Genomic DNA, 131,151 nt, shown 5'->3' with positions numbered 1-131,151 from the left:
TCACACTATTATCACACAATGTCACAAATACTTCATAAGTGCCAAAATCTGATTTTAGTTACGTAGACGTGTGACAGAAATTGTCAACTTGTTCAAGAGAAGGAGTAAGTGTACCAGAATTAGTAACCATTATTATGTCTGTTAGCTGAGGGCCGTTGGTGTTTGTTCATGTCTGCTCGGCATCACATTAATGACCTTATGGATGTTTCTCCACTTGAACATTGTACTAAACAACTTTGGATCATTTTAGAACAAAATACTTTCTTGCTTATCAAAATAAAAGAATGTCTTGTTCTGTTCATTCAGATATTCACTATTCCTTCTCTCTGTACACTGAGCTTCACTCATTTTGTTTTAATTCCTAGTGTGAGGTATGTTTACAGTAAGAAACTGAAGAAAATGCTTCAAATATAAATTCAAACTTGTGTTCATAATACCATAGAAAATGATCTGTTTTAAAGTGAAGAGAAGAAAAGCTTCCTTGAACAATCCTGACCACCTCACTGGCACCCCAGGGAATCATGTTCAATTCATACAACAGCAGACAAGAAATTCATATTTCATTTATAAAAGGAGGCACTCAGCCAAACAGTCCCCCAGAAAACCTAAGTTGGCCTGGTGCGGCCACCCTTATGAACATCTTCACTCAGCTAGCTGGTTATGTGTGAAAAGTTTCTCAAGGTCTTCTCAAGTTCTGTTTCTAAGTCATCAGACACAGATGGTTGTACCTCGACTTATCTCTTCAAGACTGGAGCTAAAGAGGAGGAGGAACAGGACAGGAGAAGTCTACATAACTGAAATGGAAATCTGAATTGGAGGCAAGGATACAGATCAAAATGTAATCCTGCTTATGGCTCAGTCAAGCTAAGATGAGAGAGAGGAGCCATGACAGAGGGGAGAGAGAGCACAAGAGATTATGTGATACTGTGATACCTTAGCATATCTTTACAATTAGTACCCTACAGGCTCAACACACTCCAAAATCACATTGAACAACTTGTATAACAGGGTCAAGGAAAAGATGATTTAAGCCACTACTATATTTACGTGCAGGGCCTGTACAGCTTGCCGCAATTTGTCTCTGTCTCTCTGAATTTCTGCAACATCTGGCACCCGGAGATTTAGGTTAGACAGGTAATTAGTGGCACATATTTGTCCTAAAGACAGGTGTATTTTCATTTAAAAAACACTTCATCACTTCTCCAGATGAGAGCCTTTTTTTGGTGTACGCCCTCTGAAGGATGAGCCCACACTCAGCGGCCAAACTCAGTGTTTGAAAAAAAAAAAACAAACACAACCCAAAGAGTCTTTGGCCTGATCCTGACTTTGATGTTTTTGAATAAAACTACTCATTTAAAAAAAAAAACCTCTAAAAGCAAAATTGCCATGTTTCTGTTGAGACTCGTCACCCTTGCGTTGGCAAAGCCCTGCTTTCATTACACAACCCTTGCATGTTTGTGAAGTTTGGCACAGACTAACTGAAAATGTTTTTGCTTATGAATAAGGAATTACTGTATGTTAACAACTTTACACAGGATTAAATATCTAATGTCCTCTGAGGAAAAAAAAACATTCCTCTCTGGATTTAGAAACCATGGTTCATGAGTTTTATGTAAAAAAAAAAAAAGCAAATGTAATAATTTATTTATTTTTACTTGTGTTTATGTTTTAATGTAAATAAAGATCAAAATGCTTTTTTTCTAGTTTACGCATTTTCTCTGATCTGTCGCTCAGTCATTCTTGTCTAAGTGATGATTGCATCTCAGCAGTCTGTGTCGCTCTCATGATGAGCCATTCTGTGCTCTTTAACTTCCTTTCTCCCCCTACGCCAGATGAAGCTGTATAGTCTTTTAAAATGGAAATCCACTTTATCATGGTCACTAGGCTCATAGTTCTAATAAATCAATTGCTGCTCACCACTGCTGCACCTCTGTGGAAAACAAACTGCCCACTGGATGGATCTCCTCAGCTGCTCCCAGCGGAGGTCACATTCAGACACACAGTTACTCACATGCCTGCAGGGAAAAAAAGATGAACACAAATATGCAAAAACAAACAAGAAAAACTTTAAAACATTCAAACCAGATCACCTTAAAAAGTGTGGTTGACAAATTATTGATAAAGATTATTTTTACATGATGTGTTGTAATAATCTTAAAAATAAAATGTTAAATAGAAGTATTATATACAATTATTTCATTTGCAATGTAATTTATTGGTTGTTTATTGTTATTGCTTTAAATGGCATTTTGTTTGAGTAGAGGAAAGAAGTTTACAGGGATAAACGGTGGAATTATATTAGTGTTGACTTTTATCTGATCCTTTTCAGACAAAGAACTGGTGAAAAAAAGCAGAGTGGATGTCTTGAAGATTTATATATTTATGTCATTTATCTTGCTGATTCTGCTTCGTTGTCTTTTCATCTGATTGTTTTTTTTTTCTTGCGAAGGTCTGAAGTAAACTTAAAGCTAAAGCAATGGTGGCAGAAATAGAAAACAAATATTAACAAAGGCAGAGTAAAAATAAATGAGTGATCAAAAAATACCACAACTAGAGAAACCCAAAAACCTAAAGACCCAGCTGCTGACATGAGCAGGTCTGGCTGTCCAAGTAAGTCTACCAAAAAAAAAAGAAAAATGTCCAAAAAGGAATTAAATATTATCACTGGATCAACAACAGGCTTTGGCAACTGTTCACATAAAAACATGTGACAATAGTCTGTAAAGGACTGCACAGGTTTAACTCCCATGGGAGGAAATGCTGTAGGAAACTGTTGCTCTTTAAGAAAAACATCCAGACTAAATTTGTCAGCAAGAAAATATCAAAAGAGGACAGGTGATTCTAAACTGTAAGTATGTGGACATCAAAACAGAAGATTTTGGTGTACAGGTCCTTCTCAAAAAATGTGCATATTGTGATAAAGTCCATTATTTTCCATAATTTAATGATAAAAATTAAACTGTCATATATTTTAGATTCATTACACACCAACTGAAATATTTCAGGTCTTTTATTGTTTTAATACTGATGATTTTGGCAAACAGCTCATGAAAACCCAAAATCCTTGTCTCAAAAAATTAGCATATCATGAAAAGATTCTCTGAACGAGCCGTTAACCTCATCATCTGAATCAACAAAGTAACTCTAAACACCTGCAAAAGATTCCTGAGGCTTTTAAAAACTCCCAGCCTGGTTCATTACTCAAAACCACAATCATGGGTAAGTCTGCTGACCTGACTGCTGTCCAGAAGGCCATCATTGACACCCTCAAGCAAGAGAGTGAGACACGGAAAGAAATTTCTGAACGAATAGGCTGTTCCCAGAGAGCTGTATCAAGGCAGCTCAGTGGGAAGGAAAAAATGTGGCAGAAAATGCTGCACAACGAGAAGAGATGACCGGACCCTGAGGAAGATTGTGGAGAAGGGCCGATTCCAGACCTTGGGGGACCAGTGGAACCAGTGGACTGAGTCTGGAGTAGAAACATCCAGAGCCACCGTGCACAGGCGTGTGCAGGAAATGGGCTACAGGTGCTGCATTCCCCAGGTCAAAGGTCAAGCCACTTTTGAACCAGAAACAGCGGCAGAAGCGCCTGACCTGGGCTACAGAGAACCATGAAGCAGAGTGCTTGAGGAAAACGGGAGAATGTCTTTACGAAATAAATAAAGCTGAAACAGAACAGGATCCTGTAACATGACAAAGACCCAAAACGTATCAGTAAATCCATCAAAGAGAAATAGAAAATGGAAAGTCTTGGGCAGAGTTAAACCTGAAATATATAACCTTTAGAAATTATGTGGGGTTGAAATGTAAATCCAGGAAACCCTCCAAACATCTGAAGAGGGGACAAACTTTCAGTCAGTGTCTGGTAGACGGCTGCAGGAAACTCTCCAGAACTAATTTCAGCTAAGGGTAAGATTAGCTATTAGGGCATTTAAACGCTTCAAGCTGGTAGTAAACATTTTATTCTTTATATCTTTTGCTTATGGTGTAAAAACATGCTTATTTTTTATTTAGTGCAACAAGTTCACCTTTTGCAGAGATAAAAAAAACAGACATGAACATATAAACATTTTTTTAAAGTATTTTTTTCAAATGACCGTACATGAGCCATTAAAATTGTATATAGAATCAAATGAATTACTGTCGAAACTATTTAGAAATTACTTGACTGTATGGTTATCAGATATATTTTTAGTTGATTAAAAAAGTTCAAACAAACAAACTATTAATATTCCTTTTTTCTTTTTGTTGGTCATTTGTTCCCTGTCCTTCCAATTGTTAATAATCATTATTTATCTCCTTTGTTTTATAAGAGCAAAGTCTCAGTTTTGTCTTTGTGTGTTTGCGTAGAAATGTAAAACATGCAATTCAAGCTGTAAAGCTTCAAGCTGTAAAGCTGTCTGTTTTTACCTTTAGAAAGTTGACGCTATAACACATAACCTTTAAAATCTTATTTTGTTAAATTCCTTTTCCAATGCTCCATCGCAGCACTCCCTCACATGATTTTATCGGGACATTATGAGGCATTAAAGGTCATTACAGCAATGCTTATGATTCCATGTCCTAATTGACGTTACCCCTACTTTCCATATATTGCACATGCTCATATTATCAGCAGATTTAATGCCGCTGTCTTAATTCTGGAGGTATTTTTTGATGCTGAAGTGAAACTAGCGAATGTGCTATCCTGCACAAACCAGCACCTTCTGCAGTCACTTTCTCCACAGCGATGCATTCCTGCTCATTTAATTGTAAGTGGAAAACAATGAGATCAATTGTGATTCAACTCATTCCTCCGAATGGAATTATCTGCACACAAAAAAGAAATTCAAAGTGTCTCTGCTGTACGGAGCTCAATCAAAATTTTCTGATCCTAGTTACAGAAACTGAATATGTATGAACAGCTCAAATATGCTGAATTTATTTTGAATATTTAATGAGATATAAAATATAAGTCTATTTCAGCCACTAATAAAATCAGTCTTGTATGAATGTGCCGCAGATTGAAAATGAATAGTTAGAGAGGCCAAGACAAGAGAGAAGAGGGGAGGAGGATGGGGGGGTGGGGGGGACGTGGGAGAAAAACAAAGGGTGTCAAAGCTTCATCAACATGCTATAAATGAGTGGCACGGCCATATTTTCCCCTATCAAGCTCAGTCAAAATACCAATGTGCAAATGTGGCCCCCTCCTCCACATCGCACTCGTTTTCTTCCTCTCCCTCTGTATCTCTGAGTCCAATCACACGGCAGTCCTTCTCAATAAAACAAATTAACTGATTAGACATTTTAATTTCAGTTGTCTTTGACCTTGTAGAATATATTAGTGATGTCTACATTGCTGAAAGCAGATAATGCGGGAGGCAGCTGCTTTTCTTAAAGACAAAACTGCCCTTTTTAAAGAGGCGCCAGACAAGAGCTAACAGGTTGGGGGCAGAAAACACCCTCCGTCTCATCATCATCACCCCCCCAGCCCCTTCCTTCCTCCAATACACACACACACTTCAACAGACACATCCATGCACTTGCTCTCTCTCTCCTCCCATCCCTGCAGGCAGCCAGCGGGGAAGGGGTTAAGGCGGAATGCATTAACAAAAGAAAATTATAGCGTAAACAGTTCATAAAATCTCACAGCCCCTGATGTTGGGGCTAGATCATTAAATTTCTGCAACAATTAGACCTTTTCTCACGGCGGCAAATTGGAGCCGTTGCCATGGCAAATCCGGGCCCTAAAGTCATATATCTTTGATTGCGGAAAGGTCAGGCACAGACAGCCTAATAACTCAGGGAGCTGTTTGACAGATTTCATCCAAGCATGATCACACAACAGAGCCAAACTATGTCGGCAGTTGTTAAAAGCGAGGGAGGGGTCAGCGGGGAGGACGGGGTTATGGAATGTTTCTGCTCAGCTGGGCCCAGCCTCAAAATGTTCATGACTGGCTTTAAATCCCCTGGAAGGATTACTTAAAAAAAAAAAATGAAACACTAATTTTATATAAACTGTAGATCATTTTTCGTTCTTTTGAATCATGGCAGCTTTTGTTAAACAGAGTTTTCTGTGAAAGCTTTGATGGTATAATGGGATAAAGGCCTGGAATCAGAAATAAGAACGACAACAACGAAATGAATCGAGAGAAAACAAAAATGAGCATGAGGAGAGACTAAAACACCGGTGATGAACCGTGATTTATTTCCCATTCGACCCCCTTTGCTGTGGGACCTGAGACAGACGATGTGCTCCATCTTTCTCTGAACTAAAACCTCGTCATAGAGTCATTTAACGACCCTGACATGCAGAACTTTGAATAACAATCAGCTCCTCCTGACTGCTACAACTACATACTTGATACTGCTGGGCCGTTTAGACCCCCCCTCCACACACACACACACACACACACACACACACACACACACACACACACCACCTCTCTATCCTTCTGTCTCTGTAGACAGTGTTGGCATTTCAGCTGGCTCTCTCAAAAGGCCGCAGCTGAGAAACAAGTGCCAATAGCACCCCCTGCTGGGGGAAACTTGCCAGTGCCTTGCGCTCTGTCCCATAAGTGACAGCAGAGGGGCACAATTCTTAGGAATCAGTGAAAGCGCTAAAAAGGTTAGTCAGAAACTTAAGTATTTTTTTCTTCAACACTATATTATATTTTTTACTTATTGTATGTTATTATTCTAGGGCTCTATTGAGAATCTGGATTTCTTCCTCATGTCCGATCACGTTTAAACTGGTATCACATAAATTAAATGTGAATCTAAACAACCAAGATTTGAAAATAAGTTGTAGGTACAACAAGCTCTGGTAATGGGTGGTGACGTTAGAATCAAATTTCTGGTCTCCTGACTGTGATTTTCCAACTCTGGTCATGACTGTTGATAATGGTTGTTCCTGCAGCATGTTAATGCTTCACACATTCCTCCTCATTAAGAGTTTATTTCTCTCTAGATGACGATCTCCTTTAAAATGAATTCCGTTCTCAGTATTTATATAGACTTCTCTTCAAAATAAATGTCCTCACAGGACACTTCATGAGGCAGATTTAAATTGTAATATTTTTGGTTGCCAGGCCCACAAAATGTTGATCCAATGTTACCTGAATTGTGGCTAAATTAATAGCAAAAAAAACATACCAATATTTAGTTTTAGGAAGGTTTGTCTAACCTATTTAAAAAATATATTAAAAGAGCGTTAATAATCTTTTGCTTTTCAAATGTTAGGAAACATTTGTGTTACTCCATCAGCTCCTCCAGGCCCCTGATCTGTTTTTTTAATCTCTATTGTAGTTATCTTAAAGTCCACAAACACACAGCTGCAGATCACTGTGGAACCTAAAACATATTTAACATTCAGCGATCGCTAGTGACAAGGAAAGCATATCTCAGTTATACAGTTAGCAGTGACAGACACACACATCAAAGGGAAATCCTACCACTGAACAGCTTTAAACAGCTTATCTGTTTCCCCACTGTTGCTACACAACATCGCCATTAAAAAAAAAAAAAAAAGGAATTTGCATACTGCTGTATGTTTGTTTTTGCCCAACTCAAGTAAAGAATGAGCTACCCTATTGCACTTTGTCCTCTGAACCAAAACATTTTCCAATCAAACTGGGCCTTCCTGAGGACGGGTCTTAGAGCCGATACACACTATAAGGTAACTTTTCATGTAAAGTGTGATGGAAGTGGAAAAGCAAATGAACCTTGTGGAGTTTTTTTTGTAATCATTAGATCTCATTATGACAGATCCACAAATTAATTCTGAACATATAAATGAATATGATATACTGAAGATAAAGTAAATTCTATACAGAATTCTTTTTCAGTCCAATGGTCTACTGAGAGATCGTGGGCTAAGACCCTAATGTAGACCCTTTTTTTTTTTTGCAGAATGTTTTTCTTTGAGTAATAAATTTTTTAGAAATTATTTCACTTTTTATTAACCCCCCCCCTTTTTAATATTAACAAAACTGCAGAAAAAATGGTCTTCTCTGTCAAAGCATCCTGAATATATCTCAGGTCTGTGTGCATCTGTTGGGGTATGGGAATCTAAATGTTGTTAGTAAGTTTATTTTGTGTATTTGGCAGCTTGGCACTTTTTCTGTTTGCCAAATGTGACTGTGCAGTGAAACTAGCTAAAAATGAATAAACAGACTTTTGAGCAGCTAAATCTAATCAAAACGTTTTTCCAGAGGACCGGGGTTGGGAACCACTGTCCTGAATGGTTTAGATGTGTCTCTATTCCAGCACACTGATTCAAATGGCCTTCTCTTTAGCCATCTAGTAAATGCTGCATTAGCCTGTTAATCACCCATTCATTTTAGCCAGGTGTGTAGCAGCAAGGAGACATCTCAAACATTTAGTAGTGCTAAATAATAAAGACAGGAAAACAAAGTCAAGTCGCATGATCACAGGACAAGGAGGCGGAGATTCCCAGGCTGTGTGTCTGAGACATCCAGAGGAGGAGGAAGTGAAGCGACAGCATTTGCTTCATTCAGGGTCCACGGTGGCATCACCGTCAACTCCATAGAGCCCAAGACCATCCACCTAAAACCCCTACAGAAGAAAAACTACACCCACCCTAAGATTTTGGAAATCTTTGGGGTGGTGCAGGAGTGTAGCACATGCGGGGGTTTGTTGAGAATCTAATATATTTTATGGCATTTGTAACCCAACTTTATTAAACCTAATTTTTTTTATTATGGACTTAATTTCTTCATATTATATAAAATTATCCTTGTTGATCTCATATTGACAAACAATTTTAAAGTGATAAATTCCTTCACATATATGTTCCAGACATTCAATTCCTTTATTCCACTAATCTGGGAAATTTATCATGTAATTTTTTTAGCATCTCATGGTTGATCCAGATGGCAGTTTTAGAAACTGTCAGAAATTAGGTGATTTTTATGTTTATAAAGTCTACATGAAGTTTTATGTTTGAGCTAGTAAATGTTTTTTTTTTTTGTTTGTTTGTTTGTTTTTTATGATTGCATGTCTGTTCTGTCCAGACGGATATGTTTGAACCATTTGAGACTTATTGAAACCTGTTGGCTAATAAGTAATGCTGAAAGTTAGGCTGATCTAGTCCACCTCTGTCTTTGGTCAGCTGTAGGGATTTTAACCTACAGCTGGTTTTGTCTTTCTAAAGATCTACCCAGTCAGAAGATTATTTGTTTGGGATCATTGAAAAACATTTATTGATTCTTGGCAAAACCATAACTTTTGCTGAAGCAACTTCCCTATGAGTGATATGGGTAGAGATTTCCATCCGGTAAGATAATCTTCCACTTGTTTTTAAATGAAAATAATTTTAGTTTTATTAAATCTGCCAATCTAGTACTTCAAAAGATACATTATTAAAATAATAGAGTTTTTATGTTTGTTAATAAAATCAGAATCGTCAGTGTCCACATTTCTGGAAAAATAGACTTCCATTACTAATGCAATAATTATTGTTCAGCAATCAAAACCAATTTTGCAGAGCTCTAGCCTCAAAACTTTTCATGTCTAATAAAAAAGTGTCACCATGTCTGCATGGCCTTGATGTTTGAGAAGATCGGTGCTAAACTTAAAATTGTATCTGTTATTATTTAATAACTACTACTACTTTGGTTATTACTTTATCATAATCAGGTAGGGCCACAACTTGGTCATTTTGATCTAAGCTACACCTTTTGTTACTAATTACCTTATTGTTTATGGTTTTTGTGTCTTTCTATCATTTGATCTACTATATGTGTTATTAGTTTTTGTGAAAAGTGTAGTTATCACTTTGTAAAAACATCTTCTTTTCTGCTATGTACTCTGATAAATCTCTTAGGTATATAGATATAACTTTGATGGTATTTTTCATTATTTAAAAAAACAGCTGAAGGTCTGGACTTGCGAAGTTGAGGAACAGAAAAAAATAATAATGAAACAAGAAACTAAAATTAGGAAACCAACAGATGAGGGAGATGCTCAGGAAAAACTAGCCACTAAAGAGCAGTAGCCAAAACACTTGGGACTAATGGCCTGTGAAGCTAATATTTTTTGTGTCTCTGCTGAACCCTGAAGGAGAGAGGAGGAGGGAGGGTGGGGGGCTCACTCTGTCGTTGTTATGATGTTGAGGGAAGGGGGTGGAGGGGGTGAAGGGGTGTACAGGAGCCAGTCACCTGTAATAGTGAAGCGTTACATTGTGGCCATTCCACACTCATTACACCATTTACAATTACTGCTACCTATCACCCAACTCCCTAAGAGGCCACCATTAGCAGCATGACTCAAATGAAGTGGATAATTGTGTCTCTCTGTGGCATATCATGAGTCAAGAGAGTCAGACAAGAGGGGAGGATGGAAAAGAGAAGGACCAAAGGTGGGAGAGGGCCAGAAAGAATGGCGAGGCAAAGGCTTGAGTGAAATAAAAGCAGGAGCTGCATGGTGGTCTGTTTGTGCAACAACACGACCTTTACTTTAGTTCCTTCAGCTCTTATGACATTAGACATGTTAAAGCCAAGACTATTTCACAGCTCCATGGATGTGACAATCATCTGATACTGAAAACATTTCAGACAAACTGCTGACCTGTAGATCAGAGAGGAAGTATTTACCATCTTGTAAACTTTTTCTGTTTTTGCTTTTATCACACATACATGCTCAAGATCAAACAAATTCTAATTTCATACAAAAAAACAACCAACATTAATATAAAATCTTGCTTTTGAATGAATATTTAATTTATTACAGGGGTAAGCTACCAATGATTAACCTGTACCCATATGATAAAGGAATGCTGAAGTATTTTCAGCTGTAAATCACTAAGTCAATTTTCTGGTTAATAAAAAGAACGGAATTGTTTTTCACTAGCATTTTCTCCTTAATTTTTCTTTCTCTTATTTTAGCTACTATGCTGGTGGTAGCTAGTTTCATAACGTGACAATTTTTTTATTCAATTAGTCCAAGTTACTTGATGATCTAAAATAATTACTTATAACTGCTCTAAGTGAAGGAAACACTGCTGCACCACTACTCGCTGCATTTCTATTAATCTTAAAATTGCGTAAATTGAAATTACAAAAATAAATTTGCTTAATGCAAATGCTAATTTTGAGAAAACTCACTTTTCCGATAAAAGGTTTTTGCACTAGAATAAGGTGATTTTTCAGCCGTATCAAAAAAAAATCAGATCACACGAGTCACATGATCAACACACAGATGTTACTACTGGCGAAAACGACAAAGATGTTGATAGGAAGGATGTGCAGCTCCACCAGAACTCTGACAGCATCATAGTTCATAAAAAATTATGCGTCAATCCAACACCTTGGGAGCATCTGTAGCTGCTCTAAAGTAGGTGGGGCTTGTCACTGCAATGCCTGAATAAGAAGTTGACATCTCTCCTCTCATTGGCTGATAAATGATCAGCCTGTCTGAATTATTAATATATCTCATGTAACTGTTTAGACCTGTTGCTGCCATGATTTTTAATGACTTATTGTGTGGACAAGCTTATTCATGTGTGATTTGAATTTCATTTCTTATTTAATGGAAACTCAGCAGTGGCAAAATCATGACTTTTAGACATTAGCAGAATATAGACAAGGGTTTGTACACATTTGTAATGGAAGCTACTGATAAAGAAAAAAAGCAGAAAGAGAGAAGACAGAATAAAATAAATAATGGTGAAAATGTGCAGCCATGAGTGGCATCAAACTTTAATCTCACCTAGGCTTCCAAAAGCAGCTAGAGCCGACTCTGCTGCTGATGGTCTGCTTATAGACCATCAATAAGATTGAAATTCTATGTTCTTACACTCTGGAAGCCGGTCTTTTTCTTTAGGGACTGGTATAATTGTGTCCAATAAATAAAGTTTCTCCACCAGTGCTTTTATTTATTGGATGGTGAGCTTATCAGAAGCTAAATCAATAGAGCTCTTTATTCACATATGGATTACTGTATGTATTTAACACAGAGGTGGCTAGCCGACTCCAGTCCTCAAGAGCCAGCGTCTGGCATGCTTTAGATGTTCAGCACCTCTTAATAAAATGAATGATTCATTACGGGGCCTCTGCAGAACTTAATGACAAACTGAGAAGGTAATTCATCTATTAATCCAGCTGTGTTGGAGCAGGGACACATGTTGGACACCAGCTCTGAACAACTGGAATCAGCCATATGACAAACATCTGGATAGATCTGTATCCCTCTGTGCGTGGTCTTCCCAGTCAGTAACCTTTTGTTTTATCGTTTGTGTCTTTATTTCAGTGCATTGCCTCATAACAAAATACTGCAATCACAAGAAAAGGTAGCACCGTTATAACCAGATGCTGATGATAGATTGTCCCTAAAGAGTAACAGAGGCGGAGCTGCTGCTGCTGCTGCTGCTGCTGCTGGAGGTGGGGAGGAAGCTGCCTCTCCTCTCTGACACGGCTGCAGGGTCTAACCGTTAAAGGACCAAAGTTGATAACAAAAACAGCTTGCTTATCCTGACGGAGTAATGAGAGTAACAGTCTCCAAAGGGGAGTCTTTCCACAGAGTGTGTTCATTCAAAAAGGAAAGCTTTGCACAAGGGGGTGGGAAAGAATAATTCATGAATAAGAAAGTGAAACAAAAATAGAGATTCATCTCATGGCATCTCTTGAATGCTAAATATAAGATGGAGGGCAATAATTTTGGAGCAGGCCCAGACAGAGTTGTCAAACTTTGTACAATTACTTTCCTTTCGCTTGTCATGTAGGGCCTGTACGCAAATGAAATATTAATTTTGCATAATAACTTTCAAAGGGGAATTAAGAACAGAGTTAATTATTAATAACATGTGTATTCAAGACATTTCTCTTTTTTGTGACGCACCAAAGACAGTCCTGACAGTTGCCATTCAGAGGAGGAGAATCCCATAATGCTACTCTCTATCAGTAATAACAATCTCTAAACACTGATGTAAAGTCTGTGAAATATCTAACCCACATTTCATGAGTGGAACTTTACAATGCAACACACTTACTTTTGGAATACTTGACTTTGTTATGAAAAGTTACACATCCTTGCATCAGAAAGAAAATTATTTTTATACACGTTTTCACAACAAACTTTGGTTTTATTGCAATTCAATAAATTTGTATGTCACTAGTTTACAGCCAATGTCATTTCAAGAGACTTTACATGATCATTACATCCAGTTTGTATATAAGCAATTAACCTGAAAACTTTAACATGTTAATATTACATACTATAGATTAATCAAACTACCTATTTTGACCTAAAAGCTTCTGTCCAGTAGACGGTTAGCTAGTTCAGCGTGTTATGCCTTGACAAACAACAGCATCAGAACATTTTCAACTTTCTTGTGTTGCATCGATGGACCGCATTCTTGTGTAGGAGCTCCAAATTTCTCAAATGACTTCCTTACACCTTCCTCAATATGAAAATCTGGAAAACTGACAATCCTTAGACATGTTTAGTTTGAGACAGTAAAACATTTTCTTCAACATTTTTTGAAAACCTAAATAGTGAGTGAAGGTCTGTTACATGGGCTGTATGGGCAGATGCCCTGGGCGGCATCAGAAAGGGTTGAGGCACTTTAGAACTAGAAAATAAAAAAACAATTGTTACCTCAATTCATTGAACCGAATTAAGTTGAACTTATCTGAATTGAATAAATTGAATTGCCATTAAATACATAATAGGCAATTATCATCAGGGAGCACTAAGAGTCGTTTAGACAAAAACATAAAATGTTGAAAGCAGAGATAATGAGAGACATTTTTTTTTTTCTTGAGACGTTTCCTTACAGTATGCAGAGTGTGTGTTCCAATTATTTGATCCATTCTGTATCATACACCAATCAAGAGTTTGATAGGGTACGTTCAATAAGTCAACGTGACAACGAGAAGCAAAGAGTCCAGACAATGGACTGTACGAGAGAGGCTTTAGGAGCTGAGAGTGAGCAGGCATGGAGGGAAGGAAAGGAGTCTAAGATGAGACAGATCGTTTCAGGGTCGACTTACAGAAATTCACACTGTAAAAAAAAAAAAAAAAAAAACAAGAGAGGAAAAGTGAGACTACTTCCCATTTTCTCCTCAGATCTTTTAGTTTAATTCAATTGAACCTTTCAATACCTATTTATGACACACAGGAAGCATTCTCCCAATTACATTAAGGGAAGAGGAGACAGATTAAGATGTGGATTCTTTAAAGCCCTTCACCACAAAGGGAGATAAAGTCAGATAAAAAAGGAGTGTGTTTCTTATTGTGTTCTTTCTGGAAGGGAAGAGAGGATTAAGTCGCTTCATATTGCTGCCTGTCTGCGCTCAGGAGGCAAAACACAGCCTAACACATTTAACTAAACTCAGTCTGCTGCCATGTTTCATATCTCTTTATGCTCTCAATATGTTGAAGTTATACCCAGAAGTTACCAGTTCCTTTTAATCATTTCATTGGAGCTTTCTGAACAGTTCAAAATGAAATCGTTCTCTGAAAGAAGAACAGGAGAAAAGAAACACCCAAATTAGTCATTTTTAATGCGATTGTAATCAGATGTACAATCATGACATCATAACACTAACAGGTCCAACTGCACATAAAGTATAAGACTAGATTTGACGAAAAACAGCTTTCTGACTGAAACAGTCTCCTGAATCCAGTTTTAAATAATAAAGGGAAGCAGACTTTGTTCCACATTCCATCTTCTTCAGATTAGATTTGATTAGACACCGTTTTTATTTCACCGTTTTATTTCAATATACATCCTTCTAATAATTCCCCTGTTTTGTCTGAGTTTGGTGATGACTGTCAGTGTCTTGCCCCAGTCTGTCGGGGTAATAACCTTCCCCTCTCTGGCCTCCACACAGACGCTGCCAAGTAAAAAGCTTAGAACACAACACATTCCCTTACTGAGTAGCACCGCATGATGGCTCCCGGCGCTACCTTTGTCTCAGTCGTAGAGATGACTAAAATCGAGCATTGTAATGCGACACCCTTAATTTCATGCAACGTGGCAGGATTATGGATGTGAATTGAATGCTCAGCTCTTTTTTGTGTTCCCATTTTCCCAATTAGGATTTTCTGCTTTCGTAATGATGCAAAAGTGTTCTGTTAGTCAAATCAGTGATAGCTATTTATATGAGCAATAATCTCTGAGCCGGCATCAAACTGTCAGAGAAGAAACTGCTTTAAAAAAAAGTGAAAGGAAAGATGGAGGCTCACTGTTTACCCAGGGACACGATAAGCAAGTGGAAATAAAACAAGTGTTTAAGGCAGGCCTTTTGGTAAATAACTCTCTAACACCATGATCACCACCAGTTATGCTTGGATAAAAATGCTCAAATAACCACACTCCTTTTTTTTGCAAGCTGCAGCTCATTCCTCTGTGTCTTGTATTTCAACAGAATAGGGCATGAATGTCTGACAAGTGGGCTATCATCCAAGAGATCATTAAGCACAAGGGTTGAAGTGCCATCTTCAGTGCCATGGCAACAGGGTTGCGAGATGAGATAGAAACAATGCAAGGCAGGAGGCAGGGTTGGCGCTGAACGATTGCCACTGATGAATGGATTTCCCTCTCTCCCCTCAGAGGGCCAGAAACGGGAATGGAAGACCAGAACGGGAGGACGGCGAGAGAGAGAGAGCAGTTGGAGGAGAAAGGCCAAGCTGCTAGGGGCTTCATAGGTGCACTAACAGCAGTAACAGTATCTCTTTAAAGCTCTGATTGTTTCCCACTCAAGGGTCTAATTGAACATGTCAAACAGTGCATTTGCATGGGAATGATTGTTTTTCTTTGTTGTCATGCTGAGCCAGCAGTCTCACATCTGTACTGAAGAGCAGCAGCTCAATACTCACACGGGGCAATGAGAGTGGATATGTTACCCACCACAAACCCAGACTTGCACCATGAGTGCAGTTAGAAATGGGTTTCTTAAATGGAGGCATATCTACAACTATGTAGTAATTAATAGTTTTCTGGTTGTGTCAGTAGCCCATTTGTCCAGCAGAGTATTTGGGCTACTGAACTTTTTTTTCTTTTCTTTTTCAAAATTCTCAACAAACAAACTTTGTGAAAATGTGGCTTGAGCTTTAACTGCATTGTGTGGGACAACATCATAATAAACCCTGTAGATTAGCGATGAGAGGTCACTCAAATATTATTATTTAATATTTAGTAATTATTATTATTGTTGTTGTTATTATTGTTGTTATTATCATTATTTAATTTATCTTTGAGATTAATAAATTGTTTTTAAATTTGAATTGAAATGTTTGATAAAACAATAGAATACTTTGGGCAGCAAAGTCAGGGATTCCCCCAGTGTAATACAAGCCTGGCGGGCCACCAGACTTTACATGTGCTCCCACCAGGATAAGCATTGTGTTTATCAGGGAGCAGCTGATTAACATGGCAAAGGCTGAAATAATACCCCACCTGGAGCCAGAAATTCCAGAAGTGAAAAGTAGGCATCATGGAGTAAGAGCAGTGAGGAGGAAGAGACAAAGGATGTTCAAACCATTTCTTCCATCAATCACAGTGGGCAATGGGAGATCACTGGCTAACAAGTTTGATGAACTCCAAAGTCTGAGAAGGACTCAACTAGAGTATCAGACATGCAGTATTGTGAGTTTTTCTGAAACATGGTTGCAGGATCATATCCCCGACTCCATATATCCCCGACTCCATATAGTCAGGAAGCTGCCGGGCTTCCTGACTATATGAGCAGACATTTATGGTGCTTTCACACCTGATCGTTAGACTCACTTTGATTGGGGTCCATTTGTTACATTTTCAGCTGCTGTGGTTCTGTTTCTCACTCAACTGTTTCAAATGAACCCAACCTTTTGCAAAACCTGTTCCTCCCCTCACCTGTGATGGCGCTGCATCAAGAATCACTGAAGAAAACGACATGAAAACTTCAGAAGACACTGAACAACTAAAATACAAGCAAAAATGAAGTGGCACCAGATTTCAGTGGTTGTAGGATTTCTCTTTTGTCTTTGGTAAAAGACCATGAGCCATTTCTCATGGTCTCATGGTGTTTTGTTTGGTTATATTTACCCGGAATGCCTTGTGTTGTAGTTTGCTTCCTGCTTTTGGAGTGGTCTGATCTGCATGGCGTTCACATATTCATTCGAACCACATCAGAGTTCACTTCAATCGAAACCAGACCGAGGTTTGTAGGTGGACCAGAGTTCACTGTTTAGATTAGGCATTCACACCTCCCCAAACAAACTGGACTTTCTAGGCAGACGGACTGGACTGATTAAAGTGGACTAAATGTATCTGGTATGAATGCACTGTTAAAGAGAAGTGGGAAAAGGAAAGGAGCTGGATTAGCAGTGCTAATGCACTTTGTTAATCCAGGACACATTACTATGAAGTGACATCTGGATGAATGGATCTATTTTTTTGTGGACATTAAAAGCAGGTTTGTGCAGAATAGACCCAGTCTATCACACTCATCTTTGCTTTTCACATTACTGCTGCTGGAAAACTACAAAAGTCACCTGAAAAGCAGAGTTTGGTTTGTGCTCCCTCAAAATGACACCAGGTTACCGCTGTTAAAAATTAAAAGAAATGGGTTTTGATTCATGTAATAAGCTCTCTGCCAGTCTCGCTTTGTCTGCCGCTGCCTATCAATCTGAGGTTGTAGGCAAATACGGAAAAGCACCAGCATACACCCACCAACACGCAGGCCTACAAAAGCAGCTCAAAGCCAGTTTGGGAAGTTGTCTCTCTCACATGTGCAAATCAATCTGCAGAGAACAATCTGTCAGAAAAATCTTTAGCTTTAAACAAGCTGCTGTGAACGGGATGAGGCCTTTTCTGTGGGGCAGGGCACTGCAGGGACTTACCAATAGCTGTCTTTATGCGTCCCAGAGAGTCAATAAGGATTATGAGAGGAAGCTTTTATCTCTTCAAACACAGGGACCAGTCACTCATTTAAATGGATGAACAATTCAGGTATGCTCAATAAATATAAAAAGAATATTCTTTCATAAATACATTCAAATCCCAACTCCATTCAAATTCTAGTACCATATGCTTAATTTAAGATCTAATCTCATTTTTTCTATTTCCACCAGTTCACTGAAAGCAAATCTTTGTACACATAGTTGTTTAAAAACCCAAAGGATAAACACAGACTACCTATTGTTGATGGCAAAGAACCTTCATCCTCAACTTAAGACCCACAGTTCCTTTGAGAGTGCTCCTGCTAGATGCCGTATGCAAAGCAGGTGCGCCGAGAAAAACACGCCTAACAAAAGAGACATTATTGCATTTCACAACCTCCCAAAAAGACGAGCTGAATATTAAAGATGACACAACTGTATTTACACATCATTTCATCAGACTTAAAATAACCTCATTTTTTAAATCATGCTCTATCAAATAAAGGGAGGCAATAAAATCTGCCAAGAAGAGAACAAATAAAAGCAAATTTTGACATTTTGCTATTTGATGCCTTCCATTTATAGGTCAGAGGAAACACCAGCCGACCTCTCATTGTTTCTTAAATGCCATTTTGTAAGGCTGGGAAGCAAGAATTAATTAATGCGTGGGTAGCTGCCACTGTCAAGAGGCAGCACATTAAAATCAATGATTAATAAATTCAAAACACACAACAAACTCAGCTGGGAGATGAAAATAGCATTGTGAGCTCCATAGGAAGCAGCCCCAGAGCACGTCCTCCCGCCGAACCGAGCGTCCACTCAGATGGCTAATAGAAAGTAGCCGTCGCCAGCTGTGTGCCTGTGAATAAAATCTCTTTAATTAAATGAATTACAATGGAAGAGGGAACCAGAAATGTGTGCTGTAGTATTGACAGGAAACCATGCCACACACAAACACACATTATGAAATCCCATAAAGACTTAAAATAACACTGAGCTTTTTGTACTTGGGTTATAAAAAAAAAGGCTCAATCCATACATTGTGTTTAATCTACAACAGCTCTACGGTTCATGAATAGTGTGTACACAGCATCTGGTTACTTTAGCAATGATGCCAACTTTAAAATCAGACAACAACACACTATTGTCATTTGTCAGGTTTGCTACACTGCAATAGATTTGGTTCATTTATTGCAGTTTTTCTCAACTGGTTTGAAGTGCTTAAAGGAACTGGAATCCACACATCACCAGCTCAGCAAAACAGAACACACCTCCTGCAAACCTGACACTGTCAGCATTGGAATTTTTTATTGAAAAAAATCCAACAAATTCCACCCAAATAATTTTCAAGAAAAGTTGTACATTATACATAAAAAAAATAAAACTTTAAAGCCCCAAATGAATGATAATGACTGTATGTAAACTCCTGACTGGAACTGCACCTTGCCAGAAATGGCTGGATAAATGAAGGACTGATTGACCCTATTCCATAACTCAGTTTGGCTTTGATTGAACCAAGTCAACTAAATTGGATCAGACTGGTTCTAATAAAATAGAACATAAGTCTCTTTTTTTTTTTAGTATTGGGTTCTGTGATTAGGTTATAAACAAAGAAGCTGATAACTCTCTTTGTCTTGACTTTAATACAGATTATTATCTCAGAAGTTGAAGCCAACATCTTATCCCAGACCAGAGCCAACAAGGGCACAGTTAACTGGATTCACCAGGAGACAAAAACATACTTGAAATAATTTCATTTACCTCATAGGTGCTGTCCAGGGTCTTGAGATCTGGTGGGCTTGGTGGGTTTGGTGGGGGGTATAAACCCTCTTGCAGAAGTTGATGCACAAGTTTCACTCCTGTCCTGTATGCTAATTATTAGTAGCTGCTGCCATGAAACCAGAGGATAACTTTGTTCCTCAGAGTTTTTGATAAGCAGAAGTCACACATTGTCAATATCTTCTTCCCCAGTTGTAAATAAGCCTGCATCAATAAAATATTTAGGAGTAAGAGAACAGAAACTAAGTCAGCTGGTAACATCAAAGTGTCTAATATACACTGGTGCGAGTTGTTTACATGGGATGGTGGCAAGGCCCTGAGGGAGGTCTGTCCTGGTTCTAACTTTGCTTAGCTAGAGCAAACAGTGCTGCTGCCATTTACACACATGCAGACAGGAAACACTCCTCTGGAGACACTGAGAAGCCTGGATCTATGCGGGTGGTTACCAAGACTGCCTGCATGTTGCTTATTCTCAACATCATGTTTGATGAAGCTGGTTTTACAAAAATGGACATTTAAAGAAACAAGCTTCATTCTTCATTGTAAAAACCAAAACCCTAACCCTCAGAGATAGATGAATGAACTTTGATAATGTTAGAAAAAAAAAGAATCTAATAATTTGTAAAGAACAAACGAGGTGCAATAAATCGCTCGAATAAGTGTGCACCACCTCAAACACTTTGGTGAAGTGTTTGGTAAGAGTCCATCAGCATCACTGCTGACATCATTTTCTCACAATACCTAGAAAAGGTTTTCAAGATATATCAAATTGTGAGATCTCTTGTCCCAATAACCTCAGATTTAGTTCTGAATTTTGTCTAGGCAAAATTCATAATGGGCACACGAGTGCCCATTATGACATAGGGCGAATGAATCCAACTGGTGAACAGCAAAGAACCAAACTGAAGTCAACATCCAAAGTTTTCCACCAGAATCCTGACTGTCAATGAGCTTTTGTTTGATACTCTCCATTTATGTGGTTCTAAACAGTTTACAGACTCATGTTTTATTACGCCAATGTTTTATTAAAACGATGTCAGCTTAGGCTGGTATTGTGCTGAAACTTTAAAATCTGATTTGCGTTTCTTAATTTAAAACGGAACTTCTAAATTAAAAGGAAAATTTTAAAAAAGTTAGGGGAATCAGAGTAAAAGGCATTGAAAACAAATGCATGCCACACTTTCCAGATTTCTATTTGTAGAAACTTGATAACCCATGTATCCTCACACTAAACTCCAATAAAAATACATTCAAGTCTGTGGTTGTTGATAGACAAAATGTAGAAATGTTCAACAGGAATGAAGGACCATGAAAGGTGATGTCATAACCACTTCACTAACCAAGCCTGGACATTTCTGCACAATTATCAGTGATTCCATAATTGAAGGAGATTTATTACATCAAATGAGTTGCCTAGATTTTTTATACAATAGTAAAAATAAAAAATAAAAAAGTTTTTTGTAGAAATTCAAACCTTGTCCTGTCTTTGCCACTGAGGTCAGTTTCAGTTTACAAGGCAAACCAATAATAAAGGCATTTGAGATTCAGACAAGTGTTTAATTTTTGAGTTGCCATTTCTGAGAAAAACCCAACATTTTTACTTGCAGAAAATGCTTTGGGCCATTTTCATGATTTACTAAGCATGACATTTAAGATATATTGGAAAACTTTACTATAATGCTAAAAAAATTGGATTAAAGAAATAATTATCTGAACATATTTTGTTAAAATTTTTTTAAGAGTACATTAAGTTACTGTGAATGGAATATGAATTCTAAAAGCATGACTGACACCTAGTGGAATCAAGCCGTCTTGTGATTCTAGAACAAACAGGCAGACAAAAACCAAATGCCTTTTACATTTAAACAGATTTTCAAAACTGTATAACCTTTTAAAAAAGTGCCTTTAGAAAAGGCTAATCCATGGATATCACAAAAATCTTAACCTTTAATGTAAAACATGTAGCAGCATTTTATATATGAAGAAAAATAGAAATCTGACATTTTGACGGGGAGAAAAATAAACTGCAAAGTGTGAGAAAAAAACATTAAATACAATCAATGTTGTAGCTTTTAAAGCCTGGTTGGTTCACTTTGAGGTAGCCAAGCTACTGGTCCCAAAGACACGGCCACTGATCACATTTCAGCCGACAACACCAGAGAAGGAAACTAAAGAACATGCCATTTCTTGCACACAAACATTTCCCATCATGCAAAGCCCACTTCATAGCAGCACATAGGACCAAATATGACCCTAGAAATAGTTATTGGGCGAATGAGACGAAAAATGGTAAAAATATATATAATAGAAAAAAACAATTATGCACACACCAATCACTGTTAAAACACATGCACACAATCAAGTATAGAATCTGTAAAATGTCACCTCTATATTGTCCCTGCATAGGAAACAAGCATAGGAACCTAACAGATTGCCTCACATCGTCTCTGCTTGCAGACTGAAGGAAGGGTTGAGTCGGTGACGTTGCTGCAGGTCAGGGAGCTTCTACCTCATCTTTAACTGAAGCCAACCTGTCTACAGAAGCACTGAGAAAATCCTGTGTCCTAAACAGGATAGGTTGGCAATCTGTCCGTCTTTCAGGTCCAGGCTGAAGTGTTTTCTACTCTGGCAGATGTGTCTGGAGGGGAGGCGTGTACATCCGTGGCCTGACTGTGGGTCCTGAAGCTTCGGCTCCATTAAGCTCGTCAGTTTTTTCACTGCTCAGAGGCGGAGTCAGGACGCCAGAGGGAACGGGACAGCTGCTGGGATGCTTCAGGTCCACGCTGTGGCAGGACTGGGCCTTGGTCTGCACACAACCACAACACAATGGAATAAAACACTAATAATAAGATCTCAATCTGTACCCAGCACAGTTTGTGTGTGGAGAAACTACTGCTTTCAATCAATTAAAAACCTGTAATCTGAAAAGTCACACTATGTCTAACTTTGTAAGCTTGAATATAAATATGTACAGAGTTGAGGTTCTTGTAGAAATGGTGACCTGGGCAAGCCTCTCCTTCTGCTGCACGCCAATTAAAATTAAGCAATTATCTGATACTTTTTGTAGCAAAAAACAGGCAATTTAGACTCCAATTTCTCATCAGCATTACTCCACCACACATGCATACAAGTAGCAGCACACTTGTTCAGGGGACAACTGACAGATAAAAAATGTCCAATTCATTTTTTGACAAAAAAAAAAAAAAAAATCTAATCCCTTTCCAAATGATGTTTTAGGCAAAAAGAAAAATTTTGACAAAATAATATGACTAGGACATTAATGTAGGAAGGTGATGATATATTTTATTTTCTAGTTCTTGGGTGCCTCACCCCCTTCTGATGTCACCCAGGGCAACTGCCTCAACAGCCCATATCAAACACCACCACTGCATGTTTACAAAAACAGTTTAAGAAAATGTTTTATTGCTCCAAATCATATTCATATATATATATATATATATATATATATATATATATATATATATATTTCAGGAAGGTTCAAAGGAATTCATTTTGCTTTAAATGTTAAATGAAAAATGTCTTTCTCCATTCATTTACTATGAAACTTGTACGATGAGGTGACAGTCACTTGTCATCCAGCAGAGTGACCAGCGTAATTTGTACATGTGAACTTTCGATCTCGTACATGTAAATGTGTACATGCAGCATACCGACGTAACAAAAGTAAGCTGAAAAATTTTCAACTTTTGTTGCCGTCTGCTACTGTAGAAAACTTTAATCTGTCACTGTTGTTCATCACCAACAACAGCAGTTGTGGGAGAGATGCTTTTAGGTCAAAATAAGTAGTTTGATTAATCTGAATTATGCAATACTGATGTGTTAAAATTTTCAGATTATTTGCATATGTTAATGTTGACAGACCTAGCAGAAACAAACTATTTAAAGATTTACATCTTCTCGCCCTGGATGCATCTGGTTTGTACTAGAATTTAAAATAATAATTACCAGCAATGAAAGGAATGACGAGTGGCTCTGGATGTTGTGCATGTCGTCTGCAGCGATCCCAGTGAAGGTTTTCATTGGTGAGCCGCCGGCCTCTCGCAGCACCATGGCAAACGGGACCATCCACCTCACACACTCCTCCACCTCCACCCTCTTGAGAGCTGCATAAAATTCAAGGAGCGAAACTCATTATTGTAGAAAATGAAAATAAGCAAAAATACAATATCTGGAAAAAGACACGCCTAGTTGCTCATGTAGATTGGCTTAATTATGTACTTAATACTTAAAGGTACAACTAGAGTCTTAACACAAAATATACAAATAAATATAAATTTTTTGTATTTCTGTTAAATCCCATTTAAGTAATCAGCCAGTGGTCTAAAAATGCTCTGATGCTGGTGACATTTAGAGTTGACCCAAAGAATAGATGAACTTAGCAGCTGGTTAAGATCCCCAGCCCTTATGTTCAAATGCTAACATCTGAACTTAAACCATAGATCCAGGACTTATAACATTTGTTTATCGAGAATGACAATGTTGTTAAATTTGATTTAATTGTTTCAGAGATAAATTAAAAGATTTAAAATTGTTCAATATTTAAATTTAAGATTTTAACGAGCTGGAAAGTACAAAGAACAATCTTTGTACTTAGTTTTGTTACCATAGCTACAATCTGATGCTATGAGATTAATCTCCGAGTTTCAACTCTGTTCACAAATACATCTCTGTAAATTATAATCATCACTGGTTACTTTTAAGCTCAGCTAATTTAACCCCTCTCTCCCACATACCACTAAATCTGTATTGAAACGCCCTTAGTGTGGCTGATGTGGTTAGCAGGAATAGGGGCCCCTAAATCAAATTCTGCTCAAGGCCCCATGTAACCTTGGGCCGGGCCTGCATGACAAGCTAAAGTCGCTGCACTACACATTGAGATAAACAGGGAGATTTTATTTATGTGGCACTACTAGGGAGCAGTACCATAGAGAGATATTTGGCTCCAGTAGGGAGCAAGCTTTCCGTTTAGTAACCCGAGTTTTTAAATAAGCTCCACAGCTGATTGTTTTGTTTGCCTGGCCTCATTGTGACAGGCTTTTCTGATCTCCGCTCTTATTGGCCGGCTGGCCCTGTAGCGTTTTTTGTGATTGTTGCAGCTTAAAATGAATGATGTTGTGACAACTTTTTCAAAATGTTGTGGTCAAAGTTGAAATTTCTTTAGCTTTATTTTTGACAAAATATGGTCTTACAAAAAAGTTTAAATTGCTGCACATAACCTTCCTAAATATGACATGATTTTAACAATTTAATATTTAAAATGCAAATAACATTTTTAAGGACTTCTTGAAATAGAACTCTTAACGCAAATAAAATTATTTTTATATAACAGGCAGTAACACAGTATTTGTGTCACTGCCAAAACCTTTGGCCCAAGATACAGACACCTTCAAATCCCAAATGAGGCTCCACATATTCAGCTGTTCAATGACAAACCTCAACATGTTTTTAATTAAACTTCTTTCTGCATGTTAGAAAGTCATGTTCTCCTCACCTGAGACATTTTCCACTAGCTCCAGTGAGGAAAAGTGAAACAGTGCAGACGCAGCAAGGATGCCATTGGAAAACTCGAGGCACCTCACATCAAGCATACACAGATCCAGCAACTGAAAGGAAATGAGAGGACATGCTGAAGCAGAACTATCACATTTTCATGCTAAGTAAAATAAACGGTTATTGCAAACACTTATTAAATATGTTTTACAATGGTTTCTACATTTTTGACCCTCCGAGTGTCAGCTTGTTTGGAGAAAATCTGGTTTCTTTTGTTTCCAGACACCGATGAAGCCTCATGTGACATCAAAGTCACATAGAAACACACCTCAGCGATCTGTGTGAAGGTCTCCTGAGGATATCTGGGGATCAGCAGCTCCTCGGTGTCCTTCAGGTAGGCCACCTGCATGTAGACGTTGAGCCAGGAGATGGGAGTCTGTGGGCTGAGACTCCAGTTCAACTCCTGTGAGTAAAGAGAAGCAACACATCAGAAACATCACTTCCTGCTAGAAAGCCATCTTATATCTAGAGCTGGACAATATGGCTGTAATATGCATCATAAAATAAAGGTTTCATGTCAGTCTGTAGATAATTTATAGATTCGTTTTTTTGTTTTGAATATCTGAAATGCTGCTACACTGGTGGTGAGACTTTTCCTCATTTATCCAGGCTGTAGTTTATTTTTAAGCAGTTATGAGGCCTGGTGGCAAAATCTGAAACTGCTGCTGTACCAAGTTACTCAACAAGGTTGTTGCTAGGTAACCAAAGAGTGAGTGAGTTAGTTGACGTCATCCACCTAGCTTAGCTAGGTTGAGCAGCTAAAGTCTTTCCTCTGCCTACATCCCCCAGAATGCTGTGTGGTTCTGGATCAGAGTTCAATGGAAATTTAAAAACTTATCAGATGTGTTGTCTATTGATATTGATTATGTGTCTATTCTCAATATATAATGTCATTGATTTATTGGCCAGTCCTACTCATATCTGTGATTCACAATATAGCACAAATTTAATGTTACTGAAATATCAATCCATGCAAAATCACAAAGAACTGCTAGCTAACATTAGCCAATTATTAAAGTACCATGTATTCAAAATCTCTGCTACCAATATATTTGGTGACTCTTGTTTTTTTATGCACCATTACATTTTAGAAGAGGGTAGTAAAGTGATAAAGCCATTATCCACATAACCTGCATATGGATAATGTAGGCCATGTCTGCAAAACTTCCACTGCAGAAATATACCACTATTAAGTATTTGATTGTCCTTTTACTTTAATGCTTCAGTTTTGATTAATTACAGAAAAAAAATTCTACAAATATTAATCCTTTACATCATACTGTGGAATGTAAACCCATATGCTATTTGAATAATAGTGTTAAAATTTGTAAATTATCAGATCCAGGTGAATAGAGCCGAATGATCTTACACAATGATCCTTCCTCTTGTGATTCGCCCAAAGTTTGATATTTTATTACTCATTTCACAAAGTGAAAATGGTGTTCTTCAGATTTGCTACACCAAATGTTGTGATGATTGTGGCTTACAGATTATGAAAACCACAAGTTCTGGCACAGAGATCATCAACCTGTGGTTCTGCTGGGTGTAACGGAAACCCAGGGTGCTTTGATAGCAGCCTTCAGTTCATCTGCATTGTTGGGTCTGGTGTGTGATTCGTCTTCCTCTTGACTCTATAGACACCGAGTGCGATCAGATCAGGTCAGGTCAGTTTGACAGTCTCATCAAGAACAGGAATTCCACAGTGATTGAAGCAGCTTTTGGTATCTTTTGCTAGTGTGAGCAGGTGCCAAATCTTGGTGAAAAATTAAATCAGCATAAGGAAGCATGAAGGGCTCTAGAACTTCCTTAGTGTCTGACTGACCCAAATTGAGAGCAGCTGAAGGCTTTACAGGTGTTTTGAGTTAACTAGTTGATAAAGGCATGACAACGTGAATTTCCAATATTTAACTTTTCACAATTTTCAAATCTTCTGAAACGCTGCCATTTTTATATTCAGTATCTGTAAGTAATAAATGTCAAAATTACGAAACATTGAGCTTTGAAATCTCTCTGTATATTTAATCTAATATATAAATTTTACTTTCTGAAATGGGTGACAAGAAGTACAACTTTTTCCACAATATTCTATTTTTTAAAATATACTTCATATGTAACATTTAATTTTATTGTCATTTAGTGGAGAAAAGAAATACCATGTTAACCTTTTTTTAAAACTTTTTTTTGCTTTGGTGGCCTTTGAGAGTGGTCAGACAGGAAGGTGGATTATGAGACCCGGGTTCAAATCCCAGCTGGTCATCAGGCTGGGATTCAAACCTGTGACAGCTGCATTGAGGACTAAGGATGCCATACATGGGTCGTGCTTTTCCCCTGTGCCTTCATTGCACCCCCATGTTAAGCATTTTTAAACATAGTTGGTATGATTGTTTGTATCTACAGAAATCTGCTGAATAAATGCTGTGTTCCAGTTAGCTGGGTTTGACGTCACAACCGAGGTAACAGCATTCCAGTTAACATAACTGGAGTCGGACAAGTCAGGATTTCAACATGGTGACACTCAATTAGCCACTGTTCGCACTACCACTTATGAACATCATTTTAAGACTAAGCTTTACTTTCAATAGGCAAACAACACTTAACATGTACAACATAACATTTGTCACATGTTAAAAAAGCATAAATTAATAGCTACACCTTAAAAGTTCTAACTACAAAAACCTAAAGGGATTTTACTATTGCAAACTTCTGTGATCTGTTGCTTTTTAAGCAACAATAGAGGAGAAGAGAACAGCAACAACTTTACATAGCAAAAAATGTTTTAAATGGCTGTGTAAATTATAAATCAGTAATGAACTGTATTATAATCATTTCAAAGTTAGAGGAAGTTTGTAACATTTGCAGATATTTCACAAAACCAGAGAGAGGCGTTGCAAAGGAGCAGAAACCACACAGACACACAGCAGTATCTCATCTGTTAAAAACCTGTTGACCCCAAAACTGGGGGTGTGTTTTAATTTATTTTTGTTTCCAAACATAAATGAGTTCAAACTAAAATATTACAAGTCCTCTTTCCTAGTCCTCTTTGGCTGAAAAAAAATAGTGAATGATCTTAAGTTGTTACAGCTTAACTGTAACAACTATTACAGTTAAGCTGGGATGGCAAATTCTTTTAGAACTAAATGCAGTGGAACCCCAGGGGGTAAGATAAAGCCCCCAGAGAAGCATCCTGGATCTTGGGAAAGATTCCTGCATGGAAATGTCCATCAAGACAAATTTATTTTAGGGCCAATTACACACATTCACAAGGGATGCCAATAGATTCGTCCATATGTGTATTTTCTAACATTTCAGAACTAACCAATGATAGATCTTTTTCATCCATTTATCTCTGCATTTGTTTATCTACAGTTACTTTATGGACCTTTGTGTGTGACTTATGAAGCTAATTTCTAAGATGGTCTTTCCTTTTCCAAGACCTAGAATACGGAGCTAAAGAATACAAGCAACTATGTCAATACATACCAACTATAAATTCTCAAAGTTTTAAGAAAAATTGTAAATGTTATTGAACTATATTCATTTTTTTTTTATCTATGGAAAAGACGTGTTGCTAACTTTACCTGTTGGCATGCAGAACATTTTATGGGACATCTTGGAGTGTTGCTTACCTTCATGATAATGATCTCCATATTGAGAATCTCATCTTCTGTGCAGGCTTCGTCTGTAACGTAGGCAAACTGGTGGATTTTTGGAGGATACATCTCCTGGAAAAACAAAAATCATGAGATGAGGACTGCATCAGCAAAAGCCACCATAATGATGGAAAACAGAGTAACAGCTCTAACCTCCACTTTGGCAGCAATGAAAAGACACGTAATGCCAATGAGTTGCAGTGTGGATTTGAAGAGGTTCCTCTGTGTGGCCATGAAGCGATCAAAGTAGTCCTGAGCGAGGTGATACGTCTCTCTGTGCAGTTTGTACACCTCGCTTACCTAAAATCCATTCAAAAAGAGGAAAAAGAAGTTGAAGGGCTTCCTACAAAGCACTTAGTGCACGTAGGCCTGTCACGATAAATTTTGCTGAGTGATTGTCTAAAAAATTATTGCGATAATAATATTGTTTCAAGACCTTTTGACACTGATTTAATGGAAATGATTTATGCGATTTCCTGCCATAGATTGATGCACTTTATTTTCAAAATAACACATAACACTGGAACTGAAACTAAATAAACAAAACAACCAGAAACAAAAACAAAATGGATTCTCAGTCTCCATTAACAAAAAACGTACTTGAATAAAAACTAAGCAACAATAAGCCAAAGTGGAAAAAATACTGCATTCAACCGAAAGAGTGCAGATTATGAAGTCTGTATATTATATTGCCCTTCAGTAATCACTAGATTTAAATAGAGAAGATGGGCACATCCAACTACCTAACGCAGTAGTTCAGACTACACGATTTTTTTGCCCCTATTTTCCCCTTATGACAATCTTAGATCGTTGGCCGATCCAAGATTGTCGCTGGTGATTTCGTAACCGATCATCCTGCAGTGTGTGGTGTGTTACGGTAGATCGTTGTGGCCGCTCCGATCTAAATCAGGGTTTTTCCCCGGCTGGGAGTTTAACGCTGAATGTGACAGCTAGCCAATCAGAAAGAGCGGATTCTCCTCCGTGCTTTCTGAGGGAAAATTACGGAAGGGAATCTCAAACAGCTGACACGGCGCAACCCGAAGTCCAGCGGACATCGGAGATGATACGTGGAAACAACATTAATATTTTGTGCAAAGAATATAAAAATGACAAGGGGAGGAGTTGGAGCCAAATTGCTACCGCAGTTGATAAACCCGGTAAGTTTTCAGCTGTTCTAAGTTAAAGTGACATAAATAGGTTATAATGATTTTCATTCAGTCAGGACTTTACGCTGACTCTAGCCACATGCATCACAGGTAGATTCTAGTAAAGCATTGATTAATGCCTGATTTTAAAATTAGTTAACTGGACTTGTAGCCATTATTTTGTGCCCATGTGGCTGGACACCACACGGCACGACGAACCCGATCGAACCGTTATACCTAGGATTTCTGTCGGCTAATGTGTGGTTGCAGGTTTTGAAAATGGGCCGACAATCGGTCGACAACTCCTGTAGTGTGCGCTGGACATTACACTAAGGAAATGAGGAAGGGAGGGTCAGTGGAGAGCACCGGAGTTGAGCCTTTTTTCATTCAGTGTCATCAAGAGAAAGAAAAAAAGGCAGGAAGAGACAATAAAGGCGATAATTAAAATGAGGTCGATAGGTTTAATTTATCGTGCGATTAATTGATTTATCATTTATCACGACAGGCCTAAGTGCACGCAAATATTTTAAACTCAAAGAGCTTTATAATTTGTTTGCATTAATAAGGACCACTAGATGAATCTTAATTAAGCTTTTATCTGTATTTTGCAAACATTTGAGCCAGCTCCCTTAGACATCTGTCACATGATGCTCTCCGCCGCTACATCTAGGGCTGGGCGATAAAAAAAACCACCATATCACAACAGACATGTGATCAATATCAACAGAAAATACATCTGATAGAATGCTGATCAGCGGGCTGCACAGTTCGTAGCACTGTTGCCCGGGGTCTTTCTGCATGGAGTCTGCATGTTCTCCCTGTGCATACATCGGTTCTCTCTGGGTACTCAAGAGGAATTGCTTGAAGAAAATACAGGTATACTTAACAGAAAATAATAGTTATTGATATCAACTGATATGAAATGCTTATGAAATGCTGATATGAAAACGATGTGTTTTTCAGCCATCTTGACCAGCAAAAGGTAGACCTCCAGGGTGTTGCCACCTTACTGACCTCCATAAGCCAGTCCAACAGGATGGCCCTCATCTTGGGCTCCAGATGAGGATGCTTCTCCAGCATGTGGATATCCCTGGAGTAGGTCTTGTCCTTCTTCAGCATGTTGCTCCACACCACATCCTTACTGGCCCAGCTGACAAATACAGAAGCATCAACTCAAAATCAATCCAATGGAAAAACTGGAGGAAACAATTGGAAAATAAATGCTGTAAAAGACAACATGCCCTAGACCTTGTTCCTTCAGAAGCTAAAAACACAGTAAAACTGTTAACATATTTTTCTAGGTCAACCATAATCAGCCAGATGTGCTGCCTTTTAACGAAGCATTAAGGACAGACTCTACTTTGTGCACTGAACTCAGCAGTTGTCAGCAACTCCAAGTTTTAGGTTCCCATTTTGAAATGTCCCAGCCACCCTGAGTGGATTAGGTAGATATAGAAAATAGATGGATGGCTTTTAGAAGCTCACCCCTTGATGTGCCCAGATGGCACCAAACTGGGCTCCCAAAGCTCAGAACAATCAACCACTGAACAGAACTCACCACAGCGTGGGGAGCGGAGTGCAGTGAACCGGCGTTACAAAGATGTTGTGGAAGTTGTAGTGAAAGAGGCCCGCACTGGTCAGGGAGCCCTGCTGGTCCTCCTCCTGAGGCGGAGTAGAGGTCCAGCTGCGAGGATTTCTGCAATCCACCTCAAGACTGCAGCTCACCTGCTAGGAAGACAAGATGCAAGCAAAATAACACAATGTGTTTTACAGTTAGGAATGACTTTCCTGAGGGACGATCAAAAACAAAAGGAGCTCAGATCAACTACAGGTGGGTGTTTATCATACCACTTATGATATGATAAACATATATCATACATGGTCTGAACAATGGTGTGAATAATTTATGCTTGTGTTTCTTATGAGTCTTAATAAATTATTTTCTATTTTCTCTGTTTGTTCCATGAAAGCATCAATAAATATTGGTAAATTTAAAAAAATGGATCGAGCGCTGTTTATGTGTGGAAATAAATCAAACATCTTGAAGTCGCTTCCTGGAGAAGCTCATTTCAAATGAAAATGTTTTTCAGGACCATTATAGCCACACTGTTACCTAAACATGAAGTAATAAGTAGTTTCATTTTTATCATTATAGTAATACTACCATAAAATATTCTGATAAGATATAAATAAGATAATATTAACACTACAAATGCAATATTTGTTTGTTCTTGCAATATCATTTGCTGCAATAGAGGCTTACTGCAACAAATGATCACCTCTGATAGAAATATGGTACAGAAGATGCACAATTATTTATTAATTTGAATTGCCTAGTCAAAGTTCGGATCCAAATCAAACTGAAGAAATTCTAAACAACTTCCAGCTGCATCATTTCTAAAAGGTGTTCTCACAGAAGCAGATTAGAAATGCACACCACACTTTTCATATTTTCATTTGTGAGACGAATTTGAAATTCATAAATTGTTTTCCCTCCACTTCACAATTACGTTGGTTACTTACGTTGGTCTGACAATTTCTGCGCGCACACAAAGTATTATGTGGTGAAATGTAAAACATATTACATTTGATTAACTTCCTAATATCATTTCTGTGAAATTTTTATTCATATTATTCCCAGCTTTTTATTTAAAGACAAACAAACCTCATCTGAATGGATAGAGCCTGAACTGTGGGTTAACAGTCCTTCCTATAAGGCCAGTTGATGGAAAGAAAAGCTTCCAGTTTAAACTTCCTCTCAGAGCATTTTGAAGGCAGCCAGAAAAATAAACTTACCTCAGACTCACGGTGCTTTTTCTTTGTCATCTCATCTACCTCTTCATCCGGGTCTGGTAAAAACTACAAATCCAAGACAAAAAGAATGCATGAACAGATTTCAATCAAGGCTCAGAATACAGAGCAAATGCAGACAATTGTATATACACTCATGAGCATCAATGACCAATTAGGAGCTGTTTAATAATTTATTTCAACTACAACTTTCAACAATTTTCCAGGGAGAAATTATTATATTTGTGTCTTTAATTTCTTAAACCAAGTTAGGTGGACCCCCTCACATAAGCTTTTCTCTGATCCCTACAAGGTGAGAACTACATATACCACCACAAATATAGACATACACACCAAGGAAGACTTGGTTAAATGTCTCTTAGCATTTACCCATTTAACCAAGAACTGTGGAAATCACACGGTTCTTTTCAGTCATCAAGAAGCTTCTTGCTGAATTCTGAAAATATGTGAGCACTCCTGTCTTAAACCTCCCTGCTTGCCTGGAACAGACCTATAGTTCATAAACAGAGTTAAGGTCCATGCCAATAAAGAAGTTTAATGTTGCCCTACCTTATCCATTACCAACACATCAAAAACCAGTTCTGAGGTCTGTTTGAAATCATTGATCTGTTAAGGCACTTAAATGTGTCCCAATTTTTAGCAAAAGTAGCAGGAAAAAAAAAAAAAAGTCACACATCATGATGCTTCTACCACCATGACTGGTCCAGTGCCGTTACACCTCCATTTAACTCCTTCAAATATCAGTTCCTCCAGGAAGTTGAGATGTGATCGCAACTATTAATGCAAATTCATTCATTCGCAAATTTTCACCAGTCATCTGAACTTTTCCACAAATCTGTGGAAATGTTTTTTGTATTTCCTTTTCTGACCAATCACTGCAACGCAGCTATATTTCTGCAAATCTCCTGAACCTCCTAATTTAACTTCCTGTTTCACAATGTCACTGAAAGCCGAACCAGCAAGATGGAAGCATGTGTGACGCTAAACAGTAACATTTACCTTTTTTCATTTGTGCAAAAACTAGAGGTGTGCCGATCGACCGGTCACCGATCATAATCGACCGATTTCCCTGAAGAAGTGTATGATCGGTGATCGATGATCACGGTCTCTTGTTGCCGATCACACAAACCGATCACCTGCATCTCATTTCGCAACCTGCCTGTGCAGCTGGTCTCCTCTTTCCTTCACACTGCGCAAACGCAGACAATTGTATATACACTCATGAGCATCACGCACTCAGTGCGTTATGACGCACTGAGTGAATGGGGAAGTTTGCATGTTGCGGCGGAAAATTGAAGCACGTCAAAATGCATCAACACAACGAAGCTAATAAAACATAAAAACAATGCCATACTTGACGGAGTTTGGCTACATCGAGGCTCACTGCAGTAAAAAAGACATATGGAAGGTAGGATAGCAGGTAAAGCAGCGCACAGCTACAAACACTCACCCGGATTAGCATGACGGTCAGAAAGCTAAACAAATAACCCGCAAAATTATTTCAGTCTTCGAGCTGCGATGTTTTTCTGTTCTCGCTGTTGAACCGCTGCTACGCGATACAGGTAGTAATATTTCACAGACAGAGCGCCGCTTCTGCTCCACCTGGTAGTGACTCTCACACCGAACCTCTGTTTAAAGCTGCGGCATCTAACCTAAAAAAAAATACATTTTACATACGTATTAAAACTTTCGCTGTCCTAACATGAGACAGATCATCTCTAAAAAAATTATCGATCTCCTCCCTGTTCTGCATAATTACTCTGCTCAGTCAGAAACAGCCACTCAGAACTAGCAGGATTGTTTATTGTAATGGAACCTGTATTTGCCTTTGAATGTTAAGTTTTATACTTGAATTTTTTTGGCAATGTTGAGAGGTTTTATTTTGGCTCTTTGCATTATTTAGCCTCTTCAGAGCCTTCATATGTTATCAGTCTGTTAAAGATAGTATTACCGATAGCAGTACAATTTGCACAATGCCTGTTTTGTTTAGTTTTCTTCTTGGAAAAAGTTATTAAAAACAAGTTTTTGTCTAAATTAAGGTGAATTCATGGTTCCTTTTTCCACATAATGTAACCGGTAGTGTTTGTGACTAAAAACATAATAATTATGTGATCGGTATTGGTGATCGGCCCTCAAGGGTGATCGGTATTGGCAGGAAAACATGATCGGCACATCTCTAGCAAAAGCCATCTTGAAACTTTCTGTAGGATTCGCATATACTGTGTAAACCGTTTGTTAACTTGACTGACCAATGTGGAATTCTTCTTTTGCACTTTGACATCTCCTCAGGACATGATTTGATTTGCATTAAGTGGGTTTTTTCAAGAAGGTACTTGAAAATATTATTTTCACTTTAATAACTGTTCAAATTCCGTCTTTATTGTGAAAGTCATCTGCGGCTAATTTAATTTTTTCGCAAGACCATGCTTTAGAAAAATAAAGCTTACACAAAACTTGCTACTTTTCGAAAATTATGCTGCAACATCAGTAATGTTAGGCTGCAGCAATCACAAAAAATGAACAGCTACATCCTACAGGGACTGAAACATACTTGTCATTGCAGTCAATTGCTCTATATTAATTTTCTCCTGAAGGAATTTGATTTATCCTTGTGGGAACTTGCACATTTAAGCTGAGCATGAATGTATCAATTTCACATAAAAAAATACTTTCCTGCCATTCTCTCAGTTCATGTTGATGTTAAACTGGCTTCAGAGTTCATGGCAGGATTGAGCTTTTGTGATTTTCATAAATTTTCTGACCACCCTGATCATCTGATCTGAAATGGGAACACATCCATCCTAGTAGACTTGTACTAGGCTACAGTTGATCCTGGAATGGCACATAAAGACTTGCTGAGTGTTTTAAATCTACACTTCCCCCCTCTTACATCTTGATAAAACTCCCACAGACTCTCATTGTTTGTCCATCCAGCTAATGGGAGTAAGCAGAATCCTTCACCCAAGAGGAGAGCTGAAGTTAATTGATCAGATACAATAACTTAAACCAAAATTCAAAAGACATTCTTCTAGAATCAGAAACTTAGCATTTCATGTTAACCAATAAATTTTAATCTGTATATATGGTCTTTGCATTGATTAGGAATAATAAAAAAATGTTATTTTATGTTGGACCAATATTCACAAATCTCCCAGTTAATGAGGTTCATATCCATGGTGTTAAAGAAAACTTCTGAACGTACCATAGAGCTCAAGAATAAACTGAATAGTGATAAAGAACAAGCAGTATCACAAGCAATAAAACAGAGTAACATCTACTGCTAACTGACAAAAGGAAGCAGAATCAATGGACATTTGTGAGATCAGTGTAAAAAGAAAACTTCATAAAAACTTTTTTTTTTTAAAGAGTTGGAACTAAAGGTGTATTCCCGTTTAGACTCAGCAGTAAAGACAAACAGGCTCTCAATGATCCTTACAATAGCAACATCTGCCTTCCTCTTTCTCGTTCGTACTGTATTCACTTTGGGAGCTCCGACTGCGGCAGACTTCGGTTCCTTGTCTTCCCTGTAAAATAAGCACATAAGGAAACGGGATATTAACTCTCATGTGTCAACGTAACATCGTGGAACAAGCCTGCATTAACATGTTATTGTGGCCCAAATAAAGTCCTGATAAAGTCCTGTGACAACAGGCCACAGATTAGCCGGATGGCTAAGGCTCTGTAACTTTCTGTCGTCACACTCAGACACTAGTTTCGAACTCATTCATAAACTCAATGTCAGACTCACTGTTGTCCCCGCATTATCCTCTCAAAGGCCGCTCAAACGTTCAGAGCAAACCTAAGACGGAAAACAAGTCAGGTTAGGAGATTTTTTAAAAAGAAAACTACACATTCATAAATCCCCAACCCCCACGCTGAGCTCCCTCCTTCCGACAAAGCCAAACTGAGCCAGGCGCGGGTAAACTGGTACAGTACGCAGAGCTAGGGCTCTGCGAAAACAGGCCCAACAAGCAAATCTGAACATGAAGTCATTTTGTGACAAACTCCAGATGATACAGTGTTTGTAACGCTTCACGCCGTCGCCAATTTTAAGGTAAACTCCACTTCATGCACCTCGCTAACTTTGGACAGCTGCTTTTCACATAATGGCCGAACAATCAGTACATCATCAGACACGCTTGAGAACTTGTTTAACAAGTCGAATAAACAAACAAACAAACAATATTAGGCCTGAAGTTAACAATAGCAACACCCCGACTTTTTAATGATTATTAGAAACAGCGGGTATCCCAACTTGTTGCAGTTTGGGTAAGTCAGCTGAGTTTTCAGAAGTGTGAGCTGAAACTGTTTTAACTCGCTGCAGTGACGGTTGCGATTGAAGCAGCTCACCTCAGGTCTCTGCCCTTGAAGTTCACTCTTCTCAGTGTCAGATATTAAATATGAGCGCGTGGCTGCTGCTCGGACTTCTGGCCGCTTTGTTCGGTAGTCTGAGCTGAGCTCGCGCCTTGCACAGAACAGATGAGTCGACGCTGTGACGTCAGTCAGGAGTTCATTTAAATTGGGGCTAAATCTCCACACCAAGCCGCTTTTTACGTGACTATTTTCACTCTTCTCACCTTCGTGTGATGCAGTTGAAATGCCTAGCCTTTACATTATCACGATGGTATTTTTACACTTTGTTAAAAGAAGCACAAATGTAAGTTTGCAGTGAAGTCAGTTAACAGAAGGCGTGACTGCTGCGGTGACAGCTGCAGGGGCGGTGTTTTCGCAGCAGGAAGTGTCCAGATACCGCGTGGCTTGCTTGTCAGATGTAAACAAACCTCCGGTCTTTTAGATTAAACCAAAAAATGTGAACAAAATCATAAAATATTTGTAGCACTTAAGCGTATTTTCTTTCTGTGAATGTCTTACATTGTTGTCACAGAAGGTTATGCAGATGGCAGCGGCAATTTAACCATTACCTGCCAGAAACACCGACCGAGAGACATTCGCCGCTCTATTTGTTTTGTCATACGTTACCTACGCCGCCATATTAGAGAGGCTGAATTGTAGCAAACAGAACAGCTACTTAGGCTAATTTATATTGGATTTCATGACCCTTAGCGAGTTGAACATTTTCAATACATTTTATGTAGTCCTCACCAAGTCTCTTGCTAAATTTTACCTGAATATAAACTGCGACAGTTAAGTTAAACTGTTATGATTTCTGGAACAGACGGCTTTTGAGCATAGTCCTCCAGAAGGTTTAAGGTTAAGGCCATTACAAAAGCTTAGTGTTTTGCCAGTTTTATATGTGTTAATGTGACTGTTAGTTTTAATGCCCTATTGGTGCATCACTTGTGTTCAAATTTCAATCATTTAGCTGTTGATCTGTGTTGCAGGTACTACTGGAAGTGCCACAGCTTATTGATGCCACCATTAAAAATATTTTGCAGCAGCAAAAAGGATTCTATTATATTTTACCAATAAAGAAAAGATTTAGATGTTAATCCAAACAGTAAAATCTAGATGTACTTCAACATTTTTACCACATTGATAAATAATTACAAATACTACATTTAAGTCTTTTCATTGGGCTATTGATATTTTATTCAACATAAAGATCATGTAATTATTTGTTTAAGCTTTTATCTCCCTTATGGCTTGAACTATCAAAATTGTATATAAACCATTCGATAATTATTTATTAATTTCATAATGAAAAATAAATTGGAAAAAAATATGGAATAGATTTATTAGTTAATAAATGTATCCCATAAAGTGTGTCAAAAATCTATGAGACATACATCTATATACATTATTACACAAATACATGTAAAATTCTTTGATTACAACTTTAAGTAATTATATAATTAAATAATAAAAAAATATTCCGGATTTATTTTCTTATTTCATGATTTCCATTCTGCAGAGCTTTCGGAAGTGTTAATGAATTATATCACAACATCAGCTAACCAGTCGTAGACTCTTTGAACAAATTTATTTAATAACTTTTTTTTCCAGCCTTTCATTGATTTTTGTCTTTGAACCTTGCTCAGTCAGTCACATGTGCCTCATTCCAGTGCAAAGGAAAACTAACTTTGTTTAGTCTCTGCAGCTTTGTGGCTCCAGGCAAACTACAAAATGAAGTTTCAGAGCCTTTTTGGATCCTTAAAATCTGTTGTTATTGGTATGATTCATGCCAAAGCATTGCCAGGTAGCTTAATATTTTTATAATCTTTCTTCTCTAATGTTTTACTGTTCACTTTTTTATTGTTCATGGAGCAGGAGCTCCTGCTGCTGAATGACTCTGGAAAGATTTTACACATTTACTCTTTAACTCCCAACAAATTAGCATTGCATATGCTGAAGTGTTTTGCAATAATCACATTTTATATTGTGTTGGAGGGATTAGCAAACAATTGTAATTCTTTTTAAACTGGTCCTTGTTCCTTATTCCAGGTACTCCTCTGGGTTGTTTAAATATGTTGCAGATTGTCAAAGAAGCATGCCATGAGGCAGAGGTCTACCTTGAAGCAGGCATTGTAAGTTTCTACACATCACATTAGCACAGCTGAAATCTTCTCTTATAAATGAGAGAGGAACTCATAAATATCTCATCCAGGATGGCTTGATCATTGAAAACATGCACGATGTCCCCTACTCGTTCAACTTGGGCCCTGAAGTGTCCGCCTGTATGACTGCGGTCTGCTCTGCTGTCAGACATGTCTGCCCCACTCTGCCCCTTGGAGTCCAGATCCTATCTTCTGCTAACCAGCAAGCGCTAGCTGTAGCTTTGGCTTCAGGTTCAGCTTTTCATCAGCTAATCAGAAAATTTCCCAGTTCATGTTGGGTGTTTTTACTCTTGAGTTCAGAACGGCATGTTTTTTTGTTCCGATCAACTCTTCAACCACTTTGATGTGTGTATGTTTTTCAGGTCTGGATTTCATCAGAGCAGAGGGTTTTGTCTTTTCTCATGTGGCGGACGAGGGTCTTTTGAATGCCTGTGCCGGGGACCTTTTGAGATATCGCAAGCAGATTGGAGCTGATGGGGTTCAGATCTTTACCGACATCAAGAAGAAGCACAGGTGAAGTGACCATCTGTTCAATTAAATTCCTGAACTGTCGTCCCCAAAACGCTCACATGTTAGTCAGCGGGCCCATAAGGACACCAGTAAAGCTGCAGAATGTAAGATTTATAAACAATATGTTTTTTATATATTTGTTGCAATGTCAGTACATCATGACAGTATAACATGAGACAGATAATCTGTGAAAAAATCAAGCTCCTCTGCTTTCTTCCTGTGTTCCTGTTGCTAGCTTTCTAAAATGCACCGCTCTGGATCAGAAACAAGCAATGAGAGCCAGGAGGAGGGTCTTAATGCTGTTAATCACCTTCCTGTATACTCTGCTCATAGCCTCCCCCATTCTCTCTGCTACGCTACACCTGCTTCAGCACAGGTGTTCAGGCTAGTTAGTATGGCCAGCAATAGATAAACAGCTGTCCTGGAATGATAGGTAATTTCTCCATTATTAGCACATCGAGCAATGCATACATGAGGGTGATTGACAGCACTAAGGCTCATCTCCCGTCTCTGATTAGTTGTTTCTGACCCAGAGCGGTGCATTTTTGCAGATTCCAGTAGGAGCACAGGGAACACATAAGATCAAAACTTAGTGACCGTTTTAACAAATATGTAAAAAAAAAAAAAAAAAAAGAACAAATAAAACCTTGTTACTTATAAAAGTTACAAATACATATGGAAACTAGTTAAATTGTAAGTAGGGTCTAAAAAATGCTCCTAAATGGGAATCAATTGTATTCAACCCCTCCTCTGAATTAGATACCCTCCAGTTAAAACCAATGCAATTTACTGCCTTAAGAAGTTACCCAATTAGTTAATAGTGTTGACTTTTTGCTTTAAAATGAATGTTTGCCTTAATGACACACAAGAGGCAGGTCAATATAACACACTTCCATCTCACTCTGTGAAAAAAAACCAACAACATGCCACTAAGCGTCCTGAGAAATAGTTCCCACTTCCACCTTTTTCTTCTTTCAGTTTTTTTTAAAGTGTTTACTCAAAAATTCACATTTATTCAACTTTTGGAGACATGACAAAATGAATACAAACGTCACACAACTGAAGTTAATCAGTCAGACATAAAAACTCACATTTAAGTTCAAAATCTAAAAATTGTAAGATTTCTTTGACTGACATAGTAGAAGCAGCCTGACACAACTTAATGTGTCTCAAATGTTTGACAGTGTAGGTTTATTTTAATTGAGTGTGTGTTAGCAAAAGCATGACCAGTGAAGTTATATCCACTTATCATTTTTAATGAAATACAATTTACAGTGTATACTTTATCTATATTAATACAGTACAATAATTACTAATCCTAATATCTCATGAGTTATCTAGTTCTGTGGGTCAGAAGTGAGCCATGCTGTTTGTTGCTCAGCTTGCTGCCTGTGTGTCTGCAGCTCTCATGCTCTGACAGCTGATGTGACTATAAAGGAGACGGCCCGAGCTGCGGAGTTCTTCCTCTCAGATGGAGTCGTCATCACTGGGGCAGCAACCGGAGATCAGGCTGACCCATGGGAGCTCACAGGTACTGGTGCACTTTGTTCAGCTGGAAGCTTCTGCAATGTGAAGACAGTATGGAGCATCATTGTTTCACACTCAATCACTTCCTTGAAACAAGATGCAGAACTAAACAAATCAGTATGTTTCTACTCTGACTTTGTGATGAAGGACAGATCATTCCACTGATTATTTAGATTGAGCAAAAAGAAAGTGCCTCAGAATGCAACTCATTTTAGATGCTGTTAGATGATGTGAGCAGCAGAGGGCACTGTTGCAGCGAAGAGTTGATATTTTACCAAGATGGGGAACAATAGTTGAAATTAACAATGCATATTCATTTACGTTGCTTTAATTTATGGTACCCACCATGTAAAAGTATTTAATATGCGTACAATAATTTAAACTCTACAAGTCCCCTGGGTAAGAACATGTGAACTGTATGCTCTTTATCTCAGGTTTTATGCTCGAGAGATGACAGACACATATTTTCAACATTTTGAGTGTTATAGCTGCATTGGAAATGTGGCAGTATGAACATTTAATGTGATTTGAGACATCATTGATTTGTTTCTCTGCGGCTAAATTGCTTTCAATAGATATTCAAATTTTTTACATGAGAAGAATAGCCATGGTAAAGCTGCAGTATGTAACTTTTATAAACAATGAGGTTTTCAATCGCACTTATTTATGGGCTGCTCAATGTGCTATTGGCAGAGAAACAACTCACCATTATATGACAACTGTCTATCTGCCATGCTTAGCCTTAGCATTCACAGCAGGCTCTAACAGTAGTGCGGCAGCGAGTCAGTAAGGAGTGAGTAATGTACCAATATGTCTCTTTTCTCCCCAGCACTGATGTCTCTCCTGGTTATGATTTTAACTAATTCTGGGGGGTTTCCAAACGCTATATAAAAAGTTAGTTGATTTTTGGGATCCACGTAGCTCAGTTAATGGCAGGCGCACCAGATACAGATATTAATGGGGAGAAGTCACTAGAGCTACAAAAATTATTTCACTTTAGAGATTTAAATGGTTTAAAGTAAACAGAAAACAAAGGAATGATAAGATTATTCTCCTTCATGCCTGTGGGAGCAGGGATTTCAGCTTAGAGCAATTTAAACATCAGTACTGAATACCTGGGTATTGTTTGTTTCTCTTGCCCAAAAAAAGGAATGTTTTTTGTCCCACTTTTCTATTTTAAAGATTCTCGTGAGAGTGTAATGTGGTGTGAGAGTCCTCACCCAGAAACACCACCGTGTCTAATTTTATCACAGTGTCCAACTAATACTGTCAGAACTCAGCCAGACGTTGACCAGTCACATAGCTGAGGGTCTCATGAGTGCTGAAATACAGAACAGGACACACACTTGCTGCTTTTTTCCTCACACACACACACACACACACACACGCACACACATGCACATACACACGCACACACACATATGATTTGTCTGTGAACTGAGTAGGCTCAGACAGAAAGATGCCGGTCGTGTCGGCGTGGAGTTCAGCCTTCACCCTGTTCAAAGTTCACTTGGGCTGATCTGCCCTCACTTATTTCATGGTTCATGAAGGCACCGCTCCCTCTGCTCTGTCACTTTAGAAAACAAGAACAATTTCAACCTGAGGCAACACAATACACCAGTTTCTTCCCCTATACTTCAAATAATGTTAATTTTAGCAATTTTTTGTTGTATTTTTTTGCATAAAAAGTTGGAACTTAATGGTAAGTACAATATTTTATAAAATAAGAAATATTTCATGTAACCTTTTATTCTTGTAGTTGAGTATTTAAGTCACCACATTTCAAAATGTAAAAACCTTAGATAGACCAAGAAGAGTTCCTGGTGTCATTTTGTCACATCTTTCCTGTTTTGTTGCTCTTTTTCACTCCCAAATATTTTCTGCAAGTCCACTCTGCAGGACAGGATGTTTTATGATCTGTGCTGGAAGTTGATAAGACAAAAGCTGGGAAATTCTATAAAACCGTGTAAAACTAGACAGAGGTCACGGTTAATTTATGAATGAATCAAAGCCGAGTTCTCCTGCTGTGTTTTGCCTTTGCAGAGGTCTCCCAGTCTGTGAAAATCCCAGTGCTCATCGGTTCTGGAGTGACATACGACAACGTTGAAAACTTCCTGGATGCCAGTGGAATGATCATTGGATCTCATTTTAAACATGGTGGCCACTGGGCCAATGCAATTGATCCAGAGAGAGTCAAGAGGTTCATGGCAAAAATACATCACCTACGAAAGCAACAGAGCTAGTTCTCACCACCACTAAACTGCTGATTGACAATAAAGGCAGATTAGATTACTTCCTGTTTGTCTGGCTTAAATGTGCTTTATTAGTTTAATCCCATCTAACCAGAGCACCTTCTTCCAGATGAGGGTCTGCAACCTGCAGCTCCAGAGCCACATGTGGCTCTTTATATCATCCACTGTGGCACTTAATAACTTTGGCCAAAAATACTAAAGACATAATGCTTTAAAATTTAAAGGTCTTTAAAAATGCTAGCTGTTTTCATGTAACAATGTAGAGCATATTTTTTTAACCCTCCTGTGATCTTAGTGGGATGCTCAGGAGGAGCGTGGCAGATGTCACAGTCCGACAGCAGAGAGGAAGAGGGCTGAGGTCCTATCAGACTGTCAGTTCCCTAAACCACATACACACAAAGGAAAACCTTGTAAAAGGGTTAGTGCAACCCCACCAAACTGCACACAGGGTAAAAGGTTCACAGGGTCTAGTGGACCCTTTCTCTAAAGACCATAAGATGGTTAAAAAGCATATATTTTTCTCTTTTAGCTGCAAAGTATGTGCTTATCCACCCATCTGTCCATCCATCCAGCCGTCGATCCAATATCTTACATTCCATTGAAAAACTGTGTTCATTGCTTTTATGTAAACAAGTTTCATAGCTAAAATAAAGATAACTGTTTATTTTAAAACCTAACAACAAAAATGAAAGTGATTTTCTTTAATTTAAATGTTAAAGGATTTTAATAACCTAAGCTAAATAAACTAATTTGTTTCATGTAGCTTTTTGACTCTTAACAAAATTTGTTATTCTGGACCAAAGGGAAAACCGGCTGTTTGGGCTGTGGAGGTTGCTGATCCCTCTTCTAGCTGTTTATGTGCGCCCTAAGTGGCTGTTGGAAAACTACAAATGGGTTTTCGTGTTTTTCCAAAGCTCCTGTCATATGCATAGACCAGGGATGAGCAACTCCAGGCCTCGAGGGCCGGTCTCCTGCAACTTTTAGATGTGTCTCAACTTCAACACACCTGAGTGAAATAATGAGGTCGTTAGCAGGACTCTGGAGAACTTGACTCCACTTAGGAGGTGATTCAGCTGTTGGATTGAAGTGTTGGGCCAAGGAGACATCTAAGAGTTGCAGGACACTGACACTCGAGGACCAGGAATGCCCACCCCCAGCATAGACAATCAGATTGGTAAGACAACAATTGTTCTGTCGTTAATAAACCATCAGGTAAAAAGTATAAAAACATTTATTCATTTTTATGTTATTTTTCACATGAATACTGTACAGGTCAATACACTTAGAAAACGAACACACTATCAAAGAACAAGTCACTGCAATACATAATAAATCTTAAATGTTTCATTTCTGGAAAAAAAAAAAAACCTTCTACAGGTTCCACCTTTTCATATTTGGAACATTGTCACAAGCTCCAATCGTTAATTATACAAATAACTTTTCAAACACACATAACACACTTATCCATAATCAGACAGTTGACATTTCTAAAATTTTCTGAAAAATAACTTTCTAAAGATGCATTGCAACTACATGTGTTGAGGCTGAGGTTATTAGTTAATAGACCTTATGGCAGCAGTGCACAGCTCCCTACAGCAAACTCTCATGGCTTCATCTTTGAGGCAGAGGACCTTAAATGTCTTGCTATGCAGTTATGAGGCATATGCAGAGTGGATTAAGGTGGGGTAATGACAGAGAACCTGAGTAATTCAGAGCCATACTGAGTTGATGATTGGAGGTCAAGGCCGGTTCTCATGCATCCTGTCTAGGTTGATCCCTGCAGGTCAGTAGTTGTAGAGGCGCGGGGAAGGACGCCTTATGTTGCCATGTCCTTTCCCCTTTGGTGAGAGCTGAGTCTTAGTCATGTTATGCCTGTGGAGGGCGCTGTGACTCAGCTTCTTTCTCTGGGCCTGGCTCCTGGCTCTCTGCATGGCCAGCAGCTGGAGGCCACATGGCAGGGGATTCCCCCAGGCAGCCAGATGCCAGGAGATGTGGCGCCTCACAGCCAGCGGCCTGAATAAACACATGATGTTAGAGCATTATGAGTGAAGGTTGGACTGACATAATGTTTTCCCTGCAATTTGTTAAAACCCGCTGACTTTGAAAGTATGAGACTTCATGTATAGGAACTTTGGTTTAAAGTTCTTAACTTTGGTTTAAAGATCTCTGATTGATTCATCCATTACCCATCAACAGCCATTGGTGGAAGACTTGGTACACACACACTGACTTGCTGAGAGATAAAGCTTCCTATCTCAGTGACATAAAGTTACCTAGAGGTTTCCTCTTCACCATCATCTGAGGCTAGCTCCTTCTCCTCCTCCTGTGCTCCCTCCATCCTGTATCTTATCTGGTAAACAGACATGCTGGGATGCTCGATCAGCAGGTTCTCCAGAGGGTCCACATCAGGGGATGGCAGGGGTCCGCTCTCTGTTTCCAGATAAAACAACCTCCCATTATCACCAGGAACCATGACAACCTGAAAAGTAAACTTGTTGTTATTGTTGTGAATCATGGTTTCGTCTCTCACCTGGGACGTTAACAATGACCCATTCCTCCTCTTCAAACTCCAGGAGCTCCTCGTTGGCGCCACCTGCTGCTTCAGACTCCTCTCCAGCGTTTCCAAGCAAATGAGAAAGAATCTTCCCAATCATTCTCCAAGTCTCGTTGTGACCCTGGAACGTAAAAACGGAAAGAGCAGTCATGAGAACAAACACCTTACAGGTTCAGGTCTGCGTACAGGAAGTTTGCTTGTTGGGAATAAAAACCTCTCATCACTTCAACCATGGAATCTAGGTCTCTGATAGAGAGAAACAGCGCCCTCTTCAGGCTGTTCCTACACAGGTCTCTGATAGAGAGAAACAGCGCCCTCTCCAGGCTGTTCCTACACAGGTCTCTGATAGAGAGAAACAGCGCCCTCTCCAGGCTGTTCCTACACAGGTCTCTGATAGAGAGAAACAGCGCCCTCTCCAGGCTGTTCCTACACAGGTCTCTGATAGAGAGAAACAGCGCCCTCTCCAGGCTGTTCCTACACACCAGCAGCTCACTCTTTACAGAAGCTGCTCCTATTACACTCTATCAGCTGGCTGGGTGGTTACATCAGTGTAATGTTGGGGAACAGATTCTTTTTAGAAGCTCATCAGCTGAGTCCCGACCAAGACGGAATTACCAACTAGAGCGACGGCAAAAATAAACCGCACGCTCTTCTATTTTTAAGGATGGAAGAATCAGTTATCTGGGTCAGATGAACTCCTAAAATATGTTTTTAAGTAAGATGCACTTTTTACACACTAATAAACTAAAATGAGCTGAATAAATGAGGGCATCTAAAGTTTAGGTAACATTTACGTTTGTCAGTCTTAAGTTGAAAATGCAACACTGTGTGTCCAGATTTTGACACTACTTTAAAGAAGACGTTAAAACATTAATCACAAGACACTGACTGAAATAGCATAAAATCAACACTGTTCATAGTGACCTACAGCAGCAAGGATTCTTAAACAACTAACTAAATATAATGGCATGTGCTTCAAGGAAACAAAACAGAAACACTCTTGCCTTACACTTAACCTTGTTCAAAGTCATTTGAACAACCTTCATTTTACATCTTCTTGTTAATTTATGATTGTTTTGCAGCAGACAAGTTGGGATGTATGCAAAAGATTACACAATCAGAGTATGACTTCAAAGTTTAGGTAACTCAGTGTCTGAACCAATCGGGTCAGAACAGGAAAACTTCTCTTTATCCCTCAAAACATACCAAGAACGTTTACACAGAACAGGTTCATTTGCCCCTTCACACATTCATCTCTTCCCACCTCCATTCCTCACCTGTACACAAAATGTTTACAAGTGTAGCGCTGTCAATCATGCACTTGTATACGCTGCTCCTGTGAGCAGCGTGTACAGGAGGGTGACTAACAGTACAGAGACCCTCCTCCTGGCTCTGATTGGTTGTTTCTGCCTGAGCTCTGCAGATGGCAGTAGGACCACAGGGGAAAGGCAGTGATTGTTTGGCAGTTTTAATAAATATGTAAAATAATCCTGCTCTTTGTAAAAGCTACATACTGCAGCTTAAAAGCTCAAATCACTAGTAAATTAATATAACTGAAAATTATCAGAAAATGTACATTACATTTTATTTGTTTGATTTTTTTTCTCATTTTTGTACAAACTACTTGATTCTAATTCAATCTGACAGATTTTCATATTCTTAACCTCAAATCCAACCTGAAGGACATTCTATTATTTATTTCAATATGGGAAAACACATTAAATTGTCTGTTATTACATGTGGTATGAAATGAAACGTTCCCCTTAGAGGTCAAGAACTGACGCAAACTTGGTACACGACGTCCAACACCAACTTATTGCACAATGCGCACATATTTATATGACGCTCTCCACGTCATCCAGGCAATGAAAGTCAAGGCAAATTTATTTATAAAGCGCCACTCATATACAGAACAACTGTAGTTTTAGTTTATTACAATAAATGAATAAATGTGCAAATATGCAGTATATCAATTCCTGTACTATCTTACTGCCAAAACACTCTGATCATTACTGTACACTGCCTGAACGGTAAAACATCTACTTTCTAGTTCAGAGTCATCAGCCCCTCACCCACTCTGATCTGTAACTCCGAGAAAAATGTGAGTGATTAGTCAGTTCGTCGGTAAAGCAAATAAAATGAGATCAAAGTTTAAATGTTCATTCACAAACTCTGAGTCACTTACTGGTTTAGAAAGTTGATGTTTCTCCAGCACGGTGAAGATGTCGCTGCTTTCTTTTCTCTGAGTCTGTTGTGATCAAAAAAATTGTTTATGAGAGCGGGGGGGCGGTCGCTATTGGGCTGCCTCGTCACTGCGTCTCAGCCAATGAGGAGCGACTATGCTATCGCAAATTTGTTCCAGTATGGCAAGCCGTTTAAACATAAATTCGGTTTAACTGCCCTTACGTTCCAGATAAATCAAATTGTTTTGTGACTAGACGTTTCAGCGATTTAAGATATCTCTAATTATATTTTGACTAAACAAAATAGCTATTTGAGATATCTCTAATTACCTTCTGACTAGTCGAAATGACGTCAGAAGGTAATTAGAGATATCTCAAATACCATTGACTTGTATGGAGACTTCAATTCAAGATATCTAAAATTAATTGCTGACTATCTGAAACACTCATTTCAGATATCTACAATTAAATTATGACGAGTCTTAAAGAAAATTCAAGATATCTCGATTTTGATTTTGACTAGTCATAATTCTAATTAAAGATATCTCTAATGACTGTATAATTCAAGATATCTTAAATGTATTTTTGGATATGAGAAATGTAGTTTTGACTAGTGAAAACTACGTTATAGATATCTTAAAAGCAAATAATGACTAGGCAGAACTAAATTAAAGATATCTTGAATTGTAATTTTGACTAGTCAAAATTTATTTTAAGATATTTCTAAATGAATTAGAGATATCTTGAATTACACAGCTTTTCTATTTAAGATATCTATTCCGACTAGTCAGAATGACATTAGTGATATCTTGAATTAGCATTCTGTCTAGTCAAAACGTCCTTGACTTACGTAGCAATTTGAAAGTTTAATAAAACAATGAAAAATAGAAAAAATGGACAAAAGATGTTTGAAAATGCTCCATTTTCATGCTGAAAATAGTTTGTCAATAGCAGTTTTAGCTTTTCAAAGCTGTTTTTAAGTGCATTCGGTTCGTCGGAAATGAATAAACAAGAAATTCTTTGCAGATATCAGAAGCAGTCTTATCGTTTAGTTTTGCTATCTCCGCATTTCCAACATTGTCGAGCTCTTTCTAATTTGTGGGATTTAGCGACAATTTTGTGTAGGAAACAAAATTCTAAGCGGAAATGGCGGTGCGGTGCATTGTTGGCGGTGGTTGCAAACTTCAGGCGGCGGCATGCTGATATGGGGCCGACCCATGTTTTCTTTAGCGAACTAAAAAGTATTTAGCTTAAAAATTACTGCGTTTATAAAGGATTTTTGTTGCTGTATGGCTATTTTGTCTGAGGTTGGTGAAAATATTTGTAAAATACATATTTAGAGCCAACCTCTCGACCCCACTAAGGGACAAGGGTGTAAAGAAAATGGATGGATGGATGGATGGATATTTAGAGCCAGGGTAGAAACAAAAACAATATCCCTTAAAGTGGAACACAATTTGTGAGTACTTAGTTGAATTTCTGGCCATTTCGCACCGATCGTTTTCGTGCAATTGTTCCAGCTGATAATTTGTAAGATTGATTTGAGTTTGATTTGAGAGTTTCTATTGCCAAACCAATAAATCATAAAAACTCATTTTGACAGCCAACAACTGAAAATAATCTGACAGAAATTCTCTTTATTCAGTTATTTGTTCACAGACACGAAGTAGATACAGGAAGAGATGAAATGAGATTGCAAATTCCTAACAGACAAACTGACTGCTGTTCGTTTCAGTCACATCTTAGCGGGGACTCTGGGGTACGCCTCATTTTAAACCTTGCACATAAATTCACTTGTCGGGTTACAAATGGTGCGCACCCACTGATGTACAGGAAGTGACAGATCAATCAGGACATCGAAAGAGCAACCAAACGTTCGGAGTCGGAGGGGGGAGCACAAAGCAGCTCGTGTGTTTGTCTCACTGGAGACAGAAGCGCTGGCTGCTAGGCTAAGCTAAAGGTACGAAACCAGCTGAAGAGGAGCTGAAGAGGAGCAGCAGAGGAGAAGCAGAGGAGCAGCAGAGGAGCAGCAGAGGAGAAGCAGAGGAGCAGCAGAGGAGCAGCAGAGGAGAAGCAGAGGAGCAGCAGAGGAGCAGCAGAGGAGAAGCAGAGGAGAAGCAGAGGAGCAGCAGAGGAGAAGCAGAGGAGAAGCAGAGGAGCAGCAGAGGAGAAGCCTCTTCAGCCGGTTGGTCCTTTTAGTTTAGAGCGGCTCAGGCTCGGTTTCAATCCGGAACACAATGAAACTCTAATGTCGGTGTAAACAGAAAAAACCTAATGTGAGTTCATTCATACCGGCATAAAAGAAAAATGTTAAAAGATGAAGCGTCATTCTATACGTTTTTTATGCTTTTAATTTTAAATACACGTTAATGTGTCTGTTTTTATTATTATTATTATTATTATGTTTAAAGTCAGAGTTTCATGTTTTTTGTTAAAATGAAACCAAAAGTTGTCTTCAGGTTGTTGCTCGGAAAACTGATACACACACCTCTATATCCCTCTTTTTCAACTACTCTTGCTGTGTTTGTTGTGACTGAAGTAAAGTAAATTACATTCCGTTTTCATATTTGTTCTATATTTTCAGGCTCTGTTTTACCACCGCTGTGCTTCAGCGCACGGATGGCACCTCGTATGGATGACGTCATGCGCCTGTGCTGTGAAATTTCGGCTCATGATCAGATCAAAGTGGCGGTGAAAAGCTCCGTCAAAGGAGCGGCGGTGGCGGGGGGGACGGCGTTCGTCGGCGGGCTGCTCGGTGGACCCGCGGGGATTGCTGTCGGTAAGGACCAGAACACAGGAAACAAAACAGGAGTCGTTTTTTTTATTTTTTTTTAATTAAAATTCACCCCTTTTGAATAGTATAAAATAGTAGGAGTGATTTGCCTGCCTTGAAGTGTCTGGCAGATTTGCTCTAGACAAATTGGAAAATGGAACATTTTACCTATAAAGCATGATGGGGCTTATCTGGGTCAGACAGCAAACTGGACAGGCCACAACAATTATAAAGAGGGAAAACGATGATACTTATTTCTTTTCAGTTTGTATCCCATTCTGTGAATTGCCATTGTGTTATCCCCGACTTCTAGACAACATGCTGAAGCAGCGCAGCTATGACTTTTCTCTTATCGTAGAAATGTCTTTTCTTAAACAGAACCCGAAGCTTCAGCTGAATGTTTTGCTCTGTACACATTGACACGTTGTACGGTGATAAATAATGTGGTAACGCTGAACAGCGCCGCCTGGTGGTAGCAACAATACACTGCATCCATTTACCATTAAAACACAACAGTAATAACAAACAAACTTAAATCCTTAGAATATGCAAACTTAAAAATTTCGAAATCAGTGGCCTTCTTAGAAGTGTGATGAAATGACTTGGCTGCTGCTAGTGATATCCCTTTGCAAAAAGTCTTTTATTCAAGTGTACAGAGTATGCTTATTTTATGCTAAAAATATGACTGTGTACTTAGTTAATATATTTTATAAATTACATTTTACATACGTAAAAACAGAATAGTGAAGTATACTTGACTTGTACTGACAAGTATAAAGATAATTCTAAGAATAAGTATATCAATATTAAACTTATACTTTAAACACTGAAGCTTATTCCTGTACTTTAATATACTTTTTCTACGTACTTAGTATTATCTATCCAAGTACAGAATTAGGGAGTCATTTACTTGTGTTTACATTTAATATGGCACGATAACAATGTTTCCCACTACACACCCCTATACCCCTGTTATAAACTGGCAAGTTAAAGATCATATAGCATTGAGAAGTCATAAAAGCAATTTTGTTTCTAGAGATTTTTATATTTGCTTTTGAGCATGTGCACTTACCTTTGACGTTTTCCTGATGAGGAAGGATCTCGGTTCTCTATTGGAGACACAATTTGTTTATATTTCATAAGCAAATACAAACTCTTCCCCTCATCATTTTTGACAAAGAAGTACTTCATCCTGGAGAGACTGTTGGGCACATTTCACTTTCATTTTCATTCACTTAAAAGAGATAGAAGTCAAGTATTTACAATAAATAACCAAACGGCCGTTAACCTGGCCAAAAGTGTGCTACTTTTGGCAGAGGTATTTCTTGCTATTTTAATAGTTTATTACTTTATGTATACTTGTAAGTTCACTTAACATATTTGTTGTATATTATTTACATGCTAAATATACCTTTTACTGTACTGAAGTTAACCCACACTGTATGTACACTACACTGTCTTGTAATGAATTACAAGGCAGAATGTTGAGAAAATATAAAATACAATACAGTGTATTACAAATACACATTTAAATGATTAAATATGTGCATTTCAAGAGCCTCTAGAAATCAAGCTTTTGTAGTTGAAAAGAAAATGAGAGGAAAATGTGTCTGAAAAATGTAAACAAAGAATCCTTCTTTGTCAAAAATGATAAAGGAAGCAGTTTGCATCTACTCATGAAAACGTAAACAAATTGTGTCTTCAACTTATCAAAAACAGGTCAAAGGAACGTGAACATCTTCAGAATTAAAACTGCATATCTCAGAAACAAAAACACTTTATGGTTTCTGTTCTACATGATAAATGATTAAGTTTAACAGGAGTAATACCACAAATTAAATGTGCACTGGAAAACATTTTTTATTGTGCCATATTAAATGTAATCATGTGTCAATTATTCTCTTATGCTGTACTTGGATAAATATACTAAATGCTAGAACATTGTAACAGAAATAAGTCAAAAGTTTGCATACAGCTTTAAAGTCTCAATGGTCTTCAGTCATAAAGACTTAAAATAAAAATGATTTAAAATGGTACAAAACATTTCGGTGTTCATCCAAACCCAGTCAGAGATGCAGACAGGAAATGTGTCTGTTACTAAGCGCAAAGAAGGAAGTCACATGACAAAGGTTAGCTTTCCATGGTTCCAAAGCTAAGATGGAGTTTTTATGAACCTATTTTGAAGAACTTAAAACATTAGTGTTTGTTTGCATATTAGTGTTACTAACGGTGTAACCAACCCTCTGTGTGTCTGTGAGGCGGGGCGGTGGGGGGTCTGCTGGGCAGCTGGCTAACCAGCGGTCAGTTCAGGCCTCTGCCTCAGATCCTGATGGAGCTGCCGCCCAATCAGAGGGAGCAACTCTATCGGGACATCAACGGCGTCCTGGGCAGCCTGGACTGGATGGATGCAGCCCAGCTCATCGCCCTGGTGACGGGCAACGCCACACTGCAGCAGCAGGTCACTGCCGCCCTGCTCAACTACGTCTCAAAGGAACTCAGAGCGGAGGTGCGGTATGGGGACTGAGCTGGGGCTCAACACGGACCTCAGGCATTCCCGGTGGCAGATGCTGGTGTTCAGGGAGACACTGGGAACAATGGCTGCCTCAGCCTGTTAGTACTGTAGGAAAACAAAATGATGTTTTCTGTGCAAACTTCATTCCTAATGTTTTTACATCTTGTTGATTTAATCCCACATTTTTCCTATTTCAAACTATGCGGACTTTTGTTTATTTGAAGTGTCAAGTTTTTATTATTTCAGTTCAAGGTCACCTTCATTTAAAAAAAATAAAAAGTTAAAATAAAAAAATCAGTGATCATCAGTAACTCAGGTTGATAAATAAAGAACAAAGCAAGAATTCACAGCATTCACTCCAAAGTTAGAAAGTAAAGACTGTTATGATCAAGCTTCTTTTATCTAAATAACAAAATGAATATGCAGTTCAAGCTGAAATTATTCAAACCACAAGTGCATCTAAGCTTAAAGTGATCTCATGTGCCTTCTGGCTGAAAGTCATGTTAATGTTTATGAATGTTCTGGATCGGCCCAGACAGTCCTGAGCCTAAAGGTTAGGGTGATGGTAAAGAGGCCTTCCAACCTCAAAGACCTGGAAGGCATCAGAAATAAATAATGAAATAGGAAAAAAACATCATACTTGATTTCTCTGTTGATTATTGAAAAGGGTAGAAATTATTTTTGATGTGCCTTTTTTGCTCAAACTAAATAAAACTTATTTTTTCAAAACTGATGCACGTTTTTAAGTTTTGATTGTGTTTCTTTCTTCTTGGACATAAAACTTGTTGGCATAAATATTTTTTTTCCTTTGGACAGATCAGTCTTCATCTAGTAGAGGGCAGTAGAATACGAGATATGCGTGGAATTTGTTTTCAAAACTTTATTTGGTAAAACACAACGCAATGACATTTAAACATAACTGCAAATCCTGACTTTTTTTTCTAGAAACAGCCCTTTTTTGTCAGGCACAAAACATGGCAACAGAATTCTATTGATAAGGCACAAAATGAAGCTCACAATAAAGCAGCACTCATGAAATTTAATTATCACATAGTTTGGCGTTGTACATTAGGTTTCAGGTGAACATATGCAAATGTTTGCCAACCTGAACGTAAAATAAAAAAAAAGTTGCCTCTGGACTTAGCTGGACTCCTGCTGACATCAATATGGAAATGATTAGTTCTTGTTTTTTACTTTAAATTGAAAATGATTCAGTTGTCAGACATACTGGTAGGTTTTATTCAACCACACTGATTTGATTTGATTGATTTTAACCCAGTCATCAGGCGTTCTCTTCCTGAAACTCATTTCTCTGACATTTGATCAACATCAGAGGAATTCTCACCTCAGAGCTCTGAAAGAGACACACATGGCCAAAAAACAAGAGGTTCAGTCAGATGATATTAATGAAAAAGCTAATGTACTGGAAACCATGACACAAGTTCACATTTGTAGTATTTGTATTAATACATTTGTATTAATACTGGAAAACAAACATTCTGTAGATGTGCAAAACTGGTAGAGGTTTGGAATTGCAGCAAAACACAAGTATTGACTCAAAGGGGTTGAATACAAATGCACATCACACTTCAGATTTTTAATGGGACATATTGTTGCATGAAATCCTAACATTAAAGGGGCAGTATTGTGTTTTTTGGGCACATGTAGAGCAATCAAGAAGCTAAAAAGTACTATGCATATCAAATATGACTTGAAGGAAAATTGGCTTCATAATGTATTGCTTTGAAATTGGGCCTCTGTCTCTTTAAAAACTCTGCCTTCAGGAAGTCATCACAACATGGCTGCTCTATTAACCCTTTAACAACATTTTTGCCTCAGTTGGTAACTAAGAAGAAGCTGATATAATGAGCTCAGGCTAAGCTCTTTATATCAGCTTCTCAGCAGATGCACAGTTGAACCAGGTGTTTACTAATTGCTGCTGGCTAGTCTGAAGGAGCTGAGTAGAGCAGTAGTGGCAGAGGGCTGCTCTGTGAAGCAGAAGCTTGTAAATTGCAGCTCTGAGGAGGAGCTGTGCCTCTAAGGCGGGACTAGGTCCACTCACGTTTTGAACAGCTGAATGGTTGCCATGGAGATTAAAGGATTTCTCAAACATGCATGAAAGAATCAAGACAACACTTCAAGTGTGTTTATGGTGAGGGAATAACATTACATGATGTGAAGCTTAAAAACGTCAATTTACATAATACTGCCCCTTTAAATAAAGTCTGTGTGGGAATGACAAAATGTAGAAAAGTGACAAGAATAAGCTAAAAGGCCCTGCAGTAACAGACTGGCACTGTGTGTGTGGGGGGAGGATGTTATCTGGCCTGATCTGCAGTATTAAATGGACCTAATGTTCCCCTTGATGTTCTGTAGAACGAAGAAGAGACGGGAAAACGGGATCAGTGTCAAACTGGATCACAGTGCTTCTTTAAACCTTTAACACAACTAAACAAACACCACTGTAGAAAGTATCTTCACTCAGTTTACTGACTACAAGGCAACTCTACACATGAAACCTACCCAGAGTTCAAAGCTTCAGCTAATCTCCAAACCAGTGGAGTGAATCACTGAAACCAATACCTGAAACACACAACTTATGAATTTGTAACTCAAGACAGCTGGACACCTGCTACAATATGTCTGGATCTAATTCATCAGTCATCACCTATCACACTTTAGTGACATATTTAGTTTTTCTCATTTAAAATATTCAGAACTTTATGAACTGAACTGTTTATCGTTGGAAGGAGGAGGATCTGTTCAACCCTAATCTAACAATGCGTACCTCAGTTATCTACTTTAACAATTTGTCTTTAGAGTTAAAATATTTTTAATGACTCATGATGAGAAATAATTATAAAACTGTAATTTGTGACATTCTATTTCTTATAATTGTGAGTTTGTGATCAAACCCCCATAATCCTGACCTACACCAGGTAGGTGTTATTTATTAAAGTCATATAAATATGATGCGCGGTTTGTACAAAATGAGAATCCCGAGTGGGAAACAAGCAAAATTACAAAGGAGCAACTACTGTGAGGAGGTAGCAGGGTGCAGCAGGGGGTTATGGGTAACGGCAGCACTTTTACTTCAGCGTCACCAACATTAAAATAACGACAATGCTGATTAAATTCACAATGTATGTGGAGCTGAAATGATGCAAGTAAACGGCAAAACTGATCAGACGTCATTTGCTTAATAAATCACCAATTGAATAGTATGGCATTAAAACTCCAATTCACAGCATAAACAAACAATGTTCACGTTGGAAACAACAGAATCAGAGAGTATGTGAAAAAGTTTAAGGCTACAGGTGGAAAAGCTGCAGTGCTGCAGTCACATTACTTAGAGGTCAGAGGTCACTGGTCTCCCTGGTTCTCTAATGTCCAGCTGTTTTCAACACATGTCATAACATGACAGTGAGCTCATCCGGTCTGGCTTCAGGCTTTGATTTCATGGATCAGAACAACCAGACAACGTCTGGAGGCTGATTTCAAGAGAAGTCAGGTAGTCTGACTGTTTCTTCTCCAAGGTTAACGTCACTTTCTAATCCAGCCAGGAGCAAAAGGCAGCAGCAATTCTAGTTTAGCTGAGTGGTGAAAAAAGTGGAGCTAAGAATGAGATATGGCATAAAATTATTAGGGCGAAATTTTCCTGTAGAGCTGCAATTAAAGAGTTTTTTTTTTTTATTAAAAAAGGTGTAAAAATAGGCATTTTTTAAGCAAATATAAAAACAGACAAGCAAACAGTGACTAATGGAGAAATATTTCTAGTTGGACATTAAAAAGAAATGCTTTAGGACAAAATAAAAAGAATGTGCCAGTGCTTTAAATGCTGTTCTCACCAACAACCAACTCCAGTGATTTCACTGGAAACTGTTATTTCAACATCAGAAAAGGCATAAAGGCATCCAACAATGTGGTTGGTTGATTTAAAACACAGCTAGAAAAGTCTAATATACGGCAGTGACATAACTGTTACAGTGTGCTGTTGATGGTCCACCTCTCTAATCGACTTTTCATGACCAGCAGAGTTCCTGTTCTTGGTGTGAGCAAACATTTATAGAATAAAAATAGAGTTGAGGTTTTTTTAAAAGCGTTTTTTAAAAACGTTTAAAGGCAGTCAGGAGAAAACTCTGATAAAACTCGTCAGAACAGACCAACAACCTGAAGCTACTTTGAGTTAGCAACAACTTAAACTCCGTATCACTGGTGCATGTGTTGCTACATAAAGTGTCTAGAGGTGAAAAGCTCAAGCCACAGACGTTAAAAAAAAATCTAGCTGCAGTGTTACTTGTCTACGTTGTTAAAAAAAACACGTCAGTATATTGGCAAAACACAAACGCTGACAATTATCTAAGGCAGGTAAAACATTGACTGCTCAAAACTTCTCAATAGAACCCATCTTCAAAAAACTCTGAATTATCCCTTTAGAAATAGACCATCGTATCGTCTGTGAAGTATTTCTCAAATGTGACCTGGGAGTTCTCTATTTAGACATAAACATGTTATTTCAATCACAGTCCCTGTAAGATGATTCTAGAAAACAGCTGTGGGTGTTAGAAAACTCCCTTACTAGAAACAAAACCCACACATACAAAAACATGTTTTTTTTATAAATACCAAAGAGGGATTGTTCCTCCTGAGACGACATGTAACAAACAGCTGAAGTGTTGGCGTTCTCTGTGAGCGACTTGTGTAATCTATTTTTTAAGCCAACAAGTACAGAATGATTGTGTGAAACACTCCCAGACCAACGACCCGGACTCTCAGTACCGGCGGCTCAGGCTGCCAGGCCAAACCATGAGCCTCATCACAGTGTGAGGACAGACAAGACGCAGCTTTAAAGCAGTGAGGCATTACTAGAGTTATGTGCAAAAAAGACCTTTCCCTCTCACTAGGATATAAAGCATGTAAGTAAAACAAAAAATGTACACTGTACAATACATCTTTTTTTGATTTGAAGTGAGAGTAAGAAAGTGTAAAAATGCAGGCGCTGTGTGGAGGCTAAAACTGTTCTGACAGCAGCTCGCACAGCCGCTGAGATACGGACTCCTTGCTGGTCCGCAAGGTGAGGCGGTACATCTGGAAGAAACAGAAATGAATCAACCAGTTAGCATCTGTACCAGTTAGCATCTGTATGATGGCCCCAACGGGAATGTTCATTCAGTTCAAATCTGTTGATTTCTGTAGCATCTATTTGCTACAAATGTCATTACAAGGCACTTTATGAGACAATCAGATCCAATTCAATGGACATGATGACAACTGTCAGTCAATCCAACCGGGTCTTGATCCCAGCTTTACAAAGAGCATTAAGGGTGAGGAGGTAGCAGGGTGCAGCTACCTCCTCACACTTATTATATTTATTTAGGAATAAATATAAAGTTTATTCCAAAACCCAAACAGAGTCTGGAAAAATTGAAAAGATGGAGAAATGGCAGCAGCTGAACACTATGACATATTCATCTGCATGAAGGTAACCGCAAGTAAATCTACTGATTTTTGTCATCATTATATTTTGTACTTAAATCAAACACTAATGCATCACGCTGGGTCCAGAACAATAAATGTGAGCTGTGGCTACAAATAGGAAAAGTTTATTTGCAAAGCAGTAACTTTTCAAACAGGTGGTACAAATATCCACACACAGTCTGTTACACTGTCATGTGTGGAAGCTGGTCAGAACAGGAGGCCCTGATTGATGCAGGTCCCACACTGGGCTGACAACACTGAGTTTAGAGCCATCTTGCAGTGTTGTCATCCCTATTCACATTTTGTCATGTTACAACCCCAAACATCAAAGTAATTTAAAGGGATTGTTTGTGACTGACCAACAAGGTAGTGCACAATTATAAAACATGGAATTTTGTCAATTTGTAAACCATGAGTCTTTTTCTTTCCAATTCAATTCTGTCACCTTCTGGAAAACAATAAAACACATGTTGCAAAGCACAGCCTTTATTTCAGTGTATGTGTGTGTTTACCTGTGCTTGTGCGTTGGGCTCCAGCCTGAGCAGGCAGCCCACCTGAGTGGTCTTAGTGTGGATGATTCCAGCTCCAACGAAGTTCGCCGGATTAGGATCCACACCGTCCAACAGAGCTACACCGAAACCTAAGAGCTGGAGGAGTGAACGCAACAGAACACAGAGAAGTAAGTTGACTAGATTCATAAAAACACCAAAGCAACAACAGAATCATAAAGCTAAAGTCAGATTGCATGTTTATTGAGTAACTGAGGTCAGTCACAGATGGTCCTAAATGTTCACACTGACCCAAGGCTTCACTGTTTACCTTGGCTTTGGTAACATCTGTGTCCATCTGGTTTTTGGCTTTGAAGATTTTCTGCACCTCTTGTTGAGGACTGATGACACCAAAAACAAAAAAATAATCAACTTCAAAATAAAGGCAGACAGATAGAAAGAACCATCAAGTACAAGAGCTGTTATATGAACCTTTTCCGACATTCAACTTTTCACATTAATCTGTTGTCAACTGATACTTCTGATTTTAAAAACCAACTAGTTGAAACTACTTTAATGAAAGTAAAGTCAGGCTTACGCTCCAAGCTGCTTCCAGCGCTGGAAGAAGTCTTGGGACATCATCTCTGTGGGCTGGAAGAACTTATTCAGCATTACAGGGAGTTTGACTGCGATGTTCTGCAATGTTCCACCATATCTGCACATACAGGATGAAGTTTGCGTATAAATAGCTCAATAACAGAGTCAAGACATAAAACAACAGATCTATACCGTCTTACCAACCTGAACTGAATGTTGAGGACAGGAGTATCTGAGAAATCAGATACACACTCAATGTTGAGGATCTGCTGGACCTGAGCTCCAGCCTCAATAAGCGGGTCTACTGGCTTTTCCTGGACATTCAGCTGTAAAGCTGCTGGTCAAGGATTGCACAGATACTCACAGAAACAGCAGGAACAGCTCAAATATACACTAAAACCAAAGAAAAACATCCACTCAGCTGGATTTAACAAAGCAAACCGCTACGTTCCTCCCATGTGATAATCACTGCAGCGTGGAAACGGATTTAACTGAAGTAGAGAGTCATAGTTGTTAAAAACAACAAGACAAACAGCAGGTCTTGTTTCAGACAAGCATCCAGCACAGAAACCATCTCAGGAGATCACTCGGCGGGCAGAAGTGGAGCAGAGCAGAGGATATGAGAGCAGAGGACGTCATTACTGCTCACTGATGTGGAGAAGCTCTGGAACTGTGTGGAGGTCTTGTTGCCATAGAACACATACATGCGACCTGCAGGAAGGAATTTTATTTCGTTCACTCTCCTCCAAACACATTTCAATCTCTCACATAAACTTGTAATCATAATTGAGAGTCTAACACAGAGAAGTGAACAGTGCAGAAGCTCACCCAGGTTCTGCCGGTACTCAGACTTCAGTCCAATCTGCAGAAGCTGGTTCTCATAGATAACACCGTTGTTTTTGCATACAAACCTGAAATATTAACAATTAGCAAATTGTTAATATTTGTAACAGTGCTCAGTTATTCATAAGTTGTCTTCTGTCAAAGATAAATCTAATGGTCCGTACGGAAGAGCTGGGCATTTATTGTACTGTTTATCATTTATTATGGTAAATATCTTGTCAGAAGAATTTTGATTTTCATATAAATATGAATAAATCAGAAAATATGAGATTTATTCTTATTGTAACAATGAAAAAACATTGTGTTTTCATAGTTACAATCAGGTAACTATGAAAACATAGTTACTTACAGCATAACCTTTAGTCGTTATGCTGTACATATCAAATATGACTTAAAAAAAATTTGGCTTCTTAAATTAACTCCTTCAAATTGGGCCTCTGTCTCTTTAAAAACTTCTGCTCTTTCTGAATCTCCGTTTCAGGAAGTCATCACAACATGGCTCCTCCATTAACCCACTGACAACATTTTTACCAGCATTGAACTGAGAAGTAGCTCCTATAATGAGCTCAGCTGATGTGCAGTTCCACCTGGTGTTTGCTAATTGCTGCTGGCTAGTCTGAAGGAGCTGAGTGAAGGCGTCATGTGGGAGACTGCTCTGTGAGTCTGAAGCTTGGAAACTGCAGCTCAGAGGAGAAACTGTGCCTTGAAGGCAGGACTAGGTCCACCCACGCGTTTTGCACAGCTGAATGGTTGCCATGGACATTAAAGGATTTCTCAAACATGCCTGAAAGAATCATAACAACACTCTGCAGGGTTTCCCCCAGTGTATTATAAGCCTGACAGACCACCAGGTTTGACTAGCACCCCCACCAGGCTTAGCATTGCTTATTTATTTAAGTCTTTTTAAAATGTTTGCATTTTTTAAGACTTTATATTTAGTGACCAGGTATTAATCTTCCAGTCTTTCAATAACACATAAATATCAAGTGATATTTTCAAATTTCCTGTCAACTTAAAAAATGTTTAACTCAAAAACACGACGGCCTGCTGGATGAATGACTGCCTAGCACCCAACCACCAAGCTTAGCAAGTTTTCTGGGGGAAACCTTGACTCTGGTATGTTTATGATGAGGGAATGACATTACAACATGATGTGAAGCTAATAAAGTCCAGTTTAGATAATACTGCCCCTTTAAATACGCTTACTGTGTGCAGCTTAATGATACAAGTCACTTCTTTATGTGACTGAAGAGGTGTATTACAAGTCAGAGTGTTTGTCAAAAGAAGTCATTATATTAGTGGGGCTCTGATTGTCGTGCCATGCATTCACTGTCATTGAGTTACTTAAAAAAAAAAAACATAATAGTTCTTATTGTCACGTTTAGCCCAGGCCTACAGTAAAATAACTCTTCTTCTGCTTTGATCATTAATTAAAACAAGAACACTGACGGCTCACATTGTGTTTTCATTAGATGAGCTGTGGGTAATGTCACCTGGGAAAGTGTTCATCTGAGCTCTCTGTGGGTGCAGCACTGCTGAAGTCAGAGAAGACGTCCACCAGCAGGCTGGCTCCTGAGGATGGGGCTGAGTTCACATTCAGGTTGTCAGTGAAGGTGTGGCTGGGAACCTGCAGGACAAACACCATCCAATCACTGTTCACACACTCTGATAAACATCCTGTAGATTCAGCTTTTCTTTTTAATGTTTGTGCTCCCATCAGTTCAGAGGCTGCAGATTATTTATGATTTGAACATGATTGAATCAGTTTAACACAGCTGTATTTAGGAGCTCACATTTACAGAGCAAATGTCCCTCAGTGTCCTTCAGCAGACGTTAGAGAGGCTTTTGTAAAAATATTTCAAACTGTTTCTAGGGACTTTTTAAAATCCATTTTCAAACCAGTTTCTGGGGAATTTTTAAAAGTTGTTCTTTTTTTCCAAGATGTTTTAGCTGCATGCAGCCACATTCAGAAAATTACAACAGGTGTTCCACTGAGGCTCGTTAGTCAGACCTTTAGAAAAAAAAAAAAACTTCAGGAAGTACTGGACAACAGATCAATACCAATGCATATCGCTACAAACACATCATTAACATCAATAGATAATACATCTGATGGAATTTTCAATAATTTCACTGAACTCCAATCCAGAACCACACAACATTCTGGGAGATGAAGGCAGAGGACAGACTTTAGCTGCTGAGTCTCTCATGGCCAGAGACTGCAATTAAGGAACCATTCCCTCTGTCTTCTCTCTGGCTGTGTCAGGCCCTCTTTCCTGTTGGGAGTTGAACCTTCACCTTTCATTCAGCTGAGGAACCGCTCCCTGCTGCAGGTAACCATCCCTACAGCATAATGCTGACACCGCCATACTTCCTCATGGGAATGGCCAGTCAATGGTAACGTACAGTGTTAGTTAGATTTAGATGTGCATGCTTGTTATTATTTCATTTTATATATTTATTTTATGTTTAGGTCATACTTATACTATGTACAATTTCACACACTAAGACATTTCTCCCTAAATTAATAAAGTATTCTCTATGGTTTTGTTCCACCACAAAGTTTTTTCTTTGTACATGTAACCTTACTGTATTTCCAGTTCTCTGATTTTTCTATTTTGAAGAACCCACACATGCACAGAGAGAACATGCAACTTCACGCATAAAGAGCCCAGGCTGGAATTCAAACCCAGGATCTTCTTGTTGCCAGGCAACAGGAACACCTGCTCCTCCGTGCAGATGGCAGCACTGGAACAAAATGCAAACTGCATTGAAAACATAAACCTGTCATGTACCATGGTTCTGGTGGGGAGCATGGTGGCGCTAGAGGAGGGGTGGGGTCTGTCTGTGGAAATGAGCTCTTCCAACAGAAACTGAGGAGTCTGAGGTGCAGAAAAGAAGAGGAGAGGAGCAGAACAATGCAAAGGTAGAAACTAAAAAAACAGAGGAGAATGGTGGAAACCCAGGAGGAGGACAGGTCACAAACCCCATGGATTCTACATTCTTCTGATTTAGCTATGATGCTACCTTGCTGGCCACTTCGGCGTCCTCGGCGTGCTCGGTGTTGCCATTGACATTTTTTCGGGAATCGTCCATGTCGGGCAGTTTGCTGGAGCCCTTCTTCTTCTTCAGCTTGGCCAGGATGGACGACTCTCTCTCTGGGAACGGAGGCATTTCTTCTAACACGGTGGCCTGGGGGCAGAGAGAAAACCTCGCTAAACCCACAGGAAGTGGACAACAAATGCTCTGCATGCAACCTGAGGAAACTTTGGTAACTTCATGTTTCTTTGGAAACTTAAAGCCATCCATCCATTTTCTTTCACCCTTGTCCCTCAGTGGGGTCGGGAGGGTTGCTGGTGCCCATCTCCAGCTAACGTTCCGGGATAGAGGCGGGGTACACCCTGGACAGGTCGCCAGTCTGTCGCAGGGCAACACAGAGACACACAGGACACACAACCATGCACACACACACTCACACCTAGGGGCAATTTGGAAAGGCCAATTAACCTGACAGTCATGTTTTTGTAATGTGGGAGGAAACCGGAGTACCCGGAGAAAACCCACGCATGCACAGGGAGAACATGCAAACTCCATGCAGAGAGACCGGGGCCGGGAATCGAACCCAGACCCTACGTGCTGCAAGGCAACAGCTCTACCAACTGCGCCACTGTGCAGCCCGGAAACTTAAAGCTTTTCACCAAAACTAAAACACTGAGTTCCTTTAAATCAAGAATTAAAACCCACCTTTTTCAAATAACTTTTGATTAGTAGTAAATGGAACATTGATCTTCTGTGTATTTGCTTGATGATTTTGATGATGGCATTTGACAACATGTAAAGTTTGTTGCTTGTTTCAGAACTGATGACTATATAATGTTTTTATGATGTAAAGCACTTTGAACTGCCTTGTTGCTGAGATGCTCTACACACTTAAAGCTGACTTGACTTCATTTTCCTGAAGAGGAATGTGAGCAACAGATGTCCTCATGATCTGCTCAGGTTGTGGCATGCAGACAAACTTCTACCAAAGACTGAAGCTTGAAACTGAATTAAAAAAATGCATCAATAAAGTCTCAGTATAAGAGTGTTCACATGAATTGAACTAGTTTATTTCTGCTATATTTTAAAAAATCTGTATTTTCCCCTCTTTTTTATAACTGAATTCAACACGTGAGCCTAATTGTACCAGACAAATGTCACAAGTGGGAAAAGTTATAAAATGATTTGTCTAATTTTTTCAGACATCCGTGATATTTTAAGAGGGTTGTGTTCACTTTGCAGAGAAACTGAAGTAAATTCACTCTATACTGCAGAAGCCCTAATAAAGAAGAGAAACATCCACCCTCACTGTACAATCCTAAGTGCCTGCCTTGGACTCAGGCTCTGCTTAAAGCTTCAGGCCCATTCAAAGTCAGGTTAGCTGAATGATGTGCTGACCAGTATGTCGGTGCTGGCGATGCAGCTGAGTCTCAGGTACTCCACCGCCCTCTGCTGGAGCTCCACATCGGCGTTGCGAAGCTGGCTGTCTGAGCGGAGGACATCTTGGATTGTGCCTTTCACCTCCGGGAACAAGTTGATGAACTTGATGTACGCGGAGAGCAGCAGGGCTCGGGTCGGCACTGAGCACAGGTGGAACTTGGAGTGAAGCAGGTTGAACTGGACCAGAGGGCTGCAGAGGAACAGGTCATGAGGAGCTGAACCTTCAAAGATTACAAACATTTGGTCAGAAGCGGGGTCAGTTTTCAGCACCTGGAGCGAGGGTCACCAGCAATCAGGTTTCCAAACTCTCCCAGAATGTAGCCACCCACTTTCACCAGGTTCTCATGACAGGCTGGAGCCTGGAGGGCCTGCACACATTCACATGGAGAAGAACAACAGCTTCTGTCAGGTAAGAAACAACACACACAAACTGTATATCCAACTAAAGTCACAGCGTTGGTCTAATCAGATCTAATAAAACCTGAATTCAACAAGCACTCGGTTCTGTTGGACAGCAATTTTTACCTTTATGCAGTTTGTTCACTTCTTAAGTGTTTGGTACCAATCTACCTTTAAAATGGCGGATTCAATTCATTTTAGAAAGAAATGCACAAATCAGCCAGATGTCGCTGACATAGCTATATGATCGGTGATGAACAGGCAAAATAATAAAAAAATCTGATTTTTATTTTAATTAATCAGGCCAATCAGCCCTCAGATGTTTGACTATTTTATTGATTTACAAATCACTTGTGGTCAGCAAAATTTTGCTTTTTTGTCAAAAATAAAAAAATAAAAAACTTCTTTAATATCATAGTGAAAACGGATGTCATCAACATAATGACAAAAATATTTTACACCCCTATGGTATTAAGTATTAAGACAGTATCAAATAACATAATGGCATAATCTTTCTTTTATTAAAACATGAAAAATCTTGGTCTGATTTAACTTCAGATCAAAACTTACTTCAGTTTGTAAACTTCTGGTTTCAACTGTACTTATTATAATACATATGACTATTCTAGCAATGATGGTATTGATTAATACTGCAACTGGTATTAATATTAATCCACATTTTACTGACATTTTCTTTTGACTTCAGACTGAATCCAGAAAGTATTCAAAGTTCTTCACTTTTTCCACATTTAGTTATGTTACAGTCTTGTTCCAAATTATTCTAAATTAATATCTTTCCTCAAACTTTTAGTTTAAATATTGAATCAATAATTCAGATTATACTATTAGACACATACTATTAAGTAAAACAGGATTTTACTCAATAGATAATAAAATTTTTAAATAATGTTTATATTTAGATTTTTTTACCCCCTTCATATCTGGAGGACGCATAGAAAAACACATGAGAAGTGAATATTATTAGTGACGACATGAATCACAGTTCCCACCTCAAACACTGTCTTGGCAGCGTAGCCTTGGACGTCGTCCCGGTTGATGACAATCTGGATGACGCGGTACCACACCTCCTCGCTCACGTAGTCGCCGGCAATGCGGATCAGGTTGAGGATGGTGTCCACGTACCATGTGTAGTCCACTGCATACTTCTCGGCCAGGATGGCCACCTTCAACACCTGTGGGCGACAACGCGGTGGCTGAGGAGAACATCTTTCCCCGAAACTCAAACCTGAGCATGTGTGTGTTGACGGCCTACAATCTCCTCTCTGATTGAGTAGTCTGCCGTCTCCAAGTAGCTCAGCATCTCCGCCACAATCTGCTTGGAGTTGCTGCGATCACACATGGCATAGAGAAGGTCGACGGCCCGCTGGCGCACGCTCACATCTCTCTCAGTCTGCACAGACACACCAAGTAGAGACTTCAACCGGACAGTATGACTACCATATGACTATGGGAAAGAAACATGATAGGCCAGTAAATTAAAAGGAGCAGTATTGTGTGTTTCCCAGGCACATAGTGCTGTTTTGTAGCACAATTAAGGAACCATGTTACCTTCAGTTGTCAAATACGCCTTAAAAAATTGACTTCATAATTTAAAGCCTTGAAATTGAACCTCTGTCTCTTTACGAAACTCCTCCTCTTTCTGAAACTCCGCAGGATGTCGTAACAACATGGCTCCTCTATTAACCCTTTAACAACATTTTAACAACAGTGTTGCACTGAGAAGTAGTTCCTGTAATGAGCTCAGCAAATCCAGTTACACCAGGTGTTTGCTAATTGCGGCTGGCTAGTCTGAAGGAGCTGAGTGGGGGAGTCATGGTGGAAAGTCGCTCTGTGAGGCAGAAGCTCAGAAAGTTTGAAACTGCAGCTTGGAGGAGGAGCTGCAGTTTCCTTGAAGGGGGCACTGGTTCACCTAGGTGTACTTCACAGTACTTCACAGTTGCCATGGAGATCAAAAGATTTCTCAAACATGAACGAAAGAATAAAGTCAACACTCCATGTATATTTTTGATGAGGGAACAACAATATAGCATATTGTAAAGCTCAAAAAAGTTGATTTTAAACACCGCCATCTCTTGTCTTTGTAGACAAATCGACAGTTCCTCCAGTCATTACCGCAGCTGAAGGTCTGAAAATTCAAAAAGTCTCCCAGTATAAATATTTAGGATTGAGAAAGTCCACCAGAGAATACTCTCTTCATTGTGAGAACTTTTTTTTTTTTTACTTTTGGTGCCTAAAGTCAGAACTGAACTTACATCCATCTTCTTGGAACCAGTTGAAGTACTACATGAACTAAAGGTGATGTCACTAAATGTTTTTAAGGTTGTTCTTGCTGATTTTGAGAAGGACTCATCTGTCTATAAATGTGTTTTTGTTGTTTTTCTAAGGTTTTAGCAGCTCTAGTCTTTATTTGAGAGTGGTCAGACAGGAAAGCAGGTTGTGAGAGAAAAGGAAGATGTATGGCAATGGTCATCAGGTCAGGACTGGAACCTGAGGCCTCCATATGTGGGTCACATGCTCTACCCCTTCATTGTTCATAACTCTCTAGACTTGAGTAAATACATTAGAGTTCATGTCAATTGCAGACATGTTTAAAGACCATTAAACTGCCTCACCGCTCAACACATCCACATTGATATAATGGCACTTATCATTTCAACCACTTCTTATTACTGTCCATATTAATTATTGATAATGCCCAGTAGTCCATGATCTCCATTTATTCAGTAATCGGAATCTTAGTCTCATGTTTCACCCTGATTATTGCAGAGCTTCTAAGTAGAGTTCATTTGGTTTGTTAAATGATTTACTTATTCTGTTAGTTTGATGGATTCATATTGTTTCTGTCTCACTGTACAGTAAACAAGGAGTAAATACAGGTATATAAAGAAATTTTAATAATGTGAAAATGTTCAGTATTTCCGAAAGTAAATCTTCTACATCATGTAGATTCACTGTGGTGATCTGTGTTTCTGTGTATTTATTTATTGGGTTTCTGTGTTTATTAGTCCCAGCTGTGTCTCGTTTCTTTGATTACCCTCCCAGTGTATTTAGTCCCACCTGTTGTCTTTGTCTGTTGTGAGATTGTTGTGTGTTCGTCATATGTCGTCTGCCAGTTCCTTGTGTTCCCTGTGCTGCCATTGTTGGATTTCATTTGGATTTATCATTAAAACCACCATTCATCTTCATCCTGGGTCTGCCTGCATCTTCCCTGGCCTCACCAACCATCAATAATGACATTCACTGCACAGACAACCTTTCTTTCTTGTAATTCTGATGATTATGACTTACAGATAATATAAAGCTAAAATAGAGTGGTATAGAAAATTAGAATATTAGATAAATTCTGAAAATTATATTCAGAATTTAGAAAATTAGAGCTTCTGAGAATTATATAAATTTCTATGGACTCAATACTCGGTCGTTCTTTTTCTTGCATGAATTACTGCATGAATGCAGCGTGAAACATTCCTGCTTTCCATCCCTAACAGGCATGAAGATGTCCACACTGATGGGGTCATCACATTTCCTACCAGAGGTCCAGAAACTCACCTTTAGGGCACTGATGACAGTTTCGATGTGTGTCTTCACGGCTTCATGGGAGAACTCGGAGCTGGCTAGCGTGCACATGCTCTCCAAGGCCAGGTAACGGAGGTTAGTTTCTCTGTGCTGCAGGAACTGGCCCAGCTGGTTGCAGGCTCGCACCAACAAGTTGGGTTCACTGAGGGAAAACACACAACGACAACAGGAAGTACTCAGATCCCCATGCACTGAGTTCACAATCCGACACTAATATACAACATACGCTAACACTTTACTTGAAGGGGGTGAATAAAGGCGTTTTCGCACTGCAAGGAACGGTACGGAACAGAACGGTTTCGACCGTGTTTGCATTAGAACTTGCGACCGGTTCCACCCGACCCCTTGGAACCACAAGAGCTGTGGTTCCAATTGGGCCGGCCAAGCGGTTCTGCTTAGAATCAGCAGCTGATTGGCCGCTGGTTGTTATGGAGTCAGACGTTGATTTTCCGTTGACAGCTGGCTCTCACTAAACTGCATTTTGTAAAGAGTGCTCTTTTCAATATTTTTATTAGTAGTTTAATTAGCAATGGATTCGTCTCAATATAGTGCAATCACCTGGTCTAATGATGAGGTAAATTTTTTCCTAAGCTTACTCGCTGATCAACGAGTACAAAATGATTTAGATCGGTCAACGAGGAATGAAAAAGTTTTCCACCACATCTCTACATTGAGACCATTGTTTAGTTTCAAAATTAATGATGTCCGGTACCGCTTCGATGGCGCCCTCAGTGTATATGCAAACACAACAGGGCTGGAACCGTTCCGTTCCATACCTTGCAGTGCGAAAACGGCTTAAGACTGACATGACACTGTCATAAACATGACATAACACCTGTCATGAACATGAATAAGCCTTCATGAATATTTATGACTGTTGTCATAAAGCGTCATTTGGTAAATCATGACACTTTTAATACAAAGTTGACATTATTGAAAATGTCTTTGTTATGACAACTTGACATTAACCAAGAAATCATTACTGTTTAAACTTTACCTTTAATAACATAAAGTTACCTAATTTTTAGAGCGCAATCAGTAATACTTTTATAACAAATTTATATCAGTAATGATTCATGAAGGCTTATTCATGTTCATAACATGTGTTTATGACAGTGTCATGTCAGTCTTATTCACCCCCCTTCAAATAAAGTGTTACCCAACATACTAATATACACTTTTCTCTTATTGTAGCAAAGTGCAATAAGAGCGCTGGCTGAGTCTGATGCATTGTAGGGCTTAGGATAGAGCATAATGGAGTGGCATAGGGTTCCATTTGTCCAGGTGTAATACTCTCATTCATCTATAGTTAGACCAGCAACACTATATTGTGACGTCATTGACTTGCAGCATTTCAGTCCTCAACATGTAGAGACAGCATTGTTAAACATCTCAGTTCTTCCTAGGTAACTGAGCAGGTTAAGAAGCAGAAAGTGACCAACCTGTCATGGTGGATGATGAGGGCGATGGCTTCAAACAGAACAGCGTTTTTTGCATTAGAGTGCTGCACCTTCTTGGACTTGGGCGGCTCCTGGGCTTTATTAAGGATGGTCTCCAGACACTCGGTCAGACGACTTCGCAGCGATGCGTCCTCTGCAACAGTCGCATTTTTAACAAAAATAACCAGATTACTGGTTATTTTATTTTTAACAAAAAGTAAGCTTTGTCCCAGTAATTCATGCTTTATGGTAGCATACCAGGTGGAGGGTAGCACTGCAGCAGGCGCAGCAGTTTGACAGACAACCACGGCGCAGCAACAAAGTAGTATGTATAGTCCTGCAGGTCGATGGATGCAGAGGTCACAATCTGTGAGACAGGAAGATTGAGACGGTGAAGACTCTGCCTGAGACAGAGCAGAGCGCCATGAGGGGCATCAGAGCCAGACCCACCCTACTGAGTCTGGCCACAGCCAGGGACACGGACGTCTTAAAGTCGTCTGGACTCTTCTGGGCCAGAGTGGTGATGAGGCTGGTGGCTGCTGTGACTACTCCCTGAGAACAGGAACACACACACACACAAAGACACTACTTTGTGATATAGATGGAGACTGTTTCTTGACATTTTTACTTTTTCTTACAACGGAAAAAAACTGGACACCTTAAAAAGTATTTGTCTTTTAATAACACATTCTGATTTCACAGTCAATATGAATACATCAGTGAATGATGGAGGCAGGGCCACTGTAGAAAATAAACAAAAATACAAAAAGAAGTACTTTTATGTCAAAAAAAGACTTTCCAGATGAATTTTATATATTGTCACATTCTTACTATATGCTTCATCCAAAAGTAATTTTTATGGCTGATACATATTTGGGAAAGAAAGAGATGGTGATTTTTCTTCTTTCTTTTTTTTTACCAAAATTTCTTTGGCACTTAGGCCATTATATTGGGAAGGTGACAATGTTTATGAGAAAAAAGTGATTATTGTCTGATGCTAAAAGGCATAACTTTTTAAGAACAAACAAATAATTTTCCATGATTAAAGGCATCAATTTACAACACTAAATCTAAGATGTGGTCAGATATTTGCGACAAAACAGTCAAAAGTTCCTTAAAGTTTAATTGGTAAATAAAACGTTTTCAGGTGCAAAGCGCATAGTTAGGTTTGTGTGTATCTTTAAACATATAATTTCAATTTAAGTTCAGAGCACAACGTGAAGTAATGCTCTTATTGTGAAGGAGCTATAGGAAGTAATGTCCCAGTTCTTCAGCTGCATTGACAAACTAAAACACTCATGCAGACCCTCGACTATGCAGCTGCTGGTCCAAGACCTCTGACCGTCTCGTAACCAAGGTAACCAGGTAAGCAAGCAACCAGGATGTGACAACCACAGTCTGCTTACGTCTGGCTGAATGTTAATCGACTTTAGTCATCAGAGAGTAAGTAGCTGACGTAAGGAGAAGTTTTGTTCCAGCATGTCGTGCAGACAGATGCACATCTTCATAAAACCTTGTGTCTGCAACAATGTGTGTGTTTCACTTTCAAACCTAACCAGACTTTTAAATAGCACAGGCCCTAAACACAGCTGTAAATGGTAAATGGACTGAACTTATATAGCGCTTTTCCAGTCCTTTTGACCACTCAAAACGCTTCTTCACACTAGAGTCACATTCACCCTTTTGCACTCACAAACGCTCACACATTTATACACCGATACGCAGATCGGTAAGCAACTTGGGGCTAAGTGCCTTGCCCAAGGGCACATCGACATGTGGTAGGAGGAAGCTGGAATCGAACCTACAACCTTCCGATCGCAAGAAGACTACCCATACAGCCACAGTCGCCCTGCAGTGATGTTCTGATTCTGAAGCAGTAAACTAGCACAGGTCTTACCAGGTGCTGATCATTGAGCAGGTGGACGACCCGAGCTGTCCACTCCCCCATAGGCACCAGGTCAGGAGAAGTCCTGTTGAGCCGCAGCAGACACAGCGCAGCGCTCTGCTTCACACTGTCCATGGTGTCCCTGGAAACAAAAATCATCTCTTCAACATGCTTTCATACTAACACTTAGACAACACTGGAAAAGCTTAGTTAGCCTGAAACATGATCTCCTCCAGCAGCTACTAACACCAGCGTGGCAACCGGCAACCTTCCAGGAAGAAAACCAGGGAGAAGAAGTGGATCTAGGTGCTGATTTGTAAACTTAATTTAACAATAGGCCCTTTAATAAAACACATTTAGGTGGGATTAAGGGTCAAGAGCTCAACACATGGTCAACAACACATGCAGTGTCCCTCACTCTCCATTCATTTCCTATGGAACTTGTGTAGGACTAAAACAATCAGATTAATCCTGATGAACTGGTTGAAATGATCATCAACTAACTTAGTAACTGATTAATTGTTGACTGGCATGTACAGACACTCAGATAAAACCCCTCTTGGCTTGTAAATATTATGTTTTATCCAAACAGTACAAGCTTCACCTGGCTCAAGTTCTCTAAATCGTCAGAATAATTCACTACTAAAATAATCGTTAGCAGCAGCCCAGACTCGTGTGATGAGGTGAAAGCCTCTTGCCCCTCCAGCCAAGCGACTGGTCAAATTCATGGATGTAAAATTTCAATCTTGTACATGTAAACGTGAACTCAGGCTAACAACGCAACACAAAAGTTCAACAATTTCCAACTTTTTGTCGCTGTGTTGTCCTGTGTGTCGGGTTTACTGGGTGTCCAGCCCATCTCTCTGTGTGATACACACCTCTACTGTTCTATAACACATGGCATTTTGCATTTATGTCAAAATGTTTAATTTTGGTTTTTGTCTGATTAGAGCGTCTTCTTCCAAATATTTACCTTTTCTAACACATGACTTGAGGCAACCTGCAAATACAATTTCTACAGGCCTGTGGAGAGCAGGAGAACCGGCCTTCACCAGGTTATCATCCCACTGGAGCGACACACAGACTGAACAGTTAACTGACAAACTAGAAGTCTCAAATGTCTCCTAAACGTTCTCCCAGAGTTGTCTGCTGTGAGATTTGTCTTTTAGAGTGTTGCAACATGAATCGGCTAGAAAGCTCTTTCTAGCATCAAACCAGAAAAAGCAAGTGTGAAAGACAATAATATTAATATCAGTTTTTGTGTATGAATGAATCATTTTGTACAAACCCTGCAACCAAGATTCTGGGAATGTCCGAAGCAAAAGCCTCAGCCATCTCTCTGCTCCCCACGTTAGCGATGCAGTGCAAGGCCAGGTTCATGAAGGTCGGGTTGCGGCTGGCCAGGTCGTTCTTGATGGCGTTGTTGATCAGACGGATGAGTTCACTGTTGGAGTTCACCAGCACGGAGATGAACAAGTAACCCTGAAAAAGCAGGAAGTGGCACCAGATGACAAAACATTCTGAAAATCCTCTTCATCTTCATCTGTCCTGATTATGGTTCCTAAACCAGCTGGACCCACCGCAGCAGAAGGTGGGTTGATGCTGCTCACTTGTTCTATCAAAGCTGAAACAGCAACAAGCATTTTACTGATGTAGGAAGACAACATCTTAGGTTCATCTTAAAGGATTTGTGCACTGCTGGACTTCTGAAGATGTTCTATGATGTTCTTTAACATTAGTGGATGATCTCACTATGACAATTCTTTTCTAACCATTACAAATCAAGTGTTCAATACATGTGAGGATGCGCTGCAGAATCAAATTTTTTATTTTTTTTTACATCGGCATCATGGACTGGGTCCTGGTCCAATAACGCCGCCGGAGGATGTGCTTCGTCTTTGACATGTCATAATGTTTGCTCCAGTCAGACTGAGCTGTGAGGTGAAAACAAACAATTAAAAGAAAGAAATACTTACAATTTGCTTTTCGGTGTATTTGTTGGAGCTAAGCAGGTTGACAGCCTCCATGTGTCCAAAGTCAATATCGTGGCCCAGAAGGAAGATGAAGAGCAGTTTGCACACATATTTCTTTTTACTGTAGCCGTCCAAAGCCTTGTCTCCTACCACAGCAACACAGAAAACATAAATTGACGTAAAGTGCCTTTGAAAAGCTAAATATTTCATTTTTGGAATTATTAATTGATGTATGAGAACATCATTATGTTTCAAAAACAGCGATAAACCCTGGTGGCTCAGGATATCAAAGCTTCAGCCTAAACCTAAGCTAACACAATCTTGTTGTGTGAGACTTTCACATTGTGGCATAGATAAAGCTCATCACAACAGCAGACTGAATCCCTTCAGCTTGGAGCAGTCTGTTGCATGACTTCCTGTTCTTCAGGGTTAGACTGTCCCAACTGCTCACTTACCTTTAAATTTGGAACGGATGTTGGCTAGCTCTTTGTTTATCCTCTTCACCTCTGCCTCCTTACTTTTACCTGCAAACAAAGAGATTCAATCAACCATATACATTTTTTAATGTTTTTAAAAAATGACACAGACTTCTTGTCTGCTCAGAATCTAATCTGAGTAAAATCTCTGATTATAGATTAACCATATGTCTGAGGTAGATATATGCTCATATAGGGTTGTAAAAAACAAATTGCTTATAAAGACTATTAAAAACCAACCTTAATTTAATTCTTTAACTGTTTAATAATAAAAGTTATGACAATAAAAATAATGAATGTAAGGCAACTGTTTACACTGATGCATTACAGAAAGAACCTTCTAGTTTTGAACCCCAGACTGGGGTCTTTCTGCATAAAGTCTTGATGTGTGTGCTCTCTGGGTACTCCTGTTTCCTCCCACTCTCCAAAAACAGGACTGTTAGGTCTCTCTAAATTTCTCAGTTTTATGCTTTTGATGAGTTGGTCCAGTTCTGTCCCTAACTCTAACCCTAGGAAATCTTAAGGGCAGTCTTACTAAAACTGGCTAATCTAACCTGCTAAGGACAACTTAAAACATCAAGTCTGAAATCATTTTGTCATTGCTTGGAAACAACAGTGAAATCTTGTTGACCTGCAGAAGTGTGTGACACCAATGTGTCTCTCTCACTCTCATGCAAAGAGTGACAACACCTATTTTAAATAATTAACAACAGATCATGGCAGGAAGGCTTTTTAATATAGTTTTCAACTTATTAAGGATAATACTGCCATGTCATATTTTCCTAACTCTGAACAGCCTGCGCAGCAAATCTATTTATTTATTTATTTATTTATTTATTTATTTATTTATTTTATCAAATATTGTGTTATTTATTTTTCAATGGATATACTTGATAAAAAAAAGAAATTATCTGATTTGGGGCACTTTTATATTTTGAGGTTTGTAAAAACTAAATACTGAAAGATAAGTGAAACATTTTTTAGTTCTTTTCAGATGGATTTTATTTACGCCTGTCTGTAAACTCAAGAATTTAACAGCATTGGTGGATTTTTAGTAAAGCAGTGACTCAACTCTGTAACATTTAAATATGTTTAACAAATCATTCATAATAATAAAAATAAAGCTTTATTTTGCTATAAACACTTTATTGTTAGGCCAGTTCAAATTTTTTCTAATTGACAGGCCTGGTAGAAAATCACCATGGTAACTAATGCGTCTTTGCTGTTGTGAAACCAAATTCAGGAGCAGCTTGGCTTAATTACCTGTTTAGGTTTTGGGAAACAGCTCATGATATGAAGGTCTTGTTGATTAAATCTGCCACCAGAAATAATTTTGAATTTTTTATTTATTATCTGACGAGATGTGGTGCAACTTCTAACTACAATTTTTGAATGATAACATCTATCAAAAATAAAAAATAAAATAAAATAAATCAACTATGTTTGTGATAGACACTACTGGTAAAACCTCTGACCCCGATCCCAGTCAGTGTGTATAATCTCCATCTCTAAACTGCCCAGTTTTATTTGCTTGTTAAGAATCATCTCCAGGCAGCGGTTTGGTCCACGCCCTAAACGTAATGTTAGCTACTTGGAGCTAACAGCTAACACTGCTGAGTAACATATAATACACAGCATTCTATCTCAACGTGTAGTCTGCTTGTACAAACACTTGTTCAAATGACCTCTAAAAGAAGATACCGAGCTGGCAGTGTCCACCTCCGTTACACTGGCTACTTTACATTAGCTTAATTCCGCAAAGGTTCAAAACAAACTTACAGTTCCTGATGTCTGAAATGAACACAGCCAAACCACGCATTCCATCCCCTTTAGAGACCGCGGGCATTTTGTTCACTCTGTCTTAATGCGAACTATTTCTGCGACTAAGAAGGATACCGCAGTTATGAGGAGCAACTTTGTTAAAGTTGTTTTGCTACACAGTTAGTACTGCAAGCGCTGAATAACAGGAACCAGACTGACTGCGGCTGCGTTCCATTTAGCGCTGGCTACACCCCGCAGGGCTTCATTCCACACAAGCAGTTTAGGACACTGCAGCTGCTACTAAGCTACAGAGAAGCCAGTTTGACCGTGAGAATTTCCGGAAGAGCACAGGATACTTGTTTTTAAAATCTTCACAATCATTTATAATTAAGAATTAAGCTAGACAAACTTTCGGTAACACTTTATTTGAAGGGGTGTGAATAAGACTGTCATGACACTTTCATAAACATGACATAACACCTGCCATGAACATCAGTAAGTCTTCATGAATATTTGACTGTTGTCATAAAGTGTCATTCGGTAAATCATGACACTTTTAATACAAAGTTGACATTATTCAAAATGTCTTTGTTATGACAACTTAACATTAACCAAGAAATCATTACTGTAACATAAAGTTACCTAATTTTTAAAGTGCAATCAGTAATACTTTTATAACAAATTTATATCAGCAATGATTTCTTTTGGACCAGGGTTACGTCATAATACAATTCTCCAAGTCCTTGACATCTCATAGAACAGTGTGGGATCCATCATCCAACATGCAAACTATAGGCACAACTGAAAACCTACCAACGACGTGTTCATTGTTCCAAACTAGCAGACCAGTCTCAGACAGCAGTAAGCTCATTTAATGCAACAGCTGTACTCAGGGTTGTTCTAGATAGATTGTTATTATTTGTCATTGTCACTGCAGGAGCAAGATTGATCTAATTTCGAAAGTGAGAATTCCCAAAATTTTCACATTGAAAACCTTCATAATAATTTACAAAGGTAAACTGAGTAGAGATCTCATTCAGCTCTCCATCCATTGTGCAATTTGTTTTTTAAAAAATATGATGAAATCCATCTATCATTTTTCTGTGATCTTCAAAACTCAAACCTTTCAGAAGAAGAATTTCAAAACCAAGAGAGAAATGCATTAAGTTTCCAGAACACTTGAAAGGATCAACTGTTGGTAGATCTCTGAGCAATATTCTCTCTGCGGTCGATAATTCTTATACGTGGAAAATATTTTATAGTAAAATATTGTTGTGTAGTAAAATTTTGACTACACAACAATTGCAAATATTTGGACGTACCATTTTGATCTTCTAAATTGTGTCATTTATATGCCATGAAAAACAATAGGGTACTTTTTCCATAAAGCTAATTAACTGCAACATCTATTATCCACATGAATGATTTCAACATGACTGAGGTAGAAAGAGCAAAGGTTAATACAATAAACATATAAAACCAGCATGTGGTTACAGAATGACCCAGCACAGAGACAATACAGGAAAAGAAAGCATTACCACACAAACGCACAAGCTTTCTAATTGTATCAGCAGAGACTAGATGGAGCACACTGCTTTTAATTAAGCTTCTTTAAATATGTTGCACCGGTCTGATTCCCCACCCAGAGAAACCTGGCAGTTAACTAGCCAGCAGTCTTGCGTCAGTCATTTTCATCCTGGGTTGTTAGTGAGGATCAGATCCGGCTGGAATTGTGTTTAGATGTACAAGGTCTCATGGAGAATCTTTTAAAGACAGCCAGCTGTCTCAGACAAATTTTAAAAAATGAGACAGACTTCTTGTCTGCTCAGAATCTAATCTGAGTAAAATCTCTGATTATAGATGAACCATATGTCTGAGGTGGATATGTGCTGATATTGGAATATGTTAGGGTGAAAGGACTTTGTTTATATTTCTTTCTCCTTTCTTTTTAGTAAGTTGTCTAATTTAACCCAGTCTCTTTCTTTTTTAAATTGGGAGAAGCCAGTAGTTATATGCAAATTATCAGACTCACCCAGCCTGTTGTTTCACTGCATATGAAGTTCCAATGTGGCCACAAGGATAAGATTTATTTCTAAGGTAAAATAAAAAAAAAGAAGAAAGAAAACACATACGCACACACTGGCTTGTTCAGACTGGATCAGACTGGCCATCAGGAAACCTCCCAGACCTCCCAATGGCCAACCGATCATGTGAAAAGGCCGTGGACCTTGATGCCCAGGTTTGATTCTTAATAAAACTAATAAAAAGGACCTTATAAAAGTCATTAGTAGCATTAGAAATATATTCCTTTCACTTGTGAAATATTGCAAAAATTTTAAATATCCTGTCAATGTGTGATGCTGAAAACTTCCATGTATTTGGTACTTCAGGGCTTCACTACTTTCATTCTTTACTATCAGGAAATTCTCAAAATGTATAGATAAATGCCTTCAACTGATCCAAAAACTTGCTGCAAGAGTTCTGATGAAAATAAAAAGTGAAATCCATTGAGTTGCTGTTCTGGTGAACAGCAGCAGCAGAACTTTCTGCTTGGACTGGAGCGAGCGGTATGAGTTCAGGGTGGCAGCTCTTCTCTGCTCATTCTTTAGTGCAGTGGAAGGAAAACGGCTTTGTCAACATCATCAGATACCGTCTCTTCTTGGGTAATGTACAGTTCTTTAAGAGTCTCTTTCTGCAGGAGCTCATTTGAGCTAAGCAGGTCCAGCCTTATCGGTAGAGTCACCAGTTGCACAAATAGTAGACTTTTAATGATGTCAGATGGTCATTTTGTGAAATTCTATCCTGGGAACTGCAGAAAAGAATTTAATGCCATACATTCTGGGATTGAGAGTTTTTGCTAGTCTCTTTTGTTCTGTATGTTGTTCAGTCATTGTTTTCCTGACATGGCTGGGTCACACACAATTCACCCAAACCAATATATACATATATTTTATAGTAACGCTCTTAAAAAAAGCAAATATCTAGTTCTCTCTGAGCTCAAGCTAACCATCAGGGTATGAGATTAACTTATCTGTATGTATGCAAAATGTAGACACCAATCCAATAGCGCCACATAATGCAGGGAGGAGACTGACAACTTCAGAAAAGGTTCTAACAATGAGAAGTAGCAATAGTGTTTCTTAACAGCAGATAGTGTGGTGTCCAGCTGGCCATGTTAATCATGACTTGTTCTAATTTTCTTCCTGTTCAAACTAACCTCTCTCTCTTTTTCTTGACCCCTCCCCACCCTGCAGCTTCATAAATACAGCCCACCTTCTGTTCGTTCTGACTGAGCAGACGTTCATCCAGACTGCAGGTGATCCATAAGGACTCTGGTTTGCCTCTCTGCCTAGTTAAAAGAACTTCACACAGTTTTTTCTAAGACGTTATAAAATGTCTGCTGATGCAGCAGAAGCAACAAAAGCTGAGATGCCAGATGAACTGGAGCCAACTAAAGGAAAGTCACATGATTCTGACAAGAAGGTCAACAAGAAGGTCAACAATAAGGCGAGTATCTCAAAATATGAATGTACAGTCTACCTGTTTTGCATCTTGGAAAAAATTCACACTGAATAAGAAAGTAGAAGTTTGTTGTCACTTTGAGTTTATTTTGAACAGGTTTTCTAAATAATGCAGAAACTATAATGTTTTAAGAAAAGCTTTCAATTTAATTTTAGTTAAACCTAAAATGATCTGTTTTTCTAATATTTCCTGTATCATTTTTATCTTAATATCTTTGAATTTATTATTCAAAGATAAATTGTTTAGTTTATCATCTGATTAATTGATTCATAGAAATTTTACATATTTTCCACAAAAGCAGAAATCAGATGCCAGAAAATGAGTTATTAGGTTTTTTTTGGCTTTAGTGGCCTTTATTTGAAAGTCTAGGACAGGAAAGTAGGTAATGAGAGAGGGAAGGTCATCAGGCCGGGTTTTGCACCTGCGACAAGGACGTTGTGCTTTCCCCTGCGCCTCCACAGCAGCCTGAATATGAAAGTATTTTTTAATGATCACTAAAAGTTTAAAATACTGTTGCTTGTTAATCAATCAATAAATCAATCAATCAGGTTTGTTTGTATAGCCTATCTCAGCAACAAGGCAGTTCAAAGTGCTTTACTTCATAAAAACACAAATATCAACAATTGAAAAGTTACAAGTGCCGTCATTACGCATCAAAATGTTAGTCAATGTTTCATTTATTATGGTTCAAAAGCAGCAGCTGGGTTTTTAGTCTAGATTAAAATGAACTCAGTGTTTCGGCTGTTTTGCAGTTTTCTAGAAGTTTGCTCCAGATTTGTGGTGCATAGAAGCTGAATGCTGATCTCCATGTTTGGTTCTGGTTCTGGATGCAGAGTAGAGTTCAATTATAGATGTGCTAATTGTAATTTTTTTCCCGTAATATGTTGCTTTTCTGTTAATCACAAAAGTCTGGTATTTTATTTGTGATCCGCTGTTGGCAGCAAAGTTATTATTGTTATGACTGTTTGACTGTCATAACAATTCAAACCTTTGCATAAGAAAATTGTCTACACTGAATATGAGAAACTATCTTGATATATTATATAGCTGTTAATATAGCATTAGTAGCATCAATAGTACTATTATTATTGTTGCTAATACTATTAGAGCTACTATTGAGAATATTGTAAGCACATTTTATTACTAAAATACTTATAAATATTAAGAGATCATAACAGTGATGTAGCTGGAGAAGGGATAGATTTTATAAGTTTTTCCTTCAGCCAGCTTCTTTGAACATTTATCATTTATTGCATAAATATTATAAAATACAACAATGCTACCTCTGGTCATAAAACTAGCATAAAGCTCTTGATTAACATATCTAATGAAGCAAGACTGGTTTATATTGAAACATTGTTGAACTAGAATTAAATCTGTAAAGCTGACGATGATCTAAAATGTATTCCCACATCCAAAAACCAAGGTAACAATGAATGGAAGTGATGGACACCAGGACAACCTCATGACTGGACATCCAAGCAACCCCAGAAACAAAGCAGCAACTATTATATTTACACTGAAGAATGAAGTGGGGGGACTTATCAGAGCTCTGAAACTTTTCCAGGTATTATTTAACATGCATGCTTTAAAAGATTAAACTTTTTCTGTCATCTAATAAAATGTGTATTTAATTCATGGTGTAAAATTATGAAACAAGTTAAATGAGGGGTTAAAACAAAATTAAAATGTAATACAATTTAAAAGAAAATATAAGGAGGTCATTTTCATAAGATATAGAAATATGGGTGAATATTATCACTAATGTGTCTATGTAAATTGAGGCTAAGGCATATGAGTATGTGTGGGTATGGATGTATATATTTAGACATATGCGTGTTTGGTGAGTCTATGGCAAAAATAAATAAAAGAAAAAAAACAGATAAAATGGAAAATTAATTAACCTATGTTTTATGTATTCATTTATTTTTTATTTAATAATTAGGGTCCATATGAAAACATGGTATGAGTTTAGGTAGGATGAGTTCATAAGTTTCTTCCTTCTTCCTTCTCCTTTTCAAGCATGTTAAGATTATTGTGGTTCAAAAAATAGTTGCATTTTGCATTCCTTGTTCACGTCTGTAATTTTATACTGCTATCATGTTCGAAATAAATAAATTACATTAAATAAAAATGACGTCATTATCAAGCACAACTTTCCAAGTGCTCTGACCGTGTTGTTGCAGGAAAAACACGTCCATCTGGTTCATATTGAGTCTCGCAAGTCCAAACGGAGAGATTCAGACTTTGAGATCTTCATAAACTGTGATTCAGAGAATGAACAACTAAAGGAGCTGACCGAGCTGCTGAGGACACACACCGAAATAGTGGAAATGACTCCCTCTGGAAACTCTTCTTTACTACATGATGGTAAGACATGCTCAGAATTAAATATGAGCATGTTAGTAACATGCAGTAAATTCCCGATTTTTCCATCAGGTTTGGATTATGTTCCCTGGTTTCCTACAAAGATTTCAGATTTGGATCTGTGCGCCAACAGGGTTTTAATGTACGGCTCTGAATTAGATGCAGATCATCCGGTATGTGTACCCTCTGTGTTGTTTTTCCTAATTTTCTGTCTGTCGTCCAAACCATGAAAACAGATAAATTACTGTTTTTTTTAGAAAAACAAATTCAGACACAACAACATTGTTATTACAGGGATTTAAAGACCAAATTTACCGTAAACGGAGGAAGTATTTTGCTGATTTGGCTATGAACTTCAAACAGTAAGTGACAGTTTCTTTTGGTTTCCCGTATCACTGATAGTGAGTAGTTGAATAAAACAAATAAGACATAATAATGGAAAATTTCTGTATATGTGTGTTTTTAATCTGTCATGCCTGATTATATGTGACAGTGGTGATCAGATTCCTCGTATCGACTACATGCCAGAGGAGGTGCGGACCTGGGGCATGGTGTTTCAGGAGCTTAACAAGCTGTATCCCAGCCATGCCTGCAAGGAGTATCTGAAGAATCTTCCTCTGCTGACCAGATACTGTAAATACAGTGAGAACAACATCCCTCAGTTGGAGGATGTGTCACGCTTTCTCATGGGTGAGTGTTAAAGCTGTGCCAGGGATGCAAAACCGAGGTACCAACATAAATAAAGTGATTTCTTTTACTTTTTTCTCAAAGTGTAAGAGTTAGAGTTGAAACCCACTAGGCTGCAGTAGATGATATCTAACAGGCTATAAAAAATACTGCAAAGGTCAGCAATGTAAAGAGTTGCATTGAAGCCATTGCAGTAGAACCACAGGGATGAGACCCAGGAGCTCAAACTTTATCACAGATCATCACAGATCATCTGTCTCGTATTATTCTGTCAGGACATAGCGTCATTTTTATAACAGGAGTCAGTAATAATTATACAGTGTATATCACAACATGCAGCTCTAGATGATTATTCCACCAAATATTGATTTCTGACCTTTTCCTGAGTTAAATCATTAGTATTATTGTTTCTAAATTAATATGGACTTGTTTTCTTTGCATTATTTAAGGTCTGAAAGCATTGCAACTTTTTCATGATTTTGACCATTTCTCATTTTCTACAAATAAATACAACATTTTTGCATGGAATTTCAGAGACATGTTGTCAGTAGTTCATAGAATAAAAAAAACAATGTTCATTTGACTCAGACATATACCTATAAAAACAAAAATCAGAAAAACTGATAATTTAAAGCGGTCTCTTATCTTTTTTCAGAGTTGTATCTGTGACACAGAAAAAGATGGAAAACTAGCACAAAAGACATACTGGGTATAACACTGAAAAAGGCATACAGTCCATATATATATATATATATATATATATATATATATATATATATATATATATATATATAGATAGATAGATAGATAGATAGATAGATAGATAGATAGATAGATAGATAGATAGATAGATAGATATATATATATATATATATATATATATATATATATATATATATATATATATATATATATATACAGGGGTGAAAGTAAGGGGGTACGGCAGGGTACTGCGCAACCCCAAAAGATTTAACGGGGGTACGCAGTACCTGCAAGAGAGGAGCGGCTGTCTGCTGTAAAAAATCAACGGGTTCACTGTGCAGCTGTGAGTTCACCCACTAATCAGCCGTGACTGATTCGTTTTTCAAGAACAATCTAAAACACGACTTAATCAGTTAATAAATGGCTTTTTTCCCATTTCATATTGTTTCTGAACTGTTCGTGCTTTGCTAGAGCAGCGGTGCAATATGTCGATCGCGGGAGATTTTGAGTCGTTCTCAGCATTAGGACGTCGCCAGGACGCTGAGACCAGGACGTCCTCATATATATATATATATATATATATATATATATATATATATATATATATATATATATATATATATATATATATATATATATATATAATATGTAACTTTTTCTTTACATAACTGAGCGAGATAAAATATGTATGCTTAAAGTGAAAAGATTAAATAATAAAATAAAATTAAACATATAGAGAAAAAAAAGTGGAAATATGGAGTCATCAACTCAATCAGGCAGCAGAGACCGTAGCTTTAACATGGTATCAAAATAGTTCTGCCAAAACAAGTGAGTAACGAACAAGAGTTAAATTACAGGAGGGTGCATGATGACATTAGTCACAATTCAGTGACAGAGTTGTGACAGGCGAGATTTGGGGAAATTAACCCTGAAGAAAACTTTAAACTGAAAGCTCATTCAGTTTAAATGATTTTGACTGTAATTCAGACAAAATCACAATGAATTTGTCTGAATATTTTATAAGTACATAACACTAAAAGCACTAAAAGTAACTACCAAATGTACCTTTTTTTTCTTCATTTTTTGTCTATATTTTGAGATCATTGCTATTTTTTTGCAACATGTTACATTTTTTTTTGTTTCCTTTTCTTTCCTTCCAGTAATATTTCTCCATGCGAACAGCATTAATTAACTAATACAATGTTTTTAATAATGTTTTCCTATATGAACTTGCAAGTTCTCTTCTGTTTTTCATCTCCTCTTGTATTTAGTAAGTGTTTGTGTTTTTGTCATTTTCTGTGTGTTTCTGTGTATTTCTGTATATTTCTGTGTATTTGTGTGTACGGTGCAAACAGAACGCTCAGGTTTCAGCATCCGGCCGGTAGCAGGCTACCTCTCTCCAAGAGATTTCCTAGCAGGGCTCGCTTTCAGGGTGTTCCACTGCACTCAGTATGTCCGTCATGGCTCAGAGCCTTTGTATACACCTGAACCGTGAGTACACGCATACACACACATACATACAATGAGTTTTTAACTCCTATCTCATCTGTTGTGGTGCAAAATGTTTGTCGATTCATGTTTCATACAGGGACACATGCCATGAGGTGTTGGGTCATGTTCCTCTGCTAGCAGAACCCAGCTTCGCTCAGTTCTCCCAAGAGCTTGGTTTAGCATCGCTTGGTGCCTCAGATGAAGACGTGCAGAAACTTGCCACAGTGAGAATACAAACTGTGTTTCTAGCCCATTTCCAGCCCATATCTTGTGACTTTAAGGACTTGTACAGATGTTCTACCCATTTTAGTGCGATTTTACATTTATTTGCATGTTCTGTTCTCTGGTGTTGTAGTGTTATTTCTTCACGGTGGAGTTCGGCCTGTGTAAGCAGGATGGAGGCCTGAGAGCCTATGGAGCTGGGCTCCTCTCCTCCGCTAGTGAACTCAAGGTGACTTTTAAAAGCAGATGTTGCATTGGCTCAACTTTTTAAAAATAATATTTTCCTGATTAAATGTTCCTAGCTAATATTTCTGTACAGTTAGTACATGAAGTGTGGGTTTAGATTTCTGACCTGATAAAGAATCTGTCTGGTCTCAGCATGCTCTGTCAGGGGTGGCCAACATCCGCCCGTTTGATCCCGTGGTAACCTGCAACCAGGAGTGCATGATAACCACATTCCAAGAAGTTTACTTTGTGGCTGAAAGTTTTGAAGAAGCCAAGAACAAAATGAGGCAAGTAAAGGGATATTAACATACCAACGTAGAAGGAAAACACTTTTTAAAAACATATAAATATATCAGAGTGTGCCTTGTGTTTTATATTTAGCAGTAATTACAACTGGAAGTTCTTTTGGGCTTTTTTTAGCCACCTGCTCTGAACTGACATGATGTTAGTGGTGTTGATTCAGGACCCAAATCAAGAAAGGCAGAGGAATGGAGTAAATGAATTTAATTTAATTTAATTTAATTTAATTTAATTTAATTTAATTTAATTTAATTTAATTTAATTTAATTATTACTATTTCTGAAGGCAGTTGGTTGCTTTTTGATTGATCAGAGATAACTATATATATGTGTGTGTGTGTGTGTGTGTGTGTGTGTGTGTGTGTGTGTGTGTGTGTGTGTGTGTGTGTGTGTGTGTGTGTGTGTGTGTGTGTTAAAAAGGAATCATCTTTATCATTTTCCTCCACTTCACATATAAACCAGGTAAAATATGTCATTCAGTCATAACTCTCCTTAGAAAACCGTCTCATCTATAAACTCTTTCTGCAGTTTTGCTCAAGGCACATTATATCTCCATAAACAAAGGTTATCATAGACATAAGATATATTTCAAGCTTAACAAAAAATAACCAGCTAACAAACACAAAGACCCCAGTGGTTTACATTCATGTTGTTTTAACTGCAGCTTTTTGACAAATTCCTGGTTCATTTGCTTACAGCTGTCAGAAAATATTTCCTCTTTCAGAAGCTAAAGTTTTATTTTCAGTTCCCTCCAGATGATTTATGTACAAACATACATGAATCACCTGCTTTACCTTCCAGGGTCACCCCAGAAAAACTCATTCTTACAGTCCTTAACACCAAAACTGATTCCTACAGAAAAGTATACATGTATTCATAAACTTTTAGCTTAAAACCCTAAATATTTCAGTCCTGTTTGTTATATTTTGCTAAATGTTTGGAATAATAGCGCTCGCCACTTAAAAAAAGTGTAATTTGTCAGTGTGTATCTGTTTGGCTTTTATGTAACTTTTAAACTGTGAAGTCGTAATTAAAAGTAATGTGAATGTTTTCAACCTTTATCTAAGCCGTTCGGGGGGGTTTGCTAAATCTCCTGGGTGCCAGAAAGATGAATTCTTCAATAATATGCAAATTAAGAAACATATATGCAGTCAGTCCCTGTGAGGTGTGAGACAAAAGCCTGAATAAAATGATTACATAAGTAAACATATCATCTGAAGTACTGTGCTGATAAACAGAATCTTTACCTTATAAACCAGTAATTCAATCACACATCTTAATTTTTCTCTGCTAGGCTGCACAGACCTGAGAGCATGCACAATCTGAGAGCTATCGCAGGATTTCTTCTAATTAAAAATGAAAAATCACCATGGTTTCATATGAAATGAGAGTCCTGATCCAGGACTGATACACAGGGTCACTATTTGATTACAATTAGGGCTGCATCGCTTGCAGTTTTCTGAGCGACTGCCGATTACCGAGCTTAAAAAAGCCTGACTTGGCCATTGCAATTCTGGCCAAAATGTATTGTAATGATTTATTTTTGTATCTGAAATGTTAAATATAGCAGGAAAGTTGCTAAGTTATCAACAGTGGGGTCATTATTGTTAACTGCAAATGTGCAGACATGACCTGGTGAGTCGGTCTGTCAGTCAAAACTCTCACAGCAGAGCAGTAGAGGACAGTGGCTGATTTTTAGACCTTTGCTGAGGAAGATCAGTGGATAAGATTGATTTCACATGGAAGATCACTGATCTACCAAACTTAAGAAAATCAGGGCTGAATTATCCGCTGGCCGGATAATAGGCGCACCGCTAATAACAACATGTCTGTTCTTCACACAGACCTGATTACACTATATGAATGATCAGAAGTTTCATTTCGGCACTGAAGAACACATTGGGTGATAAATGTTGACGTTTTAAGAATTGGAAATGGTTGAACTCTCATTGCTGCTGACCAAATCCGACATAATAATAAATAAAAGAATAAATGTATAAATAAAAGAATACATATATATTTTGATAAGAAATAAAAGCATAAATATAATTTTGGAGGACCAAAACTGACATAAGAAATAAAATAATAAATATAAAAATAGAAGAATAAATATATAAATAAAGGAATAAATATATATTTATATATTTTGATAAGAAATACAAGCATAAATTTATATTTAGTTTTTTCTTTTCCTTACACGAGTTTCCGTCAAGTAATGTATATATTTTCTTTTTCATTTCCCCTAAACTCGCGTTTTTGTCAAGAAAAATAGATATTTTGCTTAGTCTTTTTTTTTCTTTGCTTCTCCCTTTTCTGCTTGCTTTATTTCCGCTCGCTGTATTTCTGCTTGGTCTTTCTCCCGTTTGCTGAGATGTTGTTGGGCGTTTAGCTCGCTCGGTGCATGGACCTTACCAAGCTCCGCCCAGAAACGCCCCTCGACTCTCTGCAGAGTATTTCTGAGTCGATTAGTGTGGCATTTCTGCCGGATTTTCACAAAATATCAGCCACGACAATGGGCAGGGGAACCTCTAGGTTGATCCGATTTATGAACGCTAATTTCGGCCAGCCGTTCTCCAGCTCCCTCCTCAGCGCTCGGAGGTTCACTTAGGGCTGTCAACAAGTTTCCGAACTGAACACTCCTGTCAAACAGACTGCCCTCTTTTAAAATGTCAAGTCATATTCAATATTTTAAATAATTTTAATGTCAATCTAATGTTTTCTTCAATAGCTTCCATATTGTGTGCTACATTGACTAGAAATCAGTGTGTAACCAATCGTGATCGACCGGTGGATCGTGGAAGGTTTTGAGTCTTTTTTTCTTTTTCTTCTCCTTTTTCTGCTTGCTGTATTTCCGTAAGTGACAAACTGAACGCCGCCAAGAGGCTAAAACCAGCGCGTCCTCTTCTGACCCGCTTATCAAAATATTCATACATACATACATATACTCTTGTCGTAGTACATTTTAAAAGAGGGCAGTCCGTTTCATGTAAAAGCATGAATTACCACTTTTTTTTGTATCAGTTGGTCATAAGGCAAGGCAGTGGCGCAACTACACATTATTCAGGTGGATGCGAAAACATAGATCGCCCCCATAGATTGGCCAATAGTAGAGGAGCTGGACAGATTTCCTCATTAACATGTTGATACAGCAGAAATGCAGCCAACGGAAAAAAACCAAGCAGAAATACAGCGAGCAGAAAAGGGAGAAGCAAAAAAAAGACTAAGCAAAATATCTATTTTTCTTGACAAAAACGCCTGTTTAGGGGAAATGAAAAAGAAAATATATATATATATATTACTTGATGGAAACTCATGTGTAAGGAAAAGGAAAAACTAAATATATATGTATGCTTTTATTTCTTATCAGAATAGGTATTTAGGCTTTTATTTCTTATCAGAATATATATTTAGGCTTTTATTTATTCCTTTATTTATATATTTATTCTTTTATTTATATATTTATTATTTTATTTTTTATGTCAGTTTTGGTCCTCCAAAAATATTTATGCTTTTATTTCTTATCAAAATATATATTTATTATTTTATTTATACATTTATTCTTTTATTTATAGATTTATTATTTTATTTATTATTATGTCGGTTTTGGTCCTCCATAGAGTGGAGCCATGAGGCAGGGAAAGACCTGGAGCTCAGCCTTGGACTGACTCCAAGCTGCTGCAGCTGCTGCAGCTGCAAACAACTAAACCACAAGATCAATTAAGAGAGATGCCAATAAAGCTCAACTGACCTCTTTACATCAGAGAGAGCTCTATTGCCTTCTACTGTTGTCCACTAGAAAGTTATCAGCTCCTGATTTGGCACAATGAAATGTGGTGCCCGTTTTTTCTCTTTTGCCAAAAGAATAAATGCTTATCTTTAAACACATGTGAGACTTCTGTGAATAAGCTTATTCAACGTGGAAGTTCCTCGTGGAAACATGGGTGTGGATATGTACACTGGGCCTAGACCAGGGGCTGTTCAAAGTGTGATCACCAGGGGCGCTTGTTGAGCTGCACCTATAAACAGCCACCAGAAAATACAGACAACCTGAAACTGGAAAACCTGACAGCATTATTGAAAGGTGCTTGACTGTGATAAAAGTTGATGTTTGCAAATTATAGTCTGTGAACTATAGCCTTGAATGATTAATAAATATTGTATGGCTATCTTTGTCTTTTTAATAGCCTGAAAGGTTTGTTGTGAACTAAGCCTCATTGGATGATCTGTTGAGCTGGTTTCTTTAGTCTCCCAGCACTGCAGAGGTTTGTCTGTTGGTTAAGAAAAACACATAAAAACTTTTGGAGGAAAACTTTTGTGATAATTTCTTTGGCCTGCACACTTCTGATCAGGTTTACCTGTAAAGTCAGCTCTGGCTGTGCTGCTGCCTTGACCAGCAGAAGGTCACTATTACACATCATGAACCATCTTGGTCTAACCAGCAAAAAACAAACAGACTTCCATTATAAGAACTGTCTGATCCAGGCATAACATTTCTGAAGTGGCATTTTATTAGATGCTAGGATATTTCTCAGATGATTTTATAATGGTCAAAAAGCAACCAGGTCTGATTAAGTAAAGAAATGATACGGTTCAAATCTTTCATGTTTTCCTTTTTATTCCAAATTACGTCTGAATCTCAACCTGGCTGATAATAAACTGCTGTGCTTTGCCTGCAGAGAGTTTGCCAAAACCCTTAAGCGTCCATTCACAGTGAACTACAACCCCTACACACAGAGTGTGGACGTTCTAAGGGACACCTCCAACATCAACAACATGGTGAAAGACATCCGGCATGAGCTGGACATTGTTGAAGATGCCTTGCGTCGTCTCGGCAAACTCCAGAGAGACTGAAGAGTCAAAATCGCAAAATAGAAGTCTGTAAACTATTTAAATGTGATTATTGGTTGTGCTCTGTCTCTTTTTTTGCTTGTGGACATGATGCTGCATATGCTAAAATAGTCCATTGATGTTTTATTAAGTTACGATATGAGATGTAAAAGGTAAAAATGTCTGTAGTTTCACAATGAAGAAATTTGACTGTTACACAAAAGGTTTTCAAGTGCCACCCTAAAGACCAACAGTTTGAAACAGTGAAGCAGGACTTTAAATTAGTTTGTTGTTATAAAATGTGCTACTTTAGAAGTTCAAGTAACAATTTTGAAGTTCAAGTTAAAAATTTATGGAAAAAAGTTGGAATACTTTTCAAAACAGACCTATGGCATAAAAAAATCCAGTGGGAAAGTTGGAAAACAGGAGGTTTCTAATCCTGAAATCCAAAATGGCTGCATTAAAAACATGCACAAAATGCAAACAGCCCTACTTTAGTGAGCATGTTGCTGCAGTGTTTAAAATAAAAAAATAGAAGAAAATTCATTGCTCACCACCTGCATTGCTACTAGTAGAGGATTCCTTAGAATTAGAATCGCAATTAAGTTGGACTTGGTGTCATTCTCTGATTAAAGCGCCTACTTGAAGACCGCATAACTTGCACTTGTTCCTAATTTACCTAGAAACATAGTTTTATGTAGTCGGTTGCTAACGTCTCTCATTTTTGTTACAGTTTGGAATATGATTAAATAGAGATCACATCCTTCCATTATGGCTTCAGAAGCTGATATTTTAGCTAGGTTAGCTTAGCTAAGTTTATTTGGTAGCATTAAATATTAAACAGGGACAAAAAAGGTCATGACCTTCCTAAAAAGTGTTGGGAAGCTGGGCTATGGGTTCTGTGTGGATGTTTCATTCAGATCCTACAGGTGTCCACCAGAGGGAGCCAGGAGGTTTCTGCTCCCTGGATGGTGAACCTGAGGAGCTAATTATCACACCTGCAAGTCATCTGCTTCATCAGCCAGAGCTTAAGAGGAGCCAGTTGCCAGTTCTCTGGTGACTTTATGTTAGCAATACATGGTACTCTATACCGCCCAGTGTTCTCTCTGTGTTCCCTGAGCTTTTTGGATTTTTGTAACAAACCCCATGATCTCATTTAAAGATGTTCTCTGCGATGTTCTGGATTCTGCTCCCTGTGCTGTGTTGGTTTCTTCTTGTGCTCTCAAGACTCTCTGAGAACATATCTGGTTCAAATCCCATGACTGGCAAAGTCTCGCTGCTCTTCCTCCAAGCCTGTGGTGCGTGACCTGTCCGCCCTCCAATGGTATTACCCTCCAGCAACCTCCACCAGACCGATCCACAGATCCCCGGCTCCCAGTATTGCACAACTCTGGCTCAACACCCATCCAAGAACTCGAACCCTGGAAACCAATCAGTCCCCCCCCCCACACAACACAGCGTTATTACTTCAGAAAATCTTTATTAGAAAATACAACTACATGGACTGAATTAATTTATATGGACATATATAATGGGTAAAAAGAGGAAATAAAATCTGAAATCTATTTTGTGAAAAAAAAGTTAATGCACAGATTATAATGCAATTTATTGTCTAATTACGGATGATTTCTCCTTCCGTTCGTCATGCCCAGGTTATTGATGATTGTTCATAGAAAACACTGAGCTTAGCTCCATACTTTATTAGTGCAATGCAAGCAGTTAATATTACAGGTACATAATGAGATACATGGTTTTCCTGGGCTGTATTTAACTAAACTAAAGGCAGCTCTCTGTTTTACAAAGGCTGTTTCACTGAAGTTAATCACTTAAAGTACCATAATAAGGCTTATGAATTTAAGATCTATTTTACTGTTAATTAATTTAATTTAATTTTTTTCAAAAAAATCAATGTAGTTACAAGAGCTAGAGCAGCTATACTTCTATTCTAATGTTTACATACACACTCATGTCAGTGAAATAAAATGATGGTTTATGTATTTATAAAAAGAGAGTGCATCTGTGAGGATGACCTAAACAATACAAATGAACACTGAAAGAGCTCAGGTTACCATCAAGTCAGGAAAATATGGGCATGTTTGGAATCACAAACATTAAGATTAATTAATGCAAATCCGGTAATGATTGTGCCTTTCAGCTTTTTTTTATTTTTATTAATCTTTTTCAACCCCATAATTAGTTGGACCTTCAAAGAAGAAAGATGACTCACAAAATATTGAACTCTGCATGACTTCACAGATAACTCTCTAAGCCAATGTGCTATTTTAGGATTTTTAGTAGTTTGAAGTGAGACGTTATTAGTACAGTACTTCAGATGTCTCTGCTTTGACACACCTGAATTTAATAATTAGGTTATTAGCAGGACTCTGAAGAACTCAGCTAATTAGGAAGTCAGTCAGTCAGTCAGTCAGTCAGTCAGTCATTTGATTCAAATGTGGTGGAGCAAGGACACAGCTGGCTGGGTGCACCTCGGACAGGCACACTAGTCCATCATAAATAAGACAACAGGAATGTACACACTCACACCTTAGAGTAACCTGGTCATTGCTTTCCTGTACAATTCTGCTCTATGAAAATCATGTTTTAATCTGCGTGGAGTTGAGACCCCAGGCTGGGATTTGAACCAGGACCTTCTCCCTGCAAGGCCACAGTACTGTTACACAATGCTGTGTAGTATTTACTGTGAAATCACTTTGAGTGTGATATACAGGCGGTACATTCACTAGTTAATCCTTCTTTACACATGCTTATGATTATAAGGTTTTGGTATTTATGAAAAATAAAACCCACATGCTACAGATATTTAGTTTGTGCCCCTGCATTTTATATATATGGCACTAACAATTTCAGTGTACATACTTTCACTGCAACAACGTTTTCTCAACAGCCTTTGAGTTTTTCCCTTAGGAAACAAAGGCTCCCTGTGTTCCTCATGGAAAGCAATAGGTTTTCCTTTTAAAACAATTAAATACGCATCAGTCCTGCTGCATGTTTTTCTAAATAAGAACCCATGAAGACAGAAGACTTTGTCACTTAGAAGCTAATTGATCATATTTCCATGTAAAGTCATAGACTCTCACTGATCTCCCTACTGAAAGTAACATGCATATGTCCCTTTATCCATTTATATTTTGTATGACTAAAACCTGGCAAAGGTCAGACATTACTGAAACTTTAGTGTTTGTACATTTATTTTTATCTGGGTCAGCATGAACAATCTTTTTCTGGCATCTTCTTAGACATCTGTACAAAACAGATTCATCCAATCCCACTTGTCCAGTTGAGACTGCCCCACTGTCCCACTCACCACTGCCTTCTTTTCTAACATAAGGGATCATGTTAAAACTTGTGGTTCACTTTGAGAGTGATGAATTATTGTAATTTATTGTTCTATAGTTATTGCTATATTCTATGTTATTACTATAATTATTACTACAGTTTGTCTTCAAACATTTAAATATTTGTATCTTGACTTCAAGCACTAGCTCAGTTGATGGGTTGGTTTTGTTAGGTTATGTTCTTTTTAATACTGAAGAACAGAAAGTCTAAATTTATGTTTTGTGTGGGATTCTATATCGTTTAAATAAGAATGGTAATATTAAACAATTACACATCTAGCGTGAGCTGCTAAAGGTGAACTTACCTCTTTTAGCAATTTATTGTCATACATGCCACTTTTTGTATGACTTTTAAAATATATATTGTCAGGTTCCTTGCCCTAAAGTAGTATCCAGCTATTCGCGTACACTGTAAAAAAAAAAAAGACAAAGATACACAACCATTCTTTTGCTCACATTGTTAAGTTAAATTAGTCTTAACCTTCCCTGGTATAGGTCAGTTAAGATTGCTGCAATTATTTCTGTTTACTACATGCAACATGAGACAGGTAATAAGAGACAGAAATAATGAGAGAGATCCTTTTTTTAAATACAGAAGTTTACATACGTTCCCTCTCTTTGCAAGTATAAAACTTGAGGTCTTCTGGGAAGGCTTCCTATGAGATTTAGAAGTGTTAATTATGGGGATATCTGACCATTCTTCTCGAAGCATTTTGAGGTCAGACACTGATGTTGAACGGGAAGGCCAGCCTCACAATCTCTGCTCTAATTCATCCCAGAGTTGTTTCAAGTTGAAGTCAGGGTTCTGTGCAGAGATTTCTCTCAGTGATGTCATTACAAACCTTGCTATGTGCTCTTGTACATGTAGGAACTGAAGGGGCCATTATAACCTGTTACCACAGAGTCAGGAAAATACAATTATCCATAATGTCTTGTACCATCCCAGACTCGACTATTATATTGCCAAATAGTGATGGGTGAGTGTCTTCACTCCAAGAGAAGATGTCTACCCTGCTCTAGAGTCCAGCAGCCATGTACTTTCCACCACTGCATCTGCTGCTCTGCATTACACGTGGTGATAAAAGGCTTGGATGCAATCTCTCTGTAATGAAATCTCATTCCATGAAGCCCTTTTCACTCTGTCCTCGAGTTCATCTTAAGACTATGCATTTTGAAGTTCAGTGGCTTTTTATTCAGCAGACATGTCATCTACTGACTGAAAGTCAGTATGGATTTAGGCCACAAAGATCCACAGCGATGGCAGTTCTGCATTTAATAGAAGAGGTGACCAGTGCATTAGATAAAAAGAAACATGCTGTTGGGGTGTTTATTGATTTCAAAAAAGCATTTGATACAATTGATCATGACATACTCCTCAGAAAACTTGAGTGTTATGGTCTAAGAGGAGCAGTGTTGCATTGGATGAAAAGTTATCTCAGCAATAGGCAACAATTTGTGCAGTTGGGTGATGTCCAATCCTCATGCATGGACATTGTTTGTGGTGTTCCCCAGGGATCAGTATTGGGGCCAAAATTGTTTATTTTGTATATAAATGATATATGTAAGGTCTCCAAGAGACTTAACTTTGTACTATTCGCTGATGATACAAACATATTTGGTACGGGTGAAAATTTACGACAGTTGTTGCTTGAAATGAATCTAGAGTTATATAAACTGAAAGAGTGGTTTAAAATTAACAAATTGTCGCTAAATTTAGATAAAACAAAGTTTATGTTGTTCGGTAAGTGTAAAGAGAAGAGTGATTTACAAATAAAAATTGATAATATGACTGTGGAGAGAGTGACTGAAATCCGGTTTTTGGGAGTACTGATTCAAAATAAGATCTGCTGGAAACCTCACATAAAATATGTCCAATCTAAAATTGTAAGAAGTATTGCAGTTCTTTCTAATGCTAGAAAATATTTAAACTCCTCTGCCCTATATATTATGTAGTGTTCACTTATCTTACCATATCTATGTTACTGTGTGGAAATTTGGGGCAACACTTACAGAACGTCACTTCAATCATTATGCACATTACAGAAAAGAGCCATCCGTTTAGTTCATAACGCTGATTTTTATTGTCATACCCACAATCTATTCATAGATTCTTATTTACTGAAACTCACTGACTTGGTAGAGTTTCAAACTGCACAGATTATGTTTAAAGTCAGAAACAAAATATTGCCAGAAAATATTCAAAAATTATTTTCTGATAGAGTGGGAGGATATGACTACAGAGAAAACCTCAATTTCAGAACTTTGAAGGCTCAAACAACAATGAAAATAATGTGCATTTCTGGTGTTGGTGTGAAGATCTGGAATAAACTCTCTAAAGAGCTGAAGCAAAGTCCAAGCATGAGATATTTTAAGAAAGGTCTCAAAATAGCTATTATTCAAAGGTATAAGGAAGAACAAGGGGGATAATCCTGGCTGGGAATTAAAACTCTAAGTATGATTTCATCAAGTGGATGCAGGTCTGTGCAGGTGTGGGTAAATGTATAAAGGTATGTAAATAGTTGTGTATTTTGTATATAAGCAGATGGGTGTGTATATGGGTGTATGTATGTATATGTGTATAGGTGTATGTGTGAATATGTATATATGTATGTGTACAAATGTGTATGTGTGTGTATGCAGTACTTTCATTTGGCTGAGGAAATATTACTACAATTATTATTTCATTTTGTCAGGAAGGATATTGGAAACTGAAAATAATGTGATAAATTACAGCTGGAAAAGGGGTATGATTATATAAGTTATACTTCTTCATACTCCTTTTCAGACTCATAATCACCGATGTGATGTGTCTTCAAGAAATTTATTATGTACTTTGTGTTTGTTCTACACTGCCGGTGAAAGGTTTGTCTGAAATAAATTACTAAATTACTAATTACTAAATTACCTCTGTACCAAATATGCTTCAGCATCGGCTGATTGTGTTTTGTGATTTTACAAAACCACTGAATTGCTGTCATTCCTATCCCTTCCACTTTATTTAGCATCCCAGTCAGTTTTTCAAGATGTAGATTTCGAGATCCCTCTCAGTCTGACTCCTTCTGTGACTCAATGTGTTGCACAAGGAACATATACTATAGTAAATATACAGAACATCTGCACAGAGAGAGGATATCAGAAATTGAAAAAAAAAAATTTAAACTAGAACTCAAAATGTTAAATGATTTCTCAGATTGGTAAAAGATAGTTTTTCCACCTGAAGCGCCTTTGAAAATTAAGCAGACTCAAGTAGTACCATCCACCACTGCATCTGCTGCTCTGCATTAGCGCAAAAAGTGGGCATGCAGAGCATGCAACGCATAGGGGCGCTGCACCAGCGGGGGCGTCAAAACCCCGTCTGGAGGGGCCGGCGCGCCGATGATGTGTTCGCATCCACTTGAGCGCCCTTGCTCCGTCACCTCGCGCCCATAACGGGGTAAATGTATGTAGCGAGTTTTACCTTTCACGTACCTTCTTTGGAGGGGGGGAGGGGGGGGGGGATTTATGTGTTCGCATCCACCTGAATAATATGTAGTTGCGACCCTGCTCACATGTTTAGTAGATATCGGCAACCTAAGTGCAGTACACATCTAGCCATGTGCAAACACTTTTGGCACCTTTGGAACACCACAGTAATGTAATCAAAGAGATTAGGATTGATACAAAACAAATACTGCTCTCTTTAAATAGGCTTCTCTTCGCAGCGTCTCAGCGTCCTTTGCTATGATGTGGGGCTGGGGCGAGGGGGGCGGGGGGACTTTTTCAGCCACTGTAAACAGATTACAGGGGAGGCCGAGCCTGTGAAGGAGGGAGGAGGAGCTGGGTGTTACCTCTCCTCCCTCCACAAGCACTGTAAGTCAAGTCTAGGGTTCCCAGTTGAGCTCGAGCCCGTTATTCGCCCGTACGTCCACGTTTCTACAACTCCGCTGCCAGTTACCTGCATTATCGGACCGCCATGGGAGTCGAAGGCTGCACCAAATTAATGAAATACCTGCTGTTTTGCTTCAATTTCATCTTCTGGGTAGGTAAACCTGCTTAACAGACACGTTGTTGCGCAGGGCCGTCGCGTCTGCTTTGGCAGGCTTGTTTAGACTGCGAGTCCGTTAGAGATAAAAATCGACGCTGGTCCAGATTTCAATGTGCCTCTACTGTTCGCCATATTTTTTCATTCTAAGCTACACGTTCTTATTTTGAACGTTTATTGGTGTATTTGTGTGTTCAATTGTAGGCCAGCATTGTTTATTTAGACTAAGCGCATTCCATTGGTTGGTTTGATGAACCTAACTGGACATTCTCATCAGGACTGCGGGACAGCTTCTCGCGTTTATCAAGCAGGACTGGGATGGGGGAGAATGAGGCGGGTGGGGAGCTTCACCCCAGGTTTTCTATCAGTTCTAAGTAGTCTCCAGTAAATATCGTCTGTAGAGCCGCAGTACGAGCTCAAGCCTCCATATTTTGTTCAATTTGCTCCCTTGTGAAAGTTTAAAACCTTTTCCGGCCCAGGATGTGAGATTTGCAGGTTTTCTGGGGTTTAGGTCCTGTTGGTTCTGGAGAAAAGCTTTGTTTGGATTCCATCCTCCACCCAACTTGTGTGTGTGTGTGTGCGCGCGCGCGCGCGCGTGTGCGTGTGTATGCATGTGTGAGTGGAGGGGGATGACATGGTGGTTTCCATTGGATGAGGCAAAGCCCTGTGCTGGGTAAATGAATCATGGAAACATCTGAGGGTAGTTCTTTTTTTCACTCCTCTCCTAACTTCCTATGAGTTTGTACTTAAACATCGCCATTTTGAGCTTAGTTTTGTATTTTGCTTTCCTTTTTATTCTCTTAATTGTATTCAGTGGCTCAGCCTAAAATTTGGACACCTTATTGTGAAAATAGCTATTGTTGTTAAGACAATAACCTATTGCACATGAAGTCAATTTCTGGCATTAGGTCAAGACACTTTTTAAGAACACACCAAAAATACAATCAGTTTGGACTTGTTAGTTTTTCAGTTCAGTCAAGCATATCTCTGTAAACAGTGCAGATAGTGGTGCAGAAGAATTACTGCATTCATATTTAACCAGGACAAAGTCTTGATATAGAAGGCAACTCAGTTTACAGTAAACACAAATAATAGGATGAGGTTTATTTTTCATGAATTATTTTTACATTACCAACCTATTACATATTTTAGGTTAATTTACAGCCAGGTAAATGGTAAACACTTCAAACGGATATAAGTCAGGCGGATGAAGGGTTTACCATTTTTCACCTGACATACAGAATTGGGAGCATTACCATCACTTTATGGAGTTTGCCAACTTGGATCAAACAACACTGAGAGCTTCTGAGGTGTCTACAAAACATCATCTGTGCCTCATGAACATTGCTCATTTCTTCAAACAGCAGTTAGCTCCTGAAACTGCCTGTAACACACCCCACAACGTAGCTTTCTCACACTGAATCTTGAAGTGCCAGTTCTGTCCAAATCGAATATTTACATACCAGTACACTATGTTCACACAGCAGGTAAATGAAACCCAAATCTGATTTTTCTCACCCATATCACTCATATCCAGCTTTTTTATGGCACTCTGAAAGGCCCAATTCCAATCTTTTAACCTCTCAAAAAAATCTGATCGGTGCCACTTCCTTATGAATCCGATCGTTCTTAAAGTGTCTGCAGTCTGTATGGTCGTTTTATTCAACTCTTACATTATTGTTATGATACATGTGACATAATTCTGTACCAGAAAAAGCCAGACACTGTAAATCCAGACAAAGAATGGCTGAAAATTACAATTATGAATTTACAAAAGAAGTCAGAGTAAGCGAAACGCATCACATCCCAATCCGATCACTCTTGGTCCGACTATATAACCAAACAAACTTCTCTAGAAGAGCTGCAGTCAGTGCTCCACTAAGAGCCATTGGTATTAGTTGTTCTTTTTTTTTATTATCTTCCTTTGAGTTACGATGCTGTGACGATACTGCCGACTTCCATCTCTGAATAAACTTTATAATTGATCCATCAACGACTCCATACAATATTACTTCTGTAAGAAGTGTGCTTATGTCAATGTTCTTCTGTCCATGCGGGTTTCTTTAGGGTCGTAAATTGTTCACACAGAAATCTGATTGCGGTCACATTTTAGTTACTAGATCACGAAAAAACCCCTGAAATTTAGCAAAAGATTGAAAGTGAGCATCACCACCTGCTCTGAACAAAGCGGAACTGAGATTGTCACCTTTATCTTGACTAAAAATACAACTGTTTCCACCTGTCATAACATTAACACAGCTATTAAAAGGAGACATCTAATTTGATCTAATTGGTTTTGCCAACCAGAATTATTAGTAGATAATTCAAAATAGATAATTCTAAATAGAATTATCTACTTGAGACGGATAGGTTTCCACCTACCGGTTTTGTTTTCTGCAACTGGAAATATTTCCCAAAGCCAAGCTGCTAAAGAGAGCTCGTTATCTGAAGTTCAAACACTTATTGCTCCAACACAGAAAGATTAATGCTTAATATGATAATTACACACATGAAAACTGGCTTTTGCTGAGATTTCCAAATGATGCCTCACACTTTTAGCTACATATTTAGAATAGGAATCACATGCAACCCTCCAGTCGCGCGGCAGTGCGACAACAACATCTGACATGCAACCAAGTAACAAAGAACTCTGAAAAGCTACAGGAAGAAGTCAGAGTCTGACAACAAATGGTTGGGGCCCCACAGCGCCGGGAGCTCAACTACATGAAGTCAGGGTTCTGTCTGCCTTATTGAGTTTAACTTGAAGGAAAGACACTGTTATAGTTAGTCAGGTTATTTTTCTTCACATTATTCTTCCTAGACGTTCTGACGTCATTGGAAAGTTTTTTTCTTTGAAATTCTTCTAAAGTAATATGTAAAAACGGCTAATTTTATGCTTAGACTGAACTTAATGTGCATATGTTATCATTTTTTACAAAAAACTGAATTGATAAGCGCATAAGTAAAGTGATTTTAAAGGCCGTGGTGGTGCTTAGTTGGACTGAGGGTTTGTGTGGTCTTGTAGGAGACTTATGGGAACAGCAAACAGGACCCCAACCCCCAGCATGCTCAACATTCTAGATCTCACTTCTGCAGCTGGCAGAAATAGACTGTAGTGGGGGAGTCGATGGGGAAACATAAGCTCTGCTTTCCGACAATTATAGAAATGTAAAGAAATGACCTTTTTCTTTCTTTAACAAAGTTTTCTTTCTTTAATTCTCATATGTGAAAACACTAAAAAGTATCTCTCCTTTTTCTGCTACAATGTATTTGAACGCGGTCTTGGTATTCATGGATTCTATGGAAACACACGCCACCATATCTAGACCACATCTGTCCTGAGGTCTTTTCAGTGTTAAACAACAATTCCCTGCAGCAAAAAAGGCGTGGCTGAGGAAAAAGAGACTCTGGGTAGTGGACTGGCCTGCCTGCAGTTGAGCTGTGTCTCCTCTGGGGAATGTGAGGAGAATGTTTGAAATCACAAACTCAGACAAAAGGAAACCTAAATGCTTCATCAGGTGGGATCTGGTATCCCACCTGATGAAGCATTCAGTTATTATTTAGTGGGAAAATATCTTTATTGCAACTCTTTAGATGCAAATAGAAGGACATATTTCATCTTATATTTTAAAATACAACTGTAGGGGAATAGCAAAGAATTTTTTTTTCATGTGTTTAGATCATTAAACGTAGATTCACATCTTCCTTTTTAGGTGCAATCAATTTGAACTGGTAGAACGGCCTTAGTGTTAACTGTGCTAATAACTGCAAAAGTATTCTCCAGTCAGGTCTAATTACAGCACTGTCATCAGCTCAATGTAAGTTCAGAAACCAAATGGCCGTTGGTTCAGTGGACTCAGGCGAGTCTTCAGGATCACATAAATCTTGTCCCAGGATCTCCTAGAAACCCTTACACCTATTGGTGTCAAAAGTGCTGAATTATGAAGACTGAACAAGTTTGATGTGTTTGGAAAATATATCAGGAAAAAGTTATTCCTGTCCCAAATATTTATTAGAGTCATAAAGTCGCAAAGTGGTATATGAAAAGGAATTCATACCCAGGAAGCATATTCCTGTTGAAAACTCTTTTTAGATATTTTAGAATGCTTTTATACATCTGCCAAAGCATGTTTGTTCCATTTATTTTGATCTGATACTTCCTAGCTTTAGTTCGCCATGTTATTCAAACACACCTTTCTTTTCCTGGTTCAAAGTTATTTATTCATTTCTCTCCAGTTTACTGGGAAAAAAATGTGGAGCTACAAGCTCCTAAGTTGAATTTTGCAACTTGGGAAGCAAAATGTTCAAAAAGTGACATAAAATATATTATTGTCACAAGAGGTTCTTCTGTGTGCATATTGGGTTTCTATACCACTGCCAACACTTTTTTTATTGTCAGAGACAGTTAACTACATGTTACTCTAGCTTCAATCTCAAATCCACACTAAAAGTTCACATGTAGCCACTAAAGCTTTATTTCAGGCTGCCCACTTTTTATATGCAGGACAAGAAAGCCTATTCTCTGAGATGTCTTAAACAGCAGGTATGGTCATTGTAACCTCAAATGAGAATGGCCTTGATGTGATCTCTGCTCTTTCAAATGTTCAACTGGGATCCAGCATAATGGTTAGTTTGGACATGATCTGGTTAGGTTCAGATGGTTTAGAAATGTTGCTTCTGGTTAATGCTAGCATGGCAGAAGATGTTTTCCCACCTGATAGTCTGGTAAAATCGGTTAGGTTGGAACATTTGTTATATTTCAACTGCTGTGGTCTGCTTTCACAGTGCACTGTGTCAGATGAACCAAACCTTTTGGAACAACACAAAAACCTCCAAAGACACTGGGCACAACTTTCTTCTTCACAACATCTAAATAAAAATGGAGTGGCGTCAGATTTTGGCAGCTTGTCTTTGGTAAAAGACCAGGAGCCATTTCTACCCCTATCATGCATTTATTGTGGTCATACCGCACCGGAGTTAACTTAAACCCAGACTGAGTTTGCTTTAATGATCGACATCAGATTACGATTACGCATTCACACCTCCTCAAATGAACCGGACTTTCTAGGGAGACGATTTGGAGTTTGATTAAAGCGGACTAAACACCTTCATTTCCATAAAAAATGTTAAGAAGTGAAAACTATGTGCAAAGTAAGCTAAAAAAAATTGCTAAGTTATATGAGATGAAAATTTATAAGATAAATTTATATGAGATGTTAAGTCTGACTTTTACATGTGAAACCAGTACTTCTCAAATAGTGTGTGCATTGCAAGAGGAAGGAGGACTTCGGAGTGTTAAGAGCTCTACTTCAGCTGTGATGAAGTGGAGTGTGTTTTAAAATTTTATTTTATTTTATGGGTTATAGATTTCTTTTTTATTCGAAGGGTTCTTATTTATCGAAGCATAAATGACACTGCTGTTTTGAATACTTATGATAAAACTGTTGTAAGGTTAAAGTTTGATATGGAGTTAAGCCTATAGCATTGAGCAATTTATCAATCAATTAATTGCTTGATGAATAAAAAAAACTCAGTAATTTCCATTCTGATGATTAATATTTTTTAAAGCACAATTTTTTTCCAGAAACTTTATGATCCATTTTATTTATGATTTCCGTTGTGCTGTGTGTTTTTATTTCCTTTTTATTTATTGTTTTTGGTTGTCTTTTATTTTGGGTATTTTAAATATCTTTCAGATCCTGCACAAAATGAAAGTTGTAATCTTTGAGTAGGGGAACCTACTTTATAATCTTAATATGAGTCAAATCTGGTTACAAAACGACAATATTATCGTATCAAAATCATCGTTTTGACAGCAAATTTTGTTACCGTGGCGAGCCTATGTGGAATGAAATTATGTCTGTGAAGAATCATGAAACCAGCGTGTATAAGAGTAAAAGTTTACATGACGGACCGCTCATTCTCCTGTCAAGTTTGCTTTTAATAATATATATATCTTTTTTTTATAAATGCAGATGATCCTGTAACTGAATCATTATTAGCAGTTTTAAACTGTTGCATCCACGGCAGCATATTAATGGGTCGTGAACTTGTCAATAACTTTGTCATTACTTTGTAATCTGGAAGCAGATGAATCTGTGTGGCTGGTGAGTGACTGTCTGCTCCTGAACTTGGGAAGAAAGTATTTTGGCTTCGCTCTGTCGGCCTCTCTTACATTGCAGATGCAGGTCTGTTTAGTTTTTGTGATGTTTCTTTCTAGTAACCTTCAGTACGTCTGCTACAGCACATTACAACAAAGTAGAGAGAATCACAGCGCTGCAGCTTGCCTTCTGAAAATACATAAACTGTGGTGAGATCTGCTTTTATCTTTGAGCGGAGTGATTTTAGCAATCATCTTCAACACCAGTAAGATATTGTGCTGCTTTCTTGCGTTGAAAGTCATCTATAAGGACTGGACGAATGAAAGCAAATGCCTCAACTTCCAAAGCGGTCGCTCAAACACACCATTAAAAGATCATGGCCCAGCCCTGAGTTGAACTGTGGTAGCTGTTTCTCTGAGTGGTGTGTGTGTGTGTTGAACTTTCGCAGTAACGCTGTTTATTTGGTTGCTAGGCAGTATCTTGCAGGAGCCCTGGAATGGACCTGACTAACAGAGATGGAGGACAGGGCGGGGATTTCTCTTTTGGTTGAGCTCTATTCTCAGAAGCAGCAGTTGGCTCGCCTAAAAAAGGAGCAATTCTGCTCTACGCTTTTCTCATCCTTCCAAACAGACTAGACTCGTTCCTGTCTGCATCTTTCTTCACTTTCACTGGAAAGGGACAGATGAGAGATGTTCCACAGCTTTTATTTGTTTCACAGATTACAAGGTATCCAGAATTTTTGATGCTGTCTCAGAAGAAATTCTTTAGCCTGAAAAGACTGAGTCCAAAGCTTCCATTTTCCTCCAGCATGCAGTCAGAAAGTGTTAACAGTAAAAGCTCTCAATCCCATAATTAAAGTTTATTTGTATAATAAATTTCAGCAACAAGGAAGTTCAGCGTGCTTTACATCATAAAAACATTAAAAAAACTACAAAGTTGTAGAACACAGTCAACAATTGTCAAGTGCCGTCGTTACACATAAAAATTATTAACTTTTCATTTATGCTTCAAAAGCATAAATCCAGCTGGGTTTTTATCATTTTACCATTAATTTAAAAGAAGTCAGTGTTTTGACTATTTTACAATTTTCTGGATGTTTGTTCCAGTTTTGTGCTACATAGAAGCTGCTTCTCCATGTTTGGTTCTGGTTCTGGGAATTTTAAACATTGTATTGCCTAAAATGCCATAACATAGCATTTCTTTGGTTGTCATTAGTAGATTAATTGATGCATTTTTGCAATAACCAAACAATAATTGGATAGCAAAAGGTGCTCAGTACGAGGTTTAGTTATTTTCAGAATAAACTTGGGGAGATCTGGGTAGAACAGATTAACAGGCCTTTCACTGAGTCTGTTTACTCCAGGTAATGATTAATTTATTACCGAATCAGTGGACAGTTATTTCAATCATCTGAGTCCTGGTTTGTATTGGATACTAAAGAAACTCATCAGTGGTGTATGGCAAAAATGACAGACGTCGTGTTATTATGTTATGTAGGTAGAGTTGTATGGCCAGGAGCTGAAGAGGCTTACAGCTAAACGGATGATGATCCATCTAATGCATAGTGCTTTAATGTGGAAGCCAGGGTGGCAGCAGTTGGCCAAAGGGTGCTAATGTTTGACATGACCAATTCCTTATCTGGAAAAATAATTTGCTTTTGAGAATATCACTCACCTATCTTATTAATGGAATGAACTCTAAACAGTGAGTGGGGGACACCTGTCTAGTGTGGGCAGAGAGTCTCCAGAGCAATTATTTCTTTGTCATTTTAATTTTATGCAAGTGAAAGTCATGAATAGGGTTCCAATTCAAAGATTTTTTCCCATTACATAATTAACAAATCAGCATTTCCATGGTGACAGGATGACACACTTTGCTATGCCATCACATGTGAAGCAGCACAGGAATCTAATGCGTTAATAAATTCAGATCAGAAAGAGCTTCCTAAGGGGAACAGGTACATGAGGCTGGGTGCTTCACTGATGCTCAGAAATAAATAGAGACCTGTTGATCTGTGACCACTGACAACATGGCGCTAAAACGAACATGTCTGCCAGCAGTGTCTTAAAGACAGGAAGCCACTACCTGGTTGCAGAATATTTTATAAAATCAGACATAGGGATTAAAAACTTTCTTCTTGCTGTTTTCTTTAAAATAAACGTTTATGCGTTGCTGTCTAAAAGACTAAATCTGAGTTCTGGTGCAGTTTTGGTCAAATCCTAGCTGTTAGGTTAATGTAGTTTCAATCTTAGCATGCACCTACTCAGCACAGCTGTTGTTACTTTACATTAAAGTGGAGATTCCCATGACACTTTGAAGGCTTGTTGCGAAATATAATGTATAACTATCCACATATTTCCTTGTCATTTCCTTTAATTAAGACATATTGGACATAATATTTTAAATTGACTGTGAAGAACCTTTAAGGTGTTTAGGTTTTGTCTGATTGGACTTTTTTTTGACTCAGCATCAGGATCTTTGTCCTCATTTTGTTAAATTCTGTACATTTCAATAATGTCAAGATTGTCCAGAAATGTTCCTAACCCCTGACTGAATCTTACTAAGACATTTGTGTTTTATGTTATAGCTTACTGGAGGTGTGATCCTGGGTGTGGCCCTTTGGTTGAGACATGACCAAAAGATCAGCAACCTGATGTCGCTTGAAGTGGATGGAGCCCAGACCCCCACCTCCTTCTACATCTGTACGTAACTCATTTTCATGTCTGACCTGTTCTGTTCCTGTCCTCACAGCAGGCCACGCCCACCACAAACTGCTGTAGGTTTGAGTGCATTGCAGTAGAGACCATAGGAGAGCCTTTTGATTCATTGACCGGTCCCAGTGTCCAGAAATCCAGGTGTTGAAGAGTATAGTGGCTAACAAACCACGCCTCTATTTATTCTAGAGATGTACTGATGCAGATATCTGCATCAGTCCCGATATTATAAAAAAAATCTAGATCAGGTATTGGTGACAATATGCTGGATCCATATGGGCAGACCTATTCAGGCTAATTCCATGTTCTGTGCTCTCAGTGACATCATGCTTTATTTATGTTACATTATATTCAGAATTCCTAATTGCACTTTCTGAACCATTTGAAAGACAGTTTGTTACATTTTATTTTTACTGTTTAACCAAGACAGTCCGCCAAATATTTCTTTATTAATTTTTACATTGGCTGTAATACCGCTTAATGCACTGACTAAACTTAAAAGTCGTGTTTTTTACATGTGTGACAAATGTTTTAAGTCACACATGTATTTAAGTGTGTTATACTAGTGCAGACTTATCAAATGAATTTGTGATTCAGTACATTTATATCTGTATTTAAAAAAAACAAAACATTTTAAGTCAGTTCAAATGTTGAATTGCCTGTCTTTCTGTATCAGATCGGTATCAACTGATACTAAACCTCAGATATCAGTATTGGTATCGGAAGTGGAAAAAGTGGATTGGTGCTTCCCTAACTTACTCATAGGTTCCAGGGCAGCACCCACAGAATTTGCTACATGAATTAGAGCTGCAGTTGGTGAACCTTTACAAAAAATATGTTTTTCACATATTTGTTAAAGTTGTGGTTGTATCCTGACGGTATAACAAGAGCCAGATAATCAGTGATAATATCCAGCTCCTCTGCCTCCTCCCTGTGGCGCTGCTAAAATAAGTAACTGATATTGCAAATACGCTGCTCTGTCAGAAACATCCAATCAGAGCCAGGAGGAGGGTTTTAGCGCTGTCCATCATGCTGATGTATGGAATAAAAGGACTGAATTTATATAACACCTTTCCAGTCATACCAAACATTCAAAGAGCTTTACACTACAGAACCACATTCACTCATGTGTGCTCACATTTCTACACTTATAAGATCTGTAGGAAACTTAGTGCCTTACCAAGGGCTATAGCAATATATGAGAGAAGAATAGAACCTACAACCTCCTGACTTCAAGATGACTATTCTGCCCACTGAGCAATAACCATTCAAACCCAAAACAGAAAATGTGTTGAGGCTGAAAGCCTGGAAAGAATGATGGTTTCTCCTGAGTCACCCCGGTTAAACCCCTGGATGTAGGATTGGGGCGTAGTTTGACAGTGTTGAGGAGAATGTTTTCCTGGCCCTCCCTTACCACTCAGTACCAGTTTGTTCTGGTTTTCATGTCCTTCCCTTTTGCATCCCCCCACTTATTGGCTTCAGATTCCCATCTTACTTCCAGCACTGTATTAAAGTAAAATGCATCTTAAGCTAATTTCTCGACCATGAGGCTCAGAGTCTAGTGGCCTCTCTCTCACCAGAGCTGCCTTCTTAGCTTAAGGTGTGGCCAGGAAGTGGAACATTAATGTGCTGTGGACAAATGAGACATTGTGAGATTCAATGACACAAACATGAAACTGATTTTTAAAGGAATGTTCCCAGCATCATGTGGAGCTAAGGCTTCAGAGATCTGACCTGGGTGAATGTATCTTCCACAGCCTCGCCCACATCATCAGCTACTTGTGGCCAGGACTAACAGTGGACCTGCTGCAAGTCACATGAATCTGTTTGGAGCTCAGCTCGCCCAAATTAAGTTAGTCTCCCTGCCATTTCCTCTCATCTCCATCAGCATCTGTGAGTCAGTGCACAGAGATGAGGAAGAAAAAAGAAATGAAAGTTAGAAAGGAACATTTAGGATGATGGGTTTGTGAAGAGAAATGTTGCTGTTCAAGTCTGTGTGTTTGGCTGTTCTTTAAGGCGGCATAGCTGTGGCTGTTTGTAAGAGTCACTTTGTGATTTTCCCTCAGTGATTACATCCTGCCCATTACATAAAGCCTGGCCCTCTTTCCTAAGACGAAAAAAAAAATCAGCCTAGGAAAAAAATTCTCACTCTCCTTCTCTTCTACTCCTCCCCTTGCCCCTTTTCCCATCAGCTCCCCCTCCCTCCCCCGCCCCCCTTTTCAGAGAGCTCCCTTTTCTTTTCACCGCCCTATTTCTCTACGCTGTAGCTCCACCCACATCTCCCCGTCTGGTTGTGGTTAGTGTTAAAGTCGCTTTATGTCTCTTCATTTTTCCTTAATCCCTCCCACCTTCTCTTTTTCCTCCATCTGTTTTTCTCCTTTTGTCTCTCAGAACCCCCACACACTGAAAAATCCCTCAACATAAACCAAACATGACGACCCCTCCCCCTGTACTAATAAATATATACATACTTTCATAACTCGCTCTTTCTGAACAGCAGAACTGCAGTAAGCAGTGCTTACATAACCAGAAGTTTGCTCAACTTGTTCATAACTGGAACTAAGGTTTAAATCTGATTTGGGACATTCCTCAGCATTTATGTCCAAATTTCTATTTAAAATTTTCCTGCTAAATTACATTTGTTTCCTCATCAGCAAAAAAGCTGATAAAAGCACTTTCGTACAAGTTGCATAATCCCTTTAGGCTTTGTGTCACAAAGAGTGTCCGACAGCAGAATAATGTTTGGGATTAAATACATTTTTCTTTGTTTTTAAATCTGACTTTGTACCTATGATGACCTGATCATAGGTGCCTGATCATAGGGGGAGTGCAAACTTCTGTTTTTCCACCATTTTTTGACCCAAAGAAATCTGATCACTCTTGTGATGTTGGTCATATTTACAAAGTCTTTGTTAATTCTGATTTTAAACTGCCAATCATCCTTTTTTTTGAAAAACACTGTCATAGCAGCTACATTAAAACAATACAATACCCGTAAACTAAAGTGATCATCTGATTTACTAATTACTAAAGGACTGTTTCCCAGTTTTTAATTATTTGACTATCCTAATTTAGTTGCAAAATCTGAAATACCAAAATGAGTTGAACCTTGATGAAATTATTGAACACTATCAGACCAAATTTAGAAGATTGATATAACCGTCTTTCATTATTAATTTTTTAGGGTGGACACCACACAAAACAAATCAAATCACTGAAATCAAGAAATATGTATGTCCACAAACCAAGCAATGGTGCCATAAATCATAAGATGAAATTCAAAGAATTTCAATTTATGATTGAATCAGATCGATTGAATCAGATCGATTGTGATAGATGAAGAATAATTGACTTTAGGTTTGTCTTTAGTATTTTAGATTTAGAGTTGATCAAAGAAAAAAGGGAAGTATGTTGAAATTCCTGGTCCACAAATTATTGTTTTAAACTATTGTGAAAATGTACATTATGATGTCAAGCCCTCCACACTTGTGCAAACCTGTAGAGATTCTGTTAAATATGTAGAACTCCTCAAAACTCAGGGTGTGCCCAGAGAAAGACGAGATGAAATAAAACAAGTATTGACTAATCAGCTTCATATGGAAAATGTTGATAGTTCTGCTGCTGTCAGCCCTGTTGAGTGACAATAGTAGAACTTCAGGATGTTTCAAAACATGACTCCCCTTGACTCACTTCTGCAGTGACTGAGAAAGTTATCACCACTACCATTGCACAAGTTGAATTAAACTTCCTGTCTTCTCCCAAATCATAGAGGTCCTAAGAAACCAACATAAGTCAGCAAAACATGTGCGGGGAAGTCCCACAGACACGTCCAGTCTGGAGAAAATGTACATTACTGTAGCAGCTTATAGCAGTGGTCCCCAAAGTCGGTCCTTGAGGGCCGGCATCCTGCTTGTTTTAGGTCTCTCCCTGGTTTAGCGCACCTAGATCAAATTATGACTTATTAGAAGGCCTAAGAAGAACATTGACATGCTGAAAAGGTTGTTACTACCACCAGGGAGAGAACTAAAACATGCATTATGCCAGCCCTCGAGGACCGACTTTGGGGACCACTGGCTTATAGGAATACCAGAAATACCTGTACATTTGTCACTGAACCGTCAATGTTAAGATCACCCCTTTTTTAATCATATTTACTCTATCTGTTGTTGGTGAATGTTTGTTCTGCTAGCTGCACTACAGTTTACCCCCTAAAGATATTAAACATACCTCAAACCTTAAAGTCAGTAACTGTTAAGGGTGACATTGGTACAGTGTGGTTTTAATTATTTATTGTCAATTAGGCAGCGCACAATGAGCTGTGTCTCCCTGGTCTACAGACCAGATTTTATATGTGGTTTTAAAAAGTTCTAAGCTTAGTGATCCTAACTTTTGGCCTTAATAACGTACGTGAAGTTCTCCTGTACTTGGTCAAAAATTAGATGTGTGTTAAACTTCTATTTTCATGCATTATTCAGCCCGCCACCTTGTTCTATTAACCGCTATCAAGATGTGCTGTTTCTACTGATTGGTCAGTTTCTGCCCACCATTCTGTTCTGTTGTGATTTAGCAAATTTCCAATAATTATTGATCAGTTGAATGAAAATCATCCATACTGTAATTTACATTAAGATCAAGTTTGAAACAGTCATTGAAGGAGTGAGATTCAGAGTGATTATTTCTCACTGATGGCCTCACTGGGACCTTAAATCCCCTGAAATTATGGAACATACTAAACATGCATTATCTGAAATGCAGGAGGCATGCGTGACAGAGAGAGGCCAGATCTCAAATGTTCCATTTTTGTTGCTAACTGCTGTAATAAAGCCCCTACCCTCTTGCCAAGCCTTCGTGCTTGCTTGTAAAATTCAAACTACATCTAAGTTTTCCAGGCAGCAAAAACAAGTTAGCTCCAGAGAAGTGAGGTTTCCTTTCTGCCCTAATGTGAAGCATGCATCTTTTCTTTTTTGCTTTTTCCAAACATCTGAGGCGATTCTCTGCTTCTGGTTTAATTTAGGTGCTGAAGGTTTTATTTTTTTTATGTAATACCTGACCCTGCTTCACTAAATGACCTCTGGCTACTTTTCTGGCCTTACTGTACTGCTACCGTTCTGCTTTGTGCTATATTAGCATAACAGTCGATTCATTCAACACATGGATGAGAGCTGTACCAGGTTTCCTTCTTCAAGTTTTCTGTGCTGTATTGACATTTCAAATGACTGCTGTAATAAGTGCAGTATCAAGTTTTATCTACAACTTATTCAAACTTTGAGTTCACACTATGCATGCAAACATAATGCAAACTGAACTGAATAATGCAGTAGATAAACTGCAGTAGATAAACTGCAGTAGATGTCCACACTTGTTGCCTACTTCTGTACCAAAGATGTTAAGGTTCACAGAAAGTAATGGAAGGACACCTGAGACTGGAAGAAATAAAGATTAACTGCAACTTGCAGGAATGAACTCTGTCAAACTAATAGATATGATTCTTGGGTTGCATAGGCATGTCCTTTCTGACATGTCTGTCTACTAATGTCCCTAATCTCTGGGACTCATTGGAGAATTTATGAGGGTTGTTTTCTTTTACGGCAACCGAATAATGTGCATCACTTACAGTACAGTTTGGAAGCTGTGACTGTACAACAATTTGCTAATACTCTGGGCTGGATTGAAAGATTCTGTGTGCTTACACGCAGGGGCGGATCTACTGGGGTGGCATGGGTGGCAGTTGCCACCCCAAATGAGAGCCTTGCTACCCCTGTTGCCACCCCAGCTGGCGACTATGAATTCAATAAATAGTTATGGGAAATCAGACATTAAGCGCATGAATCTCTTTTTTCCAGCAACATTGAATGCAACACAATGTAACCTGACACCTACTGCTGAGTAGCGGGAAGTGTGAGAGAAGGACAGAGCGCGAGGCAGCAGCCTTGATATGGATGGATATAAATTACTGGACTGGGCATTACGTGTCTTATCGTGCGCCACACATGCGCCATTGCTGTCCATTGAGTCAACATTATGGGTGGTCAGAAAAATACCACAGTCACGCAAAAAATCTGAAAAATGGACACAATATTTTGCAGTTAATTCTAGCCTAACTGTTGCTGGCCTGCTATTGACTTTGATAACCTTAACATGTGCTCTGCAGTTCGGTGTGTTTTGGTTCCGTTAGCACTAAAACAGGTCAACCCGCACACCAAGTCATCAGTAGAGCAGCTGTTTAAATCAGCTAATAAAAAAATCAGCTAATATACCATTGCTGTGCTCAGGCGAAAACTTATTAATAATGATAATATAGACATCAAACCTGACAACATAATGTAACTGAATGTTCTGTTTTGGTGTTTTTGCTCCTTTTTTGTGTGGGAAATGTTTGTTTTTTGGTGTTGATTCCCCTGATCTCCTAGTCTCTGCTCCATCTGGTCGTTGAGCTGTTGTCTGTCGGTTGCCATGCAACGGGTCCGCGTAAAGTCGACACACAGAGCGACAAAAGTCAGAATAGAAGTGGTGTTTGGTTCTTCACCTGTTTGTCAGCTTTATTGTACCTTTATTGTGGCGCACTGCAGCCGCTGCAATTCGTAAAAGTTAAACAAACGACAAAAACTGAACTAATCATCAAACTACAGCTCCTACAGCATATTTAAATTAAAACGACTGACCAATGTAAGATAAATTTGATCCTTCTTGCATCTTGACAGAACTAACAGCATATGCTGCCACCTCTGAAGAAATCCCTGCCCCCCTCTTGCCACCCCATAAATATTTTTCTAGATCCGCCCCTGCTTACGCGTTTGATGTTTAAGGAGAACATTTAACAAGCAAGTTAATAAAGTTTCAGCCAACACAGGTGGCTAAAAAAATCTTTACAAAGAATTTAATCATCCATCAATCATTGTCAAAGTGATATTGCACGATTTCTCCCAGAAAACCTACTAAGCTCTGTGTTCGAATGCTAAAGCAAACAAACACAATTACAATAAAAATGAAAGATTTTTACACTTGAGCTGTTTCATCCTAATTAAAGCGTGCAATTTTTTAAAAACCTTTATCTGTGACTTCTCACTTTGTTTGCTGAAGTAACAAAAAAGTGATAGTAAATAAATAAAGTGATAAATCACAGACTGTCTACCGTGTAGACTGGTAAAGACAAGCAGTGGTTCTGGAGTTCCAGTGAATAAAAAGACACCTGACTTCAGACGTGTTCACATACTGATCATACTATATTGCCATTGTGCTTCCAACCATTTCAGCAAAGAGACTCTTTTCTTCATCTTTGCCATCAGTTATTGGTGTATAAGAAACTATAACAAATAAACGCAACACTTAGCCTGGTGGGGGCACAAGCAAAACCTGGTGGCCCGCCAGGCTTTACACTGGGGAAAATGTAGTGCTGCATAAAACAAGTGAAACAGATTAAGGCCTGATGAATTAAAACATAACATGAAGAAATCCTTATTGAAAGAAGTGGAGATCATATGTAAGGATCCACCCTTACATATGAGTGTAAGTGTGGGCCCTTACACCCATAAGGGTTCTTCTTTTGTACATCAGTATTTTTTTGTTTTGTTCTCATCTCCAGTTTAAATTTTCATCCCTCCACTGTTGTTTTGCCGCTGAATTTCTTTACTTTTTTTTTTTAAATAAGCATCCTTAACATGTTAAGCATGTTAAGGCTTAACATCCTGCTTGTTGTTAAGCAGGATGTGGAGGAGTTATGACTCTGAGCCATCAGACAATATATGACACGGCACGGTTGGAGAAAAGGACTTTCTAAAAACTCAGATAAAGCCAGTATACTTAGTGTATGTCATTATAGTTTTCATAGTTGTTGTTAAGAAACTATAGCAAAACAGGGAAAAGGAAACTGCTCCGAGGAAAACTTGTATTGTATTTGTGCACAATACCAGGATGGCTTAGCGGTAACCACTACAACATCCTACTCCGACTGTAGCACTAATGCTAAATAAATCTTCTATTGTTACGTTTTTTAGATTTCTTTGTCAGCTGTACATTGAATTGTCCCTTTGGGTCAGGAATCTAAAATTAGCATGAAATAAAACATGTCAGCATTGTCCTCATTGGAAACTGCTATTGCTTTTAGGATTATATGTCTTGAACATAGCTTAGGAAAAGTAACTGGATTACAGTGGACCCCTGGTATATGCAGGAGATTGGTTTGACAGCAGACCATGAATTGGCAGAATCCACAATTATATGAGACATCCTCCAAAAAAATAGTTTAAATACCTAGATTCTGGTTTGTCCCTTTGCAAACACCAGCTGGCATGTCAAGGATTGCACCCAGGTATTCCAGTTTCCCAATGTCCATCTTGTTTAAAATATTTTAGGTATGTTCAAATACTAATTTGAAGTCACTCTTTACATAAAAATCTGTAAATAGATTAATCCACAAGTACTGAATCGTGAATAAGTGGGTCTCCACTTTTTAACTACCTATACTCATCTACACTTGTCCAACTTCTTACCATAAATAGAAATACTTAGTTGGTTTGCCTTTATTAGTACTTAAGAGAAATTTTGGTGTCAACACCAAAAAAAAGTTAATCAATTCTAACGTAGAGCAACAACCTTTATTTAACCATTTTGTGAAACAGTCAATACAATAAAATAAAAATAAAAAAGTTTGTTAGAGGACTGCAGTCTTATGAACCTTCAGACCAGGTAACAGACTTTTCAGTCTTTAAATATACTGTCAATTTACAAGATCTGAAGAGGAATTTACTTGACAGCATCTATTGTGTCATTTAGTTTCCTCAATTTACGTACAGCAACGGAGAGAGATCACCAGTTTTTCCACTCGTAATGCCTGATGAATAGTTGCACCCAAAGAGTACAATGGAAGACAATCTGGGGGGAAAAGTATTCAAATGGATGGAATTTTTGAGAGCATTGCACAGAGAGGATGGCTGAATGCCAAATGAAGGTGGTATTTGCCAAACTGTAAGTGCTGTGTCAATCTGAACGGCCGCATTATAAAAGATGGACAGAACACTTGCAAACTTATTGATTTAGAAATCTTATGTACTTATCTAGCTCAGTGAGTGAAGAGGATGTGGGAGATAGATAGGATATATACAAAGCATGGCCTCAGTTAGTGGTCTAGAATTAAATTATGACTGAGCTGACAGGCAAGAGTGATGTAGGATAGCTGCTGTTCTCTGAGCCTGGAACAAGCGTTAGAGGAGTGTTTCCAACATGGTTGAAGAGTTGTTACTGTGGGGCATTAGGAGGCTGTGGACTCTGATAGTCTAGGCCAGTGGTCCCCAAACAACGGCCCGCCTCCACTTTTGAACAATACCAGAGAGCTGAACAATACCAGAGAGCATTCAGATTTTTTTTCATATATTGTATTTTCCAGTTTATATATGGATTTTTCTTCAACCGCCAGGGGGCTCTTTAGCAGGAAGTGTGTCCTGTAAACTGTGGGTGTTTTGTTTTGCATGCGCATTGCTGCCATCTGTTGGACTTTTAAGGAACTGCTTGACTTTTTATGTTATTTACGGTTATAGTACGGTTGTTTGCTAGCGGTACAGCAGATGAACACATGTGTTTGTTATGAACGCCGCATTCCAGGTCGAATTCTTCGAAGCAATGCCTGTAAGTAACAGCTTATACTTCAAAACGAGCCTTTATGTTAACATATGAGGAAATCATATGTTAAAGTGACTTTCCCTCAATGGAATATATACTAGTCAGTCCCACTTGTTCTGTCACAAACTGACTCCGGCCCCCCACCAGAGAAGGGAAAAGTTATGTGGCCCTCACAGGAAAAAGTTTGGGGACCACTGGTCTAGGCATTTAGTCATTGGTAACTTTATCAATAATTAAGCCAGTCATTGATTAGATATATGGTGAAACATTTACTATACAGCATTTGGGAAATACAGTAACAATCAAATATTTACATACACTTTACGAAAACACAAATCACTCTTAGTTTTGATCAGACAGACTATGTGGCAATAAATCTGCACAGGAAGTGATGCAATATGCCTTGCCCAATCAAGTGGAAAAAACCCATAAATCATGTAAATATGAAACAGTAGTAACTGCTATGCATGAATACTCTAAACATGTTCATACCTTAAAATTCTGTACTGTTTTTAGTCATAATTTCAAACTTTTATTTTACTTCCTTTCTTGATTTATTTGGTGACTTTCTTCTGTTTTTGCCCCTTTGTCTTTTCCTACATTGATAAGTATTCATACTGCTTGATTTTTACATTACTTTTAAATGACAAACAAATGTCTTTTAAGCACTGCAATTGTATGTGATAGATCAACACAAAGTAATTCATAATTATGAAGTAGGAAGAAAAATATTTCCTTACAATATATTTTTCAAACTGAAATCTGAAGTGGGTTGGCATACATTTGTAATCTGCCCCTTTTCTGTGCTGTCCTTAAATAAAATCCTGCACGGCCAGGTTAGTTAGTTTCATAAACCATCTATGTGGAACTTATAATATAAGTTTCAGTTTCTGTTTCGTGGCTTTGCGTGCGTGCAGGCGCACCTGTGAAATTACCTTCCACTGTTTCTCTTTGCACAGATGGCTCTAGAACCGCAGAAGACCGGACAGCCATTTCACTCCTTTTGTTTAACACAAAGGAGCAAATCTTTTTTGATCTTGGTAATAAAAAAGGGAAGTTCTAAGTTTTCTCAGACGCTCAAAAAATAGCTTCCAGTTGGACAAGCAGAGGAACGCCTTATTTGAATATATTAAAGAGGAAAACACGCCTACAAGTATAAAAGTTTGTGCGTAAGGGGAACAATTAAGAAAAAGCTGATTCAGTTTGCTTTTGCACCAGCTCTTTCTCCAAGGACGCGTCTTTGCTATCTTTCTCTGTCTTCTTGTCTCAGGTAATCAATGTATGTCTCTGCTTTTCTCCAGTTTTCTGTTGTATCTTCATACTTTGTTCCGATTGGATTAAATTCTGCAATTCTGTGACGTCAACAGGAATTGTTGTGTTTTTGTGCCCACACGTGGTAGCTGAGAGAGAACCCGGGATCTAACAGGAAGAGAGAAGAGCCAGATATTTTTTCAAATTTAACCAATTTAGAGTACTCTTCCTTTAACACAGCCTTTGAAACAGATGAAGTGCTGGGTGGTACTGGCTTCTCAGGATGTTGTGTGTTTTGTGTAAATAGCAGGATATGTAGACAAAGATCTCCGGGAGGTTACCAGCCATTCTCACTACCTTCTGGATTGCTTAGCTTGAGAACCACACTAAAAGTCTGTAGGTTACCACACTTGGGATAGCAGAGTTCCTTCCTTTTAGGAAGTTTGGCTCTCTTTTGATTCCTCAGGTAGAAGGGTCACAGCTGGACACACCATAATGGTGATGTACATTTATCAATCCAGGTTAAGTCATCTGACAGTCCCAAAAACCCAAAGCTGGAGATTCTTTCTCCCACCTCGTTGTTATTGTAAAGTGGTGAATGGATGGAAAGGCAAAAAAGTCCTATTATGTAATTTGTCTTTTTGTTGTTAAAAAATAAGTTACTGTGAGACCGACCACTTTGTTTTTTGCAAACCTGTGTGATTGGATGGTGGGGAAGCAGAACAGTCATGTGTGTAGAGTAGTGGACTGAACACACAGCCTTGAGGAACCCTTGTATTGGTGCATGGTGGTGGAGGTATGCTCTTCTACTTTCACACACTGGGAGTGGTCGGTTAAAGTCTAATTAAGGTTAAAGTCTTAGACTGCTTATCCCAGTTCCAATAGGAGTTTGTTTGGTAAGATTGTGTTAAATGCCAAACTAAAGTCAATGAACATAAATAAATGACCCTCATCAGAATATAAATGTTAAATTATTGAATAGGGCTGGACAGCAAAACATAGATTTTCAAAATGCTGAATTCAAATTCATGCTACATCTGTAAAATATTTCAGAACCACAAATCAATTTGTATTGCACTTATAAATGTATTATACGTGTATTGCACTTCATAAATACACCCTTTTTTGTATCATTATTATTATTTATCCACAGGAGATGAGCCAAACAAATTGAGCAAACAACCATCATTGGTTAAGGCTCCAAGCTTTAGCCTCAGACCTAGCGTAGCATTATTCTAGAACAGTCTTTGTCTGTTCCTCACAGGCAAATGAGAAAATGTTCAATTCTAACAAGTAACAAATGAGATGAAGATTCTGTACATTTGACCCAGTAAAGGTTTTGATCTTTCTTTTTTTTTCCGTATGATTCATCTTGCTACTGTAGGAAACACCAGCAAGATGATGTCACTATTTATGAGATCCTTACTTTCATAGATAGTGGGTTTCACAAACTACATGTGATACATTCTTGAAATTCTGCAGATATATTTATAATTTATAATTGAGAGAAAAAGCTGAGTGCTTTTCAAATGTCATTTTCTACATTTTCTATTTTTTACATATGTGCTACAAAGGTAAGGAAGCTCTGACTGTGTCAGCTTAGTGTGGCGCATCACTCAGGAAAACCATTTAATAAAGGAGAGAGTTACCTCTTAAATACCAAGCAGACACGTTTTTTCCATTCTGCTAGTCGTTCATCAAATCTTCCAAGTCAAATAAACTCTGCCCAGATCAGAACAAAGACACAAAGGTCAGTAGTTAGATTGCAAGGGGGGAAACTGAACTCCAGAGCCAGTTTAATATCCTTATAAACCAATTTGTGTTGCTTTATGGAGAAGGAATAAAAGAGGGAACAATATGGGTGCAAATAAAAAGTATGACTCACTTTTTCCTGCCGACAGAAAATCTGAGTGCTGCCCCCTGTTGTACGTCAAGTAGTACTGCCTAGATTTAACTGAGCAAAGTCTTGTTCAGATGCATATTGAAACAGCGTCATTTTACTGTGTTTTTTTATCCGTCTGTCCAGGTGTCCACATTCTGATCGCGGTGGGCACTGTGATGATGGTGGTCGGTTTCCTTGGATGCTACGGCGCTATTCAGGAGTCCCAGTGTTTATTGGGAACTGTGAGTTGGTTTTATCCTGCAGTCAGTCCAGCCTCATAAAGTGCCTTCTAATTGTTTCCTTTCTCTTTCCTCTCTACTGCAGTTTTTCGTCTGCCTGGTCATCCTGTTCGCCGGTGAAGTTGCTGCTGGGATCTGGGGTTACATGAACAAAGACACTGTAAGTGGAAACAGAAGTGGAGACTAAAGTAATGTGCCATGCAAAAGTATTCAGACCCAGAACTTTAGCACATTTCATTACAGGAAAATCACAAAATGTTTTTTTTTTTTTTTTTGGGGATTTCACATGGCAGACTAAATCAAAGTTTAACATCATCAAGTAGGGAGAAGGAAAATATTTTTTTTTTCAAATTGTTTACAAAAAACATTGGAAAAGTGTATCCTGTATATTTTTAGCTCCTCTTTGGTGTGCTTTGTAGAATACAAAGTAAAACGTGACCCATGTCAAATGGCTGTTCATACTGAGCCAAGTTCTGGTTCTGCTGGAAGTTTCTTCCAGTTAACAGGAAGTTTTCCTCCCTCCTGTTGCTACATGCAAGCTCAGTATGAGGTGTTTCTGTAAAGTCAATGACAACACAATCTGTTGGGTTTCCTTAGAACAATTTTTAACAAATGTATGATTGAACTAAAAGGACTTTTTTGTCAAGTGAGGCACTTTATAAATAAACTGAATAGACTAGTTAAAACAACATCTTGTTTGGGAAATGTTTCTACCACCTTTGCACATATAGATGCTGAAATCTGCCCGTAATTACGGGCAGATTTCTCTTCGGAAATCTGCCCGTAATTCTCTAGTCTATTCACTTTATAAATAAACCGAATAGACTAGTTAAAACAACATCTTGTTTGGGAAATGTTTCTACCACCTTTGCACATATAGATGCTGAAATCTGCCCGTAATTCTCTTCGGTTTTACTCAAGCGCAGAAAAATTATAGGTAGACAGTATCAGAAAAGTTTTCCAATTTAATTAAATTCTAGAATTTGACTGGGCCTCTAATGGTTTGATTTGAACCATTCAGTTGTCCCACTGGAAGATAAACATCCATGGCCATTATCAGACTTCTGCAGCTTCTGCGCAATTTTAGTATTTTATGCGTGTGTGTGCGACATGTTAGTACAGTGTATGTGTGTGAGAAAGATACGATCTGTGTGTGTGTGACATGTTAGTACAGTGTATGTGTGTGAGAAAGATACAATTTGTGTGTGTGTGTGACATGTTAGTGGTGTGTATGTGCAATTTTGGGATTTTTTTGTATGCGTGTGAGATAAAATGTCTATGCATGTGTGACATTTTAGTAGTGTGTACATGCAATTTGAGTATTTTTTGAGTGTGCATGAGTCTTGTAGTGTGTGTGAGACAAAACATAGATTTTGTCCTAAACGGACCCTCATATGAATATGTTTGTTCACACATTAGTTACTAAAAACATGCCAGGCCATCGTCCTTCAGCTACTTCCTTTCTTCTTCTTTGTGGTTTGCGCCAGTTGTACCGTCCGGGTGTTGATTATGCGACTTGTGTGAAGCAAAAAAAGTGTTTTCATAGCAGCCTTGTGAAACAAACAAATTTTGATATGGCCAAAAACCCACCTCATCCTAGTGCCAAAACCTTTCCTTGACAAAAAAGAGTTTTTGAAATTTTCAAATTTATGTTCTCAAATTGCGCAATTATATGGTCAGTAAATACTGTTAGTGTGAGGAAGTTTGAGGGAGAACAGCTGGTTTAAAGAAATTAAACTGCAATATTTAAAAGCCTCCAAATTCCACATAGTAATAATCCAACAAGGGAAGCCATTCCTGGCTGCTGTATGGCTCTTGAAGACTATGATAGATGAAAACATGGAGCATCTCAGCCCTACATTCGGTTTCTGACATCATGCCTTTGCATAGATTGTAGGTAATACCAGAACTTTCACTGCATAACCAGCTGCTGCCTTCTGTTTGTCACTTCTCTTATTCAGTCAGAGCTCCAAACCACCTTCCACCTGCCACCACGTTTTGGTTCTAATGTGGGTGAAACTGCTGTTATAAAATCTGGTTTCTTTTCCAGGTTTCAAAGGAAATGAAGAACTTCTATGACTCTGTCTATGACATGGCCATATCAGACACCCTTAATGACTCAACTAAAAAGAAGGCTGTTGAAAAGGTGCTCAAGGTCTTCCATGAGACGGTACGACCATGTTAGATTGAATACTAAACCAGTAGAAATGAACTGTGTAAAACCGCCTCTCGGAGCAAAATCAAGTCAAACTTTGGTGTCTTGTAAAAACCTTTTAATTCTGTCATTGTGTGATGTTTTTATGTTTCAGCTTGAATGCTGCGGTAAGGACAAGACGACCTCGGTTTTCTCGGTGATAACAAGTAAAGTCGGCTTTCAGGACGTCTGCTCCAGCCAATGGACCTTAGTTGTAAGTAAAGTCACCTACGTCAGCATTTTCCTTTTCACCCTCAGCCAGAAACAGCCTTTTGCTAATATGTCCATTTTCAAGGCTTTGCTAGACCGCTTTATGTTCATTCACCCATTATGGAAGTCTATATTAGGCTCATTTTGTAGTTAAGTACAAATTATAAAATGCAATTCTAGTTCTACATGCTAATTCACCAATTTGTAGGTCAGTGATTCTTGAGAATAAGGACAAAACAGGTCCCATGGATAAAGCACAAAATTTGAATAAAATATACACAAAATATAATTTTTTCAAATATCTGAATAAACTAACCTGGGTCATGTGAGCACAACAATGTATGTTTTCCAGGTGTTTGCTGAATATTTTAAACATTGTACTAGGTGAATGGTGTCCGTAAAATCCCTTGTCCCAGAGCAGAACTCAACACATTGTAATAATTAAATAAATACTAAGATAATATATTATGACAATTAAGTATAAGTATTTATATAAATAATTATAAAAGTGTCAATAAATTGAATTAAAAATCATTTTTATATATTTTCCAACTCAATTGAAATGTGTCCCTAGTTTTTGTCAACACCGTCAGAAATGAAAAGAATGTAAAAAAAATCAGGCATTATTGGGGGGCACCAGAACTTCTGAGGACCCCATGACCACTTCCCTTCTCTTCCTTTGCTAAGAGGGCTAGTTAGCTCTGGTTAGCTTATGTTATTCTTTAGTTTTTTCTTCTGTTTTATTCCTAAGTTGTTTGTCACAACCATGATGTGTCAACTCCATAACTGACAATTTACAAAACTTTGATGAGATTTTGTGAAATAAATGCTTAATTTTGGTAAACTGTAAAGATTTCATGGACCTGATGAGCTACAATATGGCCTCCTTCAGAATAACATCATATAAATTGAAGTAGTTTGGCATTTTGTCAACTCCGTCAGATGTCAACTCCCTCAGAGTTTTTGTGACTCTTTCAGTGAAATTGTTGTCAAATCTCATTTAAATGTGCAATTAATTCATTTTAATGCATTTTACATAAATTGCATTACTTCACATGTATCAAGTAGCCTATTTCTTTTTACTCACAAGTTTGTCACCACCTTCAGTTCTGTGTCAACTCCGTCATGCAGTGTCAACTCCGTCAGATGGACTTTGTGTTGTTTTTTGTTTTAAATAATATTTATTTTGTTTCTTGAGAAGAATTTGTCTGTAAAACTGAGTAAAAATGTCATTAATAGGGTCATTAAAAAATAATTTTATATTTATTTTGTCAGATGGTGATGACAAAGTTCTGGGTCAGGTCCATTAAAAATTTTATTTAAAAAAAAGATGTTGCAACTGGGAGCCTGCACCTTAGCATCTTTACATTTCCAAAACATTATTTGTCATATTTGCATACATAAGGTTTAGAAAAAAAAATAAAAAATTGGGAAAATTAAAACCCATTTTGTCCCTATTCTCAAGAATCACTGAGGTACATTTAGGAGCCATGTTTTTTTGTTGTTTTTTTTTGCCAGAAACAAAACTTTCGACACCAGCAAATTTGACATTTTCATGTCAGTTTAACTCTTATTCTAATGCAGTTTTGTTGAGAATTCTAGAGATAAATAGCCTTAACGTAAAATTGTCTTTTTCAAGCTTTACATTATGCTGTGATGACATCCCCACATTATAAACATACCCAGAGTGTTGCCTTGATTATATCATGTGTGTTTGAGAAATCCTTTAATCTCCATGGCAACCATTCAGCTGTGCCAAACACCTGGGTGAACTTAGCACTGCTTTCAAGAGGCAGCTCCTCTGTCGAGCTACAGTTTCTAAGCTTCCGACCTTCCATCTCAAAGAGCAGTCCTTCCCCATGACTCTACCACTCAGCTCCTTCAGACTAGCCAGCAGCAATTAGCAAACACCTGTGAAGGAACTGTGCATCTACTGAGCTCAACATAAAAGCTACATCTCAGTACAACGCTTACTAGAGGTAATAGAATAGCCATGTTATAATGACTTCCGGAAGGCAGAGTTTTAGAAAGAGCAGGAGTTTTTAAAGAGACAGAGGCCCAATTTCAAGGCATTAAATTGAAATCTAATGCCTTGAAATTTCTTTAAAGTTCTATTTGATGTTTAACATTTTTACAACTATTGAAGGTAATGTAGTTACCTGATTGTGCCATAAAATGTCTCTGGAAAATACCTAAGACTGCTCCTTTAAAATGTTAACAACCTACATATAATGTTATTTATTAGTAATTGTTTTCTTATTACACAATTTCTATTAAATGCAGTTCTTATCCTGGTTTGGGTCAATTTACTCCTTTAAAGTATAACTATTAAACCAAAGAAACTGAGCAACCTCCTGCTGGCAGAGGTTATTAATTGGAGTCATAAAACCACATTTCCTTTCGGTGGACTATAACCACATTAAGAACATCGTCTTAAATCACTGGTCATCAAATTGGTATGAAGCGTCCCTCTGGCAGTTGCAGACTGGAGGCCCAAACTCTTCATCTGAATGTGGAGCGGTGGAGGACAGCTTTAGCTAATGTTGGAAAGTAATTAACAAAAAAGCTACCTGTTACTAACTTAATCACTGAAACATGACTTTAAACAGAAAACTAACACTGACTGAACACACCATTCTTAAACTGAAACATGGAGGTGGTAGCATCATGCTGTGGAAGATGCTTTTTTTTCTACAGGGACATGAGAGCTAGAAAGAGATACATAAAGAACCATTGTGAATAAATACTTTAGTGGAGGTTCAGATTAGAGCAGAACCAAAATGTTTAAAGTTAGTCATCAGATGATGTCTAACTTTAAAAGTTTTTCTTTATCTCATTTCACAGCCTGATCTTCATAATATCATGTTGTAGTGATTCCTCTTCTCACTGAAATGCTGCCTTAAAATCAGAATTGAAATGGGGAGAAAACATGTTTCAGTGTCATTCCAGTTTTAAAGGTAGTGACTAATTCTCAGTTTAAAATAAATATTTTTGGATTATTTAACATGTTGTCAAAATTATCCATGACCTGTTGAACCCGTTGGGTTAATTTGTTGTAATTTCCTATTACCCTTAAAGTTGTTTGTTATATGTAAAAACTCAGAATTGCTTCAAAAATTGTGTATCTCTGTGATATTTTTCATGTATTGAGGTTGCCATTTTCTCATCTTTGCAATGCATGCTGGGCTGATGGTGTGGGTGATAGTGGAACTGAGCCTAAACATGAGAAGTCAAAGCTAGCACCCTGCTATAAAGGCCCATAAAATGTCTGAATGAATGAATGCAAATTTTAGGCAAACGTTTGAAATATCCAAAAATAAAAGAAGGAAAATGTGAATCAGGCGTTTCCATCTACTGGTTTCGAGCCACGCCAAACGCCATTTTGTCAGACGTTTATTCTACACATAGTTATAATAAACAGGAAGTAAAGGTTGCTAATTAGCTTGGAACACACATCTCAGCAATCCTCTCCTCCCATTCCAGCCTGCATTGCCTCTCACCAGCCACCCAAAGCTGCCTTCCTCCCCTCGCAGCTGGAGGTTTAAACTTTGAAAATAGCTGAGTTCCATACCTCTGGTAAACAGTCATAATTATTGAAAAAAAAATGTTTTCAATAAAAAATTAATTAGTGTAGTCTGTGCCTTATAAGGCACAGTCTCACTAGTAGATGAGGATGTTCACTTTGTTAGATATTGGTCAGCATGTGTGTTTCCATCTTCCCATTTATGCACGAACTGTCTTTCAGAGTGCATACTGAAAAAGCTTCACTTGAAGCTCTCCACCTCAAGTGAGCGTAAAAACTTTGCAAAACTGAGGATGTTATATTGAATTTTGTTGCTTCAAAATGCACACATAAAACCGCTGATGGAAACACGGCTTAAGTTTTTGTAACCCACTATTCTCATATAGTTGGATTAATGATTTCATCCTGATGCTAACCGTGAATGGCTGCAGCTCTTGCAGCTACTCTGTCCTTTGGGGTTAGGATTGCCAAGCAGTGGCAGCACAAACACCAGCTTCTTCTGATCCTCCTCTTCCTCCGTTTGGTCCGCATCATCGGGAAATGAAGATTCCTGTCAAACGGGAATCTTCATTTCCCCTTTGACATTTATGCGTTGTCTTCTATTCAATGCGCTAAAAGAGAAGAATTCAATGTTACTCATCACTCAAACATTCCTGTCCTGGGTGGATGGAGCTAGAACCTCTGCACCTCCTCTACATTTTCTACCCAGGATGCATTGCAGCATAAACAACATAGTAGTCAAATTTCAAAGATTAAACAACCCATGGTATTTTTACTGTTGTTTTTCCGTTTGAAATAAATGTCTCTCAAAGTTTGAGTAAACCTTTCCAAAATACCTGAGGGTGCTTAATGCTTCACAATGTTCAGACCAATCAAAATCACTACATATAAAAACGTTATTTTGTTGGCAAGGCATATATGTTACTTTATATGTTATTTTTTTTTACTGTAAATAACCTATTTGATCTAACAAATGAAGAAACAAGGTTCTGGGCAAGCTGTGTTTGCTCCTGATGCAGAGCAGAAAGAGAAAAAAAAAGCTTTCTGCAAAAACACATTCTGAGAAAAAGCAGAAATAAAAAGTTCCAACCACATAACTTGTTATAGGTGAAGCTTGATAATTGGAAACTACCATTTCTTTTACTTAAACTGCAGTATACATAGCTCTGCAGAGTTCATTTGTTCACTCCAGTTGTGAGTAAAATTTTTTGTAAAGCTTCTGCTTTTTTTTTTATAATTGTAATGCATCAGTTAATGTGTGACAGTGAAACAGGAAGTAGACAGGAAGTCACAGAACCGAAATGATTATCATGAGTGAAGCAGAGGACAGAGAGCATTGCCACATAACACAGCAGCGCGGTCGCTCTGTGGTTCCTGTGAGGCCAGGCACTGAGGGTTAAAACAGCCAAGAATGTGGTGGAGCAGAGCTGCACTAGAAGGATGTCAAAATAATTGATATCTCAATATAACTGATACGAGAAAAATGCATTATTCGCATCAAAATGCAACAAAAGCAGACCCATTCTGGCCCAAACAGCTGCAAGTCCTCTGAGGTCAACCACAAGAGACACTGCCCTTCCCCAAAGATCTGCTGTAATCTGACAAATATTCTATGAAATTACAACAGACAGGCATTGTACAGAGCTGCTGCTGAATACTTCAAAATGTTGCTTACACTGTAAAGCACATGTTTTACATGCTTCAGATCAATACAGTTTGTTCTATTATAGAAGGATCCTTTATCTGTCACTCAGCAGTAAAAACTATTTGTATCAACAGCAAAGTAACAGGCAAGTAGAAGCCCACAGAGGCATATGAAAGATAAACAGTTCTAATAAAATAATTGCCCAACTGACTCAAAGGTACATACTTCTATAGAGGCTATTAGGAAACAATAGAAATCTCCTTTATTGCCCCTCAGTGGAGAAATTCAGCTGCACCAGCTGTAAGCTAAAGGTAAATGAAAGCATGCAGATTTTTACTAATACATTTTTTTATATATACAAATAAGATACTGTACATTAAATAGTGTACAGTTATCACTATTTAACATTAACACCTGTATTTGACTGTTATCCCAAATTGAGCGTGTTAAAAAAAAAAACCATGTACTGTAAGTAAAAGCTTCAGTCTGAATCCAAAACACAGGACTGGAATTCTAACTGTGTGTTTGTTTTCAGGACTGCCACGGGAAAATCGACAACCTCTTTTCAGAAAAGATTTATCTGGTGGGAATCGCTGCGCTGGTGGTTGCTGTCATTATGGTGAGATCCTGAAGATGTTTCTGCTGAGCTGAGTTATTATGTTATTAGTCTTTACATTGATCATGATTTAACATTCAACTAAAATACAAAACGTAGATGTAGACTTTTTTATCATATACATAATTGCACAGGATATTCATCGTGTAATAGAAGTCTGATTCTAATCATATTATGGTCTAGCGTTTTCTTAAAAACATAAAGCACAGAACCAAAATACATCACTGTGATGGTAGCATATCTCCATGGTAGCAGGTTTGTAGCCTATGTATACAGTAGTCATAGGCTACAAACCTAACATGTTAGTTTGTTTTAAATCCAAGCATCGCAAAGGATGGTTAGACTAAAACTCTGGTAGGCTATGATATTTCAGATGGAATATAGTCAAACTCGGCTGGCCAAATACACAGCCTATTATATCCCCAAAAATTGAATGATTGAGAATTATTCTCTTTCTGTAATTCCTGTAAATGATCTAATAAACTATATTTAGTAGAATGAACTTTTAACTTTATTAAAAGTCTCTTACACATAATTTACTGATTTCTTATCAACTTGATTGTTGTTTTAATTACTTTACACAGTAATAATGTCAGTGTTAATTCATTCAGTTCACTACCATTGCTTGCACACACGTGCACACACTCATTAATATCAATTTTTTACCCATAGTAATTTGTTTTTTCTTTTTCACTAATGTAACATACCGTTGCTGTAATGTCTACTGTGATGTAAAATAAATGGATACTTTGATTAAAAACAAAAAGAGAGATGCTAAGTCAAATATGGGTTAACTGCAACTGCATATTGCCTTATAATAATCAAGAGCAATATTACAGTTACATGTTTTTCTCATATTGTTCAATTATCAAGAGCCATTTTTATTCAGGAAGATTATTCTTTTTATCTTAAATATTAAATAAGATTTTATGAAAAAATCTTGAAAATGTTATTTGTCAATTAATTCTAATTTTGATAACTAACACACTGTAACGTTTTACCTTGCCTGTTGAGTTCTTATCTTAGATATGTGCCAGAACACTTTCTACTGCTTAGTTTATAAATATCATCTGGAAAACAGATGAAAGATGATAGCAAACATGTTGATTTGTTGTCACTGAGTGTGATGTCTCTGTTTCTGCTGGCAGATCTTTGAGATGATCTTCAGCATGGTGTTGTGCTGCGGGATCCGCAACAGCCCCGTGTATTAAAGCAGCTGAGTGGATGGAAGAACCACATCAGTCACAGCCTGTTTTTCTTTTCTTTATTTCATCAAATTATCTCATATAATGCTCGCTGGATTTAGTTAGCTCTTTAAAATGCTGCCCTGAAGAAGAAAAAAAACAACAAAAAACAAAAAAATAAACTTCATTACACTGTTCCATGTTTTTTTATTCACAGATGCTGTCATATACAAGCAGCCCTATCCTATGATGTGTAGTGTATTTTTAATCAATCATTCATTGGTTCTAATCACCGGTCAAGGTGCTGTAGTTCTTTGGAGATTTTTTTTTAAAGTTTGTTTTGTGTGTATTGGTTTTTACTTCAGTCCTGCCTATGAACATGCTCATACATTCTCTGTTTTATGGGTTTATTTGACTGTTTTCTGTATAAACTGTATATAAATATATGTTAGCAGTGCTTTATGTCTGCCTGAGCATAGATATGGTATTACACAAGGTGTCTATCCAGTAGTTTCTCTTTACTAACCTCTGCTTGATTGTCTCGCTTTAGACTGTGTGTTACTAACACTACAGCGGTTGGCCTTATCGACAGACGAAGCTCACCCCACATCCATGTTAATATGGTATGTCTGCATGAATCTAGTTCATCTCAAACGCTGCTGGGAACACCAGTCACCAGTGTTTCCTGCAAGTATTTACTAATATTAGGAAGGAAAAAAAGCTTTTCTTGCACTTAAACTAAACGTTTAGATCTTTACTTACCCTCACCATCTGCCGTAGTGAATTTAAAAGTGAGTACGACGACAAGACCGAGTCACAACCAAAGTTATTCTTGTAGTTTGATCAAAACTTCTGACTTCCTTTGTGGTTTTTGCATATCGTTGACCACCATATCCGTCTCCGTTTACATGGTGACGTCCTCTGACCTCTGAGCGTTGATGTTTACCATCCATGTACGAACGCATAGTAGAGGCCCAGATGAGGCAGAGGCAGCAGATCTGTTTGGGTCCAAATTTACTCTACAAGATGCAGCTGTTGCTCACACACACGCGCACGCACACACACACAAACACGCACACACAGCTGCACATCAGCACTGCCTGGAAACACACACCACTTCACTGCATCTTTCTAACTCCCTATGTAGTCTTAGCCTATATAGACCATGCCTTGTAAACTGAGAAACAGTGGAAGTG

At 38.2% G+C, this 131,151-nt stretch overlaps 7 protein-coding genes across 12 annotated transcripts; 4 read left to right on the top strand and 3 right to left on the bottom strand.

Annotated features, from left to right (window-relative positions):
* Nucleotides 1-21,017: 21,017 nt before the first annotated feature.
* On the bottom strand, nt 21,018-37,549 carry ccne1 (cyclin E1). Of its 2 annotated transcripts, none has more exons than XM_008404924.3 (12): nt 37,172-37,549; nt 36,570-36,620; nt 36,258-36,345; nt 32,807-32,869; nt 31,569-31,735; nt 31,025-31,160; nt 29,019-29,165; nt 28,842-28,937; nt 25,484-25,618; nt 25,157-25,268; nt 23,611-23,768; nt 21,018-22,450 (listed from the first exon to the last, which is right to left on the bottom strand). In XM_008404924.3, exons 2-12 carry the CDS (start codon nt 36,581-36,583, stop codon nt 22,265-22,267), a joined length of 1,302 nt encoding a protein of 433 aa, XP_008403146.1. In that variant the 5' UTR covers nt 36,584-36,620; nt 37,172-37,549; the 3' UTR covers nt 21,018-22,264. The 2 variants fall into 2 exon arrangements, with proteins under 2 accessions (XP_008403146.1, XP_008403145.1); XM_008404923.3 differs by having other exon boundaries at nt 31,569-31,738; nt 37,172-37,546.
* On the top strand, nt 36,708-43,647 carry LOC103462255 (uncharacterized protein F13E9.13, mitochondrial). 2 transcript variants are annotated; one of them, XM_081604908.1, is made up of 6 exons: nt 36,708-36,875; nt 39,224-39,306; nt 39,387-39,567; nt 39,699-39,849; nt 41,250-41,377; nt 43,417-43,647. In XM_081604908.1, exons 2-6 carry the CDS (start codon nt 39,247-39,249, stop codon nt 43,614-43,616), a joined length of 720 nt encoding a protein of 239 aa, XP_081461034.1. In that variant the 5' UTR covers nt 36,708-36,875; nt 39,224-39,246; the 3' UTR covers nt 43,617-43,647. The 2 variants fall into 2 exon arrangements, with proteins under 2 accessions (XP_081461034.1, XP_008403147.1); XM_008404925.3 differs by lacking the exon at nt 36,708-36,875 and adding an exon at nt 38,818-38,978.
* A 1,193-nt stretch (nt 43,648-44,840) lies between these two features.
* Nucleotides 44,841-48,463, bottom strand: LOC103462257 (tumor protein p53-inducible nuclear protein 1). The gene is made up of 4 exons (XM_008404930.2): nt 48,365-48,463; nt 46,156-46,300; nt 45,899-46,055; nt 44,841-45,638 (listed from the first exon to the last, which is right to left on the bottom strand). The coding sequence occupies exons 2-4, from the start codon at nt 46,277-46,279 to the stop codon at nt 45,410-45,412; spliced, it is 510 nt and encodes a 169-aa protein (XP_008403152.2). The 5' UTR covers nt 46,280-46,300; nt 48,365-48,463; the 3' UTR covers nt 44,841-45,409.
* Nucleotides 48,464-49,507: 1,044 nt separating this feature from the next.
* LOC103462256 (protein C19orf12 homolog) lies at nt 49,508-54,380 on the top strand. Of its 2 annotated transcripts, none has more exons than XM_008404927.3 (3): nt 49,508-50,547; nt 50,947-51,141; nt 53,394-54,380. In XM_008404927.3, the coding sequence occupies exons 2-3, from the start codon at nt 50,982-50,984 to the stop codon at nt 53,657-53,659; spliced, it is 426 nt and encodes a 141-aa protein (XP_008403149.2). In that variant the 5' UTR covers nt 49,508-50,547; nt 50,947-50,981; the 3' UTR covers nt 53,660-54,380. The 2 variants fall into 2 exon arrangements, with proteins under 2 accessions (XP_008403149.2, XP_008403150.2); XM_008404928.3 differs by having other exon boundaries at nt 50,539-50,638.
* A 132-nt stretch (nt 54,381-54,512) lies between these two features.
* On the bottom strand, nt 54,513-77,324 carry LOC103462258 (AP-2 complex subunit alpha-2). 2 transcript variants are annotated; one of them, XM_081604906.1, is made up of 23 exons: nt 77,081-77,324; nt 75,281-75,349; nt 74,829-74,971; nt 74,141-74,334; nt 72,865-72,994; nt 71,418-71,519; nt 71,226-71,334; nt 70,971-71,121; nt 69,502-69,670; nt 67,205-67,342; nt 66,942-67,124; nt 65,803-65,900; nt 65,491-65,722; nt 64,081-64,245; nt 63,849-63,935; nt 62,547-62,680; nt 61,039-61,121; nt 60,833-60,921; nt 60,415-60,539; nt 60,212-60,328; nt 59,945-60,014; nt 59,638-59,772; nt 54,513-58,735 (listed from the first exon to the last, which is right to left on the bottom strand). In XM_081604906.1, the coding sequence occupies exons 1-23, from the start codon at nt 77,145-77,147 to the stop codon at nt 58,658-58,660; spliced, it is 2,868 nt and encodes a 955-aa protein (XP_081461032.1). In that variant the 5' UTR covers nt 77,148-77,324; the 3' UTR covers nt 54,513-58,657. The 2 variants fall into 2 exon arrangements, with proteins under 2 accessions (XP_081461032.1, XP_081461033.1); XM_081604907.1 differs by lacking the exon at nt 63,849-63,935 and having other exon boundaries at nt 77,081-77,323.
* A 2,835-nt stretch (nt 77,325-80,159) lies between these two features.
* Nucleotides 80,160-92,848, top strand: LOC103462259 (tryptophan 5-hydroxylase 1-like). 2 transcript variants are annotated; one of them, XM_081604905.1, is made up of 11 exons: nt 80,160-80,557; nt 82,011-82,151; nt 82,771-82,954; nt 83,024-83,124; nt 83,246-83,313; nt 83,445-83,641; nt 85,696-85,831; nt 85,929-86,055; nt 86,187-86,282; nt 86,432-86,565; nt 91,254-92,848. In XM_081604905.1, exons 1-11 carry the CDS (start codon nt 80,456-80,458, stop codon nt 91,426-91,428), a joined length of 1,461 nt encoding a protein of 486 aa, XP_081461031.1. In that variant the 5' UTR covers nt 80,160-80,455; the 3' UTR covers nt 91,429-92,848. The 2 variants fall into 2 exon arrangements, with proteins under 2 accessions (XP_081461031.1, XP_008403155.2); XM_008404933.3 differs by lacking the exon at nt 80,160-80,557 and having other exon boundaries at nt 81,434-82,151.
* Nucleotides 92,849-98,584: 5,736 nt separating this feature from the next.
* cd81a (CD81 molecule a) lies at nt 98,585-130,150 on the top strand. The gene is made up of 8 exons (XM_008404934.3): nt 98,585-98,778; nt 107,470-107,584; nt 120,489-120,586; nt 120,669-120,743; nt 122,634-122,753; nt 122,893-122,991; nt 128,691-128,774; nt 129,920-130,150. Exons 1-8 carry the CDS (start codon nt 98,713-98,715, stop codon nt 129,980-129,982), a joined length of 720 nt encoding a protein of 239 aa, XP_008403156.1. The 5' UTR covers nt 98,585-98,712; the 3' UTR covers nt 129,983-130,150.
* The last annotated feature ends 1,001 nt before the right edge of the window (nt 130,151-131,151 follow it).

This window comes from Poecilia reticulata, chromosome 3 (genome assembly GCF_904066995.2).
Source record: "Poecilia reticulata chromosome 3, P_reticulata-male-v2, whole genome shotgun sequence".
Taxonomy (NCBI): domain Eukaryota; kingdom Metazoa; phylum Chordata; class Actinopteri; order Cyprinodontiformes; family Poeciliidae; genus Poecilia; species Poecilia reticulata.
The sequence above is the reverse complement of the archived record's forward strand: the minus strand, read 5'-3'. Positions and strand labels throughout refer to the sequence as shown.

Coding starts and splice junctions, on each gene's coding strand:
- LOC103462255 (XM_008404925.3), top strand. CDS start 38,906: ATGAAGTTTCAGAGCCTTTTTGGATCCTTAAAATCTGTTGTTATTGGT. Junction 38,979..39,223: donor TCATGCCAAAGCATTGCCAG/GTAGCTTAATAT, acceptor TCCTTATTCCAG/GTACTCCTCTGGGTTGTTTA. Junction 39,850..41,249: donor GACATCAAGAAGAAGCACAG/GTGAAGTGACCA, acceptor GTGTGTCTGCAG/CTCTCATGCTCTGACAGCTG.
- LOC103462259 (XM_081604905.1), top strand. CDS start 80,456: ATGTCTGCTGATGCAGCAGAAGCAACAAAAGCTGAGATGCCAGATGAA. Junction 80,558..82,010: donor ACAAGAAGGTCAACAAGAAG/GTCAACAATAAG, acceptor CCAAAAACCAAG/GTAACAATGAATGGAAGTGA. Junction 86,283..86,431: donor CCTCCGCTAGTGAACTCAAG/GTGACTTTTAAA, acceptor GTCTGGTCTCAG/CATGCTCTGTCAGGGGTGGC.
- ccne1 (XM_008404923.3), bottom strand. Junction 31,739..32,806: donor AAAAGCACCGTGAGTCTGAG/GTAAGTTTATTT, acceptor TTGTCTTCCTAG/CAGGTGAGCTGCAGTCTTGA. Junction 29,166..31,024: donor TGTTGGACTGGCTTATGGAG/GTCAGTAAGGTG, acceptor AATGGATTTTAG/GTAAGCGAGGTGTACAAACT.
- LOC103462257 (XM_008404930.2), bottom strand. CDS start 46,279: ATGATTGGGAAGATTCTTTCTCATTTGCTTGGAAACGCTGGAGAGGAG. Junction 46,056..46,155: donor GGTCATTGTTAACGTCCCAG/GTGAGAGACGAA, acceptor ATCTGGAAACAG/AGAGCGGACCCCTGCCATCC. Junction 45,639..45,898: donor GGTGAAGAGGAAACCTCTAG/GTAACTTTATGT, acceptor GTGTTTATTCAG/GCCGCTGGCTGTGAGGCGCC.
- cd81a (XM_008404934.3), top strand. CDS start 98,713: ATGGGAGTCGAAGGCTGCACCAAATTAATGAAATACCTGCTGTTTTGC. Junction 120,587..120,668: donor CCCAGTGTTTATTGGGAACT/GTGAGTTGGTTT, acceptor TCTCTACTGCAG/TTTTTCGTCTGCCTGGTCAT. Junction 122,992..128,690: donor CCAGCCAATGGACCTTAGTT/GTAAGTAAAGTC, acceptor GTTTGTTTTCAG/GACTGCCACGGGAAAATCGA.
- LOC103462256 (XM_008404927.3), top strand. CDS start 50,982: ATGGCACCTCGTATGGATGACGTCATGCGCCTGTGCTGTGAAATTTCG. Junction 51,142..53,393: donor ACCCGCGGGGATTGCTGTCG/GTAAGGACCAGA, acceptor TGTGTCTGTGAG/GCGGGGCGGTGGGGGGTCTG.
- LOC103462258 (XM_081604906.1), bottom strand. CDS start 77,147: ATGCCCGCGGTCTCTAAAGGGGATGGAATGCGTGGTTTGGCTGTGTTC. Junction 63,936..64,080: donor ACGCCGAAGTGGCCAGCAAG/GTAGCATCATAG, acceptor TCTGCACCTCAG/ACTCCTCAGTTTCTGTTGGA. Junction 58,736..59,637: donor AGCCCAACGCACAAGCACAG/GTAAACACACAC, acceptor TGTTTCTTCCAG/ATGTACCGCCTCACCTTGCG.